The 122,269-nt window shown below is 38.2% G+C and overlaps 4 protein-coding genes and 2 long non-coding RNA genes across 7 annotated transcripts; 4 read left to right on the top strand and 2 right to left on the bottom strand.

The window, feature by feature from the left end:
* The first annotated feature begins 11,288 nt into the window (after positions 1 to 11,288).
* On the top strand, positions 11,289 to 27,748 carry st8sia2 (ST8 alpha-N-acetyl-neuraminide alpha-2,8-sialyltransferase 2). The gene is made up of 6 exons (XM_072694966.1): positions 11,289 to 11,492; positions 16,301 to 16,354; positions 16,722 to 16,871; positions 17,732 to 17,989; positions 20,990 to 21,283; positions 25,938 to 27,748. The coding sequence occupies exons 1-6, from the start codon at positions 11,395 to 11,397 to the stop codon at positions 26,221 to 26,223; spliced, it is 1,140 nt and encodes a 379-aa protein (XP_072551067.1). The 5' UTR covers positions 11,289 to 11,394; the 3' UTR covers positions 26,224 to 27,748.
* A 3,182-nt stretch (positions 27,749 to 30,930) lies between these two features.
* Positions 30,931 to 36,918, bottom strand: fam174b (family with sequence similarity 174 member B). Its single transcript, XM_072694555.1, has 3 exons — positions 36,015 to 36,918; positions 35,026 to 35,157; positions 30,931 to 33,443 (listed from the first exon to the last, which is right to left on the bottom strand). Exons 1-3 carry the CDS (start codon positions 36,290 to 36,292, stop codon positions 33,440 to 33,442), a joined length of 414 nt encoding a protein of 137 aa, XP_072550656.1. The 5' UTR covers positions 36,293 to 36,918; the 3' UTR covers positions 30,931 to 33,439.
* Positions 36,919 to 37,062: 144 nt separating this feature from the next.
* Positions 37,063 to 38,776, top strand: LOC140574671 (uncharacterized). Its single transcript, XR_011980770.1, has 3 exons — positions 37,063 to 37,116; positions 37,258 to 37,320; positions 38,766 to 38,776. It is a non-coding gene; the product is annotated as an uncharacterized lncRNA (long non-coding RNA).
* Positions 38,777 to 38,785: 9 nt separating this feature from the next.
* On the top strand, positions 38,786 to 53,700 carry LOC140574670 (uncharacterized). Its single transcript, XR_011980769.1, has 6 exons — positions 38,786 to 38,800; positions 45,824 to 46,134; positions 47,597 to 47,657; positions 47,803 to 47,861; positions 50,880 to 50,931; positions 53,425 to 53,700. It is a non-coding gene; the product is annotated as an uncharacterized lncRNA (long non-coding RNA).
* Positions 53,701 to 54,313: 613 nt separating this feature from the next.
* On the top strand, positions 54,314 to 84,477 carry chd2 (chromodomain helicase DNA binding protein 2). Of its 2 annotated transcripts, XM_072694552.1 has the most exons (39): positions 54,314 to 55,173; positions 55,525 to 55,637; positions 63,034 to 63,268; positions 63,863 to 63,949; positions 64,630 to 64,691; positions 66,330 to 66,458; positions 66,920 to 67,084; positions 67,434 to 67,570; positions 68,988 to 69,213; positions 69,435 to 69,535; positions 69,706 to 69,747; positions 70,232 to 70,401; positions 70,650 to 70,774; positions 71,202 to 71,418; positions 71,530 to 71,619; positions 71,753 to 71,943; positions 72,300 to 72,488; positions 72,598 to 72,760; positions 72,860 to 73,012; positions 73,496 to 73,567; positions 73,974 to 74,123; positions 74,229 to 74,377; positions 74,519 to 74,615; positions 74,737 to 74,829; positions 74,975 to 75,145; positions 75,775 to 75,950; positions 76,056 to 76,097; positions 76,646 to 76,785; positions 76,881 to 77,019; positions 77,106 to 77,256; positions 77,343 to 77,465; positions 78,165 to 78,287; positions 78,471 to 78,611; positions 78,800 to 78,916; positions 79,526 to 79,704; positions 79,931 to 80,030; positions 80,124 to 80,310; positions 81,670 to 81,919; positions 82,626 to 84,477. In XM_072694552.1, exons 2-39 carry the CDS (start codon positions 55,576 to 55,578, stop codon positions 82,945 to 82,947), a joined length of 5,466 nt encoding a protein of 1,821 aa, XP_072550653.1. In that variant the 5' UTR covers positions 54,314 to 55,173; positions 55,525 to 55,575; the 3' UTR covers positions 82,948 to 84,477. The 2 variants fall into 2 exon arrangements, with proteins under 2 accessions (XP_072550653.1, XP_072550654.1); XM_072694553.1 differs by lacking the exon at positions 66,330 to 66,458 and having other exon boundaries at positions 54,315 to 55,173.
* Positions 84,478 to 84,631: 154 nt separating this feature from the next.
* Positions 84,632 to 98,117, bottom strand: rgma (repulsive guidance molecule BMP co-receptor a). The gene is made up of 4 exons (XM_072694554.1): positions 97,365 to 98,117; positions 94,227 to 94,342; positions 90,653 to 91,173; positions 84,632 to 88,149 (listed from the first exon to the last, which is right to left on the bottom strand). Exons 1-4 carry the CDS (start codon positions 97,376 to 97,378, stop codon positions 87,445 to 87,447), a joined length of 1,356 nt encoding a protein of 451 aa, XP_072550655.1. The 5' UTR covers positions 97,379 to 98,117; the 3' UTR covers positions 84,632 to 87,444.
* Between the last annotated feature and the right edge of the window lie 24,152 nt (positions 98,118 to 122,269).

The following is a 122,269-nucleotide window of genomic DNA, read 5'->3' as shown; positions in this document are numbered from 1 at the left end:
GTAATTATGAAATATAATAAATTATTTAGTTTATATGCTCCTGCAACAGGGATTGATCTCTGTTTTGAGAGCTGCTATGCTATGGTCAACAGGAATATGACCATTTTATAAGCACAAATACACTCAAATAGTGTATTTAGAAAACAGTTTAGTTTGAATACATGTAGTTGATGTAAAATGATTTAAATTTATAATTAGAACATTATAGAACATTAAAAAATGATGATACCCATGATATCAGTATCATTTCTATTCACTGCACAGCTTCCCCAGCGGCAGACACTGTTGAAACAGTGCACTCTGTAAATGCTGGATATTTAACCCCTTAATGCAGAAAGGCTTATTACACACTCAGGCGTATTACTCAATACCTACAGGGACTTCTGTACAAACTGGTGAGGCTACTCTTTGGTAATAAAAGTTTGTAATAACACTTTTGGCCTGTCAGCAGTCCCTAGGCTGTTTGAGGGGTTTAGCTATTTTAGTTTTGGTTCTGTACTCCAGCACATTGGAATTAAAGTGAAACAAAGACTGTGTTAAGAATGTAATAAAGTCAGCTAACAGCATCTATAATGTCAGGAACACATGTTTGCCCCCTGTCTGAATTCCTGAATAAATGTAAAATTCAAACACTGAGTGACAAAACCAAATCATCTTGTGTATATAATTTTTTTTTTTATATCTGAATCTTGTAATCCTTGGTAAGTGTGACTCTACGTGGCCAATCGATTATGTGCCCTTTACTTCTTGCGAAAACAGAATCTAGGACTGGAAACTGGATTCTAATGTAAATATTCATACATATGTCTATTTTTAGAATAGTTCTAATACACCCAATGTATAATAGTGATGTGCAGTAATACTTATTAAATGTGTTTCAATTTCAATGTGTGAAATATAGGTAAATATATACCCAGTAGTATATGTACACTTAAAATAGTACACTCAAGAACTGAGTAATGCTGCAAAGCCAAAGTAATATTCATGATATGATGCATCTCTGAGTTCAGCTACACATCCAGAAATGCATGTGTAAATCATGTCCTTTAATGGTGGATCAAAGCGTGAATTACACTTCCCAACTGTAGGGGTTGCACAAGAGCAAAAAGACCAATTCTTACAAAAAACTGGTTTAATCGATAAAACATTCATAACACAATGCAAACAATAGCTGGAGTTCAAATTTATGTAAAATAAATGAGGAAATAAAGAAACTTCTTTACCTTCAGAAATAAAAGTACTAAGCTATACCATTCAGTGTACAGATGCTGTCCAGGGAGGCTCTCTTGTTGAAATTCTGTTGCAATTGTTTGCAGTGACTCTGTACACTAAAGTCTAAATTCTAAACTCTAAACTATTGTAAAATATTTTATTGGTTCATACATTACGTTTTAAATATACATATACAAACATTATCCCAGAAATGTGAATGTAGTGTACCTTTTAGATACGCAACTGAATCATTTTGCATTTTTGAGGGTACATTTATCTTGTTTGTACCTTAGAGGCCAAAACACACAAACAAACAAATGAAATACATAAGCTTAGTGATGCTTATTTGATCATTTTTATGCTTTCAAGAAATCCAGTTCTGAACAGTTAAGATGTACATATCAGAATTCATCATCCTGCTGCTGCTGAAAGCCACATCAATGAAGGCCAAACCAGCCTCTCTTTTGATTTTGAAGGCCTGATTTACCCGCATAAACACTTCTTTGTCCCAATATTAACCTATAACTGGGGGACTAAACACAAGAAGATACTTTTCCTGCTTGATGCCTGGAAATACAAGCTGACATTCTGTATTTTATCCTCATATTTATTTATACATTTTTATAAATATGCACACAAACTGAGAAGGATTTTACAATGGCATGCAAAGGTTTGGGAACCCTGTCAGATGGCCGATTTATATTTCATTTTATTATTTTTTCTTATTTTAAGCAAGATCACTTTTAATTTCAATTTAAATTTAAATTTTTGGACACTTCTAATTAACTACTTTATGTTTCACCCACTGCTGACATCGATGTGCAAATGCCCACAAACATGTAGCTGGTCAAGTCAAGTCCTTGACAACTGTTGTCACAAAGCAGCTTTACACAATCAGTAATTAGTAAAAGACAGAAAAAAAACATGAAAGACATGACTAGTCTATTCCTTAGTCCCTAGTAGAAAAATACTGTCAATAGAATAGGATTCCCTGGTGCAGATAATGATTGTTATTTATCCAATACTTTTGGGATGAGTTGGGAAGTTGGTGTGGTAATCATCCAACACACTGACCTCACTAATGCTCTTATCACTGAATCCAATCAAATCCTTACAGCAATGAGTAATAGGGATGTGGGTATTGGGCTCCCTGTGGTTATTTGAAGTTTCAAAAACTACCATTTCTTGTTGTAACTTGCACATCAAACAAACACATCCCACGACAAAAAAAAAAAGATTGAAGAATTGGTTAGAGTGAAGATTGGTGTATGTACCATATGCTGGGGCTAATCCTATAAAACAGACATCTGTGGAGTTGGGTAGCATAGCATCACACAGCAAGGGATTAGTCCATTTACATAGCTAGCATTATATTCTATTTATCATTTTTCTCTTATTAAGAGTTTTAATGTTCTGAGTCTGACCTGAGCTTTGAGATTATTAACAACTTGTCTCTTTTTACTGACATGGGACTTTCCGTAATACAGCCGGCATACTAAAAAGGTCCTATTCATATTTCAATCTGTAAATCTGTGATTTCTCCTCTTTTTATAATGTCTTTGTTCTCAATTTGGCCTTTAGCTTGGTTAAGCTTTTTCCTACTCTGGTATTTAAAATTTGAGAGATTCTGTTACGCTTTTTCAGGGTTAAAAGTATTAAAAATACTAAAATTATTTCTTGCACACAAACTAGGAGTACATTAAAAAAAATTTTCATAGGCTCTTTACGTGAGAAAAGATGGTCATGCCTACGCCTAGACACTGGTGATCAAATCAACATATAAATGAAAATTCTTGTGTTTTGCAGCCCACGCAGCTCACTTTTACAACTTCATAATAGAAGCTGCATATTTATTTTGACCCAGGGTGCCTATTCAGTTGTATATATTTTAAAAACATTAGCCATAAAAGAAATCTATTGCAGCATATGTGCCTCTGACTCACCAGCTGCTGTTAAGGTCTGGGTATATAACAATTTAAAAGAAAGTCTGATTAAATGGACAGACAAGGAAAGTTTGCCTGGCATAGTTTGTGTGCATAGATTCATTCTTACAGTGCTAAGAGAAGAACCAAGTTGGTTCCTGTGAGGGGATGCGAATGCATGGCTCAGGGTTTAAAGAATAGGAAGGCTGAAGCTAATCAAGACTCTGGGGCCAAATTTGCTGAGACATTGAGGCATGTTCCTCTACTGTGGGCTTAGCATCACTGCACTGTGCAGCATGCTGGTGAGGAGAAGGGGTAAATCTGAACTGAAATCAGCAAACCTAAGAAACCTGGCTACGGACAGCAGATATTACACCCTCAAATATCCTGCTGCTGAACGAAGATGTTTACGAAGATGTGTTCAAGACTTGTTTCTATACACAGTGGATATTTTATCAGAAATATTTGCCATGTAGGTGCACTTTGTGGGTTTACAACTACTGGGGGTAGCATCAGTTACAACTGCAGACTAGATATTAATTGAGTGTTGCTAGTAAATAGATGACAAATTGTGCAATGACAGATGGACTCGAGAGTCTTTTTGTCTATGTTACCTTCTGGCTCTCTCTTTTTCTATGGTGGTATTGTGACTTTTTATCAAAAATCTATAAGTGGTCATGACCAAAGGAGGATGGGTTTCACCCCAGTGGTTACTCCCAAGGTTGCTTCTTTTAGCTATGAGAAAGTTTTTCATTGCCACTATTGCCTTTGACTTGTTCACCTGGTGGTCTTTTGTCTCATTACTGGAATTCTGTAAAGCTAATTTGCAACAACATTAGTTTTCAAAAGCTCTACACAAATAAATTTTATTAGTTTTTTCAGATCTGAAGCGCAAGAGTGGAGCTTGATTTCTTCTCTCTCTGAAAGATGAAAGCTCTTCATCCCAAGGGAACATTGCTGTTGATTTACCAGATCTTGCATACTTGTTAGGAATCTCATGTTCTCCATCTCTGAATAATTGTTTTAACCTTGTAACCTATGTGATAAATAGTTAAAAATGGTCGGTGAGTGCATGCCCAATTTATGGCAGGCTTAGACTATGTAAGACAGTTATTCAGGTAAAACAGATACCACTTACCAGCATTCCTAAAGAATTTCCACTGCTTCAGGTGTGTAGTGAATATCCATAGGGTACTGCAGAACAAACACTGTACTTTGTGAGTGTGAGACTTTTTGATAGTCTGTTTCGCTTTGTTTCCCATGGTGATCCATCAGCCGCAAGGCTAGCACATCACACTGCACGTAATTAATTTCAGGATTGATTGCTGGGTCTAATTTCCTGGGGGACTGTTGTCTCTGCTATGTGAAAGACCAACAAACATATATATATTTATTTATATATATATATATATATATATATATATATATATATATATATATATATATATATATATATATAATTTTTTTTTTTTTTTTTATGCAGTCCCATCAGACTTTAGGCCTTAAGACAGTAATTTCTAAAATCTAGTACACAGGTTAGTGTTTTTCTTTTACTGGAACTCAATGGAGCAGTGGTGCAGCCCTCTTGAGCTGGATTTGAGGAAGATTGCTCTTCAGTTACACTGCACTCTAAAGAACACATGGATATGTATATTATCACTAATAATATACACTCATTACCACTCGTTATCACTCATTACCACAAAATGCCCAAGATGTCCAGGAGAGCCACAGTGCTGTTTGATTATTTCTGTAAATACACCTCATCCAACAAAGTAGTTAAGTCAGAATCAGAGATTGTGGTCCAAGCCCCTAATAAGCAAGCAAGACCAAGGCAGCAGTGGCAAAGAAAAACTCCCTTAGATCAAAAAACCTTGAGGGGAACCTATCCTTCTGTGGTCAGCACCAAAAAGCAAAACAAATAACACAATAAAAGCATGAATACTCAGTAATGAGAAATAAATAATGAAATACAAGGTAAGCCTAATATCAAAAAGAAGATTTACAAAGTTTTTTGTTTTTTGTAAAGAATAAAGTATAATCAGTTATATCAGCACTGCAGTTACACTGACATGGTGGTGTTGTACTGGTACGAGTGGATTATACACAGCAGTGCTGCTGGAGTTTTGAAACACTGTATCCACTCACTGTCCACTGTATTAGACACTCCTACCAAGTTGGTCTACCTTGTAGATCTAAGGTCAAAGACAAAAGTTTATCTGTTGCTGCAGTTGTATTGGACTATTGACATACTAAAAATGGACAGGGAGTGTTGCAACAAGGAGGTGGTTTTAATAAAGTGGCTGGTCAGTGTACGTTTGTCATATATTGTATTACAGGAAAAACACTACAGTAACAAATAGGTTTAAACATTGTTCAATGTTCATGAGGCCCAAGACTTACTATACATAGACCCAAGTATTGTATATAAACTCACATTGAAAAGTAAGCACTACAAAATATATTTGATCTTAATCGTAAGTCATAATAATACTTTCAGTACGGATATGGCAGTTTTGTGATTGTTAAGATTTAATTCTGGAGACATGTAAACCTATTATTATAAAATTATATGATAAAAATATAATAATATCAAATATAATTTTCACTAGACATGTGCACCCCACACAATAGAACACTTTGAAAAGTCTGACTCTCTCTCTCAGATCTAAAGACAATTTGTCACTACTCACCAAGTTTTTAGTCACACACTGTGATTTTGCAAAGACTGAACGTCTTGCAGGGTCACCATTTGCAAGACTGCAATTAGATTATTTTTTAGATTATTTCCCATCATGCTCCTGGTGTCAATTTACAAGAAGAGAAACTGTTGAACAATGGAGCAGAACAATGAACAATGAAGCAGCTTTTGGCCACAGCTTTCCTTGTGTGAGTGTTTGGGGAAAAAAGGGTCTCCTCCATGTCTCACCTCCTGTAGCCACGTTGCTGCATCCTGTTTGGTGCTGGGGAAAGCTTGTGGTTATTATGATTGTGGTTATTCACAATGGCCATATCACAATTTGAGTCCAGACATAGAAACTTTAAGATTATGTGATTAACATTAAACACAATTGATTTTATCGAAACGTCAAGATGAGAAAAAGACTGAGCAAAGACTATTCTGACCACATTACACCAAACGATTGAGATGGCGGGAGCTTGCTGCCACTGTAGTGATTTTATTCCGACACTGAAAATCTGCCTGCGGCAGTGAAAAGGCATTTGGTGTGAGGCTGGCATAAGCGCTGACTGTAGAAAGAGAGAAATGTGACTAGTGGTTATGTATATGAATAAAAAATTTAAAGCAAAATAATGATAAAAAAAAATCTCATCTCTGCAAATATGGTCCTCCAGTGACCTGTTTCACACACAGCCACCTGCCAGTTTCTTTAGCAGATACCAAAAGGCAGTAAATAAATGATCTGAATCACTGTCATCATGGGGCAGATAAATATAGAGCACGCCTACACCTCCAAGCATAATCAGAAGGGACTCGAAACGGCCTTTGGTTAATGACAGGCTTTGTTACAATTTTTTTTTTCTTTTTTTAACCCCACCCCTATTTTTTATGTCTGGTTCAAAAGAAGGCACAGGGGATCATAAAAATATACCACTCAAAATATCTTGTCTGTGTCACACTGGTTTTTGAGGAGAAGAAGGAATTGATTATGTTAGCTCTCCTTTGTCCTAGTAAATTACATATGGCATTGTCATCTGTTGTGCCTAAATAGACCAGCTATAAAAAAAACTGTAATTCAGTTTGGCTGGATTCTGCTGTTTATTTAAGGTTAAAGTGAAATCACTTTGGTTATTTTTTTAACAGTAATTGAGCCGGTCCTACCAATTATTTCAGAATTTGAGTAAACTGCCTATGATTTTTCAATTTTTCAATTTTTCAAATTTCTTTTTTTTATGGAATAATTTATAACTTATTCTAAAACATGTTATTGGTAAAAAGAGAATCTTTTCAAAAGAATATACTGTGGGTAAATCATGCATACAAATGAGTGGGTGTATTAGTTGTTTTTTTGCTTACCATAATAAAGTCTATTAGGAGAATGTAAAATATGTTTAATATATATGTATAATATTGTCATGAAAAATGATGACTAATCACAGTTGACCAATTGACCAAAAAGATAAATATTTATCTTTGTTTATTTTTAACCGAGTCATTAGGTTGACTGAAAATTGAGTAATCAAGACTTTACCCATCACATATTTACAGAATACAGAGAATATAATTCACTGTTGTGTCCTTCCACAGTCCTTATGCCTGTATATTAAGTGTTTGCTGTCCTGCAGTGCCCATTCATTGTACAGATGCAATCTTTCTTTTCCACTCTCTACGTTTCAACTCTCGCTGCTTTTTTCAGGACACTGGAAACGCAATCTAAATTAGGGTGAGGCAGGGGTGAGAGTCATAAGACATTTGAAGTTGAGGGTCATTTTATTGTTGCTCTCATGGAAAGCTTAACCAATTCCAAGACAGCAAATAATTGTGACATAAAAGCCTAGTTATGGCACTATGATCAGTTATGGGTCAGTTACACCATTAGCATGTAGCCACATGGTAAGCTGCTCTAACAGCCACATTTGAGGTTGGGTTATGACATTTAAACATGTGATTCATGTGCAAGCTATCATGTAAAATATCTGAATGTCTATTATTTTTTCATATTACATTGTTTACATATAAAAAGAAGAAGAAATTGTTAGGGAGCACAGGGATCTCCTGATTACTGTGGAATATTTGGAGCTAGTACTGAGAGAGCAACCCAAGCTTTAGACTGTAAAAAGCAACTTACATAAGTACGCTGATATATGCACTGTTACACTTTCTATAGATTACTGCCGAACCCACTTCACTATCATTCCTGGCAAATCCTGTTGTGGGTATATTCTTGATGTTATCAGTCTTACGATTTCAACTTCCAAAATGTGTCTTGTTCAGGAATTTTGTCAACCACAAAATGATATGTGACACATTGACACAAGTCTTTACTGTCATACCTGCAGCTGCACACAAAGAAATTATTTATCAAATATGAATGAGTACTAGGAGAGCTCCAATAGCTTAGTAGTCTCAAGGAAAGATTTCACAATAAGTAAATGGCTAAGGGCTAGCCAGCTAGCATTTTTCCAGTTGCATTTATTGCTAAGAATAAATGAGTGTGTTGGCTAGCGAGCTGCTTTGAGCTATATAAAAAAATGATTCAGCCTGCACTAAAGTGATAAATGCAATGTTGCTGAGCATAGCACTTTTTGGGCTATAGCAGTTTTGAGCAACTTAAGAACTTTGATCGCTCTTCCATTTACTGACAAGTCAAACACAAAGCTTACCACAAGTAGAAGCCACCTTTATCAGCCTTCTCCCAAATCGTCATATGATGATGGAATAGTCGAGTCTAGAAAATAATATAAACAATAACAAAAATAATTAAATTAAAATGACTTTTTATAAAATACCTGAATTTTAAAGACAATATTTACTAGAATACTCAATAAAAATAAAAAAAGATCCAGTAGTAGTAGTAAGGTTTGAAAATGAATCTTCTTTTCTATCTTATGCAAACTGAAAGTTTCTTGGTTTATGTTTTTATTTTACTTGAGCAATGATTTTTTTAATATGTAAAAATGTTGAACTTACAAAGTTGTTATTGACACAGTTGTTTTTGAGTTAGGCTACAGACTAAATGGTACTACATACATGGGTGCTGCCAGTGATTTTGGGTCCATAAAAGGATATTCCACTGGACCCCACAACTCCACAATTCTGCCAAAATGCTAAATTAATATTACTTTGTAGGGCCCCTGTCGATCACATGCTTTTGGATTTGTTCTAACTATCCCTAACCCCCAAAACTGCAGCCTGACTACGCTCCCCAGCAGAAAACCTAATTTCAAAAGCACATTTTACAGCAGCTAGTTCTAGTTCAAAGAAAAGCAGCAGGGTGCGACCCACTGTTATTAACAGCCACTTGCAACATTTATGCAAGATTTATATGCATCACCACCTATACCCTACGCAAACTTCACTGCCACTCAGGTTTGTCTTTGAAGAGAGTCCATGAGGATTTTTTAAACTGAAGTATAGGCTTGCATAAAATATTTTACCTCCCTGAGGAGGGCCGACCAACAGATAATGAAGTGCAGGGCTGCATTACCTTACTGTCTACAAACCTCATGTTGATTCTTTAATACTTCATTCAGTATTTTTTTCTTTAGAAACTATTCAACTTTAAAATGAACTGTTTTATTAAAGCACTTTAATTAAGATATGAATCTAAAAATAGGATTATTATGCTTTTTTCCAATAGCTTCTTCCAATATCAGTCCAACTGCTGCCATCTGTAGTTTGTCGGTTAAAAAAAAAAAGAGACGAAAAGTTTAAGGAAGCAAAATAATTTAAACCTACAAGAGCATTTAAATAAATCTGCTGTATTAGAATTTATTATTTGCTAAATTTTGCCAGACACTGCAACCTCTGTGGCCCAAAAACATATTACATTTCTAACATTATACCTCTTGTCTGGGAGAAGTTTTGCTTTCCCAGTACAGCCCAACTACATTCCTCAGATTTTGTCTTAAACCCAAAAGTAACCCATGCCTTAATAATTTGTCTGTGTTGAAACATCTAGTTCTTCTTAGTGCTTAGAGAACATGTTTCTGACTCTAATCCGTCTACCACTCTTACACAAAGACATCATTTGGGATATCAAGCTTCTGAAGTGTCAGCCAGCTCCTGTACAGATGACTGTAGCCTCTAAAAAGAAAATGTGTAATGTAGGCAAGCTGCCGCACTGTCTGCTTGTCAAGTTCTCACATCAACAGCAGAAGTGCTGATGCAATGCTAGAATTACAGGGGGAATGCAAGAAATAAACTATTCTCTGCAGAACTGGCTTGTCATCTCTACAGAACAGTTCATCTAGATCCATGTCATTACACTGTATTTGCAGGCCTTGCTTTGCCTACTTCTCTGACAACACAATACACAACACCCACCTGCAACTCGAGGATCAGTTCAGACGGCGTTCATGCATTTAGAAATACAAAATCAATTACCATAAACCTAAAAATCTTGTTATTCATAAAACTATATCACAATATGATTTAAAGCTTTATAATTGAACACCAGATTTCTTTTACTTTTTTGGACAACTAATGTTTCAAAATGTAACATTAGTTTCCATTTATGGAAACCAGCAAAAACAGTCCATTTTTATAATCACTGATATTTTAATGTCATAAAACTAATACACTCAAATATTTTTCATTTCTACAGCAGTTTAGCTCCACCCTTTCACCATAACACTGATGTTAAAAAGGGTGTTTCAGAGTGTTGTTTTTATTTCTTTGTCCATTTTTTCTTCCCCCAATGTAATACTGCCAAAAAGCCCAAATGTTTGTGGCTCCCCCTTCTCCCCCTTGCACTAGCAATGATTCCAACAGTAGCAGGTTACGAACACATGACATGATAAAATGAGTAGGACAATCTCGTAACAACAGTACATGTCACGGTAGAAAGATATATTTGATGGTAATTGAAAAGTTGGTTCTTGTGGTGAACAGGTTGAAAGATGGAGAAATGGGCAGGCGTGAAGGCCTGAGTGACTTTGACAAGGATTGTGTGGTGTTTCTGCTCAGCATAGGTTAGTACTTCCACCAACTCACAAATTGAAAATGATTATTACATTATACATTGTAGTGTACTACAGTATTCTTTCATATGAGCAGCCTGGCACTATTCTTCTCGTCTACCTTTGATAAGAGTGCTAGTGAGATATGTGAGAAAAACATTCAGGCAGGCTAAACAAAACAGAAAGAGGACCTCAAAGTGGACGTCTGAACTGCACATTCCTCAGACAGATCCTCAAAAATAACAACTCTATGAAATATTATTATTACAAAAGAGAGAGAGAGAGAGAGAGAGAGAGACTTTAATTCTTCCTCGCGGTTTTCATGCACTGAAGTGCTGTGAGAGACCGACTGTCGCGTGCTTCTCGGTTTTGCTGTCTGTCTTTAAACTTTCAGTGAAAGAGTTAGTCCTGTGATCTGAGGTGGGAGAAAGAAACGAAACCTGGCTCTCGCTGGCGGGGGTGGACTGACCGTCAGCGAGTAAAGCAGTCTGTCTGAACGGTCCGTTGACAAAAGGAGCTCACGCCTGAGCAACCTGTCCGCTGCTAAGTAGGCTAGTTCCATCGTCCTCTGTTTTAAACGCCTACCTGGAAGATAAGGACTCCTCTGCTCGGTTAAGTCATGCCTTTTGAATTGAGAGCCCTCCTGTTTGGATTTGTGACTGTTCTGGTGATATTTTTGATTTTGGCAGACATATCTGAAGTCGAAGAGGAGATGGCGTAAGTATCTAGCTATAGTTTGGAGCGCTGAGGACATGACTGACCTGTGTGGCGAGGGTGAAGTTGGCTTCTCGGTCCAATTTGCCGTTACGCCTAAACGGTGCAGTATGTAGCTACGTTCTGTCGCCTGTACAGAAAACTGTAGCTAGCTAAGTAAATACTGCACTATTTAAGGTGGAACCGACATTTCTAATCATATCATAAGAAGCCAACTTCAGCCTAGTCCTGTTACATGCGAGGTTTTGTTGGTGAGGAGAGGTTGTTCATACAAGCTCTACATGTAGCTCTGTCTTCGTTTGTTTTTATGAATGTGGCTTAAAACGTAATAACTAGCTAGTTTTCGTTAGATATGACCCGTGTTCTTCCTGTCGTTTGGTGTACGTATTAATGCCCCCCTGCACTTCCGTAAATCAGCGTGTCAGTAGATAATTGTGAGGTACAGTGGTTGTTCTCACCGGCAGTGTGGGAGCACGGAGGTGCGAGTGAATGAATGAAAGTGTATCGTTCAGAATTGACGACAAATTGAAAGCTTACAAGAGTACTGGTCAATATATCGTCTATACCGGTATACTGTGATATTGCTTTGTCGTTTTAGCGATAGATTTGATAAATAAGCAATATTATATATATATATATATATATATATATATATATATATATATATATATATATATATATTACATAAAATAATCGTGTCTCTGTTGTCAAGCGCGTTTTTGAAGCAGGCTACATTTTGTGCAGTGTATTCATGGTATTTATGGTTGGGCTGTTGGGTAAAATCGATGTCCTCCATGTGAAAGACCATAGGGTTGGGTTGCCGGGCTGAGCAAGCATGCGCCGTAAACATAATTGAAATGTAGAGCTTTAGTGGTTCTGGATAAGAGTGTCAGTTAAAAGCCAATCTGGCCCCAGTAGCTATATCTGGATACGGTCTGGATGTGGTTTCAACTACGATTACTTGTATAATTGATTAGTCTAATGATATTATGTTTTATTCATTTTTTTGTTATTATTTTTTGTATTCCTCAGGTGAAAATGTTTCTAAATTATAAGTATGAATGAAAACAAGACATTAAAAAATTTGTTTTTAGAAAATTGTCATTTATTGGCTATTTTTATTTGTGCATTGTCATGCCACAGTGAAATGTCACCTCCTCATTTAACACACCTCATTAAATCAATCTGATAATTAGTGAGGACTTCATGAGGCCTTGAAACACGTCAAGTGAAAACTACACCTCATCATTTACTGAGTGCTTCAGATTGTTTTTTAAGAACGGGTCAAAATACAGCAAAAATCAGTTTTCATTTAATTTTAGTAGAACAAAACAGGCTAAACAATTAAAGGTTTATTGGAGTCAGTAATTCCGGTCCAGACATACAGCCTGAGAAATTGGTGTCCGAGCACGGGCCACAGCGTTTTGTGTCCGAAACTGAACTGAGCCAAATAAAATTTTCTCTGAAGCTGACTTCTAATTCCCATCCACCAGCTTTTTAATAATCATCCATCACACGCTGCAACCAGTACACAGAGGGTAAAGGCTTGCATGTGTTGCCTACAAGTCATGTGAAGCCAGCCTAATACTTAAGTTTTTTAACTTCTGTTAACACAATGCCACTGGACAGCTGAACGGGCAGTCGACAATTGATTGGGATGATGCTTAGATGACAGAACCACTCAGCAGCCTCCACTCATTAATTATTATTTACTTACATTCAGTTAAATATTGTCTGATATTACGATACTGCCCTAAAACACAACATCCCACTATTTAAAAAAATGTATTATCACCCAGCTCAGGTCAGAAGATTCAGGGTTTGGGGGATATGTGGTTCATTAAGCACTGATGAGTAAGTACTTGAGGTGATAGTAGTTGAGGTTAGTGGAGATCTTTGTGGTTTGAACATTTTTGTAAGGTTTGTGTAGACACTGCATACTTTAGCATGATACTGTTATTCAGTACCTGTGCTCCTTACTGTGAAGCAAACACTTTTTTTAACCATGCCCTGGAGGGCTACAGGTTCTGTTTTTCCTCTGGCTTATTCTGCTGCTGTGAGAAAGCTGTTCAACTGCAGTTGCAGAGGAGCTCAGTTTTTTTTATGTTGTTCATGATCTGATACACCTGACCTAACTCATGAATTATTAATTAAGCCTTTCACACTGGACTGGAGATTGATGTCAGAGTCTTGGCCTGGCACCTGGTTCAGTACAGGAGCAGCCTTGAAGTCCAGAGTTTCAGTGGCCTAACCGTGCCTAACTAGTATTGCAACTAATATGAGCTGTTCAGAAATCACCCTGTGGACACACCAGATTTGGAAACAGATCTGAAAACAGATTTGGTGTAATACTGTTCTTCTCCGAAGATTAGACTTCCAAGCAAGCATTGCTGGCGAAACCATGCAGATATGCTTTGAATCTTTAATCCTGAGTTAATTCTTGGCATCATCCAATGCACACACTCAACCCTGGGGCTCTTTGACAAATGCCAAAAGCTTTGTGGTTTTGTCCCACTCTCAAGCGTGTCCTGTTCACTCCTCAGTGCCCATTTGTGTCAGCCCAGAATACTGTGCAGTGGGTGGTTTGTAAGAACTAGAGGATTACTGTTTGATTTGTCACTGAAATCAAGAGCACAGTGATTAAAAAAAAGGAGAAAGAAAGAATCAAAGCACTTTGTCTTTCCCCAGCTATAAGCAAGACCCACAGCTGAAGTCTGCCATCTTGGACAAATATGATCATTGTGGCTTTGGAGTGAACACACTAAGCACTTGAGCTCAGATTGTGCTTGGTATTAGGGGAAAATTAACTGTAAAATGGAGCTTTGTTAACTTTATTCAGAGAAGATTTGAATAGTGTGGTACAGACCTTTTTGAATACATATACTGTTTGTATATTGTTGTTAAATGTCAGGTAGTGTGGAATTACATTGCATGCTTTATTCTCTTCATCATGCTTAAGTGTCTACCTAACATAGATACCTCATCCTTTGCTTTGCTTGCTAGTTTAATGTGAATGTTGTAGGCACAGAAATTAAGCACATACTTCTAACTGAGAGCTTCATGTTCCAGACAATAGGACAAGTAGGAGTGTGCAATGTGGTAAAAAATATTATAAAATAAAATATTATAGGGCAGTATTTAAAGACATTTTTACAGTGAACAATATTTATTGAGACCCATGTGCTTGCAGACAAAATGCAACAGATTCTTAAAAACTACTATTCAAATTCTCCCCCATACGGAGTACAGTGATTTTTATCCGATTTCTAATTAGCTTCCAATCCTTAGGTTTGCTGCAGCAGAGTGCCATGTGGTGTTCTCTAGGCACCAATAATAGACTGGTGCAGACTTCAAACCTTTTCCAAAACTACATTGATTATCTGTGACTTATCTGTGAAGCTTTATTTAAAATAAGTGTGGTAATGTTAGCAGCCCAAACAAAAGCTAAAGTTGGCTTCTAACTCTCCATTCCACCTTACATAGTGCCACAGTTACAATGTGTACCTTTCAACAGCAGAATGTAACTGCTGCATTATTTAAGGTGGAACAGAACAGAAGGTTCAGAAAAGAGAAAAACCTAAGCTTAGAACTTCACTATAAACATGATCCAGCAAAATAACAAACAGCACATAGAACACCACTTAAGAGTTTTTAAGTTAATATATCAGAAACTTATCATTTAAACTCTTCACTCTTCTATTAAATATTTGTCTTTTTTTTTTGCCATTTTTGTCCACGCTGGCAACACCACCCAGTTTGGTTGTAGTTGTGCCACGAAAAAGATTATATCCATTATATCCATTGGGAAAGGTAACGTTACTCCCATTTCGTCTTTTGAATTAGCCCTGGTTAGAAACAAAACTACCTGTGGTAATACTCTGTTCTGCCAGCAAGAGAACCACACTCTAAACTTTCTTTGTTTCAAAACCAGCTCATTCATGACCAAAGAGGAAGCTAATGTTCACACACCAAGTGATTTGACTGCAGAGTTCTGATGTAACTGGAGGGGAAATGGTCTGGTAGTCATATTGGATATTAAAGATATTAAACACTATAGGATTTAAAAAGTTGCTAACAAACAAAGTACATCAGTATAGCATGTCTGATTATAGAAAATGTCTCTAAAAAAGATAAAATCAAAGATCGAATTGGTTCGGTATCGACTGATGGTCAGCATTAAGTGACTCTCATCAGATTGGGAGTATAAAAGCCTTGATAATAACATTCCAGTTGGTTTCTGATTTGTCATTCTGAGTACTGTATTTGGAATGTATAACAGATCAATAGAAAGCAGTCACTAAAAATTAAACAAACATTTATATGCTCCACAGAAACAATAATAGATTCCCAGCTAGTGTGGTGTTTTTAATAAAGCTTTATCCCAAAATGACGGGAGGAGTATTGCAAGTATGGTGTTTATGTTGTGACTGCAAAAAACATTTTTATCTTGTTTGGCTGGCAGCTTTTCAAAAACCATCCATTATTTTTCTGACCACAGCCTAAGACCAATTTTTGTAAGTACAATTCATTATGTACAATTTTATTTTTCCCCTTGTGTGTGCTTGCACAATGTAGTAATAAAATGGATGACCTGCTAAAATCAGGTTGAGATTGTGAATCCATGTAACAGTTTATTCACATTCAAGTTCTTGCTGGGTTTTGCCTGTATTGGGTGATGCTTATTTCTTACTCAGCAAGGTCATTAGATCTGTTTGGCATACATGTACAAACTCAACTGTATAAATTCAGTGCGCTGTTTTATGTTATGTAATCTGCAATGTTATGCATCTTTTTTTTTTCTCCTCCAGCAGTACAACAGGCTCTCAGAAGTTTCAGATATATGGCTTTCTATCTAATTCAAACAGGTTTGTGTTTTATCTGATTAAATGTTCATGCTAATCATAAGTTAAAATGTTGCAGGCTGCAGAGAATGCACAGGGTCATCAGCTTATGGGTTTTCTACTTAAGTTCCAGAGATGGGCATATTCAGTGGTGTTTACCCCCTCCAGTACCTATGGCCCAAATGAATATATCCATTTTTGTGTTGCTCTTGGCATAAGTAGGCATAGTGTAGATTATCTTTTTGTATGGGTATGAATATAATTGTAGTTTTTATTTCAGTTTTGTGAAGAGTCAGAAAAAAACACTTTTAGCTGCCTAGTCATACCACAGTAGCAGAGGCATTGGTGCATCTGTATGGATTCCTCTTTGTATCTTGTGTTCAATATTCAGGAAGATAAGGTTGAAGGCTGTTCCCTCTCCTATAGCTGGCTCCAAGGAAGAGTCTGTGTCTCCTTTTCCATCACATCCTTTCTCAAAGAACAAATTTAGCAGTTCCACATCAAGATGGATGTTCAACAGGACTCTGTCCAGTAACATCAGGTATTTCAGTTAAATCACACAAAACACATGTATGTAATGTGTTTTAGCTATGAACTGTTTTATTAATATTTTGAATTACTAATATTTATTGTAAACTATTTTTAACTATTTATAGTACTCTATACGTGTGGCACTTCTGGCTCTGTATTTTAATTTAAAACCTCTGAACAAAGTTGATTTTTTTGTATCAACAAAACAGTCATATTACTTGTATGTGTGTGTGTATGTGTGTGTGTGTGTGTATGTGTACATACACACACACACACACACACACACACACAATTTAGAAGGCCAATTACCGAATCCTCACTCGTGAACATCCCCTATCACTCGCAGTGCCCCCAACACTAGGAGGATGAAGACTAGCATGTCTCCTCTGACCGTGTGAAGCTAGCAACTACCTCTTTTACTATTACTATTTACTATTATGTGATTTAAATTTTAACTCCATCAAATATAATGTGTATTATATTTGTATTATATTATAATGTGGTTGGTGTGGCGCAACAGATAACACCACTACCTGCCACTGCGCTACACCAATAAGAGTCCTTGGGCAAGACTCCTAACACTACACTGACCCACCTCTGTAATAAGGGTCACTTTGTAAGTCGCTCTGGATAAGAGCGTTTGCTAAATGCCGTACATGTAAATGTATTAATGTTTACCATAAAATATTACTTTACAGTTAATTGTTTTGGCCCAAGTCTGCCAAAACCTTTGCATACAGCTTAACAATGTACATATATGACATTAGCCTTTCAGCAGTGATTAATAGAATATCTATTAGCTTTAAAAGTATTGTGTTTGTATGTATGTCCTTGTTTTGAACTTATCAAAGCTTTATGATTCTTCTCCAGGAAGAACGTTTTAAGGTTCTTGGATGCGGAGAGAGACATCTCTATCCTGAAAAGCACCTTCAATCCTGGAGATGTTATCCATTACGTTTTTGACCGTCAGAGCACCACAAACATCTCAGAGAACCTGTATCGCCTTTTGCCCACAGCATCCCCTATGAAGAACCAGCACTATAAACAATGCGCAATTGTAGGGAATTCTGGGATACTGCTGAACAGTAGCTGTGGACATGAGATAGATTCTCATGATTTTGTGATTAGGTAAGATGCTGTGTTGTTCTCAGTCATGTTACCTGCAATGTACAATGACTGTTTGACTCTTTTGAACTTGAATTATGGTCAAAAATGAAAATTATGGTAATTTTTTTTAGAACTTGAGAATCACAGTTTTTCATCTGCTTACCATGAGCAGTTATTCATAGTAGTGTTTGGGGTTTTAAGTACTGTTTTGAAAAGCTTATGTTTAACATTAAGAAATCTCTTTCACTACTATCAAACTACCTCTTAACAGCATTTGTCAGAACTTTGTATTGTTCACAGCTCAGAATCTGTATGTGCTTCTCACAGTTTTTGAAATAACTGTCATTACTGCTACTCTTGCTGTCATTCCCGCTGCTCATGCTGTCATTACCGCTACTCTTGCTGACTTGTTACTCTCTCTGATGATTTGCTGGCTTTCAGAGCTGAAAGGCAATACAGCAATTAGGTACCTGCCAAGCAAATTTGACATTTTAAAAAGCCTCGGCTGTCCTCCAGAAATTTATAATGAGACGTTTCTCGTTTTCCTCCAGCCTTTTGAAGGCAACTTAAGCATTATTTGCTTAGACAGTTGTGTGCACTGCATACACTTTCATTCACTTTCTGCAGTGCTTGTTTGCTGCAGCTTGCTGTGTGTAATACCAATTTGAATGTGTTACAACCCCTCATGCTGCACTAAAATGATTGCAATGGATGTAGAATGTCTTTCAAACTGCTCATTGTCCCTGCCTTGGTATATGTGGAATCTAATCTAGCGTACACTGTACCCTACTAGGATTCTCAGACTGTTGTGATGTGAAGGATTAGTTCGACCCTGTTAAACTCTCTGTCCTATGTAATGCGATGCCCAACTGCTGTTGTTATTACTGGGGCTTTTGTAGGGTCCGGGATATGCAAAGCAATAGATTCCAGGGGCAGAGAAGCCTAAATCCTTTGTGTGTGTTCTGCATGACCTCTCAGTGAGGGCAAGACCTGAATGTGTGCATGAGGGAGAAAATTAATGAAGGACTGAAACAGCTTAGCTTGAGCAGTTAGCAGGGATGTAAGTGACAGTCTTCCAGGTATTACGGAAGATGATTACTTCCTTCCACTTGGTATCTCCAATCTCCAAATGCATTGATGGTCTTTGGGGTTTCAATGGTAAGGGGAGTGCTATGAAGCAAATACAGTGTGTATACTTTTGTGTATGAATTACTGGTTAATATGCCTGTGTGGCAGAGAAAATGCTAGTGTTCATTAATATAATTTAATGTACACAGTAAATGTACACAGCTGTTGGCTCTATGCTGTAATATTATATGAAGAGAATCTTAACAAATACAAAACAGTTTTATTGCGCAATGTTATCCAACATGCAATTCACCGGTGTGTTTTAAAAAGGGACATCTTAAGGTTCCAGGAGAATTTCCGAGGTGCTGCTGGTGCATGTAGCCTCAGATAAGATCAGTGTTCATGATGCCACAGTAAGAAAAAGACTGGTTAAAAGTGGCAATCAGGGGAGAACTGTGCAACACAGAAAATCTGCTAATGAAAAAAATTATACACATATGTCTTTCGTTTACAAAAAAGCACTAGGACAGTTACTTTTGGGACAGTGTTGACCAGGTGAAATATAAATTTTTAACAACACAAGTCTCTTTCTATCTGGCCAAATCATACTCTAAATAATCTATATAAAATACTGTAAGATTATTATAAGGTTGCATGCATGTGGTCATGCCCATGGAATTGTGCAGTTAATTTGCAAATCTTTGCTAAAATTAACATTTAGAACATCTTTTTTAATAATTACCCAATACCTGAGTAGATTTACAGATCCCTTGCACACCATGCCATTTAAAATACTTGCAGTAGGGCATGCTGTATCAAACGCAAATATTCTGCTTGGAAGGGTGGAAAGGGTGGACCACCTACTGAGGTCACACATCATTACAAGTTCTCATTTCAGGCTGTCAGGCTTTTTGCTGGTCTGTGCACCTTTGCTCTAATAGAAAGCATTGTTTTTAGTTATGCTGCAGTGTCCCTTCCTCATTATTTACCATCTTGGCTATAAAAGGGTACTCCAGAGGCTTTTAAAGCGACCAGAATAAGTTAATTCTATATAGCAGCAGATACCAAAGCCAATACCAAATTGCAGTAATTATAAATATATATGAGTGCAGTATATATCAAGTATATATCATTCATATGTAATTTAGTTTGGAGTTTTTAAATAATGAAGTATGCATAAACTACTAGATATGTATGTATGTGTGTGTAGAATATACAATATATACTGTATATTATAATATATAATATATTATATGTAGTATGTATGTATGTATAGAAAATATTTGATTAAACATGCTGCCCCAGTGGTTTAACTTGGTGTAAAACAAACATGCAGATATTCTCACTAGAGTTGCACCAATTTACAATTTTTATGGCTGATTCAGATTTTTTATTTTTTTTAAGTCTGACTTTGTATTGGTCCTTGTATTATGAAATACTAATGCAGTATAAAGAACTACCAGATTCAAATTCAAAATAAAATTAGAATGTGTTTCTGATTCAAAAGATACAAGATTTTCGCATGACAGCGACAAAAAGAAATCAGAAATATTACAGTCCATTGTAATGTGACATCCACACCTGTAAGCACAGCATCCACATCTTTTAAGCGTAGCTTGTCAGTGGTAAAATTACTAAGCATGGGATCGCACATTAAGCCTTGAGTGTTACTGATACTGAAGAAGTTTTTCTTACATTAAATAATGTTATTTAGGCATGTTAACATAGTCTGACATAGCTTGGCACTAAGAATACTGATATGTCTAACGTTTTTTCAGAATTATTCTTTTTGTAAAATTAATGAATAGGCTTCATATCATAATATGTTCCATATGTCGTATGACGTAGGTTAATTCACCGTATTAATATTTTTAACAACTGTACCACTGGATGAGATTAATTTGTGTCCACAGCTGTAAGAAGAGTTTGTGTGTGTGTGTTTTTGCATCTTAGGTGTAACCTGGCCCCAGTGGAGGAGTACGCAGAGGATGTAGGCTTGCGCAGCAGCCTGGTGACCATGAACCCATCAGTGGTACAGCGCGCCTTCCAGGACCTGAGCAGCAAGGAGTGGAGGCAGCGTTTTGTGCAGCGGCTGCAGGCTCTGAGCGGAAGTGTGCTCTGGATCCCTGCCTTCATGGCGAAAGGCGGAGAGGACAGAGTAGAGTGGGCTGTTCGCCTCATCCTCTCTCATACGGTTAACGTGCATGCGGCCTTCCCCTCCCTGCGCCTGCTTCATGCTGTTAGAGGGTATGTATGTGTGTGTGGGAGAGATTGTGTGCTTACCTGTGTACCTAGAGGGGCATTCACTCAGCAGGTTGATCAGGGCTCTGGCTATTTTTACCCCTGGCTTTAACAGCACTAACACCTCAAAGAGACTACAGGCACTTAGCACTGAGTAGAAGATGACATGCAAAGCAGTCAGAATCTGTAGCGCTGCCTTTTGAAGTTTGATTAGATGTTAGATGTTTTTATCACTAATTGTATGTGTTCATTTAGTAGTGTAAATGAGATTTCTTTTACCCCTCCCCTACAATGTCAATTAGGATAAAACATGTATTATCCTTCAGGTCAGATCAGCTCTTGGTTTAGCATATGAGTGCACCCCCAACATCAAGCAGAATCATTTACAAATATTGAACATAATAAATTTTTATTTTTATTATAAAAATTCATATTTCTTAATCAGGGTGACCAGACTGAACTGTGAGTAATGGTTGGATTATTTACATCTTCCTCATAGGGTAATATGGGAAGATAATATTTATTTTTAATTTATTGCTCACAGAAGTTTTTTTTTTAACATACAGAACACATTGTTTAACCCCTTATACTCTGAGTCCCCTTTTTACTCCAATCATTTCAAACATTCAAAAATGTGTTTGTATTTTTCTGGTGAATGCAGTGCACAACTGCATATATGTATGAAATATGTTACACAGCATTTTTATAAAATTTTACTTTATTTAGGAATAAATAAGTAAGGAATAAATATTTTGACATTGTGTATTGGAATATTATGTCTGCCAGATCACTCACTCATGTGTAGGGGTGCTCACACTACGAGATTTATCTACGAGAATTTTAAACATGTCTGTGACAGCTGGCAGACTTTGCAAGTGGCCGTTGAGATTTGCAGCGATTTGTTGCTAAGACAAGCTGTTTTGTTGTAGATCCCCTTGGTGACAATAAATCCAAGTCTAAAAAAAAAAATTTAGTGTACATTCGCTGTTGTACGGTTTCGGTTGTCAGTTAGGAGGAAAATCAGCACAGTTGCTTTGGATAATCACCATTTCCATAAAAGGTCATTGTACTTGTGGTCAAGCAGATTTTCTCCTTCTGGGCTCACATTTTTCCCCAGTCTCCTCTTTAAATAGCATGGCCTTTGCCTTTTTACTGACCTCTGCATGGATGATGCCAGTTGTAGAATCATGTCCAGCTCTCGTTCCTATCCATGTGTGCTGTATTGGCACTTTTTCTGCCCTGCTACATACCATAATCTCCCAGATTCATGCTCCCTCTCTCCCTTTACATATATTGTGAGAGCATGACTTGGCTACTCTGACTGTGTGATTTGTCGCTGTTTCTCTAAGATCCATTTCATAATTCATTTAAAAGCTCCACTCCACAGATTCCATGAAGGCATTCAGCATCGTTATTATCTTATTCTCAGTTAAGCAGTTAGAAAGATTCATTAGCTTGTTGCACATTCATTTGGTTAGTCATCATGTTGCACTTACTACAAGGTCATTTTCATTACAAAATATGCTGCTAGCGCTTTGTAGATCTGCTGGGAAATCACAGCTGAAGGAACACACTTTTTTAAATGTATCTGTTGGCATTCTAATGATAATGATTCTAGTGATAACCCACATTACTTAAACAGCAGGACCCACTAGAATATGAAATAAAGTCAATTAAAATAGCAGGCAATAGCCCTTAATAGCAGTTCACAAGCTGCAAGATAATGAAGGAACCAGATGGAGGGTCATAATGTGCAACCCCAGATCTGTTGTCTCTCAACACACGTACCCACACTCTGAAGCCCTGAGAGAATGGCATCACATGTGATCGCTAAGACTAGCGATGGGTCAGTGCTTCTTAAAAGGTGGTCGGAGAAGACTGCTGTGTCATCAAATGAGATCCATTACCCAGCCTACTCTGCATATATCTCTGGGCTCGTTTCCTTAGTTCCTTTTGTATAGGTGGAATGTAGATGTATTTATTCTGAAAACAAATGCTGCAAATGGTGCTTCTGAAGACGTCCAACCCTATTATAACAAACCTGGCATTTATATCCTAAGACGCAGTGGTGGGTAGCCTGATGATATAGTTTAGTTTATACATTTGCTGCTCCCCTCCTCCCCCCGTGACTTTAAGAAGTATAGTTCTGATTTTAGAACTACACATGGGTCCCCCAGGAGACCAGCTGGAAAGCGGGTAAGCATATAGCCCAGGTTTCATATTGATTTGTCCACCAACACATATTGGAATTAGCTTAGTTCAGCAAGATATTGTTTTCAGTAATAGTGTTGTTGTTTTTAGTAAAAATATTGGTGTTGCATGCATGCACATGCTGTCGAAAAATGCAGCAAGAAGATACTTGTGGACATCTCCACTCCAGCTAGAATTTGCAATTAAATACTTTATTAATCAAACAGTTATAAGCAGAATTACATTACTAGACAACAAAGTTAGTCACTTACAATTATTGAAGGTGAACCTGACTCATTTTAGGGAGAAAGCACTGATGCTGCTACAGTAGTTGTCATCACAGTATTTTAAAAGGAAATTCATATTCCTTGACCCTGAACACAAAAGCTTCACACAAGCAATTGATTTACAGTCTCATGTGGCATAGTATAGAGCTTTGGAACTCAGCTTCTGTGGCACACACCTACTTAAATATTCTCACAGACTAATTGATTTGGACAGATTATTCCTTCAGCGTAAAAGCAGTTGGAATTGTAAGCCATATGCAAATATTTTAGACACATTTGGTCAAGTTGTGTGTTTTGTTGATTCTGAATAAAAAATAAAAATAATACAAATAAAACAAATCCTCTACAGAGGACACATTTATGCACATTTTAATGCACAATTAATTACGGTTTTATTTAAAATAGTCTGGGAGGTGTGGCTTGTACATTTTATATGTAATGATTTTCATTGTCAACACTGTCATTTCGACAAATAATAAAATTGTGCATAACAATTTGCAGAAAAATAAACAAATAAACAAAACTTGTCATTTGAATGGGGTGTTCAATCAGCCTTAACATTAGCATAACTTGCCAAATATTGAGTTGGTCCCCCTTGTGTACAACAGGTCTAAGCAATCGAGGCATGGACTCGAGACATCTGAAGTTGTCCTGTGGTATCTGCACCAAGATGTTGTCAGCAGATCATTTAAGTCCTGTAAGTTCTGAGGTGGGGCCTTAGTTGATCACATCAATAAGTATAAAACCGTAGGTGTGTAAGATCTTAAACCACTTTTGGTAAATACTGACCACTGCCTACCAGGAACACCACAAAAGACCTGCTGTTTTGGGGATGCTCTGACCCAGATGTCTAGCCATCACAGTCTGACCCACAGTTTGTCAAAGTGGCTCACATACTTGTGCTTGCCTATTTTTCCTGCTTTTAATGATCTTCAAGAATTGCTTGTTGTATCCCACCCTTTGACGGATGCAACTATAGATGAAGATAATCAATGTTTTTTCACTTCACGTGTCAGTACTATTAATTGGTGTTTATTTTGAACTGAAGTGGTCCCAGTTTTGCAGAGGATTTGTTTTATCATTTGAAATGGGGGAGAGAATGTGTAGTGAGAAGCTCGGACACACTGACATCTGACCAAGATCTGTGTGTTGATCTATGTTCACCTAGCACCTAGACACGGTTATGATGAACTCATAGAATGCTTTGAATCACTGGCTTGATAAAAGCCTTGGCAAATGCAGCCAGATTGTGCTCTTAAATGGAATCGGAGGATGCTTAGTACGTCGGAAACAAGCCAACATTATTTCACTTTTCCCATTATTTGAGTTAATAAACAACTTATTAGGAGTTAATAAGCTGTTTGTTGTAAGTGATAGGCTTATTGGAGGCTGTATTTTTTTACTGTGATATGTGACCAGTGCTCATGAGTGGTCACAGAATGTTTTATATATGTGTACATGCATATGTAGATGCTGAAGCAACATTATGATTTTACCTTAAAATTATAGCTCTGACATCATTTTGATGCTCCACTGACTTGTAATGGGGAGAATGGTGTCTATCTTTTTGGAAGGATGTAACTTTGGCAGAGGGTGTGAGATCTCTCCAGAGTGGCCTAATGCTGCGTAATCCAAGTCAAAACTCTATTTGTATTTCCAATACTGGTTACTGTAGGGGAAGTCCAGTAGCACAGAATGCCAATTCTCACATAATGCTGCTTTAAATAAGTGATCAGGAAAAATAAATGTAACCGGTGTTCTCCCCTTGTGTTGCATGCATCCTACTAAGAAGGCTGTGTTTTTTTTGCCAGTGGTTTATTTGGAAATGTTTGGAAAAACAGGGCAGTTGTAAAACAAAACAAAAGACTTGGGACCCGTTTGTCAGTTAATGTGTAAAATAGTTTCACTGCTCACTAGTGTTCTTGCAAGCCTACTGGATATTGTTTGTACATTGTTTGTAAGCCTATTGGGCTTTAGGGATGCACAGATATGGGAATTGTGGGCTGATGCCAATTTTAGCACAAAAGGCCAGCATCCCTAACTTAAAATGTCTGGTCATTACGAGCAACAAAAATACAGCATTGAATATTCAAATATTGGTTTAAATATTTCATATACTTAAATAGCTCACAGTTTTGTGGGTCTGAAAGCTGTTATCCATAACCATTTTTATTTTTCTTAAGGTACTGGCTAACCAACAACATCCAGATCAAGCGGCCCACCACCGGCCTCCTAATGTACACCATGGCCACCCGCTTCTGTGATGAGATCCACCTCTACGGTTTCTGGCCCTTCGCTCGGGACTCTGATGGCAAACCAGTCAAGTATCACTACTACGACACGTTAAAGTACCAGTACACATCCAGCAGCAGCCCTCACACTATGCCCCTGGAGTTTAGGACCTTAAGCACACTGCATAGACAGGGGGCCTTACGGCTACACACAGGGACCTGTGAGCCGCCCACCTGATCATTGGAACATTTTCTGGACTGTGGCAAAGATAAATAAACACATTGAATGATCACCTGGGATATGGGTTGGAAAGAGGTGGCACTCTGGGTGTTGGCGGGAGTCAGGCTGTGAGATAAACTGTACATAGTAAATGTGTCTGGCTTCAGGCAGAGCGCTGCCTTGCCATAACTGTGAATGCACTGTATGTAACGGAAGAGAAATGGTTGTAAAGGTCATTTGAAGCGCTGAAAAGGTCTTTTAAAGGTCAATAGTTTTTTTTGTCTACATTTTTCCGCATGCTTCAATTTTATAGCTTTCTAAAACGATGGATTCACTAATAGAGGATTGCAAATCATTTGCATCTAAAAGTACCTGCAGTGTAAAAATGTCACATTTACAAAAAAAGAAACACTTTTTTTTTTGTTTGTTTGTTTGTTTGTTAGTTTCAACCTTTACCCGATTGGTTCCATGATTTTAATATTTTAAAATGAATGTGGTTAAATGTGTTCATGGTCATTAAGGATACAATCAGTGCATTATGGAAAATCTTCACCTCTCTCTTTTTTTTTTTTTTTTTAGAATAGCAATGATTATTCATATTCCAGGATAACCAAGCCTGCATATGTAGAGATAAAAACGGATTAGATTGGACTCTGCCTAAATATAACTTCAGTAGTCTGATTAAGGCTGCTGCTGGGATTGCAGGGCATTGGTTTGGCCACAAGATGGAAGCACATCAATGAAACGAGCAACATTAGAAGTTGAGTGCCATCTTTTAAAAGTGCCCATTATTTATAATGAGCATGTTTACTATGTATTCTGAGAATGTGGAGGTCTTGTGTGTGTATGTTCAAAAACTGGAAATCATGATTTTTTTTTCTAACTTTTGTTTGTATTTTCTGGAGGCATCCTGAATTTACAAAGTTCACTTAAAACTAGTTAATACTTTAATTGAAGTTGTAGTAGAGAAGCACAGGAGTAAAAGGCTTAAACTGTAACTATGAGCAATTCTATAAAGTGGTTTATAGAAGCCCCTGGTTTGGCTACACAAACAAGAAGACAAAGACTGCTACTCAAATGTGTAATGTTACTTAAGATACCAGTGGAATGTATGCTGAGCTAACACCACAGACAGAATTCTAACTCCCAGGCAGATTGTTGGTTTCTGTTTTTCTTTTTCTTTTTTTTTTTTACTTTTCTCTTTACAACATGCATATGTAACGCAAGGGAGCAAACAGAGCTGTTCCCTGCTGTTATGCAAACGTAGAAGGAGATACTACAGTCAAATCTACAACACACCCAGCTGTTCACACAGACTTGTGCTTACACAAGGATGGCTGACAGCAAGAGAGCCTTTGGGGATTTTGACTGTGACTGCTTTCCACACTTGAGTGCTCCAGATAGACACACATCCCACTCCTAGCCAGTGGTGTAATGTGCACTTCAGAGAATGCGAGTCCGGACGTTTAAAAAAATCAGATTTTTCATTTCTATGTAGTTTTGTATTTTGTCTAGATTAAACAGTCCAGTTTTGGCAGTATGCTTGTGGGTCTTTAAAGTCTTAATTTAATCTTAATTTTTAAAATATCTTTTTTTTTGTTTGTTTTTTACAAATGAAGGGCCTTAAATTTTAGGGCTGTGTATTGGCAAGACCTGGTGATGTATTTATCTTGATACAGGGTTTACAATGCAGTATATTGCAAAAATTCAGTTTTTCAACTTTTCAATCCAATTTTAGGAAAACTGTTGCAAAAAAACATCACCATATGCATAAATAGAAAATGTTTACTTTTAGTTTTATTTCTGGCCCAAAAAACATACCAGCACACTAGCAGCAGCTTTTCCAGGTCTATTTAAAGCTACTATTTAGTAAAACACAACTGCTACTTTGGGAGAATATGGAATGAATACCTGCTTGCTAGGCGAAAAGCTAACTCTAGCTGACCAGCTATAATCTCTTCAGGTAGCTAGTCGCACACAGCACAGAAAGGACAGCCACATTATTCTATATAAATAATTACAAATCTAGGATATTTATGATTCATGTTCTTCTTGCAGTGCAAAAATACCAAAGTTACTTGTGCTATGTTACATGAGTTTTATGAGCTTTCACACTAATGTAAATCAGCCAATCAGACCGTTAAGAACAAAAATGGGCATGTAAAACAGAGACATGTTTTATATGCAGCACATTCTCATGTTAAAGGGCTTTTGCCATGTATGGTTTTGGCCTTATCTGTTAAAACCTTCACACATTGTTTATCAGCAACTCCTTCTTATGATTCCATGCATTCCTTGATGGTCCAGAAAAGATGTGAGGGCTGTGAACATGATATGCATGCCTGTAAGTGGAAAAGCTGGAGCATGGAGAAAAAAAAAATAGCGTGTGCGGCGGTCCTCTGAGAAGCTGCTTGTGTGTTTTAAGCCATGTGATTTTAGGGGTGTTGTTTTGGCAGGAAGCCTCCAAAGCACTTCATGTTGCTCTTATTATGCCTCTAGTTAAGTTAAAAATAGAAGACGGCTTTACGACAGACGTCAGCAGTCAATTCAGCATAATGAAGCATTTATCCATAAAAAGCTTGCCTGTGTTTTGCAAAAATAGAAACTGTCTGCGACCAATACTACAAAACTTAATTAGTGCCCCAACTGGGATACAGGGGGACATTCTGGAGAGATGTCCACACTTCCTGCTGTCAGAACACGATGGCGGTTATTGGAACAGTGTGGTTTTGTAGTTCTTTTTATGTGGGACACATGATGTATTTCTATCTGCATCTGGCGACGGTTTTAGAGCCAAACTTTAATTATGCACATTCCTGTCGATGTCTGAGGGCTCTGTCTCTGCTGTGAGATGCTGTTAAACTAGAAGCCTGTAACACTTTTATTGCAAGACCAAGTTTTGGGTATATAGTTTATATACATACAGAGTATTTTTAGAGTACCATGAACATTTAAGTTACTTTAGCTTATATAGTTTGTTGAACTTCTGTAAAGTTTTAAAGTAAATAAAACTGTCCATTATTGTTAGACTAATTATGTAAAGTAGATAAGAGACATTTGTGATCAATGGCCTAAGGAGATGACTGGCATATCACAGCTGAGCGTGAAATTCGTGGAAACATTTCAGATGTTTTCTTAGAAATTCAACAAAGGAGCGATTATTATATTCCAACAGCCACTTAGGTGTGTCATCGAGTTTGTATCTTTCAGAAGGGTAATGCATTTCAGGTGCATATTGTGGATGTACATATAAGTAGCCAGAGCATGATTTCAATCTCTCAAAAGCTTCATTAAATTTGGTTCATTTCACAGACATTTTGTTTCAGGAAGGTGGGGGCAGCTCTCTGGCTTCAAATCGGTTTAGAAGGAACTCGTATTTTTTGTCTGGTGCTTTACAAGTGTTTTTTACAGTAGGGAGCAAAGTTCCACATAAATCCTTAAATGAATTTCAATCTGAGCACTGTGCTGTGTGAAACAAAGTATGTTGCCATTAAGACAGATGTAGTGATGACAGAAGAAGTCAGCATGCTCATGGTCTCAGGAAAAAAGGATGTGTCTAAAACAGAAAAAGATTTTCTGAATAAATAATTAAAACTGACAGAGTATCTATCCCCAGTTCACATACACATATCCTTCTTGTGCAGAACTCAAAACGTTTGAGTGTTTCAGTCAAAAAAGCTCTAGTCCACAATCCGAAAATCATTTTCTTAAGAAGACTCTAGCTATGCTAACACCTGACTCCAATTAGCTTTTTAGAGATCATTCACTCAAGGGTTCACAGACTTTATCCACTAGCACTATAAGGTTTTCATGGTTATTATTTTAGGCACATTATATTTGTCAATACGCTGGACTTGAGGATCAGATCACATTTTATGACCATGCAGAAAACCAAAGAGTTCACATACTTTTTCTTGCCATTGTACGTGACACATTTTATATTCGGACCAAATTGTGACCGAATTCTTTCTGAAATCTCTCATAAGATTTGTTAAATCAAATTAACCGATCAGCCTGACTAATATTGTGTAAGTATTTCTTGTGCTGGCAAAACAGCTCTGAGCTGTTGAGGCATAGACTCCATAGCCAGTATGACCTTTTTCTGCAATTTGTGTTACAGTACCTCTTCTGTAAAATCAGACCAGATGGTCTAGCCTTTGCTCCCCACACACATGAGCTTTGGACACATGACCTTGTTACTGTTTCACTGGTTGTCCTTTCTTGGATCGCTTTTGGTAGTTACCTACTACTGCATTCTTGGAACACCCCACAAGGCCTGCCCTTTTGGAGATAGCCATCACAATTCTACACAATTCAAAGTTGTCCAAGTTGTTCAGATCCTTATGCATTGTTCCTTCTTCCAATATCAACTTAAAGAACAGGCTATTCACTTGCTACCTAATATATATCCCACCTTTTAACTGCAGTCATTTTAAACGAAGCAGCATGCATGAAAAGTGCAATCTTTGAAAGTCACAAAAATTTTGGTTGGATACACAAATTGATATATTTTACTTTATATATATTTTAAATATATCTTTACACCACAATCATCTAAACTAACCTACTGGGCTGTCATGCCAATGTAAATGTGCACCATGGACTGGCTTGCTTGCTTGCTTCTTTTTTCCTGACACAGCGAATGTCACCAAAGCTATTTCACAGCACCATTTTATGCTTTCTGTCAGTGACTAATGTTGGAAAAAGTAGGCAAAGGCTTCAAAATCAGCTAAAATGTTTATTTTAATGATTGAAGATAAAGAAAAGTCCTTGGTTCACAAGACAAAAGGGACATAGTCCACCACAGTTGTATTTCCTGTTTACAATTAGGCTATAGCCAACATATAAATCCAGTTTTGCAGGAATAATGTAAGCATAATGTATTGCAGTCATAAAAATTAAGCCTGAATTCTGCCCTGTCCACTCCGCTTCAACTCCTAATTTATGTCTGGAATATCAACCTATTATGTACACATGAATTACACTTCTTACAAATGGTGCAAAGCGTACGTTACAGGTCAAGTCAAGTCAAGTCAAATTTATTTGTATAGCGCTTTTTACAACTGTTGTCGTCACAAAGTTACAGAAAGTCATTACAGAAAGTCAAACATTTCTTTCAAGGACAAGTTTCCTGTGCCCACTTCCTTTACTCATAAAATACACAATGATGTTGCTGAAAAGTACATATACCAGTGAGCAAACTAAAACACTTCATGGAAAAAGGTCAAATACAATTAAAAATCCCAGCATTTCTCCTAAAGATTCAAGCACAAAAAGCACACATCCACCAAGGGACTACACTTTTTTTTTTTTTTAAATCAGCAGTTTTAAAAAAACACAACAATAACTTGCTTAGTTGTTTGGGTGTACTCTGGCACAGAAACTGTATAATTCATTTACAAAGTGCTGACACTCTCATGCACGTCCTTCTCAATTACCATGGGCATAGGACTAGCACGTCATGATTATGCACCAGCTAAATAAAGCAATTATACTTTAACATACTGCAGTAGAGATACTGCAACTGAGATTCCTGAAAATCATCCATTACTGATAGTTTTCAAGCCATGATTAAATTACCACCATCCTGCATGTTTCAGTGGAGTTGCTGCCAATAGTTAGTCAAATACAAGAATTGTAAATGTAGCTACATTTCCATAGACTTTGTGTGCAAACTGCAAGCGATAAAGAGACAATGTAGAAAAAAAAAATCAAAAAAATAATTTTGCTGCCCAGCAGCTTGTTTTCATCACACTTTTAATGACAAAAATACTTTGTAACCACGTCATTTCCTGCAGATGTTGTTTTGGTTTAGCAATTAAAGAAGGTCATTTGCCCTACTGGTGAGGAAATTTTGTGTAGTTTATTTATATATATTTTGTTCGCTGTTAAATGCACCGAACAAAAATCACACTTTTCTGCAATATATAGTTGTCTGAGCAATTTCCTTTTACAAAGGTTGCACTGATAAGTGGCAGCACGTCTATTTAAAACAATCTTGTCTTCAGCCTACAAAACCAGTGTTCCCAATTTTTTTGTTTGTTTGTTTATAAAGCTGAAGTTAAAAACATTTTGTTGACCTCAAAGTATTGGTTTCCATAGCCTAGATCGACAAATTCAAACAAACAGCCTTTTATTGTAACACATCTTGGGGATGGAAATGTAGCTTATAGCATCAATTTTATAGTGTTTTATGAAACCATAAGTAAGGGCACTGGAACTGCAGTGTCCTCCAAATCATATCTCTCTAACCACACATAGCAGCAACACAGGGAACCCTCCAGCCCCCTTTTATGCAAAAATATCAATGCTAAAGTAGATTCACAACCTCAGGTTACAAATGTGACCATCTCATACAGTAAAAACGCACAGTTAATGGTTAGCAGACACCTATACAATGTTAGGAGGTTAATATATTATAGCCATTAGATCTTCTTTTTATCAAGTGTTGCTAAAAATAAACTATTTGAGGAATGACATTCATACAGTATTTACAGACAACAATAAATCTTTCAGAAATCACTATTAGAAAATAAACCTCTATTTAACAAACTTTAACCAAATATTTTGCTTGGTATATGTCTGATTCTAGGGTAATATAATTATTTGTACATCTTCTGAAAATATTCTGAAATATTTTGGTCATTCAGGTTATATTGGAATAAACTTTCTGATAAACTTGTGATATACTGAGGTTTAGTTTATGTTTAGTCCAATACATGCATTAAAGTAACCGGGTTTCTTTGTGATTCAGTCTTAAGGGCCTAACACAAAATAGGTCAAAGAGTCTTTAAGGAATAATAGACCACTTTCAAGACTACAAGGGAACATTCCACCTTAAACTAGAATTTGATTTGGGGCTGCAAAGCTTTTAAAGACTGTTGCCATAAAAGCAGAGTGCAAAGTATCCAATTAATGAAACTTTCAGGAATAGGGAAAGTTTGAACAGATTGAGAAATTTTGATTATTTTATGATAATTCCTTTGATTAACATTTGACGTTCAAATGCTATGTCTCTGCCTTAGTCTTAGAACAGTCAGTCCCAAATCTTTAACATAATCTGTGATACAGTTAGAAAATGAAACATGGCTCTTGCAGGCTGGTGAGACATAAAATGCCAACAATATGGCCAAAATACAAAAAAGGAGGTGTTGAGATCAATTTCAGATAAAATGTCTTCATTAATGCTTGGAGCTGAAAAACTACATCAATGATGTAATGTGTTCGCTGGAGTTCACCTGTTGAGGCAAAAAAAAAAGTCACCTTTACTTATCAAGTTTAAAGTACATTTTGCCCAGCTGTTACTGTGATACATTTAAACTTAAATGCCTTTTAAAATACTTAGATATTTATTTTACATTAATTGCTGAAATTAATAACAACAACTCACAGAGTATGTTTAAAAAAATAGTTATGCAATAATCCCAATTCTGGAGACCTTGCCCTGTTTTTTTGTTGCCCTGTGTGCTTTAACACAATTCATTTTAAATCTCCTTCATTAGAGCAGGGAACGCATACACATGTGCAGGACATGGGATCTCCAGGACTTGGACTAAGAATTGTGACCTGCTCTTTGGCTGTTCTTTATTTCTAATGGAACTGTGCACTATTCAAGGTTAAAAATGTCAAGCAAACAGGACACCAGGTCTTGCAGAGGAAGCTGGCTGTACGTCAAAGAACAATTGAAGAGAGCGGAAGGGAGAAGTCGACTGACAACATTCCAAACAGAGTGTGTGTTTTCACTGTACAAGCTGGGGAGTCCTCTAACTACTAATTATATTATATTGTCCTGCTTTGGGGTCATGTGCAGTATGCTTTTCCAAGCATATGTTGGATATTATCCTTACCTTAAGAACACTGCATGTTTCAGGTTTTAGTCTTTTAATGGAGTGCAGTTTGTGAAATCTTGGATAAAAACATTGTCTGTAGTTTTAGATTATCTATAGTTTTTATTTGTTTTTAATGTGGCATTTTTAGTTCTTTTTTGCCTTTTGCAACAGGGACATGAAATGGTAATTTGACCTTCAGTTTCAAGTATTTTGGTCTCTCTCCATTAATAGGGATGGGAGTTTGTTTATCTCTTTTGGTTGTGTTTGAAGCTATTCGTGGTGAAGTGTGTAAGCATTTATACTGTCCAGCTTCTGACCACATAATGTAAAAGCAGTATACTAAACCATCTTAGGTTAGAGAGTATTTTACTTTAAATAGTACTTTAAATAATCTTATTGTCGCTGTCATGCAAAAAAAAAATTAGCTTCCTTTTTTGCCAATTTGTTTTGGCATATTTTGATTCTCAGTTTGTTTGTTTGTTTGTTTGTTTTTTACATTGTGTCCAAATACCAACAAAGATGCTCTAAAATGTCTTAAAATAATACAAGTTTTTACACTGACTTTCATCAAGTAAGAAAAGTTTTTTCCTTCTCCTGTAAAGATGTTCTTTTCATGGAAGAGCTTGTTTCCATGTTTCATGTGGTGTTCATTCAGTAATGGTAATAGTAAGCTAGCGCTTAGTAATAGTAAGCACAGTAATAGTAAGCTAGCGCTACAGAAGTTTGTCTACCTGTGGACAGTGAATTGCTTATTTTATCCCCCACACTAAATATCCAGTTTTTCACTTATTGGCCAAGACCTGTATAGAATTTAGGAACGTCATCCTCATCATCATCAATCATTTGCATCTTTTTAAAGGTGTTGCGATTAGAAAAACTTTACTTAGAGAACTGAAGTGACAAATCTCTCAAAAAACAAAGATCAATTTGGATAAATCAGCCAGTGCCGATAATCTGTTGATGGAAGCCCTTTGCGGTTTATCGTTCTTACCTGTATTTGACATCAAACAGAGTAGAGTCGTCGTCTTCGTCATTCTCCTCGTTTAACGGCGCCATCTCCACGCGCTCAGCGGGAGTGGTAATGATATCATATTTTCTCGTTTTTCTGATCTTCTTACCAGACCTGAGACAAACACAGAGAATTGACATTACTGTCAAATAACGACTTCTTGATGTACACGGAAAAGACAGATCGTATTACATAACTTCCTCATGCTCTGACCGCACAGACGGATAAAGCGGATTACGCCCGTGTCACCAGCAACGACTTCCATCTGCCCAAAAATGCGATCATTAATACGACCACCATTGCATCATTCAGAAAAGAATCCGTGCATTATGGCGTCACAATCGAGTGTCTTTCATTCAAGCCTAATTTCATCAGTGATCGTTTCCAATCACACGAACTGGCAGGAAGCAACTTCGCTGTCCTTTAGCAAATACAGGTTAATAGATATTACGGTCACACGTAACTGTAGGATTTAGGTAGTGTGGTACATGGGACTGTGTATTAGGTAATATTACATTAGTATGTGGAAAAATCCCAATTATAAAACAATTCTTAATAAATTTTCCACTGAAATAACTTCCCGCTGTCTATTTACAGTATTTCACTAAATGTTGTATTATGGCGTTTTTTCTGACGCTCTTCAGAGTAGTTATACTAAATTATGTCATGTATCTTTACTCTGTACGCTCTGAGTGACGACTTGTGAACTTGTTTTAGGTGTATTCTATATCCTTTATTTGGTTTCTCTTTTTTTCCTGTCACGGTCAGCCCCAGCTCAACGATAAAAAAAAGAAGCATTAAAGATTTTATTTTACTCGATTTACCGCTAGACGTCTTTAATCGCAATTTCAAATCACACCACTATTAGCAGCTAAAAGACCACTCAAGTCCCCTAATACCTTAAAGCTCAGAACACCTGCTTCGCCCATTCCTACCCTTCACCCATCATCCCCCAGCGGCTTCAAGCCCACCTGTACACTTTGACGACAAGGCACGTGATGAGCAGCGTCGTCAAAACACAGAAAAAAATGACGACGTTTTTAATGGTTGGAAGATCCCTCAGGATAGTAGAAATGCGTGATCCGACAGCGGAGTCCGTGGCGTTGCGTGCCGCATGTTCGTCCTGTACAGACGCCGTGGAGTTAATGTGGGTGGTCGGTGAGGAAGAAAGCGTGTGCGGCATCCCGCCGCCTTCTCGCGCTACCACAACAAGCACAGCTAGCAAGAGAAAACGCGCCGACATGTTCATTTTTACCTCCCAGTCTTCAAATCAAGTCGTGAAATAACAGACTAGTTCAAAATCAAGGCGACCTAAGCCCTGTCGTGAGACTTAGTCAGCGGCAGCCTCCAGACGGACACCATATGGAAAGCGCAGTGCATGTTCTCTGGTTCAGGACCCAGCTGTTTCGGTCTGATTTACTGTCACTCGTCAATATTTTTAGTGTCCGACTATAATCCGTTTGAATGAAATGAAGCAAGGTTTTTCTTCTTCTTTGTGTGGGTGTGTGTCGTCTCGTCTCAAATACTGCCCCGCTGGATGTTGTAGGACTGTGTTCTAAGAGGAAACGTAGATGGATTATGTCCCCACCCGGATACTTTCCGGGAGGGACCACAGCAGGGATGTCCGACTCGAATTATTAACGATTTATTCTTCTGAACCGATTCGCCAGTACACCTGAATATTTCTGTACGCATATGTGTAGAACATTGCACTAATATTTCAGTTTTAAATAAAAAAAAACCCCGCAACATAAGCCACCACAATGTGACGTATTATAAACGACTGCCCGATAACATCAATAAACAACTACATTGCTCACGTTGCAACCTCTTACATGTTCTGTTCGTATATCTGACTTCTTTCTGTTTGTATAATCCAAGTCTGGCTGTATAAGTGCACATGAGTAGCGGACATCAGATTCACTTACTGAACCGAATCTCGCTGTACAGGCTGGAGATGAGAGCCTGTCGTGTGAAACAGTTCGTAGGAAACGCACAGTTCGTAGGAGTCGGTTGAACGTGAACTTCCCGTTATTAAGTGGGACAGCTGACTGGCAGTGTCCATATTTCAAGGTTTGTCGCGACCAACGTGTAAATAAATGTATTTTACATGTAGTTTTAATATCATCACTATTCTAAAAATGTTCGATTGCTGATGCATTGATGTACCGTACTTTTTATAAAACTTCAGTAGCTTCCTTGTGTCTCTCGCAGTTAACTACCAACTGTCCAATTCGCGATAATTCAAGTTTCAACTGCATCAACAGCCATCCAGGTGTAAGAGCAACTGCAAAAACATCTTCCACTATTACGCTTTTTGTTCAGGAGTTTATGGTATTTGGCAGACACTCTTATCCAGAACGACTTACAAAAGTGCTTTGTGGTTCATTCAGAAAATATCTCTAGTTCGTTTAAATAGGCTAGAATCCATACGATAACCCACAGTTAGATATAGACTACATATATTGCAACATATACTAACATTTTTTTCATGTCACATCACATCAGTGTGATAAAGTCTTTTAAGTGCAAAATTAAAGCACCAGCTTGGTGACAGGACAGAGAATAGTCTATTTTCTTATCTAATGTATAGTGAGGGATAGTGAGCCAAGCTGTACTTCAGGCTTAAACAATTCTTGGTGCTTCAAACGGCTCTCTTCACTGTTGCTGTCAGGTACTGAGGGTTGGTCCATTTTTGGATTTGTAGGTCAGCATCAGGATTGTATATCTGATAAGGGCAACTAACTGGAAAGGTCTTCTGAAAGGAAGGAACTAAAGTGGGGCCGGATTAGGCTTTAGAGTGGTCATGACACACTTTGTTACTTAACTGTTTCACCCTATTACTTAATGGAAAATAGACAACAGTTATCTTGTAATCTAGTGAAATTACTATAAGAAATTACCTTCTCCATGGATGTGACTACATATGGTCATACATTCAGAAGCAAAGCTATAGATTGAATGAAGGGTTATCGGTTATGTGGAGAAAAAAGGTAAACAAGACCCATGGGCCAACTAGGAGGTGTAACTGAACAGAGCTACATGCTTATAAACTGCAGAGATGGAGAAGAAAGCACAGTGGATTGAGCACAGTGGGATATTTGATATGGTAATGGCCTTTCATAGTTCACCTAAAATAAATGACCAAGTGTAGTTACTGTTACCGACTATGTGTCGTCAGAAGGTGACCTTGCAGTAGATTTGGAATAAAGGTCATTACAGTTGCTGTTTTAAGTAGATTAGTTTTGAATTATTATTTTTTTTTTGGTCATGGAGAAGAACCATTTGACCAGACAATGAATTATTCTTTGAGGTCTCATTGTTCTATATAGAACCACTTGCTGTACTAAGATCCCTTTAGGACATAAGAAAATTTGATTTTGTGTTCAAGCACAAATCTGCTGTGTTCTGTATGTCAGTAAAAACATTTTAAAAGGAAGTTTGAGTGCGGTGTGTTATCAGGGTAGAGGTGCCAAACAAGGTAAATAATGTAATTATATGAAACACTTGGTCTATAAAACTAACCAACAATGTAGCCAACATTTTAAGCTGACCTATAATTAGGCACTCAAGACTTAAACCAGAATTTGGTGTGGATAAAATTGTCTGGCCTGCACAGAGCCATGACCCTTACCTGAAAATCTATGGGATGAACTGGTGAGCTAGTCATCATCAGCCAACATCAGTGTCTGATCTCTTTTGTTTCTTTTGTGGGCAAACAGAAGTCAAGCCCTACAGTCCTGCAGCTGGAGTAAATGTGAGTGGAGTGGAGTCACTGAACTATCCAGTTACACATATAAAGTAAAGTTAAAATTGTGGAGCAATGGTGTAACATTGTTTCTCCTTTCACATTTGCACACTAAACTGTCGGGTGGCTCTGTTGTCTGGTCTTCTGATAATAATGAGTCAAGTCAAGTAAGATTTATTTGTATAGTGCTTTTTACAACTGTTGTCGTCACAAATCAGCTTTACATAAATAGTGATTAATAAAGGACACAGACAAAGAACAAAATAACCTAAGACATGAGGGATCAAAGACCCCCAGTGAGCAAGCCAACGGCGAGGCTCTTCATATTATTACCACAAGATGGCGCTGTTTAGCTGAAATTCCATTCTTTCATTAATATATCCGAAGGACCTGTATGTTCCTGAAAGCTTTGTCAGACACAAACTGCTATGAGAATTTATAAGCAAATTAGAAATACATATTCTTCCCTGCTCAGTTTTTAAAAGTTAAGAGTTATTTTGCATCAAGTCCTTTCATGTAGATGACTAGAATCATATTTGTAAAAGAAATGTGTGAAAAACCTTTTAAAGGTTTAAATAGCCTTAACTTTATTAGCTGCAGCTGGATTTAATACTACATAAAGCAGACCTAAACAAAGACTTACATTTTACATTCTACTTTTTATTACAGTTTTACAGTGAATTGTAATGTGGAAATGCTTTATACGTCCTGACCTCAATCCGAACAACTTTGGGACAGCAAGCCAGAACAGCCAGGCCTTCTCATCCAACATCAGTGTCTGACGTCACAAATGCGCTTCTGGAAGAATGGTCAAAGATTCCCATAAACACACTCCTAAACCTTGTGGAAAGCCTTCCCAAAGGAGTTGAAGCTGTTCTAGCTGCAAAGGGTGGCCTGACATAAAATTAAACCCTATGGATTAAGAATGAGATGTCACTAAAGTTCACAAATGCGTGCGAATGCAGGCGAGCAAATACTTTTGGCAATATAGTGTAAATACAGTGCCAGTCAAAAGTTTCAATGTTTTTTCCCCTCTTTTTTCCCCTACATTGTAACCCCTACATTAAACTAACCAAAATACTCTGTGAAGCATTTAGGTGGGCTATTATCTAGCTATTATCTAGTGCTGTTAACTTGACTAGTGTATGTAAGTATTATTTCTTGCATCCAAGTATTAAAACTATTTCTTATATTTATAATCGTTAGTTTGTCCAATTACTTCTTTTTTCTTTTTTGTTAACCCCCTTTGAAATAAAGCCAAAAGTCCACATTTCATTCAAATCTTGATTGCTTCATTTCAGATCCTTTAAATTCTTTAAAATAAAGAAGTTACAAAGGTTTTTTGGGTGATGCCATAGAAAGCCCACTTTTGGTTTCATAAAGAATCATATTTGTAAAAGAAATGTGTGAAAAACCTTTTAAAGGTTTAAATAGCCTTAACCTTATTAGCTGCAGCTGGATTTAATACTACATAAAGCAGACCTAAACAAAGACTTACATTTTACATTCTACTTTTTATTACAGTTTTACATTGAATTGTAATGTGGAAATGCTTTATACGTTCTGGGAAAGTTCCTCACTACCTAGTGGACGCCAGAGGGCACTCTGCTATACCGGTAATAACAAAGAACCGGAACTAGTTTGGACTCTAAATGGCCGATTCCAAATCATGAATATGCAAATGTAATTAATGACTAAACAATGTAATGAATTGTGTAATCATCAAAAATGATAATAAGCTGAAATGTCTCGAGTGAATCTGTAAGGTTATGGTTCACTTAAAAATGACTCCAGCAGACAATTCGAAAAGACCAAGAAATTCAGACAAGAAGGGGTTAAAGACCAGTTAAGGCTTGAAAACGAGAGCCGGCGGCGGCTATTCTACACTGAACCACCCTCTAGTCTAACAGGACACGACTGTCACATTCAAATGCCTAACTAACATTGGATCTTTATCGTTTTGTGATCCTCTGTAGGCAGCACAGACAGATACGAGCTACCCGATTGCGCAAATGCTTGACACAAATCGGACAGTGGACGTTTGTACATACATTGTTTGTAAACTGTAAATTAAGGTGCATTATAGGTTTGTTGCAGTGCACTAAAGATTCGATGTGTGTGTGTGTGTGTGTGTGTGTGTGTGCACTATAAAATTATTGAATTCAAAGTTCCAATCACTTCAGTGGCCTTGGGTGTATAAACCCAAGAACCTAGGCATGCAGACTGCTACTACTAAATATTCCACAGTCAACTGTCAGTGGTATTATAACAAAGCGAAAGCGTTCGGGATATAATAACTCTGCCACAAAGTGGTAGGCCACATAAAATGACAGAGCCTGGACTTCCTCCAAACTTCATGTGGCCTTTAGATCAGCTCAAGAACAGTGCGTAGATGGCTTCATGGAATGGGTTTCCATGGCCGATCAGCTGCATCCAATGCTGCACAATTGTGTTGGACTCTAGAGCAGTGGAGTTCTCTTGAGTGGTGAATTATGCTTCTCTGCATGGTAAATCCGATGGACGAGTTTGGCGGGTTTGGCAGTACTTGTCTGATTGTGCTGTGCAAAGTTTGGTGGAGAGGGATTGTGGTGTGTTTGTCAGGAGTTGAGTTCGGTCCCTTAGTTCCAGTGAAAGAAACCCTTAATGCTTCAGCATACAAAGAAATTTTGGTCAGTTTCATGCTCCCAACTTTGCAGGAACAGTTTGGGGATAGCCTCTTTCTGTTCCAACATGACTGCACACCAGTGCACGAAGCAAGGCCCATAAAGACATGGATGAGGAAGTTTGGTGTAGAAGAACTTGACTGGCCTGAGTCCTGACCTCAATCCGATAGAACACCTTTGGGACAGCCAGCCAGAACAGCCAGGCCTTCTCATCCAACATCAGTGTCTGACGTCACAAATGCGCTTCTGGAAGAATGGTCAAAGATTCCCATAAACACACTCCTAAACCTTGTGGAAAGCCTTCCCAAAGGAGTTGAAGCTGTTCTAGCTTCAAAGGGTGGCCCGACATAAAATTAAACCCTATGGATTAAGAATGAGATGTCACTAAAGTTCACAAATGTTTGCGAATGCAGGCGAGCAAATACTTTTGGCAATATAGTGTATATACAGTGCCAGTCAAAAGTTTCAATGTGTTTTCCCCTCTTTTTTCCCCCCTACATTGTAACCCCTACATTAAACTAACCAAAATACTCTGTGAAGCATTTAGGTGGGCTATTATCTAGCTATTATCTAGTGCTGTTAACTTGCGATTTCTGAGGCTGGTAACTGATGAACGTATCCTGTGTAACAAAGGTTGGCCTCCTTTCCTGGGGTGGTCCTAATGAGAGTTATATCATAACGCTTGATGGTCTTTGTGATTGCCCTTGAGGATACTTTCAAAGTTCTTGACATTTTCGGATTGACTGAGCTTCATTGCTTAAAGTTATGATGGACTGTCGTTTTTCTTGTAGTTCTTGCCATAATATGGATAAGTACATGATTCAATAGGGCTGTTCACTGTATACCAACTCTACCTCTTCACAACACAACGATGGTCTCAAACACATTAAGAGGGCAAGAAATCCAAGTAATTAACTCTTGGCAAGTTTGTTTGTTAACTGAAAGCCATTCCAGGTGACTACCTCATAAAGCTGACTGAGAAAATATATATATATATATATTTGCTAAATAATTCCATATGTTTCTCCTAATAGTTTGGTAGTTTGGATAACTTTAGTATTAATCTACAATGCAGATTTTTTAAAATTATAAAACACCATCAAATTTAAGGTGTGTCCAAACTTTTGACTGGCACTGGATTTATATATTTTTAAAGGAGATGTGTTGCATCTCTCACCTCTGTATTTTTTACTGAGAATTCTTATTCTGTGCAAATCACTCCAAATCCTTACAGAGGTTCATTTCCCTATAAAACAAACCACCAACAAGCTACAGGAAACGCTGTAGTCAGGTGCTATGTCAGAAAAAAAGCCTTGTTTTAATGTTAAACAGACTTCTGTCCGCTTGCACACCTAACACACCTCTGTGTTCCAACAAAGCATGTGCTGCTTTGTGTGCCTGTAGATTCATGTAAGTACCTGTACAGAGCCCCAGTCACATGCTGTGGACATATTCCTGTCTGACTCGCCTACGTGGCAGGAATTTAGAAAAGAGGGGGGGGGGGGATCTTAGGAGTGATTTGGTTACTGTTGCTAAGATACCGGCTGTGTTATGCACACTGAGCTTTTCTTCTGTTCTCAAACCAGTTTCTATACACATTTCTATTCTACTTCTATACAGTGCTATATTTCTTTCAACAGTTGTCAGACATTTACATGCAGTTATCATAGATATGAATGTCATGGCATCATTAGCTTTCACTGATTTCTTAGAACTGTTTTCTAGAGCAGATTGAGTTACTTTTTTTCTTTAGTAGAAGGATGAAAAATCATTTTTAGACACCGTTTTTTGCTCTCACTTTTTCTGAAATCAACTCATACACATACAGCACACCTAATATTTTGTTAAATGTCCCTTCGCTCAATTAAACATAGTTTCCTGACTAAGTCCATATTTTTTCAATAGGGTTGGAATAGGAATTTTGAAAGGCCATTCTAAAAGCATAATCTTAGCCATAGCATAATCTTAGCTTCATCTATTCCACAACCACCATTTTATGTTTGGTTGAGGTGATTGTCCTGATTGGTCATTGGCCTTATATGGTTAGTGTGGTCAGCTGTAAACTTTAGAGTTGAGCTTGAAGGTGGCGATTTTGAAATGAGGGCTTCTTTCTTGGACGGCAGCCTATTAGCCAGTTGCAATGTAAAACCTGTAGACAGCGACACTGGTGTTCCAGCAGTTCCCAGTACATGGCAGATCTGTGTCTTCGTGGTGCGTGTTCCTTTCTCTCAGCAGTTTGGGTCTTCTTTCAGACCGTGGCAAAGTGGCTACACCTTCTACCTATACTTGGACTTCCAATACTTTAAACTAATGATCTTGGAATCTGCAGTTGTTCAGTCTACAGTCATCCTTTTCAGATCTGCACTGAGGTCCTTAAAATTGTCTATTGTACTTTGCATTGGTTAAATAAAAGAAAAATCAATTTTGTGTATACATATATAGTTACGTATATATATAATAAAAAGTATATATAATACGTATATATATAATAATATATATACGTATATATAACTATATATGTATACACAAAATTGATTTTTCTTTTAGCTTCACAAAAGCCACATTATAAATTAGACTTTTTATGCAAATCTGTGGATAGAGCCATTCACTGGAATATATATGTATGTATAGTCTAATTTATAATGTGGCTTTTGTGAAGGTTAAGTATAGACCTGCAAGTGCAAGTGTAAATTGTTTACTTTGTTGTACAAGCATAGCACTCTGTACCAAAAACAGCAATTAGACTGTTTATATTATATAATTATATATTATACATATATATTCATCATATTACAACATGTGTACAGATATCAGATTATCAGACAAATTATTATCTCTTGATCCTTAGACTTAACCTATGTGATGAAGACAGGCCTGTCTGTCTACTAACACTGTATAAGTGTTTTGTTTTTGCTTTTAATTTTGAGAGATAGGCACACCTACAATGAGAATGTTGTAGGACTGGTTGGACGCTCACAGGTGCAAAGGTTTACTGATTAGGGTATTAGTGCAAGCCTGACTGAGCTTCAAGTTAAAAGGAAGACTTTTTGGTGAGGAGCAAGTCTAATACTGTGTGTTCTGATGCGGTAAATGTCACAGGTTAGCTAAAACTGTATTGTTTGCTGCAGCTCAAAGTTAGACTTGGAAATATTGTTTGCTCATGTGGAATGGGCCTCAGTAAATAAAAAGGGCACTAAGGTCTACCTGGAGTTATCTCCTGTGTAGTGAACTCGTGCTCTGTACTGCTCAATGCCTTATTCACTTCGACAACCTTTTTACAGTTCAAACTAACAATTAATTAACTGCTGTAAATGATTCAGTAGCTTTTATGACACTGTTGTTCAAGGGTACTTAGGTACATATATGTCTTTTTGTGCTTAAAATTAAATGAGGATATCTTGGGTGATAAAAAGGAGTAACCATCTGTTGGTCTTCAGTTAAAATGAAACTGTTCAGCTTTATTTTACAGAAGGTGTTTGGAGCTCATCTTTAAGATAATATCAACAGTCCAACTCTTCATTGCACAAGTGGATCAAATATTTGGAATTGCTTGAAACTGTGCCATGTTCCTTAACCCCCTTTGTTCCCTATTAATAAAATAATGGAGCTAATTCCAATCTTGACACATTTCCTGAATGACCATGGTCTATGTATTTCTTTAATTATATATGGATGACAGTATTTCTGGGATTTATTTTATTTTAAACCTTTTGCGGTCAGCTGATAAATTTGAATTTACCATTGGATAATAATGATTATAATTAGATTTTGTACAATCTGATGAATGTGCGTATAGGAGGGCTGTGGAGAGCAATACATTTGGTTTTCATTGTGTTGTTTATTTTGTTTTGTTTTTTAAACCTGTGGATAAGACATTTTCTAGGCTAGGAGGCAAAAGGCCACATTTAACACAGTACTACAATATGCCCCTTTAAAAGATATCTATATGTTCTGTTTTGAGCTATAAGAACAAATTTGACAGCCTTTCCAGTTAATTTCCTCTGATTTACCACACCACAAACGTGCTAAACCAATTCACAAAATGGTTTGGCCTTACAGTAGATGGATACTGAGTGGCATTCACCATATTTTCTCCTCCAACACCCAGCTTGCTGATTAGAGACGATCTTTGTTGCATACTTATCTTGTAGAGTACTACATATTCACCTTTAATTACTACTAGACAAATGCTGTTTATAAAGTAGATTGTAAACTCAAGGTTTATGTAGCTGCTCTCCTATTACTAGAAATATGTAGTGAGCTTTCTTGTTTGTTTGAAATGTTGCTTATATTGTTTGAATGGAGAGTGAGGCATTGACATGGTCTGAAAGTAAGAACAGATCTTTTTGCATGTGTTACTCTCCTCTAGCTCATCACAGGTTCTCGCAGCTGACAACCAAGTGCCAAAATGGACGACCTGCTTCTTCTACCCAGAATGCTAGAGGTAGAGGAAGTTGTGTGTGCTTACGCCAGAGAGCTGGGGCAGCCCACCTCTGCAAGCAGAGCTTAGGCGGGGAGAAGCAGGCAGACAGCGAAGAGAGGAGGCAGCAACAGCGGCGGCAGCGGGCAGCACACACGGCAGCGAGGCGCCGCCACTCTGAGAAGAAACTCCAAAACTCATCGAAAAGCAACATGTCTTCCCCTGCAGATGAAAAGAATGAGCTTCTCTTTCGGATCTTGGTAAGATTTTCCTTCCGACAGAGTCGTAACACCGCGAACAGCCTTGTTTAAAAGAGCTTCCAATATGGTGGAAAACGGAGAAGGTTGGAAGGGGTGTTGTGAAAATGGCCATGATGGGGCCAGCGCCAAAGAAGGAAGACGGGTTTCTCTCGGTAAAACTGGACAATATCGACACGATTATGGCGTGAGGTTTTAGAGAAAAGTATTGTTTTGGGATTAGGAAAACATAAGCGTTTCAGAAAACGAAAACGACCGAAGGAAAGTATGTTTTTAACTGACTACGCATTTTAAATTGTGCTTTGTCCTTGAAAGGACAAACGTCCTTGCCAAAACTGAATACGGAAAAAATGAAGTAAAATTAAAAATCCAAGTTAGAAATGCAAACTGATCCGCGCCATTTCCAATATGAACATTTGGAGTGATATTCTGTTGCTTTGTACGTTTATTTTGTGAAGAACGTATTTACATTTATTTTTTATTTATTTCCAATGTACTAATTAGTGCAAGGTTTGCTTTTTCTACCTTGAAATGTCGTTTATTTCTGACCATCTGTGAAGAACATTGTCAGTCTGTAAATTCTTTGTAAGATTTAGAAACAATGTATTTTCTATTTATTTGTTCTTTCACCCCATTGTTTGCATAAAATTAAACATTTATTATGTTTTTACTTTGATGTTTTCTTTTCAAGTTGAGAATGTTCAGACTTTGTGAACAGTTCAATTTGTTGTCCTTTTAACATTTATGCAGTATTTTCAATGTAAAATAATAGGGTGTTGGCTTTTAACCCTTTGTGGTGCAGAAAACCACCATCATTCTTCCTTTATTTTAGAAATATATTTTCACTTTGTCTTTTTGTCTGTATATTAGTGCTGTGAAGATGTTAATTTTCACTTGATTTCATAAAGTCTAGATTGTTAAAAGCCAAAAAAACAATGAAAATTATTGGAAATGTTAATATACATATTTCACTCGTCAAGTTCAAACTGGTTTTCCTTGCCCACAGGAAACTGCATGTAATTTTTTTTAATAGTCTCCAGTTACATGGAGAGCATTATTTGGTTTCTTAATGTGTATTTAAAATTCTACAACCTAGGGACAGCATTCTCGGGAGATTTGTGAATAAAGTGTTCATGGAAGTTGTAGTCTATTCTGGGTTGTGTTAACATCACTATATAAACATATGCATATACAATTTGGGGGGAAAAAAGAATATTGATTCCTCCCCCCATGGTTTCTTATTTTGAGATTTGACCTCATATTAGTAATGAAATGTATTTGTACTTTGCTTGCTTCATTAATTTTACTTAGTTAAAACGCTTAAATCTTTCTCTGAGCAGTTGAGATTTACGTGTTTAAGAAATATAAAATGTAAATTAAGTAAACATCTAATTTATTACCCTATTAACAAATAACCTTTTACTTTCTAAGAATATTGTAAACTAATTTAAAATAATCTTTACAGGCATTGGAACAACTGGACAAAACATGATGGAAGGGTGTTCTCCATATAGGGACAACGTAAGGTGGGTTTTATTGCTTTTTTTTTTTTTTTCCTCTCTTTGTTTTAGTTGTGTAATTTGACGTTTTCGTTTTTGTAACCACTAGGGTGTGCTGTAAATTAGAAAATGTCAGATATTTTAGTAATACTCAATTTCCTTTTGTCTTCAGAGGTACCTAGTCTATGTAATGGCTGAAATGGATGAAGAGAAGGAAGGGGAAGAATGCCTGTAAGTATTTTCCTTAATAGGAATAAGTAGACATTTTCACAGGAAAGCTGAAGTTGGCTTTTATTGGTTCCTAGCTGGGATACTGCTGTAATTTAGCTATGTATTGTTTGAATAAAAGTTTGAATAAACATATGGTTTAAGATAAAGAGCTATAGCGCAGTACCATAGTATTAAAGGTAACTGCATCCATTTGGGATACAGCAGTAGGCACGTTAAGTAGAATAGAAATAATGATGTAGTAGAGAACGAAATAATGTGTTTCTTTTTGAGCATTGAAGTAAATGTAATTCGCTAATAGGATTTTGGTAGCTAGTCACTAGCTACTGTATTTGTTAACATCTGCAATGGGTGGGGTCAACTTGTAGCTTGTAATTTTTTTTGTTTGTACTGAATGCTATATTGTATTAATATATAATTGTATAAAGTAATTATAAGTTGTCTCTGTGTACAACAGTAATACGGAAATGCAAAATATTGTTGGTTTTCTGGTTTAGCAATATTTTTGAAAGACAACTTTTCAGAGTAAGACATTGAAAAACTGCATATTAACAATCCACTAAAACCTGAAGTAATTAACTTGTGTAACTAAATTATAAATATTTCCCACATCAAGTACAGCATTGTGATGTGACATGGGGTTACAGCGTTAGTCAATTGTAGGAGTTTTAAAGTGGCTTTTAGGCATTGTTTATAGTAACCATACTAAACTTGGAACGTGAATCTTAAATGTACTGACTCAAACAACACAGTAGTTGTGACTGGCGTTTATCTAGCTAACTGGTGGAACTAATAGCTTGCGTATAATGACAAAGTTTAACTTTAATTCTTCTAATGTTAAAAATTGATATCTTTGCATAGCTAAAATGAAGCCATGAATTACCACTGTCCCAGGAACTGGCCATCAAATAGTGATTTGACTGGTTTTGAATAGTCAAACAACAAAGTCCATAAATATAATGGAGGTGTGTGTGACCAAAGTATTAAGACACCTATACATTACATCTACAGGAGCTTTTATGATCTCCCATTGTGAATCCACAGGCATTAATTTGGAGAAGGTCCCCTCAAGGGCATTTGAGAAGTCTGACACTGATGTTGGACGATAGGGCCTGGCTTGCAGTCTCTGTTCTAGTTCATCCCAAAGATGTATAATAGGGTTGACGTCGGGGCTCTTTGCTGATCACTCATGTTCTTCTCCACAAACTCCAAACCAACTATTTCTTTATGGACCACTGTCACATGGGGCACATTCATGCTGGAACAGAAATGGGCCTTCCCCAAACTGTTTCCATACAGCTATCCAAAATGTCTTCCATCAGACTTTGCAGTTGGCAAAGTGCAGTCAACCAGGTAATGTTCTCCTGGCGTTTGGGGAAACACAGACTTTAGCCAGAGACCTAGAGTCCTTGCTCCATGGAACACATCTTTTGGTGCTCCAGAGTCCCGTGGTGGTGTGCTTTACACCACTCCACCTGACACTTGGCATTTGCTTGATGAAATTTGGCTTGCATGCTGATACTGTGGTATAGCACCCCATGTCATGAAGCCCCCCATGTCATGAAGCCCCCAGCCCACAGAGATTGTCAGAGGAGGTTTGAAACTCTGCAGTCCAACTCAACAGAGAGGTGACTTTCATGCTCTGTTCCCCAGCACTCGGTGTACCCCGGTCTGTGGTCCCTAAATGCTTGCATTTTTCATATATACCACTCACTGTTGATTGTAGAGTATCAAGGAGGGCAGGGTTTTGTTTTTTTAAGGGATGCACAATGTTTTAGCGTAGCCATTGCAACAAGCACATGCACAATAGTTGTATCACAGGATGTTCTATGTCACAAGGCAAATTTTAATTGAAACACTACTGCTACAACTTTATTTGCTGTTTGATATCTTCCAATGGCAGATAATGGGTACACAGAGAGGGCATTATTAATATCATTATGTAGGATCATTAATTCCTGGTAAAATCTAGTGAATTATATATTGCGGAGTCCTTTACTAACCACTGCAGACAATATTGTGTTCTGCAAAATATAATTTTAAGATTTTAAATATTTAAAATAAAATAACTAAAGAGCAACAGTGATCCAATGATTTTTTTTTTTCCCCCATCATTTGATTTTCACAATTACTGAATCAAGTGATCAATTATCAAATCATTATTTTACATAGGCTGTTGGGATACCATGTGATAAAGTAGTGGTTGGGACCACGTGGGACTGTGTATTGTCACATGGTCCACCATAACATCGGGACAATTAGACCTTGCACAATTAAAAGTAATTATTACATAACATGGATACCACTGCACAATTTAGACACTCATAGATGCATACACGTGGGTGGTTAGTCAAATGATCTGAACTGACAATTTGTAGATCAATTACTGTTTCACTTAACAATCTTGGGCACCCAGTAAATTGTACTGACTGTAGTAAAATGTGCTAAGCAGATCATTTTGAATTAGAATTTAAAGTAAAAAACAATGTGTAACTTGGACAAGTGTCCATTGTTAAAGTTCTTTTTGTATTTACATTTTGTAAATTTGCATAGTACTTTCAGTTCTGCAGGTAAATGTAAATAAATTAAAGCTAGCTCCTGATTGGCATTGTACAGCTAATGAGTTTTCTCTAATAGAACAAAGATTGAATTATCAGTAAAGCTGTAACTATCTTTTGAATGTGTTTTTCAATCTAACCAACGTGTATCGTATTTACTATAGTATAGTTTGGTATAAAATTATGATGATCATATCGATCATGTTTCATTTGAAAATAATCCATAGTACGGAAGGAATATTTTGTCAACTGGTTTGCTCCAGTGATGCAGTATAGGTGGCGTTACCACCTTTTCAATTCAGAATGCTCATATGTACAATGGTACATAAAATGGTAATCTCAGGACCCCTGCTCTTCTCCGAAATCTTGCTTGAAACTGTGGCTTATATAAATAGGATGTATTAACAGTTCTGGTTGCTTTCCTTTCAAACTAATGTCTTGTTTTTTTTTCTTCTGCAATCAGAAGAGGTCTGCTTGAGGACACCATGCTCTTACTAAGAAAAGAAGGCAACTTGGTAAGTACACAATTAATTATTTTTTTTGGGTCCTTAAGACATGCCACCTCATATGTCTGTCATTGTACCACAGTGGAGCATGTGTAACTGTCCCTACCTTAGGAGTGTAGTGTGAGTCAAAAGGTTGACGCACATTCTCTGTTGGCCTTATTTATAAAAAAAAAAAAAAAAAAAAACTAATAAAAACCAAACAGTTTTTTTTTTTTTGTTTTTTTGTTTTTTTGTTTTTTTTTTTTCTTCAGTGACAGTCAGAAATGGAAAGAAATACTACTAGATTGTTATTTAATGTTATTTTTTTGCTATAATTTTCCTGATTGAGTGATTTTCCTCTTGCATAATAATCAACATTTTTCTATGTAATCTAACAACCACATACATTTCCATTAGTGAGGGTGTACTAGCTTTGTGGTTTCCTTATTGTGCACTGTCCTAGCTCATGAAATTGATCCAATTTCACATAGAAACCTCATGGGAGGTAAATGACGTCTCTAAACATGGAGACCTCTGCTTTGTAACCATGTTCATATCTTCGTCCTGAGATGACAAGATTTTCATTTAGCTGTTGATTTTTTGTTCTGAGATAGATTACTGCCACTTCTTCTGTTATGTTTACAATACACATTAAAAAAACTAGACTGACGTGAGTGACATTGTTCTTTCAGCGTTCTGTGGTATTTGTACCTTCTTTACTTACTGATTGCCATAAATGCATTATCCTAAAAATGCTAGAGATACTGTTAATTAGTAGATAATTAGAACTTTTCAGCAAACGTGTTAAAACATTGCAGTGTTCACAACAAATTCATTATGTTCATGGAAGGAAAAAAAATACATTTAAGGCATTTAGCAGATGCTCTTATCCAGAGCGACCTACACATGTTCTTCAGTGTTTACTAAAAACAAAAAACCCTTTGCTAGTTTGTATCTGCTAGGACCCACAAGATGCCTCTAAGTTTAGACGCTACTAACTACAGAAGTCTGTATGGATACCACAATACTCTACTCTTGGAAGAGTCTTCAGTCAATGTTTGAAGACCGTGAGTGTCTTTGCTGTTGGGGCAGTTTGGCATTTAGCATTTGTCAAAGTATCACTTCAGGTATCACATCCACCCTCCAGTGAATGAAACTTCTGAATTTTATTAAAAAACATGGATTTTATAGGTCCCTGTTCAAACAACCCTCCAAATCCACTTTGAATTAATTCATCTCACATATAGCAGTAATACCATTATGCTTGTGTCTGATCAAGATCAGGTTTTTTATACCTATGATTAAGATTATGCATACTTTTATACACTGGTACATTATATAAGTAATTATTCAAATAGGGAGAATGCTATTAAGAAAAAATAGGTGAATTTCAGAGTTTGCTTAAATATTGATGTTTTACCTACTAATTCAAAGCTATTTTAAAGGACCAAAATGTGCACCATGACCTGGAAGTTAATCGCTGTAGTTTCCAATTAGACGTTCAATCAAGATCGCAGCCTTGGTGTAGGACAAATTAAACATTTTAGACCCGTTCACTTGATAACTACTATTTAGTATGTAGTGTTTACCATATATAGTGAACTGGCTGCATAACAACCAAAAGGTTTGTTGTTGGAGATTTTAATGACTCTACAACATGACTAATACACAAAGTAGTACACTGTTGGCACTGTTAAGGTAGCGCAACTCCTCAGTAACTTTAATCAAATTCCACTAAACATTCACAACTTGGATAGACACATCCATGAAACGTTTATTAATCCAGCCACCAAATATTATTATTATGTAATTAAATATTTTATACTACAACATAATGATACTAGCATTAATGAACAGAAAACGTTCACTCTTCAAAGTTTGACTATATTTTTTTCCGGACAAGAAACCTAAAGTTTAGAAAATGGCAAATGTTAACATTACGCAAAGTGCAATGACAGACATATGATTGTTCAAAATGTGCATGTTTTTTGTGGCGTGATTGTAATTCGTTCGTTTTCTCAAGTAGTGCTTACTTTCAAGCTGCATTGAGTGCTTTAGTCATAGGTAAGAAATGTTTTGTGGGTTGCCATAAATTGTAATTGCATCGAGATTTTAGTTAATAGTACACTGGAACACGATGAGAGAGCATTTGCTTTTATTTTGTTCCTTGAAAGTCAGATGGTCAGTCTGAATTGTGGTAGCATTTTGTTAGTCACATGGATGTGAAACTGTTGTGTATGCTTTTGTGTATTAATTTATTGGCGTTGCTGTACCAAAAATAAATATTTAAGCTACCTTACTTCCAGTTGACTTTCTTGCTTTTCAAGCACCCTTGATGAAGCTAGCTATCCCCAAGTGCCCTAATTTGGAATGCCTTGTGAAGTTTCGGTTCAGACCACATTTGTGCACATTAAGTAGTGTTATGATGCCAGTGCATACATACGTTTTATAGAAAGCTGTTGTATTTTGGTCCGTGCACATGAGGTTTACATGTTTTCCCTTCTCCTTTTTGATTTCATTAAGACCCCCCTACTGGACAGTCGAATGGACACACAGCTTTATCAGGAAGATGGCGCCTCTGATTTTGCTATTGGAATTGCAAAGAAACCTTTATTTGCAATTTTGCATGCTATGGTGCAGCTGTTTTTTGATGGGACAAGTGTGTTTAAATTCTTTTACAAGTGTTTAATGGTGTTTTGTTACAATTGTTTACACAATGAATATGTGCATGTATCATTCAAATTTGATTTTTATTTTTTTTAAACACTTAACTAAATAAAACCTTTAGTTTTTCAACAATTCCGACTTGCTCTCATTTGGTTGGGTAAATACTGAAGCTTTTCTTGTTTGCAAAAGTCTCAACGTTCAACCTGTTTTTCAATTTTTAAACTCCATACAGTTCATCTGGTTAACATTTTTGCACGAGTTGTTGATTTTGTATGTTGAGTTTGGTAGGTTCACGGTCATGCTTGTCCCAATATTGGGCACAATTAAATTGTAAAACGCTTTGATTCTTGCTCTGAAGTTAAAATGATCGTTACTCTATCAATCGCCCTAATTGTTCTGCAGTTCAAATAAATGCGTAACAAACTGCAGTCTAATGTGAACTGTAAAGGTCTACAATAATTTCAGCTGGTCATATCCAGATAAAAAAAAAAAACAACTTTATAATTCGATAGTTAAAACATGAGTTGCGTTTAGATGTACCATCATGCTATCCCATTGTATACAAAATATTTTACATTAAAATTGTTCTGCTTTTAAAACAAGTTGTTTGAATAGAATCTGAATACATTAGTTTATTTTATGCTGATGGGTTTTCAACAGTATTCTCAATACAACATTTTGCACAAGTCGTTTTTTTTTTTTTTTTTTTTTTTTTCCCCTCCCCCCTTAATAATTCAATTTTAAACTCTGCCTTCAGTGTGAATGGAGAATAAACTGGCTGATATAAAGAGTCAGACGGGTTCTAAAATGGTGTCCCATACAGCCCAACATTCTAAAATGGCTCCTGAATCACATTTCCTGTCTGAGCAGGAAGTGATGGCTTACTGAAATAATTTCTTTTATACCAGCTAAAAATCAGCAGTCCTCATATCTAACTCATCTGCGTGTGTTCTGGCTTCTATAGCAGTACTTTAGGTTAGACTGAAGTGTAGATTGAAAGTCCAAAAATGAAGCAGATTGAGTTTAAAATGAAAGGGGTGGGTCTTTAGTGGATCACCTGAGTGCGGGGTAAATGGAGAGAACGTCAATCAAAGGCTGAAGCTCTCAGAGCTGGGAAGGAGCTGTAGATGGCGGATGAGCCTTGGGAAGGGGAACGCGCTGAGCCTCGCCGGGCTCTGTATAGCACTTCTCCCTGAACTTTCACTAACTTCAGTTCTCGCGTAGGGACTCGTATTTAAACGTAATCGACAATTATGTTTTGTGAGGGAATATAAAAACGTCCGTGCGTCGATTCTGGGGCTTTGTTTCGTCGAAACAAAGTGCTTTAGCGTAGAGGAGACCGTCGTTGTTTTCTCTGCCTTGCTCTGGCAGCCATGGCGGTCCTCCATTTTTAGTGCGCCGCGCAAGGCGCTTTAGACCCTTCACTCTCCATTCAAAAGGCCGTCTCTCGATTAGTTTATTATTATTTTTTTACCTTTTCTAATGTTATGTTATATTTTCATTCGAGCTTGCAGGAAATATTTTTTTCGTTTTGCCGGAATAATAGATCGCGTTTTTTTCCGCCGTGAATGTACTGCTACATTTACCTACGTGTCTATGGAATAGGTATGTTTACATTGTATATTTTGTGTGGTCGATTGTATTTTGATTTTATGATCTTTTAATCATCCTTTGTCTGATGACGCAGTAAGAATTTATGCATGTGGCTCTGTTGGATCTATTGAATTGAAAGTCTATCAACCCATATTTGACATCGATCACTACCGAGCAGGTGTCCACTTAATTTTATAATGTATGTAGCTTAATATTTACTGTAAAAACGTAAATTCTCTTCAAATGTGGGAGCCGAAGCTATTTCTCTTCTGTGTCGCAACCGGAGGACTTTTGCTGTCCTTAAAGCAATAAGAAGCCGATGGAACTTGAATGATGGTTCACTCCACTTTCAACTTTTGACAGTTAATACCTGGACTAACGATCATCATTAGCAAAAAGCTCCACGGTATAACGATGATGAAGAACAAGAACAAAAAGCAAGGAGACGAGGGATCAACTCAAAGCAATGCTTCAAGGTACGAGACTTTAATTTTTGTTCTTTTTTCTTCCCACATCTGTCTAGATTGTTTACATCGACAGGCATGGCTGATCACCTGTGAACAGGTTTTAGCCACAGTTTCTATGAAATGCACTGGTTTTAGACCATTGACCTTGGGATAGTTGAATAGCCACACCCTAATTTTACTGGCATTTCTAAAACTGAAAAGCAGCTCTTAGGCCTGTCTTGAGGACCTGGGTCCCAAAGTATACCATCCTTAGAGCTCCGATTTATTTGTTTTTGTTTACAGCCAGTGCTTGATTTATATTTTCATGTACCTTTTTGGTTAGGTAAAATGACCTTACCTGATTAGTTTGTACTGCATTGCACCATCTTTTACATGTAACATTGATGCTAATAAAACAGATTTGCTCTCACATCATGTAAAATTGACTATGTTTTAGATTGATTCTGTGCCATAGAGAAGGGATGTTTGGTGTTAAACTAACCCCATGACCGGTTTTTAGACTGAAATTTACCAGTTACCCAAAAATATTTTATGTTTTGTTGTGGTTGAATGAAAATTTCCCTCATTATTATTTGTCTTATTATACATGATGCATTTTTTAAAAAACATGTATCAAAATATTTTTATTCTTTTTGTTGTTTTTTAATGGAAACAGTTTGTTAAACATTCATTAAGAATTCTTTTAATGGGTTGTAGGATCTAGCAGGAGGATGTGTATACTTTAAATTCTGTACCCCAAACCCACCTTCCCCTCCTCCCCCTCAGCCTCGGTGATTGATGATTTTCTGCATACCCCAAGCTATTAATTTAATTATAGCTACTATTATTAATAGTTAGTATTATCAATTGCACTTTATGTTGAGAGGATACTTTTTCTGAAGTGATTCACCTGTAAGCATTCAGTGATTCAAGTTACTGTTTTGTCTAATGTCCCATAACTGGCAGGAGAGTGACAGGAGTGAACCTGCAGCCGGAGGGGTACTGGTGTCACTGTCCTGTCCCGCTGCCATTGGGCTCTTGAACAAGACCTGCTCCAGGGGTACTGCACAGCAACTGCACTCAGACCCCAACTTCCTTCCCTATATATGTGAATATATTGTCACTGCCATAACAAACCAGCCTACAAATAAGGGGGGGGCATGTTGAACTTTTAATGTACATTAATTTAGTATTCTTTATTCGATGTAAATTTGACTATTGGCATGAAAGGTTTACACAGTGTGAATGCTGGCATTTTTAGTGTTTAAAAAAAAAAAGAGTAAAGGATACGTCAGTGATGTCTCAGGGGGAAAAAGGTGCAGTATTCAGAAAACAGATTTGCACAGTATCACTAGAATGAATCCTGATGTAATTACAGTTAGAGCCATTTGCATTGCTTTCACTTATAGTAGCATATAGTGTATATAGAGGTTTCTCTAGAATGAAAAATTGCATCTGGTCCATTTGTTTTACTTAAGGTATAGTTTACTTACAAATTGATGTTCCCATGTGTCTCATCACGTCTGTTCAAGCTGTCAGGTTCATTCAATAAACAATTAATGATTGATTTTGAAAAGTTGAAATAGAGTGTTTTGTGAACTCTGATGCTTGCTTTTTTTGTTGTAATTTAGGTAATGTTCTGTATTTATTACTATAGGGTGGACCGTATGGGACGGTATGTTTTAGTGTATTAGTTGGATTCCTGATAAAATATGAATGCTTGTTGAAATTAAAACTTATGCACAAGCTGGCTTAAGCTACCTGTTGCAAGACCAATGTCACTTTGTTCAACACTTTGTGAGTATTCTGCACTTTTAAGTAGCTACGATGGGCTGTGTGCAAAACCACATACTACAGTAATGAATAAATTCCAATGATGTACTATGTTTTGTACAGCAGTATTTGGGTTTGGACACAGTCACCCCCTATTATCTGTGGGTTCTTTCAATTAAATGGTCAATTGCCGTATATGGGAGTTGTATATCTCATGTTTTTCCACACAAGCTTCGGGTTATCTTTAGACTCATTTAGATGCATTCCATACAAATTTATTAAAAGTTGTCAAATTGCAACAACTTCTACCCTGACTTGAGACCAAACACCCGTATAGAAAGGTTGTCCTTCAGGAAGGTGACTGGACTGTTGTGAGCTTTTGGCAGCCATTTTCTTAACATCTTTCTCAGCAAGTTAAACAGCCAAACAAGCCAGTCCTGACATTTTAAAAGCCCAGATTCTTAACCTGATTTGAGTTCAGTGTGAGGATTATTCAAGAATCAAGGAAAAACATGCAGGGCTACTGTGATTACACTGTGTGTATGAGCTGTATGAGCATTAAATGGCTGAAGGTCCACTTGAAAATCACAAAATGGCTCTTGCTTTCTGCTGCATAGCCTGTATGAGTTACACAGCATTACATAAAAGGTGCAGAGAACTACAGGAAGGGAAAGCCGGAAGTGCTGTAGGGGTCATAAGTTGCTCTGCTGCATTTTGGTTGGCTCTTTATCCGTCTAGCAACGTGGCAACCAATCGAGGCTGAGCGGAGGGGTTATCTCCGCCCCTATGTGACGTCAACTACCATATAAGGACAGGCTGGCGCGCTGTCTCCTCTGCTTTGTCAGCAGCTGCGGAGCTGCTGCCTCCGGCGAATCAACACAACTGAGCCTTTTCCGTCACCACGTTCCCTCTCTGCCCGTTTGTTTTCGGACTTACAAAACCGACACTGTAATGTTAACATTTATTGATAAACGGGAACATTTCTTTTAGCAGAACCGTTACCTTGTAGATTTCTACTACAGATTTATTTTTATTGAAGAGAAACTGCTTGAATACTGAAATAGACCGGCAGGACGTGTTGGCATGTGGATCCGCATAGTTGGATTAGGTAGCGCTAGCTGAAGTCAGATGCAAAGTAAAGGGCGGTTCATTTTGCTGTTCGCGACTGACTAGGGTTGCCACAGACTTGTAGATTAATCCAAATAATATGAAGCAGCAGCATGTGACTAAGGTTTGGTAGTTAACATCCGGGTTTAAGGCAACCTTAAATGTCAATAAATAAGCTTCAACCTGGTGTACATGCCAAGTAAGCCAGAATAAAAATAAATAAATAAAAACATAAAAATATGCAAAACATTTAACTTAGTATATTTTATTTTTTGAACCGTCAGATGATTGCTCTCCTTCTGTTGTTCACTGAGGGAGGAACAGTAAGCTCAATATCATATTTATCTTCTATATCATTGTGAGTGAGACACCACTCGAGACAGACTTTACCAGTTGTCTTATTATTTTCACCGGACTCAGTGTGTGTGTGTGTGTGATCAAATGATATTGTCTGTTTGTAGTGTTGTTCTTTTTTCTTTTAACATCTTCATTTGTAATATACATTAGAATAGTGTTGGGCATGCAAACTATTTTAAGGTATAGTTTTATTGAATAGATCCTATTTAATTTTTTTCCTCACACTTTTGAAAAGACATCGAGTTCACCACATGCAAAAACCACAGCTGCTGTGAAGTTTCTCAATGAAGAGGTTAACTTAGAAGGGTTCGTAAAAATAGAAATGGAGTAAAAACCTTAACATTAAAGAGTCAGAAATGGGCTAGTTTAAACTTTTATCTAATTATTTATTTTAATGCAAGGGAATATATATATATATATATATATATATATATATATATATATATATATATATATATATATATATATATATATATATAATGTAAACCATACCCAAGTGGGTAAATATCCCCCTACAAAATAGGTAGTAACTATTGTGTATACTGCATTTGCAAAGTGTAATGTGGAGAAGTCGGTGTGGTGTAGCAGCTGGGCAGGAACACCAGGCTGCAGCAGTGAGAGGCCTTGGGCAAGACTTCTAATGCTTCATTTGCCTGAATTCTGCTACCAGTGTAGCATACTTTGAAATGTAAATCAATCTGGATTGTCAGCCAAAAGCCATAAAAGTGTGCATACTGTATTCCTTTACATCCTAACTTATACCCTACTTTTACTCAATTACAATAGCTGAAATTTGACTGACTTGTACTTTTTTGAGTATGCCTGTGGTAGTTGTCTTTTACATTGTCATCATTTAATGATGAACAGATCAATAAAATGATCCAAAATGTCTTAGATCTCCATTGAAAGTTTAGAAGGTATTTTCCCCTTTTGCTATTTGGTGTGAAGCTACAAGGTTTTTGTGTAATGGCAGTATTATTTATATAAAAATTAACAACATATTTTTGCAATATTACATTTAATTTCTTGCAATTGTACATTGTCAATTTCTAGCTGTGATGTTGTTAATGGCAATAGTAATGGGCTCAATAATCACATTGCCTTTAAAGGTGAAATATGATACATTTTACGCATCATATGAACATAGCTTGTCACACACTTTTGCAGTGTCAGATTTTCCTTACGTTTCTTAAAATTCTATCACAGTAATTACAGATGTCCAAATTCTGAATGCTAAGTAACATATTTGAAGCTTGAAATTTGATAGTTTTAGTGAATTCTTTCATATGTACTGATACCTACTACCTACTGATAACATGATTATGAGTAATGGATCTGTGGAATGAAGGTGTGATACACCAGGTATCTTAAGAATGTGAGCATATTTAATGGCTTTTGTGTTCTTTTTATAATCAGGTTTTCTTTTTAAAATCATGTGAGAACTTAACTTACTTATCGTTGTTTTCCCACATCCCCTGAAATGTATTCTTAAACATGAAAACAAGTAAGGGGGCCAATTCTAAAAGACGCATTTTTGCAAGCCGTTGGTCAGTGTGTTGGTTTTGGTGTCACTTCATTCAGTGAATGGACAATATTTAAGATCTTTTTAATCCATTAAAACTGTGACTTTGGATGGTGAAGTATACTGAAAATACACTTTAATAACTATATATATAATGTTAATGAATATGGACCCAACTAACAATCCTTCAAATTGGTTGTAAAGGGGGAAAAAAAGTTTTCCTCCACCTAAAGACATCAGTAGTTCAGTTTTTAGCAGGAAAGCATTTAAAAGGGGTGTAACAGTACCTTGTTTGGTTCACACTATGGGTCGGACGCCATGGTTTGGTACAAGATTGATACAGTGTGGGGGAAACAGCAACCGACAATAATGCACTTGAACAGCTTGTTCCACCTAGTATTGATGCATGATATAGTAAACTTACACAGTTTACAGTTTAAGGTTCATAGGTGAAACTCGCACTTGTGAAATTTGGTGAGCATTATGTTAATCAGTATTCACACATATGCTACTTAGTATGTAATGTCTGGGCTGTGATGTTCCATACAAATATGCACAGTGTTATATCCCTAGCAATATGTGAACATATGTCACTGCAGTTCTATAGGGAGCTAGGCACTCAATGATTTTCTACTTCAGGCATCCAGCAAAGTTTCATAATTTTTTCTGCTCAATCATCTTGCTTACCTTGAGAGATTATTACCTGGTTTAGTTAGTGTGTTACGAGAAGGAAAATCACCAAGCTGTGCTGTTTCAGTTTGCCAGCCATAATGTTAATAAGGAAGGTGTAATTTATTCCTGATCTAGTTGTGACCTGTTAGGTAGAATTTCAGGAAGGAACATATGTGCAGTGCAATGTGGGATATTACTTATTATTCTTCACTTTTCATTTTTACACTCTGAACATGTTGTGTATGACAATACGTTAACAGACTACGGTCTGTAATTATAGAACTACAACGTGCTTCTATATGGTAAGTGGAGCTGATGAAATAGACCAAGTTCATTCAAAACCAGGGGGAGTCAAATAATTCTGATATAACTGTAGTTATTAAAGCCAAAAGTTATATGGCAGGTCTATACGTTGGTTGTGTTGAAGCACCTGAGCTGAGCTGCCTGTGACACACTTTCAGTTTTATTGGGAAGGGTTAGAATGCTAAAAACCATCAAGAATTCATTAGATGCAAAGTATGTCAACTGTTCTGAAGTTGCTGAGGTAATCATAAGTGTGATGACATTACTGACTGGAATATGTTATCTGATGCGTTTAATAAGCCAGTAGCTGAGTTTAGTTTTAAGCCAACCCAATCAAGGCCTTGGAATTGATGGTAAAATAATTAGAAATGGAGTAAACACTTCAACACAAAGTATTAAATATCTTTTTATCAGTTCTCTGGTCTATTTAAAAAAAAGAGAACATTTTAATGTAAGTGCATGCAAAGACATTTTGGGGAATTTACATTAGTCAGTTTTCTGAAAACATTCGGGTAATGTAAAACACAGCAGCTGTTTTCAGACTATAAGAAATTGTACCTCTTATTTTGGACTCTGATGATATACATTTATTAAACAGGGGGTGATTTCTTATTACATTTCCATTGATTTTAGATGTACCAGGGTTCACATACAGTTATTGCCATCTTCTTTTAAAACTCACTGGTCGCTCCATCTACAGAAGCACAAAGACTTGGTGTGGTCATGGATGACCAGTTATCATTCTCACCTCATATCGAAATCTGCCTTAATCATGCAGATTTCTCCTTTTCAACATCTGGAGAATTCAACCCAGGTTCAGTCTTGTCACTTCAAGACTTGATTACTGCAACTCCCTTCTGGCTGCTCTCCATTTGTGCACCATCAGGCCCCTGTAGTTAATCCAGAATGCTGCACCATTGGTTGCTTTCAATGTTTCTAAGTTCAGCCATGTAACTCATTCTTTACACTGGCTACCTGTAGCTGCTGCCTGCATCTGATTCAAAACCCTGATTTAAAACCCTTTCACAGAAGACAAGCATCCAGGCTTTTTTCTGTTCTGGCACCAAACTTGTGGAACAAACTTCCCTGGGGTGTTGCTTGTTGTCTACAAACTGTAACTGAAGACCCATCTCTTCCAAAAGTACTTGGTCAAAGTGTATTGTCGAGTTTTGAGGTCTTCATACTGACTCAGTTGAATTTAGAAGCATCTAAGCTTAGAGGTATCTTTTGGATCCTAGTTTATATAAAATAGCTTTGGTTATTTTTCTGAGTAAACTTTTATAATTCGCTCTGGATAAAACCATCTGCTTAATGCTTTTACTGTAATTGTAAATGTGAAAAATTAACTAAAACTAGAGAGTTTTAGCTGTTCAGTTGACACAGTACTTACAAAGTAATCTGATGGTGATACTTCAGGGGAAATAGAACTGATAGAAACCTAGACAGTACTAATTTAATTCTAAACATCTTGCTAAATACTATTAAGCAATGGTTACATTTTTATGTATTTTACAATATTCTAAATATAATTTCATGATAATGGAAGTCACAGTGAGTGTGTATGGTAAAAATATTTTCTTTGATATCACCCAGGCCTATATTTGTGGGTACTGATCTGTCTAATATTTGGCTTGTAAATGGAAAAATTTTTATGGTCCTGTCTGCTTTTTATGCCCATTTCTGCTGTTGTAGCAACTCTGCATCAGAGGAGTCGAACCACTCCGGCTCTGACTCGGCCAGTCAGTCGGAGAGTGAACAGGGCAGCGATCGAGCGCGCTCCCACCACTCCGAGTCCAACAGCTCCTCAGAGTCTGAGAGCCGCTCTGAGTCTGAATGTGAATCTGGCGGCTCCAAGTCTCACCAGACTGAACCAGAGGCCAAAGACAAACCGGTCAAGAAGAAGGACAGTCTGGCAGATGTAAAGAAGGTAATGGCAAAAAGCAGTGGGAAATACTGTGGCAGCATGAGTAGCCCTCTGTAAATAATTTGTGATCAGGGATATTTGCTTATTGGCTGATTCCAATATTATCATGCTCACTAGCATTTATGTCCATAATTTGTGAGAGCAGCACTTCTGTTGAGGCATATACTGAATCACATTTTTTCCACACCACTTTATTAATTACTGTTCAGCTCCACCAGTACTTTATATTAAGCAGTCGATTGCCCTTTAGCACTTTGTGTCAAGAACACAGCATCAGGTCTTTCATCAGACTGTTAGGAAGAAGTAGGTCATTGCCTTGCCTTTCATTTGCTAAGCTTCCAAGGCTGCCAGATCTCACAGGCTGCCTGTTACTTTGGCTTACTGACATTTTTGTATTTTTGTAAGAGTCTTAAAGAAGATCAGTTCAGAGAGGATAAATGGGATGGTGAAAGACTCCTAGTCAGGCTTAAAGAATAAAGGCCATTGAAAAAGAGTTGAACTACTTTCCAACCTCAAAATGACTTTTAATGTTCATGTTATCTCACAGTACTCGCATAGTAATGGAAGTCTTACGTGAGATATTTTTTGTGTTTGTAGATGTGGGAGGAACATCCAGATGTTTATGGTGTTAGACGGTCCAATCGGAGCCGGACGGAACCAGCTCGTCTGAACATTGGAGCAGAGGTTGGCTGTCCATCTTTTTAAAATTTTTACTATGAACAGACTCCCTCTGTAGTCCATGTGAATACATGTTTGATACAATGCCACTTTTTGCTCTTAAGTATTAGTAGATCAACACCAACTTGGGCAGTGGTTTGTACCATTGCCAAACAGTACTGTTTGTCACTAAGTTGTTGCAAGTTAAGTAAGAAAGGATGTTGTCCTAGCACAGTGGCTTTAAACTCCAAGCCTGGGACCCTGCTGTCCTGCGCAATTTTAGTTATTCTTTGTCCCAGCACGACTGCTTGATCCAGCTCACAAAGAATCTGCTCATGAGCAGATCTGTAAATCAGGTGTTTTGGGGCAGGAAATACATGAAACAAGAGCTGAAACAGAACAGGAGCTGAAACAGAACAGGAGCTGAAAACTGTGCTAGTAAAAATGAGACTCTAATAGTGCATCCTGGCGCCCCCACAGGTTTGAAATGTGACCTGGAGTGTTGTAGTATGCTTCCATCTAGTGGAGGTCATATCAAAATGCAGGGGGTGGGGTGGGGGGGATGGGGTGTGACAGAAACTTTACTCAAGTTAAATTACATCTGAATTAATTTGAATTGTGCAGCCCAGGATCTACTAGATTTATTAAAAATAAATTTCTCAGTATAAGGCAGGACTTTTGTAATGCCAGTTTTGCATCATTTACAGGGTAGCAGTGAGTCAGAGAGCGAAAGCCCTAAGAGAAAAGGACCGCAGCAGAAAAAGAAACAGTGAGTATAAACAGGACAGAGGATGTATGTACATTTCCACTCATTGCTCTATTCCATTATGTTGATTTTGTAGTTTTACATTATTTTAATTGTACATTACAAAACTTGTCTGTCTCAATTATGTACACAAATATGATCATTATAGTCTTCTCAAGTGATCTATGTTCCATTAGCTGTCTGTTATTAAGTAGTTCATAGTAATTCAGTTGTTGTGTTCTCGAGTTAAGATTGTCTTAGTGCATGCTAAATGTTTTGTACACGTATCTGGCTTATGATGGTAGTAATTTTGTAATGTTATTGTTTTGTTGACAGACTGAGTTCACGCATTATGTACATCATAGACTTTTTAACTTTGTTTTGATCATAACTAAAGTTCTGATTACTCACTCACTCACTCATTTTTGTATGTTGCATTTTTGTATGTGCAATGGGACATTTGGTCACATCATTTGGAAACAGGATATCTGATTAACTTTTAGTTTTGACCTACACGCCCAACCATATGGTGTCTAGAATTAACATTTGTTTACAATTCACAATTTTTATTACTGTACATTTTTATCATTAATATAATAAAATAAAAACTCTTGCACAATGCTCACTTAATCACCCCTAGCCCTCCACCAATCAAACACACTGGTGTCAGTTTTGTAATATTATCACTGCAAGACAGAAGATCTCTCTATAGGGCTTAACTAAAGGCCAAATACATAAAGACATATGTTGTAGAATCAACCAGTAATCTTACTGAAATCGAGATAAGTGTATATACACAAAGATATATATATATATATATATATATATATATATATATATATATATATACACATATGCCTTCACATTCACATATCTAAATAGATAATCTTGTTAAATTCGTCTCAGCACCCTGGGTCTCTCTTAAAAAAAGTTATCACAATGACTATATATTTTTCTGTATGTATATATATATATATATATTTATATATATGTTTCATCAAGCTAAGCACCATTTACTAATGTGCAAAAAAAACCCAAATATATATATTACTTGCATTATATTTTATTATTATTGCATTATAACTACATTTTTGGGCCTTGTAATATTGTTTTATATATATTGTTTTATGTAATTTTATTTGTATTTAACAGCTTCTTCTATATGAAATTTAGAAAAATATATAGTCCCTGATGGTGATGCAAGTTTGTTGTGGCTGTAGCCTTTGCCTCACAGTGGTTAAGTAGTGCAGAGTAGTATTTAAGTTGTGCACAGGTTCTTTGTAACCATGTATGAAGGGGAGTGGTTAAATAACTCTCTATATGTGGGACATCAGAACGTCCTCAGGGAAGGACATTACTGTTCTAATATTGGATGTATTTTCTAATATAATGTTCTTGCCAAAGTGTATTTGATGCTTATCCATAGGGCAGCTTCAAAATGAGGTTGAGACTGCTCAAGCATCTCACATTACAAATGATATTTAATATCAGTACAGAGTTGTAAATTCTGCTTTGGGGTAAGTACAAATAGACATCCCATAGATCCGATCTTTAGTGTCTTAGGTGGTACAGCTGGTCAGTGAAGCAACAGCATGATAGTGTAGTAGCTAAAATTATTGCTAGCCCCCAATGGGTGAACTTGTGGTATTTCTGTGTTGAAAGAAATACCTGGAAAGATGATGACACAAACGACGAGGATGATGATGATGATGGTGGTGAGGAAGAGGCCAGCAGTTCAGAGAGTGAGCAGGAAGAAAAAAAAGTTAGATCCAGACGACTTCCTGCTAGAAGGTAAGAGTGTAGCGAAGCCTGGCCTTGAGACAGTTTACCCAAGCTTGCCTGCTTAATGAGCAGTTTGATGTCTTCCTTGTTAATCATAGCAAAACAAAGGCAGCTAATTTGGCTTGCCTAATATTTTTTTCAGACAGTTCAACAAACAGTTACAATTCATCCTTTAAGCCAGTATTTAAGTGCTGGATGTAAATTTGGTGGTGGCATTTCTGATCTGTCGTTGTTTGATTTCTGAAATTCTGATGTGAACTGCCCATTCTCAAAATTAATTGATTCTAGCTTGATTGTTTGACTGTTTGAAAGCTGTCTCAAGGCCATCAGCACATGAGTCAGGCTAATAGGAGTGCTAATAAATCGCTACACTGTTCTGCAGGGGATAGGGAAGCAGAAAGAGGGATGCTTGGCCCACAGTGGTTTTTGAAAACATGCTTGTCTGTGTGTGTTTGTGCATACCTAATCAGACCTCAGACCAAATCATCCACAGCCAAGCAGCATCAGTCTCAAAAAGGACGGAAAACAAGGAAGCAAGAAACATCAGATGAGGAGGAGGAGGATGATGACGACGACGATGATGAGGAGGATACTCCAAAGAGACAGACACGTCGTAGGGCAGCAACTAAAGTTAGGTATGGATGGCTCATTTTCTTTGACGTTTGTTGCTGCGGCCACACACACAGTAATCCATTTTAACTTGTCTAATAGAGTGTCCCTGGATCAGATATTGGAGTTGGAAAGAAATGAATCCTGTGACGTATCTGTGTATGATATCATGTTGTTAGTTTTGTATTTCCTTCTGTAGGGCAGTATGTGTTTGAGTAGCTGCTTGTTCTAGGTGAAATGCTATTAAAAATGTCCTGTTTAACATTGGAATAGTTTTTAAAGAATTTAATTATCAGATTGGTATTCAATTGGAATTGGTTTCATCATCAAAATAAAAATGTTAAATGTGTCTAATGATCTGCTCTTTGACTGCAGTTATAAGGAGGACCAGAATGATTTTGAGACTGACTCCGATGACCTGATTGAGATGGCTGAGGGGGCTGAAGAAATGCAGGACGATGATAGTGAAACCATTGAGAAAATCATGGACACCAGAATTGGCAAGAAGGGAGGTGAGCAAGACCTTATTCATCATATTTTATTTCCACCATTATATATATATTTTATGTTAGGTGATACTAAAACGTTTGTTATATCGACACATTGGGATTGCAATATACTTTGCAATATATTTTGCTGTTCGGACAATGCTTATAGTGATTTGGGAGAAGACTAAGAAGGGGAGAGAACTCTTGGTTTTAGTTTAGGTGGTTTCTGCTTTGTGGTAGGAAGCCAGTCCCCCTCTCTGATATGTGAGATAGAGATGGTAGAGATGGAATTTATAAGACGTTAGAATAGGAAGAGGGTGTTTCAGGCATTTTGGTCCTCATTAAACGTAAGTAATTTTATAGCTCCACTTAAAACAAATTGGGCCCAGACAGAGATCCAAGTGGTGGGCTGTATTTTCCTTTGAATGGAAACTCTCAATTCAAAGTGCTGTGTAGTTCAGTACTAAGCATAATTCTTGTCTGCAAAACCAGTCTACAGAATTATTAATGTGGTTAAAGATGTGCCTGTGTTATGTTGTTCAAAGTTCAATCGTAGCCTATTCTGCTTTAAATCTGCTGCCAAAAGACTAACATCATGTGTACTTCCTCAGTGTTTAAAGTAAAACTTAGCTGCATGAATGATCAGAGCTTTTTTTTGTTGCTTTTTGTATTACTGGACGTATTTTCAGAGAAAGCGCAAAAGCTTGTTCAGTTACAACTACTCCCCTCTCAATGTGGAGTAGGTGGACATAAAAGTGAGTCAGGTTTACTTCAGCTTACTCCTGACCAATCACAAGGCTAACATGGCATTTCCCTCTCTTTGAGTCTGAGCAAGTTGGAGAGCTAAAGCTAAACTTAAACCTGACAAGCTAAAGCTCAAGTCATGACTGAAGGAGCAGCTGCCCTGTGTACCTCATTGTCCCTCAAGTCCAGCACCCGGCGCCTAATGGAAGGGATGATAAGGCGTAAAGCCACTCCCCCCAGTCATGGCTCACGCTTGTACCTTATTATGGTACAGGTATTAAAACCTTAAACCCTTAAACCCACAACCACAATTCAGAGATAAAGAACACAACATCTCTGTCTCAAAGTCAAGTCTGTGTAACGCAAACAAGACAGTTCTCAGAAAGTGCATTTTGCTGATTTTTCAGGAGTTTTAATATATTTTTGCTTTGTGTTGTTTTTATTTCAACTTTGCTGAACACTTCACCTAATACCCAAGTATTATACCGAAAATGTAAATATATCAGTATGTGTCCTCTGGATTTTTAAAGAATCATCTGCATATGGCAGCTTTCAACAGTATTAGTAAAGCCAATATCAAAATAAGGAACAATTTATATCAGCTATTGTTTTTGCTCCACTTTTATTACGTATATGGAACATTTCAGCTTTATTTAATGCCATGTATGTTTTGGAATCTTTGTCTCCGTGTTTTCAGCTTCTGGGGCTGCCACCACCCTCTATGCTGTGGAGGCCAGTGGCGACCCTGGAGCAGATTTTGACCCGGAGAAGGAGGAAGGCGAGACCCAGTTCCTCATTAAGTGGAAGGGCTGGTCCTATATCCACAACACATGGGAAAGCATAGATTCTCTCACCCAGCAGAAGGTTAAAGGGATGAAAAAGTTGGAGAACTTTAAGAAGAAGAATGATGAGCTTAATGCTTGGTGAGGAGTTTTTAACCAGGTCTCATTTATGCATACACTGCCCCTCTAATGATGTTTTGTCAGTTTCCTTTACTTTTTTTTAAAAGTATTTGTTAATAATTTGTTCGGAATGTAGTTACTGTAGTGTTGTCATTTGGCTTCACTTGTTTGTTTGACTAACAAATTTCAGCTTATAGATAAAGTGATTGTTTTGATTAATGTCAGCATTGGTTCTCTTGCAGGTTGAAAAGAGCATCACCTGAGGATTTGGAATATTATAACTGCCAGCAAGAGCTAACCACTGATCTAAACAAGCAGTTTCAAATAGTGGAGAGAGTCATTGGTAAGTACAGCCTTGACGTTATGATTAAAGGCTTATGCATAAACCCATGATTATTTTGGAATCAGGCAGTGAAAGTACATGGAGCATTGTAATTAATTGTTATGTGAAAAAAAACATAATAGTTTTATGCTTGAATTCAATCTCAAATTTCTTCCCTATTCCTTTCACAGCAATGAAAACTGGGAAGTCACAGGTGCCCTCTGATTTCCCCTGTGAGTTTTTGCCCTTATCTATTTGCATGCATTTCTTTTGTGTAACAATTAAAGTTAAAGGGAAGCAGGACTGAAATGATGAGCCATTAGTAGCTATTAAATTATTTTTTTAATTTACAGTTTCTTGGTGTATTTTGTTTGACTTATTTTTTAAAGGTCCCCTATAATCCAAGAGCAATTTAGCCCCATTATGTGAGAAGTTTCATATAATATTTCAGACTGGACCGCTTTTTGAATGAGGCTTAATACAAAATGAAATGCCATTTATACAAACACATTGGTCCTAAAGGCACAGTAATGAAAATGGCCTGTTTAATTGTAAGGAAAATGGTCATGTAGTAAATCACACATGTACTATAAGTGAACCTAGGAGACAAAATACTCAAGAAGTATAGTATATAAGACCTTTTATTCATAAGGCATTATCATGTATTAGTAAGATGGATAAACCTCTTTCTTCCACTTCCCCCCCTTTTCAAAACAGCTCATAAGACCACTTCCAATGAACCAGAGTATTTGTGTAAATGGATGGGCCTGCCCTACGCAGAGTGCACATGGGAGGATGGTGCCTTAATAGGAAAGAAGTTCCAGTCCTGTATAGATAGCTTTAATAACAGGAACACCTCTAAAACTGTCCCTTCCAAAGACTGTAAGGTAAGAATCCCCTTCATACACTTTTCCACTGACTGCTCCTTTGATTGCTTCAGTTTTTTTCCATTTGTATTACCAGTCACGTAACAGCAGTGGGCTTCTGTAATCTGACTTGTTTTTTTGTTAAAGCATATTATTGCATTGTATAAATTTGAACTGTTTTTAAAGAGTATGCCATGCTATATGCCATTGTCATGTCAAAATTGAAGCCATATCTTATATTTTTTATTCTTTGTTTGAAACTCTTGAAGGTGTTGAAACAGAGGCCTAGATTTGTGGCACTGAAAAAGCAGCCATCCTACATTGGGGATGAGAACCTGGAGCTGAGAGACTATCAGTTAGATGGAGTGAACTGGCTAGCCCACTCATGGTGCAGGTAACTTTTTAAAAAACAAGCTATTCTCTATACTTTTCTCTACATTAGAAATCCCTGAACCGGATGTTCCAAACTGACATACATTACACATTGCACATTAAAACCCCCAAGACGCTCTGTGTTTGGATAAGGATTGGATCACTCAAACCACATTCTGATATGATTAGGGACACAAACCAGTATAAACGCGATGGGTTTTCTGGATTGGGTTCTGTCAGATAAGCGGAAATGCATTAATACAAGTAATCTTTACTGTGGATCTTGGCTTGTCTCTGCCTATTGCTCTCTTGTTGTATGTGTTTTGTATGTGTGTAAATGTTTCCATATTTATAGAAATGGTTGTTATTACACAGCAAGGGGTAAATGGATGTGTGTGAAGTAAGTGATAATGAAGTATTTATATGTGTGTGTCTCGTTTGTTGTCTAGGTGCAACAGTGTTATCTTAGCAGATGAGATGGGCCTGGGAAAGACTATCCAGACCATTTCTTTCCTTTCCTACCTCTTCCATCAGCACCAACTCTACGGCCCCTTCCTCTTGGTGGTGCCCCTCTCCACACTTACTTCCTGGCAGCGGGAGTTCAGCACCTGGGCCCCTGACATGAATGTTGTGGTCTATCTGGGGGATGTCTTAAGCAGAAAGACGGTACAGAACTCCCTGATGAACCGTATTTTTCTGTTTTAATGCATACAGTTCCTTAATCAGCTTAACAAGCTACTTGCAGGTTGCACTGATATTTTTTTTTGCTTTCTTTAGATTCGTGACTATGAGTGGATTCACCAGCAGTCCAAAAGAATCAAGTTTAATGCGCTTTTGACTACATATGAGATTTTACTAAAAGATAAGGTAAGAGGATAAAAGTACTGCACAGTTATATACAAATATCCAGTGTAGTTCTGTAGTGTTTTCAGAATGTTCTTAACAAAATGGATATAAATGGAACCAACTGTTGAGACCAGTTTTGTTCTTCCTGCCACAGGGTGTTTTAGGGAACATAAACTGGGCCTTTCTGGGGGTGGATGAAGCTCACCGGCTGAAGAATGACGATTCGCTGCTATACAAAACACTGATAGATTTTAGGTCCAATCACAGGCTGCTAATCACTGGGACCCCGCTGCAGAATTCTCTCAAGGAGCTGTGGTCCCTTCTGCACTTTCTGATGCCTGACAAGTAGGTCCCTCACTTCTTGTGTGTTTACAAAAGATCTTTTGGCTCTTTCTATTCATAACTTGTAAGAAATTGTACAAAATCAGTTTATTGATATCTCTGAATTCCTTAACCTTCATCTGATAAATTGGTATTGCTGATCTATGTCAGTCTCATGGTTAAAGACTAGTGATGATAAGTACAGAACAGCAGCCTAAAGGTTAAATTGGAACAGAAATTAGAATGTTGGTGATTTTCTTTCCATCAGCATCTATGTCAGTTCCATAAATGACAAATGGCTTGCTGTTGTTTAGAACAAAAAACAAAACAAAACTGCAAGCCATATATGCTAATTGTTTTTAATTTTTGTCTTGATTTAGGTTTGAGTTCTGGGAGGATTTTGAGGACGAGCATGGCAAAGGCAGGGACAATGGTTACCAGAGTCTTCACAAAGTGCTGGAGCCCTTCCTGCTTCGACGTGTCAAAAAAGATGTGGAGAAATCTCTGCCCGCCAAAGTGGAGCAAATCCTCAGGGTGGACATGTCTGCCCAGCAGAAACAGTTCTACAAGTACATCTAACTTTCACTCTTATGGCCCTCTAAATGTGTTTTGTCACAAGTTACCTGAGTGAGTCTATTTCAAAATCATTTTCTGCTGTGTATGTGGTTGTCATTTAAGGTGGATTCTCACAAGGAATTATAAAGCTCTCTCTAAAGGCTCCAGAGGCAGTTCCTCTGGGTTTCTTAACATTGTCATGGAGCTCAAGAAGTGCTGTAACCATGGCTTCCTCATCAAGCACCCAGAGGAGGGAGAAAATGAGAGTCCTCAGGAGCGCTTGCAGGTGGGATGGCTGAAGAATAAATCAACCATGATTGCATTCATTTCTTTGGATGAACTCTTTAGGTAATGGATTAACTAAGTAACATTTGTTTTGGGCTAGACGCTGGTCAGGGGCAGTGGGAAGTTGGTCCTCCTGGATAAACTCCTGACTCGGCTGAGGGAGCGGGGCAACCGCGTTCTTGTCTTTTCTCAGATGGTCCGCATGCTGGACATCTTGGCAGACTACCTGACCATGAAACGCTATCCTTTCCAGGTATGGTCAAAAGTTTGCTTCTTGCATTTTGAACTGGTATGAGACTTGTCTTGTTGACTTGTAACAAGTCTTGTTTTTGAAGAGTGGCATTGCTAATTTATTCCTGTTTGTTTAGCCTGGATATATCTTAAGTTCAGTGACCATTTTGTTTGTTGTGACTATGGCATAAGTTCAGTATGGTGGTGGGACTGTTTGGAGCTGGGCTCTTGTTGACGCAGGGTTGTGCAGTGGTATCTTGGCTCGAACTGCCAGTGCCCTGCCTCTATTTTTAACTACCAGTTATTTTTTGATGCGTACTGGCTTGAGCGTCAGTACAACATACCTCTCAATGCTGTATTAGGATAAAATGACCCACTCCTGTCTAAACTGAACAGCTATTTGCGTAGGGGAAACAAGCAAGCAACATGATAACGTACAGGATGCCTATACTAAGGACAAGGCACTGGTCTTAAATTTTTCTATTATTTTTGTTTCTTTTCTTAGCGCTTGGATGGTTCCATCAAAGGAGAGCTCCGGAAACAAGCACTCGACCACTTTAATGCTGAGGGGTCTGAGGTATGTTCCCAAAATGCGCTAGGTTTGGGGTTTGCATGCAGTTTTGAGTAGCCCAATACACTGCTTATGGCAGTATGAATTTTCCATTTCCGAGCATTGTTGTCTTAGCACGTTTCTAGCTGTGTCTTACAATCGAAAAGAGGCAATGTATATATCTTTCAATGGCATACATATTGTAAACTTGGATGTACAACAGGAACACAGTTCAAATACTTCCTCCACACAAAAAAACAAGCAATTGTAAGTGTGACTGAGTGGTGCATTTTACAAATATACAATATGTCTTCGTGCATATTTGTAAAAAAAATATGATCATCTATATTCACCTCTGCTAGCTTTCATTTTAAATGTACTATAGCTTTGTATTGTTTCATCCATCAACTGTGCTTCACTTCTACCATTCCAGGACTTCTGTTTTCTTTTATCCACTCGTGCTGGAGGCCTGGGCATCAATCTAGCCTCAGCAGACACTGTGGTCATTTTTGACTCCGACTGGAACCCTCAGAATGACCTGCAGGCCCAGGCCAGAGCCCACAGAATAGGCCAGAAGAAACAAGTAAGCAGTGTTGATCAGATTGCATTTTAGCTTGCTGCAAAAACAAATATTGCACATATTTTGCTTTGATGAGCATAGTGACATTTTGTTTAATTTTTCTATTAGGTCAATATTTATCGTCTGGTCACCAAAGGGACTGTAGAGGAGGATATAATTGAAAGGGCAAAGAAGAAGATGGTTCTTGACCATCTGGTCATACAGAGAATGGACACCACTGGACGAACAGTACTGGACAACAGTTCGGGCAATTCAAAGTGAGCATTCCTTAGGAGCTGTAGAGAGTACATACGTTACTGTTACTTTATAGAGTGCCACTCATATCATTATCAATATCATCATTATGAAAATTATATTTCTTGTGTGGTCACTAACTGCATTTAAACCACTGTCTCCAGCTCAAACCCTTTTAACAAAGAGGAACTGACCGCCATCTTAAAGTTTGGAGCAGAAGAGCTGTTTAAAGAACCTGAAGGAGAAGAGTCCGAGCCACAGGTAATCCTTTCTCTCTTTACTAGCAGGCTAGCTTGACATTAGCTGTGACACTACTGTTTTTTTTTTGTTTTTAAAAAAAAAAAAAAATACAGTGGAATTAATATGTTGTACGATTTTGTAGGAGATGGACATCGATGAGATTTTGCGGCTGGCTGAGACCAGGGAGAGTGATCAAGGGTCCAGTGCCACAGATGAGCTCCTGTCTCAGTTTAAGGTGGTTTATCAGAGTTTTACACAAAATGTACAGACAGCGTTAATCTTGTCAATTTCATTATCCAGTATAATACTTCTTAATAAAGAACATATTAGATCTAAATGTGACTTTCCTTGAACTGTGTGCTCTATGTGTGTTCTGACAGGTGGCTAATTTTACCATGGATGAGAGCGCACCAGAGCTTGAGGAGAAATCCATAAGGGACTGGGAAGAGATCATCCCTGAGGAGCAGCGACGACGGGTGGAAGAAGAGGAGAAACAGAAGGAAATGGAGGACATCTATATGTTGCCCAGGAGCAGGAGTTCCAATAAAAGAGTAAGGAACGTATGATGTGTGAAAACTGTGATCAAAATCCTGTTGTGACAAAATATTTCAGAAAGACATCAGATTAGTACTCATACTGTTTCAGTCCACAGTATTACATAGCCCCGCTCTCTATAGTGTAGTGATATTGCATGATGCACTACATTGTGTATGAAATTACATTAAATTATGCTGCTAAACCCAGAGGTTGTCATAGCACATAACTTTTTGGGATTATTCATTATTTTATGCTGTCTTAGCACAAACACATTTTAATTCTGCATTATTGTCTGGGTTCTCTAGGTTTATGATACTGTTGTAAACAGAAATGCTTTAATGTGGATATAATGGCTGTATTTACATAGCAAATGGTAATGTAAAGTGGACTGGATTCAGAACAGTCACGTGAAAGCAAGAGCTGTGTGGACTGGGCTGAGTGAATTTACTGGATTTTACACATATGTAACTCACTTTCAATTTCACAAGTTACATTGTGCAGTTAGCAGCATACTTTAGCCCTGAGTTACACACACATATATATATATATATATATAAAAGTTTTCCTCGTTATTTTAAGGTAAGAATGCTACTTAATGTTGCTTTAACTGAGCTTGCGTGACAGCTTGTGTTGCACTTTGCAGGCGCAGGCCAATGACAGTGACAGTGACGTCGGGTCTAAGCTCAAACTCAAGAACCGTTCCTCTGGCTCGGAGAGTGAAACTGACGACAGCGACGATGACAAGAAGCCGAAGCGCAGAGGCCGGCCACGTGCACGCAAAAACAATGTGGAAGGATTCACCGATGCTGAGATCCGCAGGTATTGCGCTTAGCCATGTCTGAATTCAACTGACAGTTTTCAGGAATAATGCTGGGACCTGACTGAAAAATACATTTTGTTGAAAAACATTTTCTTGTTTTTCAGGTTCATAAAGACCTATAAAAAATTTGGAGCACCACTTGAGAGGTATGCTTTTAACAACATTCCAATTAAAAGATTATTTCTATGTGTGTGACATTTTTCTCTGTTTACTAATATGTAGGGTAACCTAGGGGAAGGAGACCCTTCTCCTGGTCAAATGATGGGGGCAAATCTAATATCAACCCATTTTCTAAGTTTATCTGGATGATGGCATTGCTGGGATTTATTCCCCCCAAAACTGCTCTGTTTAATTCTATGTTTTGTGTTCAGATAAAAATACATATTGTTATTAACATAAGCAGTTATAGGGAGTTATCTCAAAGCTACCCTTTGTGATAGGAACAAATAGACTCTTTGTCCTTCAGAAATACTTCAATCATTGCGATCATTAGCTAAACTTAGGCAACATTTTCATGGTTTTCATGTCGGTAACTATACAATAAAGCAATATTTTCATTTTTCTGAAGGGGTGCCTCTTATATGTACAGACCTAAATATTAAATGCACATTTAGAAACTAGCTAAAGACTTAAAGAATTGATGCTTACATTTGAAGTCCTGTAAACATGTAGATTGGCTGTGCATTATCTCCAGGCTGGAGGCCATTGCACGAGACTCTGAGTTGGTGGATAAATCCATAGCAGACCTAAAGAGACTGGGAGAGCTGGTCCACAACACGTGTGTAGCTGCAATACAGGAACATGAGGAACAAATGAAGGAAAACCCCACTGAAGGTGTGTGTGAGAATGAGAAAGAGATGATACACCAGACTGATTGTCAACAGTAACAACAATGTTCATTTCCTTTGTGTTCTTTGCTTACTCTTCAGCTAAAGGTCCAGGGAAAAGACGTGGTATCAACATCAAGATCTCTGGGGTTCAGGTCAATGCCAAGTCCATCATCCAGCATGAGGAGGAGTTTGAACCTCTTCACAAAGCTGTACCTACAAATCCTGCAGAGCGGAACAAGTAAACACAAATTCCTAAATGATTACCATTTTAAACATCATAGTTAATAGTGTGGCTAGTACAAGTAACTGCCCAACTTTTTCTAGGTTTCAGCTGACATGTCGTGTGAAAGTCCCTCATTTTGATGTGGATTGGGACATCCACGATGATACACAGCTGTTGCTGGGTATCTATGAGCATGGATATGGCAACTGGGACTTAATCAAGACTGACGCTGACCTTAAACTTTCTGAAAAGGTGCTTATCAGTCTCCTGCTTATTTAGAATAACTTATGTTGCATCTTTTGTATTATGAGCTAATACTGTCTTGTTTCCACATGTAGATCCTTCCAGATGACCCTAACAAGAAACCACAGGCAAAACAGCTGCAGATGAGAGCGGACTACCTGTTGAAGATGCTGAAGAAGGATCTGGAGAATAAGGATTCCTCCAAAGCAGGAGAAGAGGTGAGTGTAGACCCATTTGCTGTTTTCTGTCTAATGAGGACCAATGTCAAATTGACAAGCACTTAAATAACACATTTTGGCAGTCATTTCTTTAATCTAAATTTTGCCTTTCTTTATCTGCTGCATGTTTTTTTAATGAGATTTGAGGCATTTGTGCTGTGTCAATTCAGCAACCCTGCAGAACAAAAAGGACGCTGGAAGCTCTGTACAGAGCTAAAAAGATGCAGAATAATTTTAAGCAAACATGTTACCAAATCATTTTTAGATCCATGAAAAACTCAAAATTCAATCACAAAAAAATCATGTGCCTCAAAGTACAAACTGTAGACTCTCAATAATGATTATCACATTACTTGAGTATCAGTATCAACACCATATTCAGGGTGCTGCATCTCTTTTAGCCATAACATTTACAGATCTCAGTCTCTACATGTAAATGAGTATTTCCACAGATTTGAATGGTTGCTAATAAACAAAGTAGCTAGTCCTGTACCAAATAAAGCCCTGGAGGTTAAACATGGTCTTAAAGTAGAGTTCAGTAAAGATAAACAGCAGTCTTCACCTTAATGCCACCTGCAGATTACCAACCTCTTCATTTTTATTTTAAACACCATGTTTACTGCGTGTAGCACTTTGTTCTGTCAAGTAAATGAAAAATGTTATTAGCCCAATCCTAACAAGTGGTGTTATTCTTCCTAGACCAAGGTAAAGAAAAGAAAACCTCGAGTGAAGAAAGAGAACAAGGCCCCGAAAGACGAGCTAGCCAATGAAATCGGCTCTCCCCGTCTCTCCGACATCCCATCTGAGGAGGGTGAAGTGAAGGTATGTTCCCTTACGCAGACAGCGTATCAAATCCCCATCAAAACAGAAATCCAAACAAAAACAGTGTGGTTGTTTTCAAAGCAATTGACGTTAAATTTGATGCTAAACTTGCATCAACTCTGTCAACCAGTCAGTTCACATTTTTCGTGGGAATTGTTCCCTTTGTTTGTATGTTTCGTCCAGGATGATGGAGCTGAGAAATCCCCCACAAAGAAAAAACAGAAGAAAAAGGACAACAAAGAGAACAAAGAGAAGCCAGGAGCCCAGAAGAAAGAGAAAGAGGGCGACAAGGACAAAAAGCGTGCCAAGCCCAAGAAAGAGAAGGTAGTTTAGTCGTGCAGGTGTAAAATGTTGAATGTTACCTACATATTTGTTTTAAGTATCAGGTTTTGTTGGCTTACTGTTTGTAACAATCATGTTCTGTAGCTTGAACAAAACTGATGAACGGTATGAGGAATGTGTTTCTGTATAGAATTTGCTCTATGTGATGTTTATTTGGCTGTGTTTTTCAGACCAAACCAGGAGGCAAAGGGAAGAAGGCCCAGGGCCCAGTGCACATTACTGCAGGCAGTGAGCCTGTCCCAATTGGAGAGGAGGATGATGAGTTGGACCAGGAAACCTTCAGCATTGTGAGTCTTTTATTACACATACAAACCTGCCAGTAGATTCACTGTTTAAAATAGTGAATATGGTTTCTACATGAATCATGTAGATGTGATGAGCTTTTACTTTTGGGAAGGATGGGGTCTGCTGCCAGCAGAAAATTCTGAGCACAGCACAGCATTATTCACCCAACCCACAGATGTAGAAATATATTGCTATAAGCCAATCAGAGCTCTGAAAGGTGGAAAAGGTAGTTAGGTAGGAGGTTGGTTTCCTTCTCATTTTATTTTTAATGGCTCTCGGTGAGCAAGGTTAGGTTAATGTGTGTAAATTATCATTGTGGGCAATTATGACTACCATTTAGATCTTTACCTGGAATTTGAACATTTTAATTTCTGTTGACTTTTTATAACCACTTAGAGAGTTTACATCTACATCTAAAATTACATCACTAACCGCGATCATTGGGGTCCAAGCAGACCGTGCTGTTATGTGAACCCGAAGAACATGCATAATGGGCAAAGATTTTTTTTTCCTTCGAACTGTCAGATCTGAAAGTTCAAATAAAAATGGTTGTGTTTCATAATTCATAACTTCTTTCATTTAAGGAGTGTAACCTGCATGTATGGTTTCAGTGTAAAGAGAGGATGAGGCCGGTGAAGAAGGCTTTGAAGCAGCTGGATAAGCCAGATGAAGGCCTATCAGTGCAGGAACAGCTGCAGCACACCCGAGCTTGCCTGCTAAAGATTGGAGACCGCATCACTGAGTGCCTTAAAGCCTACAGCGACCCGGAGCACGTCAAGACTTGGCGCAGGTGTCAAATACAAACAAAAGCCAAAATACCATATTCAATGGCATATTATAATTCCTTAATGTTAGTTTAAACCATCCCATGACATGGGTGTGAATGTAAAAGAGGAATTTTAGCCATTTTCTCACTTTCTCACTTTGGTTTGGTAGTAAATTATGTTCTCTTTGTGATTCTGTTGCAAAATGTCTATAAATGTCCAAAACTCATGCTTTTTTCCTTTTCCATCTAGAAATCTTTGGATTTTTGTGTCCAAATTTACTGAGTTTGGAGCCAGAAAACTGCACAAGCTGTATAAAATGGCTCAGAAAAAGCGATCTCAAGAGGAAGAGGTAAGCTTAGCTTTAGCCCAGTCAAAAAAATGTATACTCTCCTTTGATGTACAGTCCTCTCTTGCTCATGTGCGCTCTACATGTTGCTTTCAGAAAGAGCAAAAGAAAAAAGATGACCCTCCTAGGAAGAAGCCCTTCCGACCTGAACCGTCTGGATCGAGTCGGGACTCCACTGGGACACAGCCTTCATCCAAGTCCCACCCGCCCACCGGACCCTCATCCCACTCCCACCACCGCGAGCCCTACAACCAGTCCAACAAGAGACACTTCCCCAATGATGGTGAGAGAAAGAACTTTAGTGATACCGCTGTACTGAAATAACAATAACAATGCCATTTCATCCTGCATTTCTTCCAAATAATATACCCTAATCAGGGTTAGTTTTTTTTTACAAGGTCACGTCACTACGTGAACACCATGCACAATTATAAATCAGTCATTTAATAAATGTTATACTGTCAGTCTGAAATATTACGACAAAACTTAAATTGCTGTCCATTAAGTGAGAGAAGTTGGTTAGCCTTTTCTTAGTTAGCAGAATAACACAAGTCTGAAAGAAACATTTTAGAATGATAATGCTTCAAATCTAAAGTAAAAAGTCTGTAGAAGTTTTTTTTGCAATGGTGTTGGATCTGTACCCTGCTTGCTAAACTAACCTTTGCTCAGCTAACTCAGCTACATATCCACTGAATATCAAACAGCACAGTACTGTTGTGAGGTAACAGGGTTATGTTGTGTTTGAAACAGCTAGACTTTGTGAGTTAGCTAGCAGACTAACAGTGCAGACCATGTTGCAGCTAACTGAGGCTCACATTACGCACATTTAGAGGATTTATATCTAAGATCACAAAGTTCAGTGAATGATTGTTGAAGACAATTGTTGTGGTCATCGTTGATCTGTGGCACAACTACAATTTTAACCAACATGAGGGCATCCATGGGAACAATAAGCATAGATGATGCTTCAATAGATAGGAGCAATTGTTGATTTTCCCTTTTCTAGCTATAATTTCAGGTACATTTAGCAGACTGGATTATCCAGGTTTGCTTGCGGTCCCTTTTATTTGGAAAGACTCAACTAGTTTGCTAAATCCAGCTACTGCTGGCCATTGTTTCCCCACCTGTTTAGAGCACGACCTCCAGTCTGTCTTCCTAAATGCACATGGGGAGAAATTAGCTAATTTAATTAGCAGAACAGAAATGTGACACACTGGTTCGAGATACCATCATCATTTTAAATACATTATTGTTAAACCACCCAACCGTAACTTGGTGACAGTTTTTTATAAATAACAGTATTATCAGTAGTATCAGTGTTTTATTTAATTTATAGTTTTAAGTTATATATATATATATATTTAAGTTATATATATATCTGATTGATTATATATCTGATTGTACACTTTTTGAATTAGATGACTAAATTTGATATAAATAACAGCAATATAACTGCAGTGACATTATATCACTGGCCTCTAGTGACTCCTACTCTGACTAGAATTTTTACAAAAGAAGCAGTATATAGCTATACATGTGTCTTTTCTGCGTATTATATGTTAAATAAGTAAGCATTTCCCCTGCACTTTCTACAAATAATTTTAAAATGGTTCAGGATTTTTAATTGTGTCCTATTCTGCAGATCGGGGAGACTGGCAGAGGGAACGTAAATACAACTACCCAGGTAACAGCAACCAGTCCTGGCAAGGCGACCGCCATCACCCATATGATGCTCACAGGTACAAAGACCATCACTATGGTGACCGTAGGCCACACGGGGACCCATACCGCAGTGCTGGAGGTTACCGGAACACAGGCTCTCCCCGCAAACGGCCCTATGACCAGTACAGCAATGACCGTGACCATCGGGGTCATCGTGACTATTATGACAGGCAAGTAAAATAATAATACTAATCGTTGACTGTGTCATTTTCTTGTGGTTAAACAGTTATGGCTGTTGTATATTTCTTATCTTGATCAAACACATTTAAAAAGGTTTAGCAAATATCTAAATGTGTTGTCAGCTTGTTGGGTTTTTGGGTGCCTAAGGTTAGAATTTGTTAGCAGACTGAAGCAAAATGTCTTCCACTCACTGCTTTTTGCACCATCCATTTGTCCTTTTACTTGAAGATAAGATAGTCCTTTATTAGTCCCGCAGTGGGGAAATTCTCAGTAGCCTACACCTTTTTATTGTGGGTTTGTCCAGTGGAGAGCAAAATACCAAATACTGTCACTAAATTATGAGAATGAGCTGGCCAAGCATGTCCTCACACAGCAATGCTGAGTTAACTTTTCACCCTTTTGGAAAGTTGTTTTTCTTATGTGTTGGCCATGCACCTGCCTGATAAGCTCATGGCTTTTGTAAAAGGAAAAGCATTTTCACAACATGATGCCACCCCTATAACATCATTCCACAGCACAGGGTTAAATGCTTATGCAAACATCATTTGTGCTTTAATAATAAAATATGAAAGTGCTTGTAAATAAGATGAATTATTTTTGTCTGACCGCTTAGTACGGAACGTAAACAGGAACCGGGACTGTACTAAAGTAAATATTTTTTTATATTATTGTAATTCTTTTTTATTTTCTATCCAGACATGCAGATCCCAAGAGGAGGCGATCAGATGAGTACCGATCGCCAAACTACCACCAAGGTGGTAGTAGTAGTGGTAGTGGTGGAGGAGGAGGTTACCCTCAGGACTTCAGGAGGATGCCCGATCACAGGGGCAGTTCAGGAAACCACAGCCAGGCTGGGCCTGACCATTATCGGCCATTTCATTCAGACAAGCCCCCTCCACTCATAGACCCCCGCTCCCCTCAAGCGCAGAAATCCCCCCTTGAGTCCCTCTCACCCCTTGAGAGGACTGCAGAGCAGAAACCTGGGACAGACCTCAACTGGAACAACAGGAAGACATGATTCATGTGAGTGCTCCAAGCAGGGATGGTGCTTGGTGGACACTGCAGGAAAGACACCTTCTGGCCTATAACTGGGCCGCATTGACCAGCCACCACCACATCTCCCTTCCCTCCTACAGCTATAAAATGAAAATCCGAAATCTGGAGCCAGGGGGTCCTGTGCTCTCTCCTGGATGCTAATGACCAGGTCAAGTTCGAACTGAGGAAAAGGAACAGCAAAGCCCAGTTAGTCCTATGGACTATAACATGAACAAACTGATTAAAGCCTTTGAAGTATGACCGTTTTGGAAGCTTGAAAGTGCCTCACGCATTCTCTTTTTTTTTTTTTGGAAAGTCATTAATAGAAATAGGAAAATTTCCAAAGCAAATGTTACTTTGAAGTTTATTTCATTTTCTTTTTTGTTGGTTTGTTTTCTGCAGAATAAAAGATTTATTCCATGAACGTAGACTAATGGAAAAAGGAGAATGTTCAACTGCACCATTAGATTTTAAATCCTCTTTCTGACTAATTTTGATCATGAATTGGTTTAATCTTGGGTAAAAAGTTGTCAAAATTCAAAACTACATGTACTTGTATGCTTGTTTTTTGTCTCATGCAATGATTGAGCGGAAAGACATTTGCAGCAGTGGACAGCACAGATGACTCGATTAGCCCGCTGCAGGCTACATAACCCTTGCCTGTGACCTTAAAATGCTGGACACAAATTCAGGGTCAGTACAGACCTCACTGTCAGAACACTAGCTGAATAAAGCCCTAAAGCTAATATTCTTTTCAGCTTCTAGCTGAAGTTTCATTAGTCTTCTGTCGCATCAGTAAGTATAGGCTAATTATCGCAAATGGCGGATCTTGGTATTGCACTAAAAGTATTGGACTCTACACATCCCCAGCCGTTCATAGACTAAAACAATGGAAAATATATATATTTTTTTCCCTTTCGTGTGAGTGTGTCAAAATATTTGATATGTTTGACCTTTAAATGGAAAGGCTGGCGCTGCGTGTGTTATGTGTTGGAACAGAAGGGAGCGGGAACGTCAAGCTATTTTTGTTCACCGGTTCCAGTGCCAAAATAACAAGAGGCTGGAGTGCTGGTAAATAATATTGGTCAAGTTTTCTTTTTTTTTTTGTTCCCTCCCCCCATCTGTGCCTTATTCTTGTCTAAGGAAACTCTGGTGGCATTTTTTGTGGTCTTTAACAACAGAGACTGTGCAGTATTAGGCTGTGGTGTAGTGATGGACGTTGAGGTGAGAAGTTGCTGATGGGCAGGGAACAATATGGGCTGTGCTGGGAGGGAGGACTTTTTTTATTTCTTTCTCAAAGAAAGAGGAACTGATGTTACAAGGAGTCAAGACCTCGCCTCTCTCCCTCCTCCTGCAGATGTAGCCTGCAAACTTCATGGACCTGTGTTCACTCTTTCAGATAAGCCAATAAAAGTAATTTATATTTGTGAAAAAAGAAGCCACTGTTCACATGAACTATGCTGTACATACTGTTTATAGACCTATATGTATTAAACTTTCCTACATCATGCAACACTTCGCTGTTTCATGTCCCTGCATAACATGATGTTTTGAATTTTCTAAATAATTTTCAACAAACTAAAGATTATGTGGTGTGGTGCAATGACCAGCAGGGGGCAGCATAAGGCAAGATGTCAACTGTATTAAAACATTTTAGGAGGCATATATCTAAAACAATTCAACAAGACACTTTTATTTTTTTCTTCAATAAATAATTTACATTATATACACAAGTGGCATGTGCCACCATTTGAATCCTACATACAAAACCAGTTTGATCTGCCTGGCTTCTTCCATTCAACACCAAAGCATCTCACTGCTTTCATTCACTCATTTTATCCCTTAACATTACAAGTCTGATAATCTTCTATTCACAATCAAGTTCAACCAAATAAGAGCTTGTAGAGCATAAAAAAAACATAAAGTGCTTTTGTAATGAACACAAACACCACAAAACTGCTTATTCTGTCTCACTAAATTACTATTTGCATTTAGGTTAAGGACAAGCAGGTGTTTAGAGATCTGCTAATGTTTGTGGTGTTTGAGGTATTCATGTACACAATATCCCTTTATATTAAAAAGGTAACATTCGCTGATTCCACTCACAACCGAAAGAGATTCTGAAAATTCGACACAGACACAATGTTTGCCAAATCCAAACAACACCTCACAAGCTTATGTACAACTCACATTACACAGTTAGAGCCATAGAGAACTGACAACACTAAGCACAGTTAAACACAACATTTGACTTTTTTGTTGTCTTTTTTTTTACCCTCTTGCACTTATATTTGAGAATTTCTTTTAAAATCATGAACAGACTGCACCAGCACAGGCTTCCTTAACAGTAGTAGAAGCCTGTAGAGGTATACAGTGTAGAAATAAATTACTTGAAAGAAAGTACATCTCAAACCATTTTTTTGAAGTTTGATTAAATACACTTCTTAACAAGTTCACTCTTTGATCTCTAAAATCTTACAGAACACTGTTACGGAACACAGTGGAATATGATGTCAGTGGACATGTAGTCTGGACTTAATAGGTCAGAAAGAAAAAAAACATCCTTTTTATTCCAGTTTAGAAATGACTATGATAATTCTACCAAGTGCGAGACTAGCGGGTAGCTTGGCTCAAAGCTGATGCAACCTGGTTCAGTATGTTGTAAGTATCTTTAAAACAGCAGGCCTCTTGGTGCTTTACTCTACATTCCAAATCTCTGGAACAAAGGACTCGATAAAAGAAATCTTACTCAGAAACAATAGTGACTGCCTGTGTGTTTGTACATGCTTCTCTATGTTCTATAAAAAGCCTAACAACAGGTGAGGAGGTACAACCCTCACTAGTCTCAGTGCCTCCATGCACTGGTATAGTCCGTTCATCCTATTGTACTTTAGCAGCACTTTCCAGTATTATACACAACCAGGCCGTCTGGTTTGGATCCAAATACTTGAGTGAACCACAAACATCCCATGAGGGAGGTAGGGGGATATTCAGCTGTTCGGGGAAATCGCTGGCACCAGAGCTTGTTCTTTGGCAAATGGCCGCCACCATAAATTCACAGATCTACAGAGAGTTGCGAGTCAAACAGGCCCTACAGCACAGCCACGTCTACAGCCCTTTGAAATGGAGAGCAAGGCTTTATTCTTTAAGAAGAAGTCAAGATGACGGATAGTTTGGCCTGTGGGGGGCCATGGCGCCCATCTCTTTCCACTCGTCTTTTCTCGTCTCCACCTCAGCTACGTGTTCGCGGCTGTCGAGTTGCCAAATGACTTTTATTTTTCACCTCAGAAGAACATGTTCTCAACACATGTCCATCTTGTCCCTCGCCAAATGTACGGCTTGAACTACGAGCTTTGCCATCTAAACAATGGCATTTACACAGTAATACTTGTTCCCTATGTGCTCTCAAACTAATTCTGGGCTGCATTCATTTGTGAAATCAGAGTCCAGATGAACGTAGACAGCCAATATAACACCAAGAGAGGTTATAAATATTCTCAGGCTTGTAATGCCGAAGCAATTTGGGTGCATTTAAACCATACTTGACTGACACACCGATTTTTTTCCCAACCTGCCAGCCAGTTTATGCAGGAGACAGCTCAGGCAGGCAGAAAAATCTCCTTACTGACCCATGGACCACCATGCCAGAGGTATATTAGGGCCTTGGGTGCAATATAAAGACATTCGGAAATATTTCTCTTAACTCCTACAGCTCCCAAGAACACCTACAAGCACACAAATGCACAAAATGTTTCACCAACACATCCACACTACACACAGACACATCTCAGACACACACACACACTCAACACACTGTACAAGAAAGGCCTGCTGTTATGGCCCATTAATCCTGATGTAGACAATGCAACTCACTGATATGACATGGCTTTGGCTAGGGGCTTCTTCCAAAAAAAGCTTTCTCTAGCTTTCCAAAACTGGAGCCTCATCAAACATGAGAAGCTCCAGTAGAACTCCCTTCTTCAGCAGAGGTTAATAAAAGCTCCTGTCATGTCCCGCTGTCCTGTTCCAGAAGACGCATGCTAGGCCTCGTCTTGGCACCAGATAGCTGGAGAACAACTCCAAAGCTCGATCTTCTTTCTGCAAGGGGATCATCCCCCCACCCGCCCCTTCTCAGCGGCATCTTGCTTCAGTGGGAATGAGAGGTGAGGAGGGAGGGGGAGTCTGCGGGTTTTAATCCCACTCAGAGCCTCCAGAAGCCCTTGAGTCTCTCATCACTGAGCAGCCCTGAAACCTGCAGGACGAACTCTGTGACAGGAATGCTCCTGCTCTGGCTCAATGTATGTCCATTCAATGACAACACACAGATGAGTCCATGGCTGGGGTGGGTGTGATGACACACACAAGACTGAGAGCCCTCAGGTTCAGCCTCTAGACGCGACAATGGGGAAAGCCGTGTTTCCAGAAACACAAAGCTTTCCAACAACCATCACGAGACAACGAAACAAACCCATACGAAAAACTACAGACACAAGCAGCACAACTCAGTCCACAAGGATATAGCGACAAGGGTAAAGAGCACTGACAAGCCTGGGCTAGATCCCTTGGGGGCCGAGTTAAACATGCCTGCATCCCTTTCAAAGAGGTGGTGCTTCTCTTTATTGGAGTGCAGCATTTTAACATCCTCGAAAGCGTAGTAGGCAGCTAGGGTGAAGTTGATGTCCCCAGAGGAGAGCAGATCGAAGACACAGGACTGGAAATACAGGTCTTCCACCGGAAGGCGCTCTTTGCACTTGGCCATTGCCGACTGGTAGGTAAAGCCGTGGGAAGAACTCTCAGGCCTTGCTCTGGATGAGCCTTGGCTTTCGGCACCCCGTGCCCGGAAGGTCCTGAAATCGATGCGCTGGTTGGCAGGGCAGCCATGCAAGCACAGATAAAGGTCCTGATTCTCCTGGTCCTCCACAGAGTTCACCACTTCCTCAGGCATCCGCACGGCGAACGTGAGATAGCGGCCCACTTGCCGGACCACAATGGTGGTGCCAATGTAGCGTGCCTGGATCTCAACATGTTGGCCAGGAACCTTCTCCACAATGCGAAGAGTGTTGGCACCATGCCGGTCGCCTCCATTCTTCGAGCCATCAGCAAACGCTGCCGGGAGTTCGTCTGTCTCTGCATGATACATTTTCTGATCCACACACTCCTGAAAGTTCTTGAAGATAATTGTCAGCTGTGGAAACAAAATATGAGCAGATAATTTGATGAAGTAGCAGCAACAACAGGTTAATGGGTTTTAGATATTCGTTATTCTTAATGTTTCCTAACATTTACTTATGTAAGATATTAACTAAATTGTAATGACAAGACCTTTTGATTACATTTCTGAACATTAAACAAAACAGTACAGCAGAGCAGCGCAATAAACAAATTTTCATTTACAGTTACACACATATTGTGTTAAGATTGAGCTTAAATACAAATAAATGCTGACCATTCAGTTAAAAAAACCTTTTAGATTAATTTTATGCATCTGTGTAATAATACAAGTTGTCATAAACTAAGCTGAAGCAACACTTTGGAGTGATTTCTTCGCGTAAGGTTGTCACTGAGGCTTATCTTTATGCTTTGGCTCAAATTAAACTGCCAGCTTGTGCAGCATAGACGCTCGCTATTCCCTGGCCCTCTCTGTAACGTCACATTTTAGCTGCTGCTCAACATGCAGAGGGGGAGGCCCAGTGTAAACGCACTCGGGAGAAACACAGCTCCCAGTCTGTGTTACAGCAGGCCTCAGTGTGCAGACACAAAGGTGATCCATTCATGGCGCTGGGGGCCAGCCTGTGAACCCTAGATTCGGCTCCAGGGAGTGGACTCGCGCCAGGCCAGAGAGTGCCCAGCCTGCAACTGGGGCTAATTAGGGAGGGCTGCTCCTGCCTCTGGCTCTGCATAGCGTTGCTTTCATTAACAGGGCCTGCAGGCTGTTGTCACCATGTGACCTCAGGACTACAGATCCTGTATGCGTGTGCGTGAAGAGTCTAGGGTCATAGGTGGTAGGGGGAGCCGGGGTTGGTAGGGAGGATTGGTTGGGAGTAACAGTCAAATCACCCTGCAATCATCCCAATGAGGGCAAAGCTACAAGTCTCCAGCCAGGGCCAGTTGTCCACCGAGCAGCAAAAGGGAACTATCAATAAACAGCTCCAGGCTTGTTTGAACAGGTGGCATCTGCCCACAGCCTGGCTTTCCCTTTTGTCCAGAGCTAAGCACCCTTCTAACCTGCCATTTGTTTCCAGAACACAACTTAACAAAAATAACCCTCACCCCACCCCCCCAAATAAAAAGACTTCCAAAAAGAGATGTGGTCAATCTACTTAATGGTGCATCATTAGCGGATCTTGATGATGGAAAATTGGTCTAAATGCAACCCCAGCCAAACAGTTCTCTTAAGTTCGACAAACGGAGCATAAGGCCAGTGGTCACACGATTCCAGCTGCAGTGGCTAATGTTAGACAGCATGCAAAATAAATGAATTAGCCGTCAGCAACAACAAACATAGGCTCCTGGTCCCGTGCTTTTACCTCAAGGCCCAACAGCTGGCCAATTGCAAGGCAGCTCCACACCCCGTCCAATGTACCGTTAAGCAAAACAATGATAATTTATGAGGTATGGGGACCAGCTAATGTGAAGAAAATATCTGCAGTTTCCTGCAAGGACTGAGCATTTAGTTGGATCAACAAGGCCCTTAATGCACATGCAAACAATGGCAAGGACTACCACAGACATAGTAACATTGGTCTTGGCAGGCAGAAAAAAACGAAAAGAAAGAAACAAGAGGGCTGGAGCCCGGTTACATTCTGAGTTATTACAGCTCTTTTTGCTGCTGGCATTCTCTTGTGTTAAATAAAGGCCTTTTTGAGATATCATCAACCTTTCTGTTTATCACAGTCTCATCTGCTGAGGAACAGATCCAAATACTATCCAGACTGTGCACTCATAAAGTCTGTCTGCTTTGTGGACTACGCCACGTTCATATTATTAACCACCTCGCTGATGAAATCTAGCTGCAGCTGTATTACACTGTACTGTAGAGTTTGGTATGGATTTAGTCTGCTTTTACAGATGACTTGACAGACAGTCATTTGAAGCTTGGTGTCTTTTCTTTCCTTTTTTGTATGTAAGCTTTAGGGCTAATAAAGTTTCAAACCTGCCAATTACCACTGTATAAACTGCATATTTAATCATCAAAATGCTTGACTCAAACTGTTGAGTAATCTGAAACAGACTTTTCTATACTGACTGGATAAAAGTAGGTGGAAATGAGGTAATTTGTAATTTGTAGTGGCTGTTCCCACTGCTTTTAGTTGTACACAAAAGTTGTGTCCCTGGAACATACTTTCGTTTTATGGATAATTGTATGTCATACTGTAAACAAACATCTGACCATTTACATTACATTTACATTTAAGACATTTAGCAGACACTCTTATCCAGATTGACTTACGGAAATGCTTCTGTTTACTCAGAAAAATACTCTTAGCTAGTTTGTATCAGCTATGATTTAAAAGACACCTCTAAGCTTAGACCCTACTAAATAGAAAAGTCAGTATGGATACCAAAATACTCTAGCACTAGAGTGAGGTTTTTCAGTGATGATTTTCTAACTGAAATACAGAGACCTCTGCAGATTGTTTAATAAAACTGAAAAACAAATGGTGAACATCTATTTCACAGGTAGTCACCTTGCTAGTGGCGGTTGCTGCAGAGCCGGGAAGCACGGGGGTGTTGGTGACCTGCACTGACAAATACTTGTTGTGGATGAGCGGCCACGCGCCCTCCACCTTGCACGTTTGGAAGTCGTCATTAAAGGTGCGCAGGTGTGGGTCTCCGAAGAAGCCGCAGTGTGTATAGTTGGGTGCCGCCGCATGGCGTGGGAGGCTACGCTCGTAGTGGCACACCTCTGGGCCGTCTGAGGGAACAAAGTTGTTGATCTGCGGTGGCAGAGGAGGAGCCGGGGGTGGGGGTGTCCGGGCACGGGGCGAGGCTGTGGGGCCTTCTTTAGAGCAGTTGTGTTGGGTCATGAGGTCCTCGATGCCATGCTGAGCAGAGTGGTAGGCTAGATCGCCCCGACAGGTACGGGCAGTGCGGCGGACGCAGCTGTTATAAGCACGTAGTGCCGTGCAGAACTCCTCCTTGGGGCCTGAGCTTGGGGTAGAAGCCCAAAACTCAGAGTTGCACTTCAGGATTTTACACTGCAGAGTGGCTGTGGAAGAGATAAAAAGATGATCAATATTCAGACAACACTATGGTGTAAATCTAAATGCATCATAAAAGTATTAAATGTTACCACACTTTAAAAATAAGATAAATACTCAAAAGTGTCTGGAGGAATTTGTAGAATATCTATAATAAACACAGCAAAAAATAGGACAATAATTGTTTCATTTGAAAATGGACCAAGTATCAAACTTGCAAACTTGATTAGAATCAAATATATATCACAGTTCTAACATTTCAAAATTGTTGCAGTTAAATCACCACTTAAAATCCATGCACCACAATGCATCAGTGCATTTTACACCCATAAGCAGCACCATCGGGTCTGCAACAGCAGTGACTTAAAATAAAGCACAAAATAAACTAATTGTCACTTTAATTTTAAAGATGTCACTTTAATGTGCACTATGCATCTGGGCTATGTATTGTTTATACCCTTATACTGTCAAACTGGCACTTTTAACATTTTAGGAAGACTGACAAAATTGCCACATCTGATTAAATTCCCAGAAAAGTGAGATGTAGTGTTTTCTGCACTTTACTCTTGGTATTCAGAAACTGATCCAGGAAACTGCAATGTGTGTCAATACTCTGTATTGTTTTGAAAGAACAGTTTGACACCCATCAAAAACTAAAAATAATACAATTATATTTTGCAAATGGGCTTTCTGTTGTTAGCATCTTATTTTTTGGTGTAACAAAAGAAGTATAAGGGATGATGTTTTAAATGAAGAAAACAAAACAAACTGTGGTCAAAACAAGCTATGACATGTTTGTGAGGTTTTCTTGTAGCACACAGCAGCAGTAGTTATTAATGCTACCTTCCCTATCTGAACAGTGGTACTGAATTAAATATTGTACAACATTATGGCCTTGGCACAAGGCTTTAAAACTTCTGCTGTGCTTTGCAGTTTCTAAATAAATTTTAGAGTTTAACATGCAACTGCGGAGTTCAATGTAATGAAAAAGCAAACATTCCAGTGAAAGCGTGCCTCTCAATGCCTCTCCATGCTGCCAACATCCACCAAAAGTAAGTGCACTTTAATGCATGCAAAATCAGTCCACTGTAATCTGTTTTAAGAAAACATTAGCAGACTGAATATCTCCACTGAATTCATCAATTAAGTGACATTATGTGAAATATTTTAAAAACAAACTTTATCTGATTATACACAAAATAGTGAACATAATCCTTTATCAGGTCTAACATGTGATGCAGCCAGACCAGACAACACTGCAGAGTACAACGATATGACCTCAATGTGAATTTGTAATAGAGATGCTGCTTGCATCATGGACTAACACTAACATTTTGATTGGAATTAATTATTTCAGTTGTTATCCATAGTCCAACACACAACTTAAATGAATGAGATGGTCAGGTCACTAAAAGTCTTCTAGTTATGAGAGCTTACTGACAATTCACACCTCTCTCTTCTTTTGCATTGCTAAGCAGACTTACAGGGGGGCTTTGTGAGTAAAAACACAGCAGGTGTCGTCCCCCCCCCCCCCCCCCCCAAAGAAAGTAAGCTTAAATGCACCTCTCAAAGAATTCACTGATGGTTTTAACGGAAGGGGGCAGCGCTTTGGGTGTGTGTATCTTGCAGGGAGGGGTGCAGTGTGGGAGGGGGTGGTCTTAGGGCTTTGAATGAAGACAATGTAATTTGCCATTGAGAAGAGACCAGCAGAGTCATAAATTAGCCCTGTGTAAAAGGATTAGGTAGAGTTTCATCAGGCGTGCAGGCCAGCGGGGCAGGGGTGTGGGGGGTTACTACGGCTCCCTTAAAGAAACAGGATCTCTGGAGAGAAACTGGCTCCAGGACCAGAGGGCGGAACAGAGAGGAGCTCTCACCATTCCACAGGTCAAACTAGATATAAGATAGCCACCTGTCCACTGCAAAAAAGGCTGCTATTAAAGGCAAATGCAATTTCAAACACGTATTGGATTACAAAGGCTGCCACAAAGGTAGACTACCTGTTGTATTAGAGGTTTTTAAAGTAATAATTAGGAGGAGACTTTCTCTGTGTTGTGTTTATCAATTAATTAAAGTTTTAATGAAGACTGAAGCATGCTAAATATAAACTACATGTTAGTATATTATCTGTGGCCTCTATATGATTTTGTGAGTAGAATGCAATATTATGTTATTAAAAAGTTGTAAGGCTTTTCATTAGCACAAATGGTCTTTTTATTATCCAACACCACCCCTCAACCCCACCCCCATACTCTCACACCTCCCACCTCCTTAGAAACAAAAGGCATTTATCACCTATCTGATATAAAGCAATAAACCCTTTCAAATAACAACGACTATTGCTGGCTTGAAAGTCTTTTGTTTGGTGCTAACTAACATGATACAACGTGATATGGTGAGAAAACAGTTTATACATGCAGGCTTGTCTCTCTGCACTCACACGCTTTCAATTCAAACTCCATTCTTATTTGCAACCAAATGAAATTACAGGATCACAAATTCACTAGTTTTATCCAAAATAGTAAAATTAAAATGTGTCAGAAGGAGAATTATTGACCCCCCCCCCCCAACAAAACAGCACTCCGGCTCTGGAGGAATGCTCGACTAACCCGTTTGATTCTTGAATGAGGTAAAACTGTGGATTAATGTGTAAATCAATGTCCCACGTTCCGTGTCCTATTTGTGACTTGCAAAACAGTAACCTCAACGTTAGTCTTTCGGATTTCGCCCTCATGCACCGATGATACGCGTGTTTAAGCGGCTGCTCGCAAACAAAACTTCGTCGAAATGACGAAGCCTGTTTCACACGGGGCCAACTTTGAATTAACGTTATCTCCCGCAACTTTCTCGGCTGCAGCACGATATGCGCAAAAACATAAACACAAGCAGCTAAAACCGTAGTTAAGGCCACACTACCGTTGCTAACCAGGCTGCATTAAAACATCTGTAAACACAACCCTAAGAAGCAGAACTCACCGCAGAGCCTCTTCTTGGTAGCGCACGTTAGCTTTCGCGAACCCGAGAATGTTGTGGAGTGTGAGAATTTGTGCGAGAAGTCACTTACCCGCTGGAAAGAAGAAGAGAAACGCGAAGAAGATCTTGGCGACTTCCAGCGCCGAAGCTCGCGCTCCTTTCCCCATAACCATCCATCCAGCACGGGACAGCGCTGCTCTCCTCTCCCTGCTCGAAAACAGCGAGGTGAAGAAAGGTCGGTCAGTCCACTAACTCGAGTGTTTTGTGACTCACAGCAGTTGAAAAAAGCCTGCGCTCCGAAATCATGCCTCTGTTTAAGGAAAAGTGGAGTCGACTTTAGGCTCGAACGTCGGCACGTCTTCTCGCGCTGCTGGTGCTGCTGAAATTCCTTAGCGTGCTCTAAAGCGAGCAGGCTCTCCAGCACACGGCGCGGTCAGCGGTGCATCCTACAGCACCCGCAGAGCCAATGAGCAATCACTGCCCCCCCCTCCTACTCTCAGCAGTTTCAAATGACGACCCTGCTTTTTTACAAGTGCCTGCTTCACTACTCAACCGCTTCACCGTGTGGAAAAAACTGCTTAACAGAGTCCTAATTATCAGGAGTCTAAAAAAAAATTAATAAACTCTGAAATGTTAAGAGACTATTTTTTTTAGAGTAAATAATAATGTAATCCAGAATTTGATGTGTAATTTTAATTTTTTAAATTCACTGTGATGTAACAAAACCAAAGAAACATCTGCTCGTTCAGCATATAGCCACAACGGAATTATACTGAATATTTCAGCCAAGACAGCTTTTTAAATAAGGCACAATACAGGACAGCCAATCAGAACGAGCATAATTTACATTTTTAAAGTAACATTATCTAAAACAACCTGCTTTATTCTAAGGGATAAAACACACTTCTATTCGTGTGTTTTCCTGTTCAAAATGGAAAACACATGAATACATTCTCTCTATGAAGGAAATGTGGTCAACATCATTGAGGCATCAACTTATTCACAAAGATAAAGTAGATTCAGTTGCATCTACGTTGCATCTACTCACATGTCTTAGGAAGGAGGAGGTTAAGCTTATCATAAACCACCTATAGGACAGACATGCCCTGTGAAGATACTCCACACAACTTAGCTCATATGTTTAAGTCAAGATATTAAAATGCAAGACCACAGGACAATTTTTGACCATGGCAGTTAGGTCACCTAATCCTAGACATACACCAATGGAACACAGCACTGTATGTCCCATAGGGGAACTATTCTACCTGCTCTCTGCCATATCTCAACAAAATTGTACACATCAAGTCGCCAGTACTTTATGGAACATAGACAAAGACAAATACAACCATGTACACCATTTGTGACATTTTTGTGACACAATGGAATTTAGCTTCTGCATTTAACACATCCGTGCAGTGAACACACACATACACACCAGTAAAACACACCCAGTGGATAGTGAGCACACATGCCCGGAGCAGTGGGCAGCCATTGCTAAGAAAGATCACACAAACCAGGTTAGCATTACTTACGACCAGTGTCCCAAAGGCATCTTTAACACAGACATGAGCTTTGCAAAGTAAACATACATTTTCCCTACTGAAACATAGTATTGGGTGATTTACAAACAATCAGTTATTTAATTATATAATTAACTGTGTCCCACATTATGATTAACAGCAATGTGTCATTAAAACATACTCTAAATTGGCTCCTCACGTCCAAACGAACACAAAGCACAATTGCCAAAAATAAATCCCATGTATTGTACCAGACCCTATTTAATGACTTAAGAGATTATTAGTTATCACATGAGTGAGTGTTTTTAAAAAAATTTTTGATGCAGTTTGTTGTTCACCTCACCTCATGTGTTTGGCTGTCATCGGTCTTAAATGGCATCCCATGTTGCACAAAATCAGCAATATTACTCTACTGTCCATAGAAAAGTGTTGGTGATATGTCTGTCATAGGTCTTAAATGGCCTCCCAACATGTTAACATTGAAAATATTATTTGTGATTATATTATGATTATTGAAGGAATCCCCTGCTTTATATGTACAGAGTGGAAATGCTGGTCTGTGACGGGTTTCCTAAAAGCAAACGCTATGTGTTGTAATGATAGAGCAACACTTACACTGCACACTCTCTCTACCAGTTAACATAATATTAACAAGATGATCTTAAAATGGACCATATTTATTTGCTGGACATCATCAGACATAATGACAAATATATTGCTGATTTATTAAATAGAAGCTCAAAATGTTGGATCATTAGTAGCTAACTGTTATAACTGTTATATAATATGTTATATAAAAGTCATTTAAGCATTGATCTGCTCTGTTCACCTTAAAGAGGTTTTCCAAAACCCACAACAACCACACTGAACCACATCTTAAAAACACTTTTTACTGTCCAATAGATGGCGCTTGTACTGTGGGAGAGAGTGAAGGAGGAGATAACTTCACTTATGCACATGGCCATGTGAGGATTAACACAACTTTTTATTAATTTATGCTGCCCATTTATGACCCCGTTTTACCTCTCCAGTGGCGTGAAGCATTTTAAATGAAGACACATCAACATGACAAACCGAACAAGGGCTACAGCTTCATACAGACGAAGCTAAAGACGGTATTAGTAATACACCTGAACATTGGACTACACGTTATTACTGTTAATATGTAGGCAGGTTTTAGATCAGGTAAGAACTTACGTCACCACCTTCATCGTCTATGTATACGAAATACAAATTCAAGCTCTGTATAGAGTGACGAATTAACGATTTCCAGTTTGACATGTGAAAAGACATATAATTCACATCACTTGTTAATCTGGGATCTTTAAGTAGACACGCTTGGGCTGTTTTGGCTCCTTGCGTCAAATCAATTTCAAATGATCTGACTGCAGTCTAAACTCCAATTAAAACAGCTTTCCTAACAGAAACAACGAAGGCATGTGTCATATATTGGGGAAATCACGTTTTGAGGCAAGTAGCAACTGTCATTTTTATGAAACTTAATATTAAAGGTGATTTCGGAAACAAGACACGTAGTGCCATAGCTTCGTATGAAAGAGACACCAGGCTAAATGCTTGGAGGGACAGCTACAACAATGACAATGTATTCACTTCGTAGAAAATATCAATGTTATTAAACAATATTTGCACAAAACACTAGAGCTACAGGCTGTATTGCACTTGTTATTAATGAAGAAACGAGCACCGACCTTTTGAAATGCATGGAGCTCCTCAGTGAGGTACTGTGTGAAACCAGGCTGAATTAAAGCACACAGGCGAGACCGAGCAGAGCGGGATCAATAATCCGAAATTAGCGCGATTAGCTTGGCGGAAAATACTGCCGTCGCCCCCGCATTGTGTCCTCCTCGCGTGGTCGATCCCCAGATAAGAAGCGTGAAGAAAATGATCTCGTCTCCCCTATCAGTGATCGTTCAGATGGCCGTGCAGGGCTGCCTCGCTCCGGCGGTCTGTCTGCTGTTTTCCCCTCGAGCTCGTGGCGAAAAGCAACTGAGGCGATTTTTGTGTTCGCGCGTCTTCACTGAGTCGTCGACGGTAAGAAAACTCCGATAGACTGTTGTAAATGGAGGGTTCCCTTTATCGTGTCTCTGTCTTTTACGGCGCTCAGAATTTCGCACAGAAGAGCCTTTGAAGGGCTGCTGATAGAGCCGGCTCGTTTCCTTCCCTCACTGGTGGGAAATGGCTAGTTGTTAGAAAGTGTGAGACATAATGATGGGCGCTGTGTGACGCCGCCTCAGTCCCCCAAAACACACCACTATCGCCTCAGTGAAAGTCCTCCGTTTACAGGTTATCATATCTGAACAATAAAAGAAAGTTAAACAAGGCACCACAGCATACTTAGATTAAGCTCCAGTTCCTTACAAATAGACCTCTCTATTACTATAATACTCGACCGGAATGTACATTAAGCCCACGGGTTGATCTCCCTCGTGTATTTAACCGCCCGAGGCAAATCTCAAACATATTTGACTGTAAAAGACAGTTTAACTGATAGTCTGGACAGTGAATAAACGGACGTTAATGGCGAAGGACCTTCTGTCTCAGTCTCACGATATTCTATATCCGTTTTTAGCACGTATAGGTTTCCAAAACAAACACATTTTCACGCAGTATCATACTTGTTAAATGTGCAGGAAAATTAAAACTGATATTTGCTATATATGTATGGACTGCATGTAACCTGAAGAAATATGTGTTACGTTTCTCTGCAATACAAATCCAAGTGCATTTAATCCCAAATTTCACATTTCATAAGTGTATATGTATTGACATCAGCATTGCCAGATATGTACATAAAGATATTAACATCAGCCAGTCCCTCCTCTGCAGTCTTTTACACACAGGACAATCTGAAAATCTAAACCCACAGTTTGTTTTCTCATTCCATTACCTAAAAGTGTAAGGGATGGAAATTTTAATAAAGAATAACCAACACCCCCTATAAAACTACTTTTACCACTTATAGGAGACCATGGCCCTCAGTACTCAAACCCTAGAAAGCTGCAATCCAACACGGTTTGGTGAATTCCCACTCTACTAAATTTGATAATTAACAGATGAGTTGATTAAGGTGTTTTTTAACAGGGAGGTCCAGCAACTCCAGGACCCTGCCTCAGGCGGTTCGCCAGTTCGCCAGGCTCAACCAGGCTCAACCTTTTTATTGAGGTTCTGTAAAAGCCATAAGGTAGCCAATGGCTAAAACCAACGCTAAATTGTTCTGCAAACAAGAACCCAAGAACATGAACTTTAATTTCATATCATGTTTTTAGCACAGTGTGAGGTACACTGTGTTATTCATCTCAACAGTCAGATTTCTTGCACAGCGATGATGGATGTATGAGATGCATCACATTTACATTGATCTGGCAGCTTCCATGGGAGCGGCTTCCATCATGGTGTGAAGAGAATGGCTTCAGAGGGACCAGGGCCCAGACCTCCACCTCAAACACAGCTGGTGGGGATGAAAAGTTAGGGGGTCATAGGGGCAAACAGACCAGGCCTACTAAAGCACCATACTCAGTTGACACCCACATATTTGGATGACATTTAAGTGATACACTATGCTCCCAGTTGAACAAGAGAGGGAGGGCTGACAGGAAGCTGGACGTTTCCATATTGCGCAAGATATTGAATGGGCTTCAGAAATGTCTGGTTATACAAGGTGTTGATCCTGATCCATACCTTTTGCTTGTGTTTTTTTTCAGAGCAAACGCAACAGTGGAGCAAGTCATTCATGGTACAAGGAAGTAAAAACTAAAAAGAAAATCTCTAAGGTCCACTTATGGTGTTTGTGTGGGTTTGTTTCTTCTAATTTGCTGTCCTGTATTGTGCCTTATTCCAAAAGCAGTCCAAACGAAAAAAATCTTTTAGCAATAATGGATGGGGTTTAACTACTGTAGGCTCAATAGAGCACTAAAGTAATTTTGCTGTTCTGCATTCAGTGTCATGTCAATGTAAGGAACTCAGGTTGAAATGGGATCCGATGAATTACACACTTATTAACAAAAGAAAATACACAATTTACTGCATGCATGCTAATACAGGTATGCATTAAACTGACATTATAAAGTTGTCACCCTCAATATAATACCTCGGATAACATTACAATACCCCAGAGTACATTTTAAGTAGCTGGAGTTATTAGATAATATTATTTTGTATTTACACATTTCAAATGCTTCAGCGTGACTGAAGCAACATCATAGTTTGAATGTATGTTAGTGTTCATACATACACTAGACAGTGAAAGCTTGACAGTGAAATCTTTGACACTAGATCCAACACATCAGAGTAAAACAAAAACAACAAGATGGGCCCTTTAATGTAAAACAGGTATGACAGCCTGGTGATCAATACAATGGAGCAGAAATATGAGCATCAAAGCCTAAGTTACATATATGCATACATATATGGTAGAAAAATGATCTGTGCCTTTCTGTCATCATTATTTCAGATTTAAAAGCAGAAGCAATCTGCCATTCCACTGTTATTACCACAAACTACAGAGTAGAAATCAATAACCCAACCCTGTCTTGGCACCCTGTGATTTAGTTTCATTTGCCTTCACCACAGAACAGTGACAGGGCCAATCTCATTATGTTTCATTTAATCCATTATATACAGCCTGGCACGTCTAGGCGTGTATTAAAAGCCTGACCACTATAATAGGACCTGAAAGTGAAATCGGGATTGTTTGAGGCCGCCGCCAGTGTCAGAGAGAGAGAGAGTAGGTGCATTTCAGCTAATAATTACAGAGACACATCACAAGTCCCTGATCTGGGCAAAACCATTTATTTTCCAATTTGTTTTATGAAAAGGTGAAGGATTGGCAATGGCCTTGTGAAAGGCCGCTTGACTCTGACTCTGAAGATGTTTATTTTATGAATATCTGCAATGGAGGGACTGCTTTTAAGACTGTTATGATTCAAAATTTATTCGCACATTCGAAGGAAGCATGCAACAATGCTGAGGACACGATCAAAGAAGGCTTTATCTAAGTTCCATTGTGCAGAGTGTAATTAGGTAGATAAGCTTGGAGAATGGCTACGTTGGTGCTTTTCCCCTTTGTGAAGGCACAGACTTATCAGCATCAGTGTGTGTGTCTGGGAATATCCATACTAAGCTCTCTAAATAGGGGCTTGGAGAATTAAATAGTGCTGTCGCCATGTTATCTTCATTGCAGCCCCGGCCAGTTATTATGAAGTGTGTATAGCATGAGAATAGTCATTGGCTTGTAGATGTCACCTTGTCAGGGCTGCGCAGTCCACATTATACAGCAAATGGGGTGCAGCAGAAATGAAAACAAAAGAAGAATAACTGTGTCAAAACCCATTCACATGCAAAGTGCATTCCATTAAGACATGCAGTATTAGTCTGCATTATTAGTCCTACTGCACATCCACCCTTCGCAGGTATTTACAGAATGTGTGCATTTTAAGGGGTTAGACACACAAGCATTTGATTTCTAGCTCCATTTTTATAGTTTAGTCATACTCATCAGCATGTTTCACAGCACGTTCATTTGTAGGCTAGAACTGACCCTCCTCCCCTCCCCCAGTATCTGACATTGAATACATTTGTTGAATCATTGAGGGTCTGCCGCTTTTCCTGAATTGGCAGATGACAGAATTGATGTATTTAGGTTGTTTTAAATTCACGCATAGATCTTTTTTTTGTTTGAGGGCCACTCTTATGTCATTTGTATGTACAGGACTGTGAAGCAAACGCATTCGTGACACTCCTTCAGCATTTACAGTGGTGAAAAACCTGGTATCAATGTCATGCTTCGTTATGTGAAAAACAGAAACACATAGAAGGCAAAGAAGAGGCATGACTAGCAAACTGAGCACAAATTTACAGCAGAACTAAAAAAAATGGCTACTGCCTTTGACAGTGCAAGCTCCGATGAATTAAATCAAACAATACCACACTAGACATAATGAACTGTTTGCAATGTGTTGAGATGTGCTGCACAGAGAGTATGTGAGTTACATGACATGACATGAAAATAGCAAATTCTCTAAGCAAAAATGGTACTAAAAGAGTTTTTAGTTGTTCCATATTTTGCTGTAATTATTCAAAATAAAATTTGCTTAGTTATGTAGGGACATAAAAAGTTAATGTTATATGCACAGTTTCAGAAGTAATGCTCTGGTATCAGTTAATCAAGTGTTTCTGTTGGGGTTCTCATGCTCTAGCTAAATCTGTATGTATTTCAGTTAAATAAGATATTTACAGTTTCAATCAACTCTCACTGATTAGGTTTATTGCAGTCACAAACTTTCAGCTTTTTGCAATAAACCACACAATAATAATTTAAATAGCTCAGCACAACTAATATAACTAATATAAATGTTTTCTCCAGATTCAACTCAAAATGTCAAACCTTTAATGACTACTGTAGTTTCAGAATTATAACGTGATGCATAGCCAGACACCAGCTTCAACTTTTTTTGTCCTATTTCTAACATTAATCAATAGTCCCAGCCAACAAACCCATTGCCAGTGTTTTATCTCAAGCACACCTAATGCAACGAATCAAGCCCTTGATTTGCCACCTGATTTGTAAATGTGCACTCTTATGAAGAATTCTGAGTCTGCAGTAGTGTTGAGCTATTTGAATTTGTTATGTTTGATTTTGATGATGCAAACAGCTAAACGTTTGTACATTTTGCTAATGAACCAAATTTGCAATGAGGGTTGAATAATTTTAAATGCAACAGTAGCTTACTGTTCCAGAAATGGCAAATTCTTATGGTCAAGTCAAGTCAAGTCACATTTATTTGTATAGCGCTTTTTACAACTGTTGTCGTCACAAAGCAGCTTTACATAATTAGTAATTAATAAAAGACAGAGACAAAAAGAAGAAATAACGTAAGACATGAAGGATCAAAGACCCCCAGTGAGCAAGCCAATGGCAACAGTGGCAAGGAAAAACTCCCTCAGAGCTGGAGGAAGAAACCATGGGAGGAACCAAGACTCACAAGGGGGACCCATCCTTCTCTGGTCAGAACTATTTAAACATTATTGATAACAATTACCAAAAACAAATGCCAAACAATAGAAAATAAATAGAAAAGTGCAAGAATGAGCTACATCTATTTTGCTTCAATGCCGTTATCCAGTTTTATTGTTACAAAGTGACACAATTGGTTGTTTCCAGGCTTTATGTACACAGACAATTAGTGCAATTTGGTTGATAAAATATGTAGCAATTACTCGTCCACCATTTACTGAAATATCCCATGGGAAGCCTTTGAAACCGTTTCCGTGGTATTCCTGAGGCGCAGGTGCTGCGGTGATTCAGCAGTAGCAACGTAGAAACAACGCCAAGGCATTATTTTTCCCCCCACAGACACAGTTAAGACAAGTACGTCAAGCCTTGCTGTGAAGAACACTCCCACCTGTGTTTGCTGTGCCAACTGAAATAAGCATCCTCATTTATCTGTCTCTCCCACAGCACAGATGAGGATAATCCCCGCTCTCCTTTTAGAGCTCATGCATTATACATCAAGTCAGTTTGCAATGCTGGATGTCAGGTGACTGTAATTACTTAGGCACTAATGTGTGTATGAATATACGAATATGATTTCCTATTTTTTCTCAAGTGATCATTATAAACTATTTTCAAAAATCTATGTACACACATAAAGCATAGCCTTGTAAAAGACTAATTTCCCATTAATTTGAATTTATGTGTTTGTACCTCGTATGGGGACATGCCTTGAAGATTTCAGTCCAATCAATACAGCGAGTTGCCCCAAATGCTGTCAAAGGAGCTCAGCCTGACCACCCTTAGGCAGTGGTTGTAGGTGAGCTCTTTGAAGAGCTCAGAGCTGAACTAACATCTCCATTGGGAGGAAGGGTAGAGGTTGTGGATGGAGATAGAATTGCTGAACATAAAGGAATGGCCTCAAATCAATAGACAACCTTGCATTGCTACCTGTATAAAGACATGTCCAGCAGTCTTCAGTGGCTTTGCACCTATACAATGTGTCATGGGAATGAGATAGTTCAAGCTGAATGTGCTTCACATACTGGTTGCTCAAAGAAACAAGATTCTCTGGTCTAAAGAAACCAAAATTAGACTTTTTGGCCTGAATATCAAACATCACGTCTGGAGAAAAACAGGCACCAATCATCACCTGGCTATTGGCATCCCTACAGTAAAGCATTCATTAATGGACTATAGTCTGTAATTATATAACTACAAAGTGTTCCTATATGGTGAATGAAGCTGATATAATAGGTAAAGTTCATTTCAAACCGGAGGTGATCATATTATTCTGAAATGACTGTGTATATGTCAGAAAGATGGAAAAAACATACCTGTACAATCATTCTAATTTTAGCTTGTCCTCCTATTCTAGTAGTATGTTAGTCCTAACATACTAGTTAATAGCAAGAACACTTCTGGCTGTTCTAGCAAAACAAACAGCAAAGTTTGTGATCAAAACATTTTATTTAAGACTATTAAAATACCATTTAACATGTAGTATATGTCATATGTAGTAGTTTTTCACTGTCTCTTTCAGTGAAGAGTCTTGGCACAGAGCTGCCGCTACTGTTTTCACTATGCAATAGTTCACAGTCAGTGAAGTATCTAGGACTTCACTCTGGAAATCAAAGTAATCGGTTGAGTTCTTTGTCAGTTCTTAATTACTGTGGTGAGTGATCTGATGTGTGTAGGCCAGTTCTGTTTGTTAACTCCTAATAACTGAGAGAGCTTGTTTAACTGTATCTGCCCTGATTGACTACACTGATCTACAATTGTACACTCATGGATTAATTTTCCATTTTTGTCAAGAATTTAAACCTTTTTGTTGCCTGACAAAATAATACTTTCAGTAGTACTTTCAGAGTTTAAATACACACATTACACTAATGAATAATAACAAACTAAAAGCTACAGACTTTACCTTCTAGTGTACTTTCTAATTCCCAGGAATTTCATGTAGGGTTCCCTGCTAAGTAAAACATAAGCATTCCTCAAAGGCATTTTATAAAAGACAATGTCTGAAAACTTGCTCTTGATTCATTAACAACCAGATATTAGTATTTGTTTTGTAACTGATATTCATTATGCTATAGACACACACTATGTGCATAAGCCCACACTCACTCATGAATTATGTGTGGTAAGACCCCTGTGGATATCTGATTAGACATACATTATGCATTAGGAGCGTCTGCTGGATTAGAGTCATCATCATGTGGCACTGGTGTCACCCCAGCTTAGACACACTGGCCTGTAATTTCCTCCCTAATCACACTCCAAATGAAATACATGACCCTGGGAGCAAATAGAAAAAAGAAACAGAGAAAAGATAAAAATACAGTACAGCAATCCTTTAAACCCAAGAAGTCACAAGTAGCCTGTCATTGACGATAACAGAAGCAGGCTGTAATTGTATTCCTCACTAGTAACTTGTTAAAAAGCAAAGACATTCTATTTAAAATGCTGATTCTATACTTTAAATCAATATTGTCATTTGTATTTGTAAGATTACCAATTTTTGTTGTTTCTTGGCATTGAAAGAGAAAATTAGTCAGAATTACAGATTTAACCTGATGTACATTAATAAACAATGTAATTTATATAAACATGTATATAAACAATGTGTAAATAATAATTATATAGATAAATATATGTGATGTAAGTGAAATGTAAATGTACTTCACCTCACAACTATGTAATTACTTGTGTTATTATGCTATTCAATTTAAATAGGATAGAAGAGTGGCAATAATACCACTGGACAGCACTAGACTGAGATGGCTGATCAAGTCAAACAAGGCAAGGTGTTCAAGCTCGTCACTTATTCTAACATGGTTGCAGTTGCTGCCCAAAGCTTTTTAACGGCCATCATCATACAGGCCTGGGGTCTCTGATTATTGGAGTGGAAAGATTAGAGCTTCATTACATACACTCAGAATCAGAAGAAAGACTAAATGTTTCTTATGCCGACATTTCAATTTATTGAGAGTTAAATGCTCAGAATAATTCTGCTCATGCATTTCAGTGAGTGAGAGAGCACGGACGGCAATTACAATTTATCCTCAAGGCGAAGTGGAGGGCGATCAAATTGAAAATCATGGCACTGCTCATAAGTTGCATAGAAAATTGAGGGTCTGAATGACCAGCAGGAAAATGGTGAATGATTGGAGAGTTTCTGAAGGTCAGAGAGGCCAAACGTCTTCTGCTGTTGTTTTTTACGGCATCCGTGATTAACAACAAATGCACATCATTGTGTCTCACTCTGGCATATTCTTAAGAAGTAGGATAGTCTACATATCAACAGACATGTATAAAGTACTAGAGATACAGACTTGAGTAAATGTACAAGTGCTCTATTAAAAAAGTGGCTTAAGTAGATGTAGAAGTGTTCTTTAAGCTCCATACTTAAGTGGAAGTGCAAAAGTATTCAACATTTTACTTAAGTATTGCAAGTACTTCTAAATGTATTCTAAAATGTACTACTTAAGTACTGAAAGTAAAAGTACAAGTATTGTGTTATGTAGTTCTTACAGAAAGCAGTCTGAATATCATTGCTTATATTATTTAAAATGCTTAGACTTAAGGACTGTCACAATTCCTTATGTATTAAACTCATCCAAAATACGTAGTGATGTAAAAGTGGAAGTAGAAGACAAAATAATACTATATTTTGTAATAATAAACACCACCACCAGTGGAATGAGAGCAGTAATGTGAATTGTACAATAGGTCTGAATATCTATCAAAACAGTGCCAGGAGTCCAAGGGGTTGCATATCTTCGTGCAAAAATCTTTGTGCAAATATTACAAATGTCTTGGGGTACAATTTTAGTTGTAGATGAAAAATGAATTGTGCTCGATGCGAATATAAATAATATAATATGAGCAGAAAAGGTGGATATATAATTTCCAGTTTACTGGGATTTTTTACATGTACACCTCCTCGTTCAAGAGATTGTATTGGTTTGGGGAATGTTTTCTTGGCACATTTTGGGCCTATTAATAGCAATCAATCAATGCTTGAATGCCACAGCCTATTTTAGTATTGTTGCAGACAATGTGCATCCCTTAATGGCCACAATTTACTCTTCTTTCTAATGGTTACTTCCAGCCTGATTCCAGCATTATGTCACAATGCAAAAATAACCTTAAACTGGATTTATGAACATAACTTCTATCCTATTTAAATGGTTTCCAACATCTTGTGGAAGAAAGTCTGTTTTAAATGTCTCTTTTTCGTGTGTATTATGGCTTGTATCTGTAGTTTTCTTGCAGATCAGTACAGGCCTTATTTCTCCTGTGGACTGACAACTCGGATTCAGCTCATGGTGTGGAGATGTCCTCATTGGTGACTCTGTGACCAGCTTTGTTGTCATGGTAACTGGCGACTATGTCGACAGACCCTTTTTTCTGTGTGGAAGATTTGGTAAAGCCCTAAACTCACGATCCCCTATAAAGCCATGTGCATTAGTGCACTACATGATAAGCATACACTTTATAATGGGAGTAATTAGTATAATACAGCATATATAGAGATGGTGGCTTATTTTGACTATAACAACCAAACCATGCTATTTCTTCATTACTTAAGTACATGTTTTCTTGGCTGCTGTCCTATTCAGAAAATACACATAAATTATAAACATTGAAAGCAGACAATAGAGGAGGGTCATTTTAGGGTAATAGATCAACTTCTGCCCACCTTCTTCCAGGTAGTAAGCTATAATATCATTCCAAATATCCAAAACTGACAGTCTGACATGGCAAACAGAGATTAGAGGAAGACAGGAAAAAAAACAAGCAACTAGGCAGTGATTCATGTGACAGGCTTCTCTTTTTTGGTCTCTCTTTGTTTCTAGTGTCTAGTGCTGTGTTGTTGGACTTGAGGAACGTCCTGCAGAGCGGGCTTGTGTGCACAGCTGTGGCGGCAAGGTCCTCTCCTGCCTTTGTAGCGTCCAGCCACAAAAAGGGTAAGAGCCACCCAGCTAAAGTTACTGCAGCTGTGAGCCAATTATCAGCCCTTCGCCATCTCCTCACGACTGCTCTGTAGAGCAGACAGGAGAGGGCAGCCGCTTTGAAAGGTATGCCGGACTAATTATAAAGGTGGATCCGTGCCCTTGGATGGAGGCTCAGTGCACACACTGCATGCAATTAGACACACACACACAAGAGCCTGCATGCATGCATACATGCTCACATAAAATATGCACAAATCAGCTCGTAACACTCCATGTCCATGAAATGCTTAAAGTAATTACAAGCTGTGAAGTGGCCCACTGAGTAAAACATACAGTGATACATTAAAGCATGTAACATAAATATAGTTTATGGCAAATTGGATTTCAGGACACATTCTGTTTTTTTGTTTTTTCAAAATCAAAACATACAGTTAAGAAAAATCTCTTTTTATGCTCTAAATATAACCGTCTATAGCCATTTTTTCTGTATGGTGAATGTTGTGAAGCCTTAATTCAGGATGCCTCATATTTTATTATATGCAAATGAGGCAGTTATAGACAGTATAATGTGGCTTATATTAGTTATAATACCCAAATCCAACCCATTCCATAAATGAATGGTGACAACAGTTGCCTTTTAGTGCTTAACCATTAATTTAGCCCAACTGGCCCAAACTAATAAAACAAGACATCATAACATAATATAACAAGATATTTTGACAAACTATTTTGTTTTGTTTTAAAAATGCTTTAATTATCCAATGAACACATAAAAAAAAACAAAAAAAGAAAATAAAATATTAGTCCACATAAAATAATTAAGTACACTAAAAAATAATGTTTCACATTTCATTTTAATATTCTTAATTATTCATTTTCACCCACTTGGGCTGTCAGAAGTTGGGTTGGGTGGGTTGATTCTATGTGAGAATGTTTTGTTTTGTTGCTTTTTGTTTCCAATTGATTAGCTCATAGACTCTCTTGCTCTTCTGATGAGCTGCGTTTGGCTATGTAACATACATAAACGGCTACGGTATTTTCTTTGTGCTGTTGGTTCAGTTTGCTGCAATAAGGTCCTGAATCCTCAATTTGGGCTACAGGCTGCAGTCCACAGTCCTAACCAATGAACTGTAAATTACACAAGCAATGAGCTTTAATTTATACAGACAGTGGAACTTATTCACCAAATTTCTTTTTAAAACACTGTTATCATAAAGATTCTGCCAGTTATTCTTTATATGACCTTTATTCAATTTACCTAAATCAAGACATCTTTACTCCACTACATCTTTACATAGCAATGAGTGATTTGCTGCTATATTCATGTTTAAAGTATGGCATACGTCACATTTAAAACAGCATTTTTTAATGAAAATCAAAACTAAAATCTGTCCACCATAACCTGTCTAAAAATGCACATCACGCCACCATTCACACACACTGGCCATGCATGTGCCAGTGTAAACAAAAAGCACATTGTCTTTAAAGTTGGTTGCAACAGCACTGTTTTTTAAAACATTGTTAATTACATTTTGGTTTTATATTCTTTTTTTTTTTTTTTATTCTGCTATTTCTAAGGTTCTTTTGTGTCTTTTCAATTTCAGGAAATATATCTTTCCCACCAGTGTACAAATCCAAATGCTCCACAGACACACATACACTATAGCAGAGGTAAACATTGTACTTTTACATTATCACATTTGTCAGCACACTTCTCACTCATTTCCCCAGTTTCACTTTTGTCTGCTCTCATCAGTAGTACTGCTGGGTGGCTGGAAGTCCTTGTCATACTGAAAACAGCATTCATGCTTTGTTCATTTACAGGTTCTTTGCCAACTTCACAATAGATGCAGAACAAAACAAGGACATATAACAAAAGGAAGGTCCTTCATATTTATGTCTGTAATTTGCTTCAAAGCTGCAAACTATGCTTTCAGCCATCCAAATGAACAGTCAATCTACATGCATGGAGTTGTTTACACTAGTTGGCCATTTTTGTTGATGTAGTCTGTGGAGTTAGTTAGGGGTTATTTTACTAGCATTGCGGCCTATTGCAGCCTAAGCATATTTTTGGGGTAAAAGGTGACAATAAAAAGTGAAGATCCTTAACTTTATTCTTTGTTTTTTTGTAGTTTTTTTAAACTCTATTTTGGGTTCTCAACTACTAGTCGAGGCCTCCGGATAAAAAGGTCATGTGATAGGAGCATTTACTAAAATAGAGACAGCAGTGTTTCCAAATGTCTCCGTTATAGGGGCTGAAAAACGGATATGTGGACAGCAGGCGTAAATGTAGTCTCAATGTGATATTAGCCAACGAGGGCACAACTGACCCCTACTGATTTGTTCACTCTAGTAAGAACCATATAGCAACAATATCAGATGCTATAGGAATTGCTAAGCAGAAACTTATACAGTGCCTATAAAACATATTCACCCCTTGGATGTTTTCTCTTTTTTATTGCTTTTATAAATGGAATCATGGTAAATATAATTTACCAAAAATCTTTAAGATAAATGTGTATACAGACTTACTTTAATTTGCTTTAAAGGCTTTGGAATTACGCAAGATGCATAAAGAAGTCTCCAATAATCCTAAAATGTCATCAAGGGACCTACAGGTAGCTCCTGCCACAGTTGGTGTCAAAAGACAGCATCTATCTTCAGAAAGAGACTGCACAAGTTTGATGTTCATGAGGTGTGCAAGAAGGAAACCATTTGTCAAAAAAAAAAAAAAAACATCAGGGCAAGACCATACTTTGCTAGAACACCTAGACAATGACTTCTGGAGCAGTGTGCTCACAAAAAAGGTCAATCCAAAATATAAGTATTTGGGCACATTAACAGAAGACATGTTTGTGCAAACAGAACACAGCATTTAGGCACAAGAACCTCCTACTACGTGTAAATCATCTCCCTGGTGATGTCATGGGCCTGGCAAGCTCTCAATCACAGAATCCACTATGAATTAATTTTTGTATTCAGTTTGTAAAGTGGTAATGTCATGGTTTGGGGAATACTTTGCTGCAACAGGGCCTGGCAAGCTCTCAATCACAGAATCCACTATGAATTCATCTTTGTATTAGAGGGTGTTTTAAGAAAATGTGAGACCACAAACTAAAGCTGAAGTGGAGGTGGACCATGCAGAATGACGAGGACCCAAAGTATTCCAAAAATGGCTTACAAAAAAGAAGTGGGCCAAAAGTGTTGTTACAAACTTCTATAACCAAAGAATATCCCCACCAGTTTATAAATAAGTCCCTGTTGTTACTGAATAATACACTTTAGTGTGTAATTAGCCTTTCTATGTTAAGGGGTTAATCCTGTTGAGATGCTCTGTGCTGTGTGCATGCAATAAACCCACAAAACATCACACAGCTGAAAGAATACTGCATGGAGAAGTGGGAGAAAGTTTCACCTAGACAATGTCAGAGACTGGTAGACACTTATTGGAAACATTTACTTATTTTATTTTAGCCAAAGGGGGAAGTATGGAGGGCATCCGCACAAGACAATTGCATTTCTATGAATTACATTTTACAGCTTATTTTTTGATTGTTTTGTGTGTTTAGTTATATTACCTCTATCTCTTAATACAAAAAAAAAAATACTTAAAACACAGAGATTTTCATGGGATGTCCTAATTTTTCCACGACTGTAAGCTGTAGACATACCAATGCTGTAATGCTGTAGACATACCAAATTTAGGACTCGATATTAGTTTGCCATTGGTCTGTTAATGAGCCAGAGAAATGTTAGCACTGAGGACTGGATTAATTAAGAAAGGACACAGACAGCTGAATACGGGCAAAATGACTTACAGATATTCCCCTGATGCATGGGCTGCACCGATGAGCTAAATTGCACTCGTATTGATCAACCTCACTAACATTAGACTGTAATTGCTCTTGCTTAACTGGCACAATCATCCTGTTTTATTTACAATATAAAAGATTAGCAATCAATTACACAAGTGTAAGACTCATTTGTCTGACAGTTAGCCCACATGAGGCTATAAAGATGGATTGCATTGAGGGTTAGCCATCTGAACCTTACAGTGTGAGCCAGAAGGCAGTAGTAGTTTTTTAGTAGTAGTAGGTAGTTTTGGGTCTGATTTTCACGTTCAAGTTGTCTCATTTTAAAAGTTCTACATGTTCTTATGTGTAGAAGCATAAGTATTCTTGAACTTTCCAGTCATCTAAGAGAAAAGAACTGAAAATCTCTGCAAGTCATGTCTTATTTTTTAATAGTTACTACAATGGGTAAACTAACTGCAGTGTTATTTGGCTACTAGCAAAGTCATCAGAAACACTGATAGTTTTTAAACCAGCCTAAAGAAATAGCTGCAAAAGGAACATTTTATCAGAACTTTTCAATTACTGAATTTTCAAACATGGCTTGCATTTTTTTTGTGCAGCAAGTTGACATTTGGCCCATCTTGAATTGCCTAGCTAATGATACAGCTCTTTTGTCAAGCAGAAACTATTCAGTATTTATGGCCTTGTTATGCTGAAAATGTCACATGATACAAAAATATGGCATATCTGGTCATATTAGTTGCCACTAGAACCACCTCACAGTATTTCCTTCTATTCTATATTTAAAGCACGGAAGGAGGCAAGAACCAGAAATAGGCCCAAGTAAAAGTTGCTGAAGCAGACAGCGGCCCGGGCCCAACACAACTGCCACTGCCAAAATCATACCAGTGACTCATAGTTGCCTTCAGGCATTCTCTTTCCTTGTCTCCACATGCAGCTGGCCCTGTTCGCCATGAGCTTTAATTAAACACGTTATATATAGTCACTTGAATTCCTGCCTCTTAAGCTTTCACACAAAAAAGGCACAGTATTGATGACACTGATTGATTGATTCTCATTCTGTCCCACGAGCCACTGCAGCAGAAAACACATGACTTTGTGCTTTAAATCCAGGAATCTTTTTTCTTTTTTGCTCAATTCAATGGTAAAAACATGCATCGTATACAACTGCAAAAGCAGACCAGCTCTGGTAAAACAGGCTTGGAATGGCTTCAACAGATGTCTGCATGCTTTTGTTTTCCCCCTTACCGGGATAGGAGCTGTTTTATAAGTGCAATGTGCAAAAAGCGAAGACGAATCCAGGTCCAAGAATCCTCCACAAAACGGGGTGTTATGGATCAAGCTCCAGGCATAAGTGTGGGAGACTCAACCTCTCGGCCAATAAAAACTGTTAACGTGGCCTCTTCTTTTCGGACTGCGTTTTAAAACAAGTGTTTGGGCACTTTGGTGCCAAGATGGCCAGCAGCTGCGTTTTTCCAAGTCCAAATCCGAAAGCCAGTTCAAACAAAGTGGCGAAGCGCTAATATTCTCAGCACATGTAGCCTTTAGCCCCTGTAAAGGCAAGCAGGAGTAAGGCCGTTATGTAACCACCGCTTCATTCCAGGCCGTCCGTGTCTGCTGAGGAGGACAACAGCAGCTTTTTGGAGGGTGCAAGCTGTACCAAGTAATGCCAAGTAAGAGGCGGAAACGTTTTTCGGACAGCAAAATGAGGCTGTTATGCGCCTGTGACAGGGATGCACTGTTTTTACCCAGAGTTATCCAGATGGCCACCACATGTTTAGATGATTTCCAACTGCTATCACTGCCTCTTTCTCTTCGCTCTCACTCTTTTTTTTTGTCCCTCACTGTAAGGTAATCGCACCACTGCTCCCAGCTGTATGTGTGTGGTGGTTGATATTATTTCAGCAGCACCTAAATCTAAGTTCCACATCTTGCAACTAAGGCCCACCTTTATTCCATTTGGCAAGGCTTAAACACACACAGACACACATGCAAGCACCACCACCCACGAGAGCAGGAACACACTGACAAACGCCTAGAGGCTGGCATAAAACTACTGAGAGAAGTCAAGAAAAGCCAAGGGGAAACCCAGTGAGCACAAATACGTTTAAAAGAAGTGCGAGGTGGTCATGGAACTTGACCAGAATGAAAGTTTGTAATACATCTTGTAAGGACTTTGACTGAAAAAAACAAAACAATTTAGGGTTTCAAAATGCATACCAAAAAAGTCAGGCACACATAAAATGATAGAGCTGATTACAGAATGTTTTTTAAAGTTAACTCAACTTACTTTGGTCACAAGTTATTCTTAACCATTTTAGTTCTGCATCTCAGGTTAAGAATACATTTGAAGTTGAGCCAATTCAAAAACATTAGTAAATGAGCAGCAGCTGAAATTATTTGTAAGATATTTAATTTGTGTCCCTCCCACTCAAATTTGTTTATTGTTTATTCCCATCTGAACAGGAAAGCCTTTCCTATTATCTCCTATTCCTGGCCATAGAGGGATGTGATGTTAATCCAAATTGATCTCCTTTCTCTAACAAGCAGGCAATTACATGGTTGTACCAGTCTGTGTCCAAGAAAGAAGAATATGAAGATTTTACTGTGAACTGTAATTTAGTAGTTGTGTAATTTTTCAGATCTGGAGTGGCCCAAGGATTCAAACGACATAAAGACACATTTAGCAGCAGAGAAAGTTGTAACTTGCTCCTACAGCCTTCAGCACTGAGACCAGGCAAATACCATATCATAACATAGATTATAAGTGAACGCATATGGGGAGGTATCCCCGGGGAATGACTACACAGCGATGGTGAGTGAGTGGGGAAAGACATACCCAGTATGCAAATAGATGGTGCCAAAAGCCAATGAGAAAATAAGAGTTTTACTTATCAAGGTTGTACTGCCCAGATATAAGGCACATCCTAATGGTCACCTCACTTGAAACAACTCAAGAAAGTACACTTTATTGGCTATATAAGGCATTTATTTAAAATATACTTTTAAAACAATACACTTCAACATTATTAGTTTTCTTGCTTTTTATTTACATTTTTCATACGTAGTAATGGATGTGATTTAAATTGTAGCAAAGTACAATACTTTCAACAAATGTTTTGAAACTGCTGATTTTAAAAACTACGTAATTACAGTAATGAGAGTAAATGTAATGTGGGGAAACTTGAACAACCTACCTCACAGATTCACTACGAACTGCACCATTGATTTCACACACATGTACATGAGGGAGTGTTGCGGCATGGGTGTGTGTATATCAGTGTGTGTGCGCAGCTGCACTCATGACACATTGGCATTCCTGCCAATATCAGTCAGTGCGAGGCTCTGGAAATAAATCCTAGGCTTTTGGCCACCCTGGCCCACACAGGGGAAATTTGAAATCACCCAGCAGTTTTAGATAAGAAACTCGCCCAGCTCGATTCCTGTCAGATCCACCAGCCAAAACTGCTCGGGCTGCGTACGCTGCCCATACTTGCCTCTTTGCTGCATCTATATCAATATTGAGCAAAGGTGTAGGCTGTTTTTTTTAGTATTAAGGCAGGGGAGATGCTTAGTCGATGAGGAATGACTTCTCTTTTTCTCTCGGCACTATTGTGTTAAGGAGGCGCTCGTTCGTGCAGGAGCTTGTCACATTTTTAGGTTTTCAACAGATGATGAATGTCAAAACCCCACCACCTTCCCAACCCCCTTTAACCACCCTGCACCCCCACGCCTCCCTTCAATGTTGACTTAATGAGAAATTATGAACTGCTGAAAGTTATGCAGATAGCCTTTTATTCCCGCATCAAACGCTAAATATTTCCACCAATGCACATGCCGGGACTTGTGTGGGGCATGTGTGTTTTAGGAGTGGTTGGTTTGCTTGTTTAGAAGCATGCTTATGCACACTCGCAGGCACTTACATACATGTATGCAGACACACACATACACACATATTCTCCTCCCCTCCCCCAAACCTCTTTTTTCCATTCGTTTACAAAGGACTCCTTTTGCACCTGCGAATCCTTTGACACAGTGCGACAGACTGACAAAGCTGACAAAAGCCTTCAGTCTCATTCAGGCGGCTGTCGAGCTCTGGAGCTCGTCTCACAATACAGAAGAAAATAAGATTCTTTAAAGGCATGCAATGGAACCATAGAAGCAACCAACTCAAGGGGGGGGGGGGTGAAAAGGGGAGAGAGAGAGAAAGGCGGAGAGCTGAAGACACCCAAGTTCACCCAATTGTAAAAGTTCATTTGGTTCCTGAGCAACCTCACTTTTAATTAATTGACAGTCATATGTTAAGATAAGACTGCTCTTCGTTATCTTCAGCAGTGGTTTCAGGCCACACTTAAACCCTATAGATTGAATTCATCACCAGTTCGCTTTGTCAGAGCAAAGTGAAGTAGCTGAAATTAGTATCGGTTGAATAGCAGGTCATAGATGAAATATGCAAAAGGTGATCGCTCTTTCTTTCTGTCTAGCGCATGCCTTACTGCCAGTGTTCTATGAACTCATCCCACCCATCGAGACTGGTTACTGCACACGTGCACATCATGAATGCGTTAATAATACTTACATCCTGCATATTGTATTTTAGGGACATGTTTTTTTATGTTCTGCATTTCTTCAAGAATAAAATACAACCACTGTGTGTCATAAGGAGTGTACATTGCAAATTAAATCACCACCCATACAGTGATTTGGTTTTGCTTAATATTATTTTTTGATACTGGAAGCATTTTGTGATAAGGTGGTTTTGGCTAGTGGTCCCCAACTCCGGCCTTGTAGGTACACTGCCCTGAACCGTTTTGTGTATTCCCTGCTTGAGACACCCACTACAACTCAGGACAGTGGGACACCAGGGTCAGTGTTGATGGTCACTGATTTAGACTATATTCAAACATCCTATTAACTGGTTTAATGCTTGGAGCATTTTTCACTAAAGTTAATTCCATAGAAGATTCCTCTGAATTTTAGTCAGTTTTATTGTTATGTTTAGTATATGTTATTTATACTTAAACTCAGTACTAGTTGCATGTCAGGCATGTAAGGTTTTGAAAATCTAAACAAATAATTGTCTAATCAAAATTTTGTTTCTTGTGGTATATAAGAAGATGCATTCAGGAAAGTTATCTCATTGGTTAGAACTTCAAAAGCAGAACTACAGGCCAAAGGGCGCTTTCAGATAATGAATGCTTTACTTACCTTGAGGCTGGACACACATTGCCACTTTGCTCACCATTGCATTTGAGCAGTGCTATGTCACCAGGATGGGATTCCTACTGTTTGAATCTAAGCATCCAAGTCTGAAAAGCATCCACCTAAAAGTGTATTCTTATTCCTTCTTGCAAGGAAATCAACTGACATTCTGTTTACAACAAAATGGTTGTAAAATGCTAAAATTATTTGTGGGGCCAGTTTTGTCCAAGAAATAAGTCATTTAGGACTTCTGGAAGTCTTCCTGTAAACTTGAGTGGTAATCAAGCCAGGAGTCAAGAAGCAGATATGTGCTAGGACTTGAAAGTGAAACTGTTATACTGCACCAGAGAATGTAAAATTATTGTTAGTGTCTGTCATAAGCTTCAAGCTTTAAATATTTGTGTTCAATCTAGAACTAAATGTTCATAATGCATAGCTGTTAGCTTTGTGCTAACATACTATTACAATACCATAGTAGGGTTATCAGCAACTAACATTAATGTACCAGTGAGGTTTTGACATTTATGAAGGTCATGCCTTCAGCCTCTAGTTTTAATGCTGGAAGCATTTTCTTATTTCATTTCAGCAGAATATCCTAGCTACAGAACATTAAACTCAATTACACCCTAGCCATTTGTTTAAATATGTGTTTGTCTGAGAAAACAACATGTTTGCATAGTAATAGCTTCTAATAGTGTCTAAAAATCTGTTATTCAAAATGTCCCCATGTTAAAGTTAGGTCACTATAACTTTTGTTAAGCATCTGGGCTAGCTAACCAAATATCTAATTATAGCTGTTAGCCACGTCCGCTTTATGCTGCACATTTTTTTACTGTAGGAACCTATTATGGCAATCCCCAACTCTCTTGAAACATAAAGCAATGGCAGAGGCCTGCTGTGTCACAGACCTGGGAAATGACTCATATAGACGCGCCCACTCACCCTATTAAAAGGGGCCAGCAGCTGAACCAACCTGCAAGAAGTTCCCTACAAAAAAACTCTAACCCTTTTCATTGAGCAGGAACTGCTCACAACTTTCTCTTTGAGCGTCAAATGGGGGCTAGTAATAAATCAGTGACATGGATGCACATACACCAAGTCTGTATTGTGAATGGACCTACATGGAGTAACACCTGAAATATCTTTATGGTAAACATTTTGGATTCTCTCATTCTAGATTTTCTCTTACAAAGTAAAAGTAATAGAAGTTAAAGACTACAAACTACAGCATGTAGACACTTGAAGAAGTTCAAGATCAACAAAATCAGTCTAAATATTTGAAAGTATTTAAAAATAGGAACAGTATTGTAATTATGTAAAGTGTCCTTGCACTGTTCATTTTCTGTCCTAAAATTAATTAGGGCAACAATCTTCTAAATGCCATAATCCTGTCTCAAATGCACTTCATGCATCTTAATGTTTACAGAAGGAATGATGTCTGTTGCCCACAACTAAGGTCACTTAGAGGCTTTTATTAAGAACAACATAATTTAATCATGTTAAAAGAAGTAGACCAATGGACCATTGTCCACAGTCTCTTACCGGTACAGCATCAACAGAGGTTTTCTTGTTTGTTTTTTAAAACATCTTTGGTTTTTAAAAGGGTTTTAGTGCCATTCAACAATAATAATAATAAAAAAAAGAAGAAAAATTCTGCTTGCTGATGACAAGGACATGCTGTCACACCATGACACAAAAATACCCTTTTAAATGAGATAATACACCAGTCACCCATAACACCACACTGGTAGGTGGCAGCTGGTCTGACGCAGGTAAAGGGGACCCCAGCGGGCTGTCTTCCAGCTGGTCAGGCTGGGTGACCATTTACTCAGGGAAGGTAAAGAAACAGAGTTTGTTCTGAATGGATTTATAGAAAGCAGAGAATGTTGAGCAGTATCTGAGTGTGTCTGACGACTCCGGTGGGTCTAACTATAACAGCCTAATTAAAAGAAGACCAGAAGGTAACACAGACACGGAGCACCCTGAAACGCTAGCGTCCATCTGCTCCACCGTCTACAAACCCCTGGACCTACAACCTTTATCTAAGGAGAAAAATTAATTACTAAAAGTTAAACTAAACAGACGAGTTTTCAGCGTAGATTTAAAGATTGAGACTGTGTCTGTGTCCCGAACATTATCTGGAAGGTTATTCCAAAGTTGGGAGGCATTATAAGAAAAGGCTCATCCCCCTGCTGAGGTTTTCTTAATTTTGGGCCCCCCTTAATAAATTAAAAAACAACTCAAGATTTCGTGAGGTGTTCTGTGGTATCTTGTACCAAGACATTACCAGAGAATCCTTTAAATCCTGTATGTTGTGAGATGGGGCCTCCATGGATCTGACTTGGTTTTTCCAACATTTTCCACAGAAGCTTGATTGGATTGAGATCTGGAGAATTTGGAGGCTAAGTCAACACTTGAATAATTTGTTATGTCATTCAGACCATTCCTAAACTATTTTGGACTGGAAAGTAACATGTACACTTTGAAAGTGTTATAGTGTTTACTACAAAACATTTTGGCTTGTGTTTGGCAAACCTCTGACCCTGTTAAAAAAAATATCAGCATTACGTTCTGCATGTAGAATTGTGTCCCCTGTAGCCATAGGTGCAGTGAGAAGATTTCTGCAGTGGCAAGGCAAAGCACTTAAAACAGTGAGCATTGGAGTGGCTTTCAATAAAATGTGCACATAGTGTCAGACAATGTGGCTGCAGAATTTCAGGCTGTTATAGGAAGAGCACACCAAAAACACAAAATGCCCTGCTAATGCTAAACATGCAGTGTAGTGCAAAAACAATGTAGATTATAAGAATTGCTCAAATGTGTATCCTTTTGCCAGACTGTGATGTGTGCTGTAGGCCTGTAGTGGTAGATAGTATAATACAGAAATGTACAAAATTTTGTATTCTGTGGGATTGCAAAATGTCTGTTTTCGAAAGATGTAATGTAATATTGCTGTATAATGATTCACACAGATGCTGATATTATTAAGTTTTAGATTTAATTAGGTATTAATTTTTTTAAAAAGCCATCGTTATTTAACTGGAGCTTGGTCCATACAGTGTCTATGCTTTGATTGTATGGTTGTTATGATGTTATAATCATGTGGGCATTTGAGAGGCTTAATTCTAATGGCACCAATTCAACTTTTATGCCAGTACATGAGATATGCCTACATTAAGGTATGTTTATAGATGGATTTTGCATTATGCCCAAATCTTTACCCTCCCACGCCCTTTCAATCATGTTATACCAGTGACTTAATGGCTCCAGTTCCATCGTCCCCGATTGCCCTCACTGAAAAACATATCCAGTTTGTCAAAATTTAATAACACAATAAACACCTATGCAGTGCCTGGAAACAGGAATTTGGCCTGGGAAAAACGGAAACCCTAATCTCACTTTGGCTGCTCTTTGTGGCTTTAGCGTATCTGCTCTCCTAATCCTGAACACAAAGCCTAGATGAGCATGGCCTTTTGTATGTGTTAGAATAGCAGGGATGGAGAGCAAGCCTTGACACGCCAGCCTCTCTTTGTGTGTGCAGTGGCAACACTGTGGCAGGTATGGATTCTTGGGTTACAGCAGACTTAACAGCATGATGGCAATGCAGGTAGTAATGAGGGTATGGAGGAGCTTGTGTGGTAGCAGAGCAGATGACAAATAAGGATGGTTAAGATGTCAGGTCTGGGAAGGTTCTCTTAAGGTGCAACACATTTGTAGGTATAAATTCTCATTATGAGGAGTTAAATAGCTCAACCAACTGACTAACATAAATGGGAGCTAACCACCAATTAACATGATGCCATTTCACAGTTAGTCATTGTTATGAAAATTAATATCTTGGTAAATTTTGGTTCACACTCAAAATGAAAGACATGGAGCGGCACAGCTAGGTTGTTACAATATTATATTAGCTATTTAAACCCACAACTTCATTTCACAACTATCTGATTTTGTTGGAAAACTGCAAAACTGGCAACTCTGATGCTGGATTTCAAAGACACCATGCATGAATTATTTTTTCAAATATATTCACCCAGGCTATTTGATTTTAAATAAAGTACTGAAATGACTACTGGGTTTTCTCTTGTATTTTCCAGTAGGTGTGTGTGTGTGTGTGCGCGAGTTGGTTTTTAGAGCATAACGTAGATGTGACATAAGGATGTTTTTTTTGACATAATGACTAAAGCAATTCCATTACATTTTGAGAGCAGTAAGTCATTTGTGATTGATTACTTTGTGCATTGGCTGCTCTTAATTCAAAGTTAGTTGTGTAGCACTTTTTACCACTGCTGTTGTCAAAGATGACAATGGCAAGGAAAAACTCTATACTCAAGTTTGTTCATTGTACCATGGTGCAATCCTTCCATGTAAGCGGTGCCACACTATCTAAGGTGGATTGAAAAAAAGTATTTTCTATACTGTTAGTTAATCTGTTAAGCTCAATTAAGAGGGTAGGCTGAGGTAGATAAGTGTGGAAGGTTTTCAGTAAAGTGTAGGGCTGTAATTGAGAGCTTTAGACAATAGCAGGGGGATGCACATACATTTTGAAAAAGATGTAACTGAAATGATCCATTATTTGTGAATGGATTGGATAATTAATGGAAAGAATCTCAAAAGAAGTGAAGATGTCACAGTGTTTCAGTAGCAGTTATTCTCTGCAGTTATTACCTCAAATGCTCACATAAATAAATATTAATAAGAGTATTATCATGATTAAAAAATCCATTAAAGTTTTACTTTACTGACAATAAACCTAGGTACTAACCACATCTGATGATTAGCCAAGCTGACTAAACATCCACTGAGAGATTTCTGTGTATTACTTGGATTCAGGGTTTTCCCCCCAGAAAGAACATATATACACAACTCACCCATAACATTTAAAACCACTGACATGTGGAGGGGTTAAGAAATATTAGGCAACAAGTGAACAGTCAGTTTTTAAAGTTGGAAGCAGGACAAATGGGCAAGTGCAAGAATCTAAGCTTTTACAAGGACCAAATTGTAATGTGCAAAAATGTCTATCCAGCGTTTTAAAACTGACTGTTAACTATAGTTAGAATATCTTTTTTTATTTGTAGCAATAGAATACTCTTTGGCGTTGTTACACATCTGCCAACCCATACTGCTTAACTATAGAAACTGGTTGTATAAGGATGTGATTTGAAAAATCTAGTCTGAAACAATTTTCTTATAAACTCGAAGATTACCAGAGTAAATTATCCCATATCCACCTACGCTGTTACATTGCACAAAGCGCACATTAATCTCTTCTTGTGAAACCAGGTTTTATGCAGTTGTTTAAAAGAATATCACTTTTGGTGTTTAATGAGGGTGTAAAAGTAGCTTCAAACTGTGGCCTGCTCACTGGTGAAAGAGAACACCAAAACAAAGAAAGGCCCACAGGTGTGAGCTAGCCTTGTCTGCCTGACCTGTGTGCTGAAGTAGGGGTGTGTAAAAAGGTACATAAGCTGGAGGGAAAAAAAGCAAGAGGGAGAGAGAGAGAGAGGGTGTGAGGCCCCATAGTCTGACAGTCTGAGGATAGAGACAAAGCTCGTAGGGAGCTTCAAAGCACAGCTATTTTGGTCCTGCACATACCTTGGAGTACTACAGATCATATTCAC

This window comes from Salminus brasiliensis, chromosome 13, assembly GCF_030463535.1.
Source record: "Salminus brasiliensis chromosome 13, fSalBra1.hap2, whole genome shotgun sequence".
Lineage (NCBI taxonomy): Eukaryota > Metazoa > Chordata > Actinopteri > Characiformes > Bryconidae > Salminus > Salminus brasiliensis.
This window is presented reverse-complemented; position numbering and strand designations above follow the sequence as displayed.

Coding starts and splice junctions, on each gene's coding strand:
- st8sia2 (XM_072694966.1), top strand. CDS start 11,395: ATGCCTTTTGAATTGAGAGCCCTCCTGTTTGGATTTGTGACTGTTCTG. Junction 16,872..17,731: donor ACTCTGTCCAGTAACATCAG/GTATTTCAGTTA, acceptor ATTCTTCTCCAG/GAAGAACGTTTTAAGGTTCT. Junction 21,284..25,937: donor CTGCTTCATGCTGTTAGAGG/GTATGTATGTGT, acceptor ATTTTTCTTAAG/GTACTGGCTAACCAACAACA.
- fam174b (XM_072694555.1), bottom strand. CDS start 36,292: ATGAACATGTCGGCGCGTTTTCTCTTGCTAGCTGTGCTTGTTGTGGTA. Junction 35,158..36,014: donor CTTGTCGTCAAAGTGTACAG/GTGGGCTTGAAG, acceptor TGTTTGTCTCAG/GTCTGGTAAGAAGATCAGAA.
- chd2 (XM_072694552.1), top strand. CDS start 55,576: ATGATGAAGAACAAGAACAAAAAGCAAGGAGACGAGGGATCAACTCAA. Junction 66,459..66,919: donor AGACGACTTCCTGCTAGAAG/GTAAGAGTGTAG, acceptor ATACCTAATCAG/ACCTCAGACCAAATCATCCA. Junction 77,020..77,105: donor AATCCTGCAGAGCGGAACAA/GTAAACACAAAT, acceptor AACTTTTTCTAG/GTTTCAGCTGACATGTCGTG.
- rgma (XM_072694554.1), bottom strand. Junction 91,174..94,226: donor TCTCTTCTTCTTTCCAGCGG/GTAAGTGACTTC, acceptor TCTCTTCCACAG/CCACTCTGCAGTGTAAAATC. Junction 88,150..90,652: donor CAGCAACCGCCACTAGCAAG/GTGACTACCTGT, acceptor TTGTTTCCACAG/CTGACAATTATCTTCAAGAA.